The sequence below is a fragment of the Drosophila elegans genome, unplaced genomic scaffold, assembly GCF_018152505.1.
Source record: "Drosophila elegans isolate 14027-0461.03 unplaced genomic scaffold, ASM1815250v1 contig_1, whole genome shotgun sequence".
Lineage (NCBI taxonomy): Eukaryota > Metazoa > Arthropoda > Insecta > Diptera > Drosophilidae > Drosophila > Drosophila elegans.
In genome coordinates this window covers 676,985-781,225 of record NW_024545461.1, presented here as the reverse complement: position 1 = coordinate 781,225, position 104,241 = coordinate 676,985, and the positions used below count along the sequence as shown (strand labels likewise).

Below are 104,241 nucleotides of genomic sequence, written 5' to 3'. Positions count from 1 at the left end.
ATCACACTTTGAACTTTCAACATATCCGATTTGTGATAATTTTGTGATAAAATTATTATATTTTTGCCTGAGCATAAAAAAAAGTGTATATGAACTTAAGGTTTGCTATAGTTTTTATTAATTTGTAGTTCTAGAATATATTTGTATATTTGTGGTCCTATATAATGCGTTACAAGATCACAAGTAATGTATGGCTTGTAAAAATAAAGAAATGTGTAGATTATTGTACATCTAAAAATAAATTTCCGAGCATTTTTTGGTTCGTGAACAGAAATATTCTTTGAAAACCAAACAAAATATTTATGTTCGCTTTTCAATTTTGTTAAAAATGCTGCTGTGTTTCAGCAAAAATAGTTGTTGCGATTGCAACGTGTAAGTTTTGTAAATTATTTCGATGCTGGGATTATGTCGTCGCAGCCAACAATTATAAATATTGTGCTTTTATCGCGTTAAGACAAAGTTTGTATTCGTCTTTAATTGTTAAATCGGAATAATGCTGTGAAAATAAGTTGTATTTTAACAAAGACATCGGTTGACATTCAACAAAATTATTTTATTGCTTAACAAGTATAAACGCAAAGATCCATTCTCAGAAAAACGTCTTGTGTTTCGAAACTTATTTTTAGATATATTGACAGACCAAAATATATTCAGACAAAATGAGTGTAAGTTTAATACAAATTCGTCATAAAATGCTGTTATTTAAGACTTGTGGGAAGTTTTATACAGATAGCTTCTAAAATCGCTTAATCCAATTGAGAAGAGATGCTAGTCCATAACACATATGGGCATTTCCAATAAGTCGCCGGGACTTTCGTACGCAAATTTTCCGCAATTTACGCCCAAATTACAACAAAGTAGGCTTAACTTTTACTTTTATATACGTTTTAAAAGTTTTGAATTCGAAAAATTTTTTGTATTTAAGAAATTTGCTACACTTCCGCTCGGAACAAAAAACGAAATTTGTTTTGCGGCAAACCATTTAATAACCGATTTCATTGAATTCAAAAGGCAACTTTATTACAACTAATTTATAATGTTGTCTAAACATGTCGCTTAAGAATTGTTTGATTCAAAACTAAAAATTCTTTATAATTTGTTTAAAATTTGGTTTTAAATCTTGACATTTTTCTTATCTTAATTATAAATACACATATTTTGTTTTTCTGTTTGTGTAATTTAATAAAAAAAATGGCTTACTTAAAATGTTTTGAAAAAAAAACGGAAATGTTCAACGTATTTATTTTCAAAAATATGTAACAAAAACCAATTTTCAGAATAATGTACATGTATTGGAATATCATTTTCAACTATTTAAATGAACTTTTTTTTCTTCCGAATAGGCAGTCTTCGCTGCTTTTTATTCGTGGATATTGCAATAAAAATAGTGCAATTTGGAAACCCCAAATACAGTTTTGATTTTTTTCCATTTTTCATTTAAGTTACACAGAATTGATTGCAGTTCAGTTTACTCAGTTGTTGTAAAATACATTTTGACACCACTTATGTTATTTTTTGCACATTTATAAAATGATTGATGCGTATTTAAAGTGATTTACAAAAATGAAATAGCTGGTTAATATCCATTTATTTTTAAAATTGAGAGCAGCACCCATCAGAAAAAATATACATTTTAGAAAAGCATCCAGCTGATTTTCTTATTTTGGTTAAGACATACATAAAAGAAATATAAACATCTTGTTTATTATGTGTCAGCATATCGCTTATATCGCAAACGAATTTGTAGCTCCTGCCAACCAAGCTACAGAAGTAACCTATAATTTTCAGCAAAATCAATCTGAATGGCTAATTTAGTAGGCTTTAAGTTTGCTTTAAATTTCTCAAAATACGCCTCTTGAGTTCTTTTCATTTAAAGGAAGAACATTTTGATCCCAAACCCTGTAGCAAATTGAAAAAAGGTGAATTGGTATGGTCAAAGCTATTTACTTATCAATTTTCCGCCAATGTTCAGTATACTTCGTCTTCCATATTGTTCTAATATGCGAGAGGAATAAACTTATTTTTTAAGTCTTTTATGCACTTTTTGCAACTGCTTGTCATGCAATTTTCATTATAAATATTAAGCAAACTGATTTTAGGAACCTTTATAAAATAATGGAAAATGGAGGTATAATTCCCGCGCAGCTTTCCAACAAATATCCGAATTTGCATGGTACATACAAATACACAAATTGTGCGGCATTTTATTTATTGATTGAACATGTTGTGGTCTAAGAAAAAGTCCATCTTGTAAAGCTGGTGCGCTTCAGACAATGTCATCATTATGAAGAGTTTATCACAAAACTTTTATTCCGTATGCGCTCATAGCGTTTTCTTTTTAAAAGCATTTCAGCGTTTCCTTTAGCTAATTTTGTTGCCCTTTGCCTTGCCACAGGATCGGGTGTGACGCTTGGGGCTGCAAGTACTCGATTGTAAGTTAGTTTAGGTCTGCCTGGTTTACCTATTAATTGTTTTCTTGGCCTTCCTGGACCACGTCTTGTAGGTGCTTCCGGATCAGGATCTACAGAGGGGCTGTTCTCGATGACATCGGAATTTTCGTCATCTTGTTGGCCAACTGTGTCAAGTTCTGTTTCAATGTCGATTTGCATTTCTACAAATTCTTCAATATTGTAATTTCCGAATAGGTTTGTGAACACGACGTCTCTGCCTTTGATCACGTTACGGTCTTCGATAATAAACAGCCTATAGGCCTTGGCATCGCTGCAGTAGCCCACGCATACGTACTTTTTAGATTTTGGGCTGAACTTGCTCTTCGATCTTTTGTCTAGAGAGTATACGATTTGGCCAAATTTTCGAAGACGTTTTACTATGGGAATTCGATTGTTCCACTTTTCATAGGAGTTTCGCCACACGGACTTTTTGATGGGCACCTATTTCGATTGTAGTTTGCGGTGTTAACTGCTTCAGCCCAGTAGCATGGGGGTAGTGCCGCCTGTATCATAATACAGCGAGACATTTTTACGAGTGTTCGAGTTTTAAGTTCAGGGGGAACCATTCTGTTTTGGAGTATATTCCACTCAGTACTCGTGCTTGACTCCTTCTGCTGAAAGATAAGTTTTGAACTCATTGTTAGTGTATTCCGTACCGTTATCTGATCTTATCGCCTTTAGTTTCTTCCCAGTTTTACGTACCACGTAGTTCTTAAGCTCTTTAAACTTCTGCTACACTTCGGATTTAATTTTAAATTTGTTGAGCTATTTTGAATAGTCATCTATGAATGTTAAGAAGTAACGGCTACCTCCATGACTGTTTACACGCATAGGGCCGAACACGTCGCTGTGTATGAGCTCTAATGCTTCCTTTGCTCTTGAACTTGATTTTGTGAATGGTTTTGGAGACTGCTTTTCCTTGATGCATACTTCACAAATTGGGAGGCTTTACTTTACGCTAACTTCGTGCACTTTACCCTTTTCTATGATGTTTTTCAAGTCGGCTTCATTAAGATGACCAAAGTGTTCGTACCATGTTTTTTTTTGTTTTATTATGGCAATGTGACTGCTTTCGTGAACTTCTTGGATCTGAAACAAATCTGATTTGCAGGGAGCGGTGAAAACTATGTTTCCTGCTGAGGCACTTGTAATTTCAGCTTTGTCCTTTTTAAAAACTACGTTAAATCCATGGTCTCATATTTAGAAACTGATAACAGATTTGTTCTTAAATCTGGCACATAAAGTGTGTTTATGAGGCTTGCTGTAAATTTATTGCTTGGATTAAACAATACCGAACCACATCCTTTGATCTCTGTAAACTCATTGAGCCTTCTGCGATAGCTACATGTTGCTCCAGAGTCAAGACAGTTGCAACTTATCCAATTTGCCTCGGTTACGAACATGGTTTCGCTTTCACTCCTTTTCTGTTTTGACCTACAACCCACTGCTCGGTGACCAATTTTTCCGCAATTATAGCACTTAAAATTAAGTTTTTGATTTGCGTTTGCATGCTTTGATTTCTTGGTATTATATTTATACCCTTGCAGAGGGTATTATAATTTCAGTCAGAAGTTTGCAACGCAGTGAAGGAGACATTTCCGACCCTATAAAGTATATATATTCTAGATCAGCATCACTAGTAGAGTCGATCTAGCCATGTCCGTCTGTCCGTCCTTCTGTTCGTCCGTCTGTCCGTCTGTCCGTCCATTTCTATGCAAACTAGTCTCTCAGTTTTAAAGCTATCTGCATGAAACTTTCCCAAAAGTTGTCTATTGCAGGTAGTATAGAAGTTGGAACAAGCCGGAACAATCCATAGGAACAATCGGAAAAATAAGAGAAAAAAATTATAACTGGGATATGACTCAGAATAATATCCTGTTTTTTTGTAAGATTTATTTTAAACTGCGATAATAATCCGCGTTGCACAGTCGTGTACAGAAATTGGTCACATTTTTCACATTGATAAGTTGCATTATAAAAAATGCAACCGTCTGTCCGTCCGTCTGTCCGTCCGTTTCTACGCAAACTAGTCTCTCAGTTTTAAAGCTATCTGCATGAAACTTTCCCAAAAGTTGTCTTTCTATTACAGGTAGTATATAAGTCGGAACGAGCCGGATCGGACGACTATAGCATATAGCTGTTTTTTAATTTTTTCCTCAGTTCTTCGACATATAGTATTGGGTAATTATTTCAGAATTACGGTTTAAATTTCATCAAAATCGGACGACTATATCAAATAGCTCCCATAGAAATAATAAAAATATATAAAATAACTATCTAATATTTGAGCTGCAAATCATCATAGCTTCAATGTTTTTCAACGTTTACGCAATTAAATCATAATTTTAATGTTTTCAAAAGTATTTAATTCTTGCAATAGCTGCAAGGGTATATGAACTTCGGCTTGCCGAAGTTAGCTTTCTTTCTTGTTTTTATTTGCAAACAGTGCACCTTGGGTCGATTCGCTCTTATTTCTGTTGCGTGCCTCATATTCATCTAATAATTTGATTTTTAGAACTTCTGTCGATACTAAGTTTTCTTGAGTTTCGATAGCTATTCGCAACTGTTCGTATTCCTCTGGAATGCTATACAGGAGCAAGATTGACAGCAAATTATCAATATTCACAAGTTCCACTTCGTTTATTTTTTCCACAAAATCAAAAAATTTATCAATTTATTTCTCATGTCAACGCCTAGACACATTTTTAAAAGAATTAGTGATTTTAAAAGAGCAGCCCTACGAGCTGGACCAGTAGATTGATAAATGTTATGAAGTTTTTTCCATATATCGTTAGAGGTTTCGCAGTCTTCGATATCCCATCGCGCACGATTTTCATATTTTTTTATATGCGTCCCGTTCACGTGTTTCCACGAATCGTTTTTGATCAGCAGTGCTTGCATTTATATTTTCCATGTGTCAAAATTGTCTTTGCGTAAAGATTCTATGCGTACACTAGAAATATTCATTTTAATGCCATTTCTGTTAAGCTACACAAAAAAACGATAAGCAACGAGAGAGAAATAGACGCACTTTTGTGAAGCTCCGCTTTAAACACCGAAAAACACCTTAAACTTGGCTTAAAAAAATTAAAAACTGCTTACGGCAGCATCATTAATAAGAGTACAACACGTTAAAGTTCTTGTTGCCCGGAATAAATCGGTTTTAAGCAGTAAATCGCTTCTTAATAAATCCACAATTAAGTGCAACAACAATCCAATAAAGAAACAGTGCATAGCAAAACACAAGAGCACAGAGACAAAACACTCAGCACATCAAAACACTCAACACATCAAAACACTCAACCCTCTCGGCACCAACACAATAATGTCTTCAGCAGCAAAGCGACTTAGGAAGGAAACTCACTCCGATCTGAAGGGAGCCCGTGACTCCGATGCTCAACTGCTTCACACGATCGACCTCAGATTTTCCGAGCCAAAGGAAAGTCTTGCAGGGGAGATCCGTGATGGCGAGGCACGTATAACCGTGCACGATAAGGCGACACTGCTGCGTGCGATCGGGGCATACCGAAAAGAAAACAAAACGCAACTGAGCTTAAAGCTCATCGGCCTAGACTCGCCAGCGTTTATATATATAAACGAACAGCTGACCAAAACAAAATATGAAATTTTCAAGCGGGCGATGCATCTCAAGAGGCTGAAGCGCCTAACAGCTGTTTTCTCTCGCCGTGGAGATATCTTCGTTAAGGAGAGAGAGGGAGGGGAGGCCATTTGCGTGTAAAGCCTGGGTGAACTGGCTCAAATGGAGATTTGCACCCCCGATGAATTAGCTGCGCTGGAAGCTGCTAGTTCTGGGACATTAAATGATAATCCATTTCGCACCTAAGAGGCGCTTATATTTATATACCATTGTTGTGAAATTATCAGTAGTTTTATTATATTTATTTAGGATTAGTATCAGTCGCATTAATTTTATTTTGTTTCTTGGTGTGGTGTGTCTTTATGTCATAAATATTTATAGACTGCGAGCGCAGCTAATATTACAATTAAATAATTTAAAATGGGTGACAGCAACAACAATAACATAAACATAAATCCAAATCGATCAAATAGCCATGCGTTGTTAAGGGTTTTCGGAGAGAAGAGAGCTGGCCTTAATGTGTGTCATATAAATGCTCAAAGCCTCACACGAAAATTTGAAGAATTTAGATACCTCTTTATCAATTCGAGTGTAGATGTTATATGTGTTTCTGAAACTTGGTTTGTTCCTAGTTTATGTGATGTTTTAGTTGAATGTGATGGTTATAATTTGCATCGCTCTGATCGTGATAGTCATGGGGGTGGGGTTGCAATATATGTTAGTAAAACGTTATGTTCCACGTTTGTATGGAAACACTCAACCAGTAGTCCAATTGAATACTTATTTATAGAAATTAGATGCCAAAGATATGCTGATAAGCTACTAATTGGGTGTATATACCGACCTAACTGCCGGATTGACTATGAACAATTTTTAAACATCATTCCTGACGTGTCCATTAATTATTCAGACGTCATTATAACAGGCGATTTTAATAGCGATATTTTAAGGGATTCCCACCTTGCAGAGGACATGAAATCGCTGGGGATGAAGTTGGTTAACTTTGTTCCCCTACGCATTTTACCAAAACCCGCAACTCGCTTTTAGACTTATTTTTTGTGTCTAATACAGACAAAGTAGCTACATATGACCAACTTATTGTCCCATCGTTTTCAAAACATGACCTTATATACTTGACTTACGCACTTGACCTACAATACCTTGACCATCCAATAGTTTTTAGGGACTTAAGAAATATCAACTATGACCTTTTGGACTCCACCTTTAATTTGTGCAATTGGAATGACATATATTCCCTTTCCGAAGTAGAAGAACAAGTTAACCTTTTTCAAAACAATATTTGTTATTTATATAACTGTCTCGCACCTGTTCGTAGCAAAGTTATCCGTTTTTCTGAAAAACCATGGTTCCAAAGAAACATCAAAGACGCAATATTACAGCGTGACGGGGCGTACAATAAGTGGAGAAGGTACAGGACACCTCAAGCTTACGCACTGACACCGCCAAGGCAAATTTCTATTCCCATAAATTCAACTACGCATCTTCCACTGCTCAGACATGGAAAATAATTAAAAACCTGGGAATATGCAAAGTTAAACGAAGACTTGAACAAGACATGAATATAAATGAACTTAATAAAAAGTTCTTAAGCTGCACAGTACCTGAAGTCACTGAAAATAAATATCTGAACCCACGATTTGTACCTGAAACAGTCTGTGATATTAGATTTAGGTTTATGTGTGTTAATCAGTGTGATGTCCTTCAAAGTATACTAAGAATTAAGAGTGACGCCACTGGGTCTGACAACATAAACCCTAAATTCATAAAAATTCTGCTGCCAAAAATCCTGCCATACAAAACCTATACCTTTAATACTGTACTGACAAAATCTACTTATCCGGACTGTTGGAAAGCGGCAAAAATAATTCCGATTCCTAAATCAAATAATGAGTACAGACCCATCTCCATTTTACCATACCTATCAAAGGTATTTGAGAATCTCATGGCTGATCAAATTAATAAATTTATGTCCGACAATGCAATGCTTACTAATAATCAGTCTGGTTTTAGGAAAAACAGAAGCTGTACCTCAGCTATTATAAAAATTGCAGACGACATAAGGGAACAAATAGACGAAAACAATGTTACACTCTTAGTTTTACTGGACTATAGTAAGGCCTTTGATACAGTAAACCATAATGTCCTTTGTGCAAAACTACGTAATATGTTTATGTTTTCTAAAACTTCTGTCAAACTTGTGTCTTCGTACCTACAAAATCGTCGTCAATCTGTTGTACTGTCTAGCGTTTCGTCCTCATATGAAAATGTTAATCGTGGTGTACCCCAAGGGTCTGTGCTTGGTCCCTTATTGTTTACCTTATATGTTAATGACCTTCCCAATGCGTTATCTGAATGTAATGTACACTTGTATGCTGATGATGTCCAAATGTATGTGAGCCGTCCTTTAAACAGAATAAATGAATGTATAGATGTTTGTACCAGAGAACTTGAACGTGTAAATGAGTGGGCCGGCAACAATTGACTTGGGATCAACCCATCAAAATCAAAATGTCTTGTCATAAGTAAAAGAAAGATAATTTTTAACAATTTGCAGCCACTGAGTATGAATAGCACGCCACTTGAGTACGTTGATACAGCTGTAAACTTAGGTTTTACATTCAACAGAACTCTTACCTGGAATGATCATATTAAAAAGTCTATAGGGAAAATATATGGCATAATAAGGACATTATCCGTAACTAAAAATTGCCTGCCCACCCATATACGTTTACTAATAGCTAAAACCTGCATTGTTCCAGCGCTATTTTATGGAGTAGAAGTTTTTTCAAACTGTGACACTACCAGTAAGAACAAAATTAAAGTTCTATTTAATTGCATAACCAGGTATATGTTCAACCAACCACATACAGATCACGTATCCGAATTTTCGCTGAAAATATTCGATATCTCGCTAAATGAACGGATAAAGATGCGGAACTTAATTTTTCTGCAAAAAATTATTTTCCAAAAAGAACCTTTGTATCTTTTCGAAAAACTTCAATTTACATCCTCTAGAAGAGCAAACAATCTTACTTGCATAAGACCTAGATCATTGACATCCGAAAGACAATTTTTAATTAATGCTATTCGATCATGGAATCAGCTTCCAAACCATCTTAAAAATATTAGCAGTGTCACGCAATTCAAGATAAAATTATTCACACACCTTAAAAACACTATTACGTAAATTAAAGTAAAAATAGAAGGCGACTTAGGTTAGTTTTTATGAAAATTAGTTTTAAGTATAATGTAACAATTAAATATTTGCAAACTCGTAGTGACTAGCGCATTAACTTATAAGTTCCAAACTTGTAGCGTTAGGATGAAATTTTATAATAAATACAAATACAAGCAACAGTACCACAAAGCTACACAAGCAACGGTATCGCGAAGCTACATAGGCAACGATCAAGCTACACATGCAACGATTAAGTGAGACATCGATGTTTATCGATGATAGAGATGACACCATGAGAAGTATGTTCCCAATTTGATTTCCAACATAATTCCAATATCTTTGATAATTGTTATTATTTTGCAAGTTCTAAGATATTAGTTTGATTTGGAAAATTTATGAAACATAACATACAGACATATAAAACATATTAACAACAAAATCTAAATAATTAATTAAATTAAATTACAGATTAAATAAATTTCCCAGATTGTTACCACAAAAAAATGCAATGGAAATGGTAGTGTAATGTGCTTGCAGTACGGTAATCGTAGTTTAAATGCATTCAAGCAGACCTTAAATACCTACAAACTTTTTCAGACCAAGCACACGATAGAAATACCTTCAAAGCTGTGGAAGCCAACGAATTTTACGACTTAAGGTCGTAAAAGTGACCCTATCCAATTATCGCAATAAAATTGCTCAGCGTAGTTATTATGAATTTTCAATCCCACTTAATGATGACAGGACGATTCAGCTTATGACATTCATAAGGATCATTTATACTTTATGGGACCGAAAATGTCTATTTCTTTTTGACAAATAAAGAGTGACTAGTAACTATCACACTTTGAACTTTCAACATATCCGATTTGTGATAATTTTGTGATAAAATTATTATATTTTTGCCTGAGCATAAAAAAAAGTGTATATGAACTTAAGGTTTGCTATAGTTTTTATTAATTTGTAGTTCTAGAATATATTTGTATATTTGTGGTCCTATATAATGCGTTACAAGATCACAAGTAATGTATGGCTTGTAAAAATAAAGAAATGTGTAGATTATTGTACATCTAAAAATAAATTTCCGAGCATTTTTTGGTTCGTGAACAGAAATATTCTTTGAAAACCATGGCAAAAAAAATATTTATGTTCGCTTTTCAATTTTGTTAAAAATGCTGCTGTGTTTCAGCAAAAATAGTTGTTGCGATTGCAACGTGTAAGTTTTGTAAATTATTTCGATGCTGGGATTATGTCGTCGCAGCCAACAATTATAAATATTGTGCTTTTATCGCGTTAAGACAAAGTTTGTATTCGTCTTTAATTGTTAAATCGGAATAATGCTGTGAAAATAAGTTGTATTTTAAGAAAGACATCGGTTGACATTCAACAAAATTATTTTATTGCCTAACAAGTATAAACGAAAAGATCAATTCTCAGCAAAACGTCTTGTGTTTCGAAACTTATTTTTAGATATATTGACAGACCAAAATATATTCAGACAAAATGAGTGTAAGTTTAATACAAATTCGTCATAAAATGCTGTTATTTAAGACTTGTGGGAAGTTTTATTCAGATAGCTTCTAAAATCGCTTAATCCAATTGAGAAGAGATGCTAGTCCATAACACATATGGGCATTTCCAATAAGTCGCCGGGACTTTCGTACGCAAATTTTCCGCAATTTACGCCCAAATTACAACAAAGTAGGCTTAACTTTTACTTTTATATACGTGTTAAAAGTTTTGAATTCGACAAATTTTTTGTATTTAAGAAATTGGTAAAAAAAAAAGCTACACTTCCGCTCGGGGCAAAAAAGGAAATTGGTTTTGCGGCAAACCATTTAATAACCGATTGCAGCGAATTCAAAAGGCAACATTTTATAACAACAAATTTATAATGTTGTCTAAATATGTCGCTTAAGAATTGTTTGATTTTAAACTAAAAATTCATTATAATTTGTTTAAAATTTAGTTTTAATCTTTGACATTTTTCTTATCTTAATTATAAATACACATTTTTTTTGTTTTTCTGTTTGTGTAATTTAATAAAAAATGGCTTACTTAAAATGTTTTGAAAAAAAAACGGAAATGTTCAACGTATTTATTTTCAAAAATATGTAACAAAAACCAATTTTCAGAATAATGTACATGTATTGGAATATCTATTTTAACTATTTAAATGAATTTTTTTTTCTTCCGAATAGGCAGTTTTCGCTGCTTTTTATTCGTGGATTTTGCAATAAAAATAGTGCAATTTGGAAACACCAAAAACGGTTTGGATTTTTTTCCATTTTTCGTTTAAGTTACACAGAATTGATTGCAGTTCAACTTGCTCAGTTGTTGTAAAATACATTTTGACACCATTTATGTTATTTTTTGCCCATTTATAAAATGATAATGCGTCTTGTATAACCACCCTTTTGGACTTCGCTATCTACTACACTTTCTTTTTACAAATACTGCTACTCCATTTACTGCTTCCGTTCCATTTGAACTTGCTAAAAAAATTAAATATTTTTGAAAACATAAAAAATTATGATTTACTTGCGTATATGTCTAAATACATTGAAGCAATGATGATTTGCAGCTCAATTATTAGATAGTTATTTTATATATTTTTATTATTTCTATGGGAGCTATATGATATAGTCGTCCGATTTTGATGAAATTTTAACCGTTAACCATTACTATATGTCGAAAAACTAAAAAAAAAATTTTAAAACAGCAAAGTTATATATTGTTTTTTGTGTTTTTTTCCGATTGTTCCTATGTGAGCTATATGCTATAGTCGTCCGATCTTGATGAAATTTAAAACGTAATTTTGAAATATTTTACCATTACTATATACCAAAGAACTAAAAAAAAATGAAAAACAGCAAAGTTGTAATTTTTTTTATTTATCTAGTTAGTCTTGGCGACCTTTCCAAAGTATATTAATTGTTAGCCGGCTCGAGGTCAGGATGTTGAAAAAAACACAAAATTATTTTAATTTTGGTTATTTGTCAATATATTTCGGTTGCTCTTCGGCAACCGTTTTCAGGACAACTATAAAATAATTACAACGATTTTAATAGAAAACAATTTACATTTGACATACATTTAATTTACACGGCTGCGTCCGGTGACGTGGAGTTGTTAACTAATTTTTTCTTTCCCTAGTAAGTGTCGATATAAATGAGCGCAATTGTCAGTGTCCGTTTTGTAGTTCATCCGTATGTCTGTAGGTGTTTTTATGATATGTAGCATTTCTATGGTGAATCGTTTGGCATAGTGTTGTTCTTGTGATAAAATACTCGCCTCTTCGAAGTTCGGTGAGTGACTACTCTTGGCACAGTGGGACATGAGTGCTGTTTTTTGCGCGTTCGTATGTGTGTTAGTCTAGTTTTTAGTTTAGATTTTGTTGTTCCTATATATATCATGTTGCATATTTCGTTGTTTTTGCCGTTGCACGGTATTTTATATATCACGTCTTTTCTGTCAATTTCATTTATCTTTGATTTTGTTCTGTTGTATATAGATTTTAATGTGTGGTCCGGTTTATGTGCGATACTTATGTTTTCTTTGTCGTAGCATTCCGATTTCGCTACACGTTCGGATAATGCCGGGACGTATGTAATTGACATATATTTTTGTTTTTATTGTTTTTAACGCTATTTTGTTTTGTTGTTTTGTGTTCCGATAATAACGTTTTTATTATGTGTTTTGGGAAATCATTGTCTGTCAACATTGATTTTATCTCCTGGGTCGTCACTTCGTGGTAATCCGTGTCTAAAATTTTGAGCATTCTATGTATACAGCTTCTAGCTGTATTTATTATCATTTGTTTTGGGTGTTTGGAGTTGAAATTGATGATTCGTCCGGACGCAATTGGTTTCTTGTACCATTTTAATTTTAATCGATTTCCACGTCTAGTTATTACTGAGTCCAAATAAGGTAATTGTTCGTTTTCTTCTATTCCATTGTAAATTTTATATTATTGGTGAAAGAGTTGAGCATGGTCAGTGTAGTTTTAATGTCATCCTCTTGAATGATTGCGAACATGTCATCTACGTATTTTGTCAGTAATCTTGGAGGTCGTCTTAATTTTTCTAACGTGTTGTCCAGGAGAGTTTCCATTACAATATCTGCAATGACCGGCGAGGCTGGCGATCCCATAGGCATTCCTTTTAATTGTGTGTACAAATTGTTTTCAAATTTGAAATATCTGTTTTCTTGAATACAAAATTTTATTATGTCCATAAATATTGTTTGCGGTATTTTACTGTGTTTTTGTATTATTGTCTATTTGTTTTTAATTATATCCAGGGCTAAATCTGTCGGTATACTCGGAGATAATGAAATTACGTCAAATGAAATTAATCTTTCATCGTCGCCAATATATGTGTTGTTGATTTTGTCTTTGAATTCTTCTGAATGTTTTATGTTATATTTGGAGCCTATTGTTATGTTTTTTAATATGTCAATAATGTATTTTCATAGTGCATAGGATGGTGATCCGATGGAGGAGCAGATTCGTCGTAGAGGGGTTCCTTCTTTATGAATTTTGGGTAGTCCATATACTCGTGGTAGTAAAGCTGTGGTGGTTGTCAACTTATTTCTTTCGATCCTTGAGATAAGTTCCATTTTTAATAGTTTCCACTATTTCGTTATTTTTTGTTTGTAGTCTAGAGGTGGGGTCTTTCCTTAATGTCCTGTATGTGTTCATATCCTTTAATATGTCCTTAATTTTTTGGTTGTAGTCATCTTTGTTCATAGCTACCGTCTTGTAACCTTTGTCTGAGGTCAATATTAAAATATCGTCATTATCTTTAAAAAATCTCCTTGTTTGTCCCACTGTGTCTAGTATTGCACGATCAAATGCACTTTCTTTGATTAATGTTTTGTGGTCTTTGATAAGCAAAGAGAATTGTCTTGTTTCTCTTTGTCAATAATAATTTTGAGTATTTCCTCTCCGTCCGCAATGTATTTTAAGAGAGGGAATTTCTTCTTCTCTATTGGGAGCGCGAACTTTGGACCCTTCGCCAAAAGTGATTTTATTGACATTAGAGAAGTTCAATTTTTTTTTCATATTTCTATTGTTTCCTTGGGTGATATAAGATATAGTCGTCTACTTTTAATCAAATTTTAACCGTTATTCTAAAATAAAAAAAACCCCGATACTCTGTGCCGAATAACTAACAAGAGAAATGGAAAAATCGCAAAGGTATTTGCTTTTCTATTCTTTCCCGATTGTTCCTATGGGAGCTATATGCTATAGTCATCCGATCCGGCTCGTTCCGACTTATATACTACCTGCAACACAAAGACAATTTTTGGGAAAGTTTTATGCAGATAGCATTGAAGCTGAGAGACTCTCTTCAGGATATATATAATTTATACGGTCGGAAATGTCTTCTTCTATGAGTTGCAAACTTGTGACTGAAATTATAATGTCCTCTGCAAGGGTACAAATAGTGTAACAAAGGTAGTACCTTTCTTGTTGGGGGTGCTGGATCTGGTAACGTTACATATAGCCAGTGTTCAGTACTTTGTACCTTACCTAGGTACCTACCTAAAAGTGTGAGGCAACCTTTTAACTTAACTAGCTAAAGATTTTGATTTATTTTAAGAATTTTCTATGTTAAGTATTTGGTTCTAAAATATATACTTTTTTTTATTTTAAATTAAATATGGCATAATTTCACTGCAACTTGAAGATAATTTAATTTCACCGCATGTCCAAGATACAACCAGACTTAATTGCCAGATCGTATACACAATTTCATAATCCAACTGCAATTTCGTGAAGAACAAATGTTAAAATTTTATAAAATTGTGTTATAAAAAGATATTTGGTTGACCTTATTTGTACTATTTACGCTAACTAGATACTTGACAAGCCGTGTACCTTTTTACCTTACCTAAGTACTTAGTTTCACAAATAGCTCGTACCTTATCTAGATCGAAAATACTAGTAGTTTTTTTTAGAAAAAAATTAAACAAATTTTTATGTTTTATATTTTTTAAAGTTTTTATTTTTAATTCTAAAGGTTGTCATTTACTTGTAATTCTTAAAAAAAACTAACATTACGCTTTTCAGTCAGCTTCTTTGACTGAGTGCAGTCTACATTCAAAGGAAAAACTATGTTTATTTCATAAACTTTTGTCTGGCACTTCTGCAAGCAATAATTTATTTTTATACTCTTAATTTCTGATTTATAATATAGATCTTTTTTATAGTCCAGGCAGAAATTCTATAGAAATCACTAGGAGAGTCGATCTAGCCATGTCCGACTGTCCGTTTCTCCGCAAACTAGTCTCTTATAGCCTGATTCCATTGGCGCATTAAAACGCATTTTACCTAATGCGTATTTATTTACACAGGGAATCCCATAAGGCTAAATGCCGCATTTAAAATAAATGCGATTATTAAATGCGATTAAAAACCATTCGTGCCACCACCACAAGAGCTGTTTTCTATCGTATATGTTAGGTTGGCGCAATTTCTGATGTCTTTTGAATATAAAATCTATCTTGTATAAAAATGACGGGAACCTAGAGCGCACGCTGCAAATTCTGCTCGTAGTACTGTTGGATCTCTGGCATAAAAGACCTCCCACATAACTTGCCCTTTTTAGGAACTGTGGTGGTCTCCATTGCAAACCCGTCATAACAACGCAATCAGCTTCTCTTCCTTGTCGTCCAAGTTGGCAAATGCCTCGGTCGCAATATGGATGTCGTGCTGAGCACTTAAGAGTTTAGTAAACTAACTCATGTTCATAATTTCAAATAATTTCTATTGTATGGTACCATTTTTTTAACGTTTTTATACCCTTGCAGAGGGTATTATAGTTTCAGTTAGAAGTTTGCAACGCAGTGAAGGAGACATTTCCGACCCTATAAAGTATATATATTCTTGATCAGCATCACAAGGAGAGTCGATCTAGCCATGTCCGTCTGTCCGTCCGATTCTACGCAAACTAGTCTCTCAGTTTTAAAGCTATCTGCATGAAACTTTCCCAAAAGTTGTCCTTTTATTGCAGGTAGTATATAAGTCGGAACGAGCCGGATCGGACGATAATAGCATATAGCTCCCATAGGAACAATCGGAAAAATAAATGAAAAAAAATATAACTTTGCTGTTTTTTAATTTTTTGTTTAGTTCTTCGATATTTAGTAACGATTAAATATTTTCGATTTACGGTTTAAATTTCATCAAAATTGGACGACTATAGCATATAGCTAAAATAGGAACAATCGGAAAATAAATGAAAAAAATTATAACTTTGCTGTTTTTTAATTTTTTGTTTAGTTCTTCGATATTTAGTAACGATTAAATATTTTCGATTTACGGTTTAAATTTCATCAAAATTGGACGACTATAGCATATAGCTCCCATAAGAACAATCGGAAAAATAAATGAAAAAAAACTATAACTTTTCTGTCTTTTAATTTTTTGTTTAGATCTTCGACATATAGCAATGGTTAAATATTTCAGAATTATGGTTTAAATATTATCAAAATCGGACGTCTATATCATATAGCTCCCATTGAAATAATAAAAATATATAAAATAACTATCAAATAATTGAGCTGCAAATCATCATAGCTTCAATGTTTTTAAACATATACGCAAGTAAATCAAAATGTTAATGTTTTCAAAAATGTTGCAATAGCTGCAAGGGTATATGAACTTCGGCTTGCCGAAGTTTGCTTTCTTTCTTGTTTAGGTAATGTTTTCTCCTGTTTTCATGTAAATTTTTTTTTTTATCTTCAGTTCTGCTTAACCGATTTTTGTCATCGATATCTTATTTCACTAGAGATAGATCATTCTTAAACTTTCCCGATTTTTTACGACCATTTTTTGAATCAGGCAGTCTATCTCCACCGGAAAATCATGTGGGTCATGTCCGTCTGACCGTCTGTTCTTCTGACCATCTCGCCGTCTGTCTGTCTGTTTCAATACCGTTTGCGAGATCAGTTCAAAAGCTAGCGATCTGAAACTTTCACAGTCGTCCTAAAACATGTGAACGAAGATGAAGTTTGAAAAGTGACCCGATCGGACGCCTATATCCTGTAGCATTGACATGCCTCTTTCAAAACCGTATTTTTTTATGCATATCCTGATCAGGGTATATCCTATATCTATCTAAGGTTCTATATATTTCAGGATATTTCGCGCAGTATATAAGCTATTGATATGAATCTTTCTAAATCGTATTTATGAATACCTTGATCAGAGTAAAAATTAATTTTTGTTGGGACTATTATTTTACTAATATTGGCAGAGCTCAAGCACCAAAAGATGACATTTTTCAAAGTTGATAAATCTTAAACCCTTAATATTTTTTAGTGGTTAACATTTTTTTTTAGATTTGTTGTATTCTTAAACTTAAAATGAATTGAACCCGTTTGCAAAATTATGCAAAAATTATAAATATTTTCCGACTTTGGATTAGAATTACTATATCTCTTAAAAATCATAAAAATTTTTTTTAGTTGGTTAAAAATATCAATCTTTATGAAGATAATCTGCATTTTTTCAGCTTCCTAACTGTAAAGGGAAAGAAATGACAGATTTTTGACAAACAAAATAGATTTCTGGCAAAGTATGCATCGCCAAAGCAAACGCGAAAATTAATTAACATTGAAGCTCAGTAAAGACAAAAACACAATTAAATCTTTAATGGCGAGAAAAATTGTTTGTTATATTCTTACTTTTGCGTCCGGCGTTGCCATCTTATTTATTGGTCTGAATTAATCGTCAACTTTCGCATTTAAGCGAGTACATAAAATTGTGTTTGTGAACTCCCGTATTTCTTTTGGGTATGGTTTAATAAATCAGAATGACGCTTTTAATTTTATTAAAATCGGAAAACGATATCATATAGCTTAAATAGGAACGATCGAATAAATTAAGTTAAAATCATCAGAGTTTCAATGGTTTTTAATTTTTGCAATTAACTCATATGATTCAAAATATAAATGTTTAATTTTTGGCAACGGTATATAAACTTCGGCTTCACGAAGTTTGCTTCCTTTATTTTAATAATTCGATTGTTTTTATTGGAGCTATTTAATACAATTACCAGATTTTAATGAAATTTTAATCGTAATTCTAAAATACTTAAGCATTACAATATCTCGAAGAACTAAAAAAAATATAAAACAGCAGTTATAATTTTTTTTTCCGTTTATTTTTCCGATTGTTCTTATGGGAGCTATAGCTTTATCTTTAACCAATATTTTACCTGCAATATAAAGACAACTTTTGGAAAAATTAAATGCAGATAGCTTTATAACTAAGAGAATAGCTTGCGAAGAAACGAACAGAAAGACTCTCCTAGTGATGCTGATCAATAATATATATACTGTATAGGGTTTGAAATGCCTGCACTGCGTTGCATACTTCTGACTAAAAATATAATAACCTCTGCAAGGGTATAAATATGGGGTCGGAAACTCTTCCTTCTAAGTGTAAAATACTTTTCAACGAAAACAATACTTTAAAAGTGTATACATTTAGTCGAATTCTTAATTGCGTTGCCAGATTACTCTGGGTACGCCCGGAGGCGTCAAAAAGAATAAAAGATTTAATCTTTTGTTGGCAGAGCATAGTATTTGTCGGAACCAAAAAAATGACGGAAAAATCTAATAAACTTCGACTAGAATAATAATATTTGACGTCAAAATATTCCTGATCCATTTTGATGCCTTTTTTTTTTGAAAATGGTGCTTGATGAGTTCCCTGATTAGGATGCCGGTTCCCCCGTGGGCTTTTACATCTGAATGATCTGTTCGGTAAAAGGTGTAGCCTCTTATTTTTAAGTTGTATTTGCTTTTGAGGTGCGTCTCTACCAGTAGCATAATGTTGATATGGCTTCCATTCAGAAACTGTGCTATTTCAAGTTTGTGCCGGGAAACGCCATGGTTGTTCGTAGATTTGCCATGTTCTGGTTTTTAACCAGTGTTTTTATGGTCGTTTTCATGAAGGACATAAATTCCATCATTGATTCCAGTATGCTTTGTGACTGTTCTGGGACCTGCTGAAGGTTTCCTAGATTAGACTGGAGTGGGTTTTCCGTTCCTGATCGAAGGGCATCGGCGTATGAGAAGCGCTTCTGGGTATTATGCTGACCAAATGAGGATTTTGCAGTCGTGCCGAAAAAAACTTTCGGAAACGATTAGAGTAAGTGTACTTGTTTTGAAGATTTTGATGGCGCATGGTGGTCACTCGTCGCATGCGGTTTTTCAACTCCTTGTAGACCATACAGCCCCCAAGCCGTGTTATTTCCTCCGCAGTTTCCACATTTCTTCTTTTGAGGGCATTCCTTGTTGGCAGGGCAGCTTTGCGGAATTGTGAATGTCTCCACAAACTACACAGACTGATCGGAGTGTGCAGTATGTCCTGTTGTGTCCATACTCCTGACAGTTTGTGCATTGCACTGGACCGTTCCTTTTATGTGGGTCTTCCACCAGGGTCTTCCTCCAGATCTACCTTAAAGAGTGGTTGCGGCTTTTTGTTTTTCTTAATAATGATACTAAAGTTCTTTGCAGAAAACCAGTTTTCTTTAAGGGCATAAATAACTTCATTAGGAGTTACATCGGGCTCCACTCCTTTTAATACAACCTGCAAGCCCTTGCTGTTTTTTCTTTGGAACGTGTAGTAGTTTTTCTTAGCTTCCTCAAGGTATTTGGAAAAAACTCGGAATTCCCTTTAGTAAGCGGAACAACATGAAAATTTCCGTCTCTTGGGTAATTTGTTGTCTCCTTGGCGCGTGGTTGTCACTCGTCGCATGCGGTTTTTCAATTCCTTGTAGGCCACACAGTTTCCACATTTCTTCTTTTGGGGGTCTTCCTTGTTGGCAGGGCAGTTTCCGGAATTGTAAAAGTCTCCACAAACTACACAGGCTGATCGGAGTATGCAGTATGACCCGGTGTACCCATACACCTGACAGTTTGTGCATTGCACTGGGCCGTTCCTTTTATGTGGCTCTTCCACCGTAATTCTTCGGTGCAATAGGTATTGCAGGTTATACATAGGATGCACTTCATTTTTCTTCAAGACTCTGCTGTCTGGCATCAGCTCTACCGTGAAGAGTGGTGCGCGGCTTTTTGTTCTTGTTAATGATGTTACTAACGTTCTTTGCAGAAATAGCGTTTTTTTGAGGGAATCGATAACTTAATTAATTAATCGGGCTCGAATCCTTTTAATACAACCTGCAAGGCCTTGCTTCTTTTCAGTTGGTACGTTTAGTAGTTTTTCTAAGCTTCCTCAAGGTATTTGGACACAACTCGGAATTGTTCTTCAGAATTGGTCCGAAGTTTGGTTTCGTGAATATTCCCTTTAGTGAGAGGAACAACATGAAAATTTCCGTCCTCAATCAGCGCAACAATTTTGTTGGCCAGGGCGTTCGAGCTTTTCTCCCTAATGTAAATTGGCGGCTTAGGTTTCGGTTGGGTTTTTTAACCCAGTTCTGGTTGAATTTCAGCTAGTAGGGCAAATGTGTTGTTATTTTATTTTTGTTTATTTTTGGTTTGTTACCAACCCCGGTGTTCTGCGGGCTAAGCTTACGCTTAATTTATATGTAGCGATCCATGACGGATTGTATAGCCAGCCCCGATTGTTGAATACTGTTTTGGTTTTGTTTACTTCTCAAAGTTTTTATGGCCGTTGTATTTGGCGCTGCGCTCGACGACTGCGGGTTCCGCGATAAGAGCCGTTTCTGTCTCTGTTGTTAATTTTGCTGCTGTTGCTACAGCAATTGTTGCTATTTCTTTTGGTGCAATTGCAGATGTTTTACCTCTGCATACGAGCATTCTCCTTGTCGTTGTCGGACGTGTATTTTTATCGCTCCTCCATCTGATAAAATTTTACCCGTGTTAACTACATCGATCAAAGCCAATTTTGGTAATTTTGACTAGTTTTCGGTTATCGTTATCACAACAAAAAGTTTTGATCGCAAAAACACAGTGACTTTTACGTAATTTGCATAATTACATTAAAAAGGCTCTCGATGTTTCTATGTGACCTTAACATGTTATTGTTCACGAGAACGTAAGCATGCTTAATCCTCGGGTCCATGGGCCTCAGATTCCATCAACTAACGTTCCAAAAAACTAAATAATTCTTTTCCCTTACACTACCAGAATGCTCGCAGCTTATTAGGCAAACTTAGTAAACTGTCCTTTGATGCCAATGTGAAACCGAAATTACCGCAACGTGGCTTAATTCCTCTGTGTCTGACTGCGAAATATAATAGATGTGACCGCACAATGCGTCTTGGCGGTGGTGTTCTTATTGCCGTCAAGTCTAATCTTGTCTCTCAACGCATTCCGTTAATTGGTTCGGGCAGCATATGTATTTGAGTTTGTTGCAGTTCGGATTAAGCTACATGATTATTTCGTTTTTATATCATGCTCGTGTATTCCCCCTTGTTCTGATCTTAGACTCTACCTTCAGCATTTGGCTCAAATACAGAGAATTCATTAAACCTTGGGCTATAACGATCATCTTATTGTTAGGAGCGACTTTAACCTCCCTGCCATATCTTGGATGCCAACAACTGATTCAATTACTCTCGTGCATACAACGGCCAATGAGTTGGTTCACGGTCTTATTGATCTTTCATTAGAGCAACTTAATCAGTCCTAAGTCAGCAATCTTGGACTGCTCCAAAAAAGTTTTAGACCTTCCTACACTTGAGGTTACCTTAGAAGCAGCTCCATTACTGTCATGTCCCGAAATCGAACCAGCATCTTTTCGCTGTTTTCGAAGAGCTAAGTTCGCAGAAATGAATAGGCATTTATCGGAACTCGACTAGTCTTTTATAGATTCAAACGATGATCTGTTACACATTGTAGAACAGTTTTATAGTATACTTTTTTCAGCTTTTGAAACGTTCGTCCCCTCATTTCCCTCTGCAAATGCGTCTCATAAGCCCCGTGTTGCTCTCGTAGACTCTCATTCCTGAAAAACTCTATGTCCAGACTTTTTAAGAAATTTAAGAGAACTGGGCTGCAAGTTGACCATTCGAGGTATCTAATTGCTCGTTCAAATTTCTTAGTCCACAAGTCCGAATGTTACAATAATTATCTAAAACTTTGCAGAATAGAATGCCAAGACAACCCAAAGCAGTTCTACGCATTTGTTAATTCGAAACGAAAATCGCAACAATTTCCACCTTTCCTTCACTTTGATACGACATCCGCCTCTAGCGACTCCGCGTTGCGGACTTATTTATTTGCAAAATTTTTCCAGTCCACATACTCGTCTTTTAGTTATGATAACACTTCATCCTACCCATACCCTCTTCCTCACTCCAACTTTATTTTCACGCCCCTAATTAGTGAGGATGATGTTTTACAAAATCTGTTAACGATCAAGACATCTTTCTCTTCGGGCCCTGATCTTGTACCGAGCTGTGTTATAAAAAAATGTGCCGATGCTTTGTGTAAACCTTTATCTAAACTTTATCAGATATCCCTCCTACATTCGTATTTCCCTGAAGTTTGGAAGAAATCTTTTATCATTCCACTTTATAAAAAGGGAAGCAATTCGCACATTAAAAACTACCGTGGTATTGCAAAACTGAACGCGATCCCCAAGCTTTTTGAACAGCTTATTACCGCTCAGCTACAGCACCAATGCAGCTCAGTAATGTCCCCATCTCAGCAGGGCTTTATGAAACGAAGGTCAACGACTACAATTCTTCTTGAATTTACATCAGTCATCAGAAGCGCTTTTAAGGGTTACTATCAAACTGATGATATTTTAACGGATTTCAGTAAGGCTTTCGATTCCGTGAACCATCACTTATTATTGAAAAAACGAATTCTCTTAGGATTCCCGATCTCGTTGAACCGGACTCAGAGAGTAGCGTTTAAAAGCACATTCTCTAACTTTCTTCACGTGACCTCAGGTGTTCCGCAAGGAAGCTACCTAGGACCCCTACTATTTGGAATTTTCATAAATGACTTGCCTCAAGTAGTTCTCTCTTCTCATGTTATGATGTATGCTGACGACGTAAAACTTCGTTTGCATTTATTACCCCAATTGCTATGAACTTTTGCAAGCCGATCTGAACAATCTGCATTCTAGGTGCATCCAGAATTTGCTGTTTTTAAACAACTCGAAATGTAACTTTATGTCCTTTTATCGGAAGAGGCTTCTCTTCACTTCATATTCTATTGGGTCGAATGATCTTGAACGCATAAATTTCGTAACAGACCTTGGAGTGTTATTCAACAACAACTTAAACTTCTCTGATCACATTGGCATTTTAGTTAGTAAAGCAAAGGGGGTTTTTGCCTTTGTTAATCGTTGGTGTAAGGAATTTGAGGACCCTTATACCACGAAATACGTATACATTTCCTAGGTTCGTCCAATTCTTGAATACTGCTCGTGTGTTTGGTCTCCTCAATATTCCAATTATCATTACCTTATCGATTTGGTACAGAAACAGTTCCTTTTGCTTGCTTTAAGTGGTTTAAACTGGGATACTCATCGTCACCTACCACCTTACGTGTATAGACTGCGTCTACTGAACCTTGCCTTTCTCAAGGATCGTCGGACCTGCCCTTTCTCAAGGATCGTCGGACCTGCCATGGTGTCATGTTCCTTCACAAATTAATAACTAGACTTGTACATTCAAGCTACCTACTGGATCAAATACGGTTAACAATCCCTGTAAGGTCTACTCGTCGCTTTCAACCTATTGTCCCCGATATTTGTAACTGTATTTTTTGATATTTTCCGAATGCTCTGTTAATTTTATTGTAACAAACATCCTAACTCACATGTCCTTGCCTCCTTCCACTTGATGTGAGTCGGGTACTCTGTTTATGTTGGCAGATATTTGCTAACGTTAAAGTAATAAATAAAAACAAACAAGAAAGGAAGCAAACTTCGGCAAGCCGAAGTTCATAAACCCTTCCAGATATTAAATATTTTTGAAGACTTTAAAATTATGATTCATTTCGCGTTTTATGTTCGCAATATATTGAACTGTATTTTTTGATATTTTCCGAATGCTCTGTTAATTTTATTGTAACAAACATCCTAACTCACCTGTCCTTGCCTCCTTCCACTTGATGTGAGTCGTACTCATGTTTATGTTGCAACTATGTTTATGTTGCAAATATTTGCTAAATAAAAAAACAAAAAAGGAAGCAAACTTCGGCAAGCCGAAGTTCATATACCCTTCCAGATATTAAATATTTTTGAAGACGTTAAAATTATGATTTACTTGAGTGTATGCTTAAAAGCATTAAAGCTATAATGATTTGCAGCTCAATTATTTGAGTTCCTGTGGCAGCTATATGATATAGTTTTCCGATTTTAATAAAATTAAAAGCGTAATTCTGAACTGTCAAGAAATTTAATAATCAAAAAGAATTAAAAAAAAAAATTACAAATTAAAAAAGTTAAATTTAAAAAATTTTTTTTTTTTTTTTTGTATTGTTCCCATGGGAGCTTTATGTTATAGTCGTCCGAATGTGGTGAAATTTAAACCGTAGTTCTGAAATATTTAACCATTACTATATGTCGAAGAACTAAAAAAAATAAATTAAAAAACAGCAAAGTTATAGTTTTTTTCATTTATTTTTCCGATTGTTCCTATAAGAGCTATATGCTATAGTCGTCCGATTTTGATAAAATATAGCTGCCATAGGAACTCAAATAATTGAGCTGCAAATCATCATAGCTCCTTGTGTTGCTGATCAAGAATATATATACTTTATAGGGTTTGAAATGTTTCCTTCACTGCGTTGCAAACTTCTGACTGAAATTATAATACCCTCTGCAAGGGTATAAAAAAAACTGTATTGGTGCGGCAGAGGTCGAGTTTGATGGTGGGGGGTTTTGCACTGAGAACTCCACGCCGTAGAAAAAGGCGTAAAAGTAAATAGAGAGGGGGAGCAAGACTGTGCTATTTGGCTATCGACCATCAGTAGGGCCGAGTTACCCTTAGTAGACGTTTTTTGACTTCGCTATCTCGAGTTGATATAAACGATTAGTACCCGTCTCTTCGAATCGCGGAGCTTTGGACGCTCTTTATTTGGTTCGTCGCCCATTGAGCTTTTTTATAGCGTGGCACTATTATAAAATGATTATGTACTTGTTAAAACATTAATTTTTTTTCTGTTTTACGTTTTTTCGCTTATTTTGTAATACACCAATTTTTTTTTTATTTGTATATATTTTTGCATTTGTCGTTAAACATTCACTTCCTTAATTTTTTAATGGAGCTCGCGCGACTCAGCTGCATTTTCTTTATAATTATTTTATATATTTTAACGATTTTCTAATGGGATCTGTTAGCGTACCACTTGAGTCGCTAAGCTGATGACGACGCATAGAGACAGCGCTAGCCCTGCCTGCTCTACGTTCAAGAATCAGAATATATTTTTACTAACTCTAGCCTAGGAATTCCCTGTGTGGGAGACAAATACGTTGACCCTGTATTTTTGTATATTATAGAACCTAAGCAATGCAATGAATTTTTAACTAACAACCCCATTCCACTTATTTGCAATGGCCCATTGACTCTGAAATCGTGTATATAAGCCCGACCTCTAAATTAATAAAATCAGTACTCAAGTAATCCTTATGTATTCAATTACTCTGCATTCTACGAGTGAGCATCGCTGTGTCTTTGGCCCTCATATGCATGATCTCTCCGAGTTAACCCAATTCAAGTGTTGGTTTGGGATCCTACTGTCACTAGATAATGTTCTAGGGGCAACCACAAATAAAAAGTTAATAAAACTACACACATTTTGATCACATGCATGATTACATGCATGAAATGCAACAAAAAACACAACACATTGCTTCATTTGTGTAACGAAAAATCTTATATCGAACCAAAAACAGCCGCTTCTGCTGCTACATAAAACTTCCTCCAAGTGAAACGCCTATCTATGTTCACTCCGAGATAAATGACTTAATTTACACCAGTACCACCGTGGGCATTTTCGTCCGTAAGATATGTGCCATAAAATATATAAAATAAAAACACCATTTAAAAAGGTAATAATAAAATATTCTGATACTAGATATTGTGACGATTACTATTTTTTTATACCCTTGCAGAGGGTATTATAGTTTCAGTTAGAAGTTTGCAACGCAGTGAAGAAGACATTTCCGACCCTATAAAGTATATATATTCTTGATCAGCATCACAAGGAGAGTCGATCTAGCCATGTCCGTCTGTCCGTCCGTCTGTCCGTCCGTTTCTACGCAAACTAGTATCTCAGTTTTAAAGCTATCTGTATAAAACTTTCCCAAAAGTTGTCTTTCTATTGCAGGTAGTACCTAAGTCGGAACGAGCCGGATCGGACGACTATAGTTTATAGCTCCCATAGGAACAATCGGAAAAATAAAATGATACTATTGTATCACTTAAAAAAGATTGTGTTTGTCATGCTCTTTTAGGCAATTATTCAGGATGACAATTTTAAAGATTGATTGGTGGTTCAATTTTGTAAGATCGGACACTCTGGCCTACATATCTAAATCATTATTACACTCATGAAAGTGGACCGAGAATTAAATATCAAAAGAATTACAGCCAAGTAAGTCGTCGAAACAAACTGTAGGTCACCCGAACCATCAGCAGTTCGCCGCACCAAAACGGTTAGCTGACACCACGATTTCATATATCGGGCAATAGCTTGTGTTACCAATGCATTTTTCATATGGAAAAATACGAATAATATCTATAATTGCAACTTATCTATAAAACTATATTGTAAGCCTAAGCACTTTTTTACCTGTCAATTTCCTATAAAAACCGTTAGGTTTATTCAATAAAGTCAGTATCAAAATCAAACAATCAAAGAACTGTTATGCAACTCCAATCGCAATCATCAGAGGCTGTTGCTGTGTCTTAAGATACCACGTTGCGTTTCAGTCTCCAAACGTCCACCTAGTTACAAGTGCACGTCTAGGGTCCACCAGTTGCATCACTGCGAATCACCGTTGGCTACACATAAATATTTCCGCAAGAACAGACACATTATACCAAAACCTGTGAAACTCTTTTAGACCTTTTCTTTGTTAGAGACGCTAGTAATATTTTATTGTATGACCAAATTTCAGTACCAAAAAAACCAAACGAACGTAAGAGAGAAATAGACGCACTTTTGTGAAGCTCCGCTTTAAACACCGAAAAACACCTTAAACTCGGCTTAAAAAACTAAAAACTAGTTACGGCAGCAGCATAAAAAAGAGTAAAACACATAAAACTTCTTTTTACCCGGAATAAATCGGTTTTAAGCGATGAAATCGCTTCTCAATAAATCCACAATTTTTAGTGCAACAACAAACCACTAAAAGAAACAGTGCATAGCATAACACAGAACTCAGAGACAAAACACTCAACACATCAAAACTCTCAACCGAAAAACTCTCGTCACCAGCAGCAAAGCGACTTAGGAAGGAAACTCACTCCGATCTGAAGGAGCCCATGACTCCGATGTTCAACTGCTTCACACGATCGACCTTAGATTTTCCGAGCTAAAGGAAAGTCTTCCAGGGGAGATCCGTGATGGCGAGTCACGTATAACCGGCACTCTGGAGGAAAAATTTAAATTTATACCAGCTGATTGCAACAAACTTTCACTGAGAGTCACTCGATTGGAGAGCGAGGTGAGAGAGCGAGATGATTCAAAGAAACATCAAGGACGCAATATTACAGCGTGACGGGGCGTACAATAAGTGGTACAGGTGCAGGACACCTCAAGCTTACGCGGTGTTCAAGTCATTGTGAAAAAAAGTAACCAAACTTACTGATACCGCCAAGACAAATTTCTATTCACATAAATTCAACAACGCATCTTCCACTGCTCAGACATAGAAAATAATTAAAAACCTGGGAATATGCACAGTTAAACCAAGACTTGAACAAGACATAAATGTAAATGAACTTAATAAAAAGTTCTTAAACTGCACAGTACCTGAAGTCACTGAAAATAAATATCTGAACCCACGATTTGTACCTGAAACAGTATGTGATATTAGATTTAGGTTTATGTGTGTTAACCAGTGTGATATCCTTCAAAGTATACTAAGAATTAAGTGATCCCATTTGTACCTGAAACAGTCTGTGATATTAGATTTAGGTTTATGTGTGTTAACCAGTGTGATATCCTTCAAAGTATACTAAGAATAAAGAGTGACGCCACTTGGTCTGACAACATAAACCCTAAATTTATAAAAACTCTCCTGCCAAAATTCCTGCCATACATAACTTATACCTTTAATGCTGTACTGACAAAATCTACTTATCCGGACTGTTTTAAAACTTCTAAAATAATTCCAATTCCTAAAGGATTCCTAAATAATGAGTACAGACCCATCTCCATTTTACCATACCTATCAAAGGTATTTGAGAATCTCATGGCTGATCAAATTAATAAATTTATGTCCGACAATGCAATGCTTACTAATAATCAGTCTGGTTTTAGGAAAAACAGAAGCTGTACCTCAGCTATTATAAGAATTGCAGACGACATAAGGGAACAAATAGACGAAAACAATGTTACACTCTTAGTTTTACTGGACTATAGTAAGGCCTTCGATACAGTAAACCATAATGTCCTTTGTGCAAAACTACGTAATATGTTTATGTTTTGTAAAACTTCTGTCAAACTTGTGTCTTCGTACCTACAAAATCGTCGTCAATCTGTTGTACTGTCGCGTTTCGTCTTCATATGAAAATTTTAATCGTGGTGTACCCCAAGGGTCTGTTCTTGGTCCCTTATTGTTTACCCTATATGTTAATGACCTTCCCAATGCGTTATCTGGATGTAACGTACACTTGTATGCTGATGATGTCCAAATGTATGTGAGTTGTCCTTTAAACAGAATAAATGAATGTATAGATGTTTGTAACAGAGAAATTGCACGTGTAAATGAGTGGGCCGGCAATAATGGACTTGGGATCAACCCATCAAAATCAAAATGTCTTGTCATAAGTAAGAGAAAGATAATTTTTAACAATTTGCAGCCACTGAGTATGAACAACACGCCACTTGAGTACGTTGGTACGGCTGTAAACTTAGGTTTCACATTCAACAGATCTCTTACCTGGAATGATCATATTATAATATGAGTCTGTAGGGAAAACATCTGACATTATCCGTAACTAAAAATTGCCTGCCCACCCATATACGTCTACTAATGGCTAAAACCTGCATTTTTCCAACGCTATTTTATTGAGTAGAAGTTTTTTCAAACGGTGACACTACTAGTAAAAACAAAATTAAAGTTCTATTTAATTGCATAGCCAGGTATATATGCAATCCCCATCATAGAAACCATGTATCCGACTTTTCGCAGGAAATATTCGATATCTCGCTAAATGAATGGATTAAGTTACGAATCTTAATTTTTCTGCAAAAAATTATTTTCCAAAAAGAATCTTCGTATCTTTTTGAAAAACTTTATTTTACATCCTCAAGAAGAGCAAACAATCTTACTTGCATAAGACGTAGATCACTGACATCCGAAGGAAAATTTTTAATTAATTATTAATTATTATTATTAATTAATTATTAGCAGTGCCACGCAATTCAAGATAAAATTATTCACACACCTTAAAAATTAAAGTAAAAATATAAGGCGACTTACGATAGTTGTAATGAAAATTAGTTTTAAGTATAATGTAACAATACCATATTTGCAACTCTTAGTGACTAGCGCATTAACTTATAAGTTCCAAACTTGTAGCGTTAGGATGAAATTTTATAATAAAATACAAAATACAAATGTTCTCCAAACATGACCCCGCGTGCCTTATAGCAAGCAGGTCCAGGGGTTCATGGTTTATGGCAGAGCTTTTTTTTTTATATTTGAGGAATTGGGTTGACTATTGCTGTATAAAGCCAGTATATAATAGAAGGAGAGAGGATTAAAGTGAACAAAGCTATGGTCTGCTTTGTTTTCTGTCAAGAACAGTTAAGGTCGCTTAAGATTAGGCGAGTATGGTTTAGATTGAATGGGGTTAGTTCTGGATTCTTGTACTTTCTGTTGTATAGTAACCCCAAAATCCATACCCTGAAGCCCACCCGGAGAGTGTTGACAGGGCTGTTTCCATGAGGTTACTAAATTTTCTGGGAATTTACCTTGTATTACAATTACTACGTCGTCCGCATATGTTATCACTTTAAAGACCCCTCTTTCAAGGAATAAAAGTAGTTGGTTAACCACAATGACCCATTGTAGAGGAAAGAAAACTCCTCCTGTGCTATGTGCCAGTCCCATAATTGATGTCACTACTCTGGTAAGCATTGAGTGAATGATTCTTATTGTTCGTGTCATGGCTTCTGGAGTTATTGAAGGGTTATTCCTTGTCTAGTGGAATCCGTTTTCTATCTGGGATGCTATTGTGTGTAGGACAGTTTCGGTCGATAACATACTGTTATTCTGATATGTGTATCTATTAGCCTTTCTATGGTTTTTAGTAGGAACGCGCAGAAACTTATCGGTCTAAAATATTTTTTGTGACAGTTATTCACCCTTGGGGATGAAGATGTATGAAGATGTATGAAGAGGTATGTATTGAAGTAGTAAGCAATTATGGAGTACTGTTTCTTACCATGGTAGGATGATGTGGAGGGTCTTTGCAGTTGTATTGCGAAAAATTCATCTGGTCCTGGGAATATTTTTGAGATAGCGAACTTGTCGAGGTAAATTACCTATTAAGAGTCGATGCCTCACTAGGTTTGGGAGGAAAGTGTGTGTCTTGAAGCAGCTCTTGTGTTTCTTGACGGGTTCCTGTCCATCTGATTTATTAGGTATTTTATGGGTGTTGGGGACTTGGGCAGAATCTTCCTTATCCGAGCCGCTTCGGTGGTCGACTCTATGCTACTACAAAACCGAGCCAACTCTTTCCGATTGGCCCGTCCTATTTCTTTTTTTGTACACGCTAAGTTTCAAGTAGAACTCACACTGTTATGTTTGGTAGTTTTGATTTGTTGTCTACAATCCTTTTTGAGGGGCGTTAGGATGGTAGATGGTAGGATGGTATGGATCAATATTACTTTCTTACTAGGGAAGGCTCTTTTAAAAACTTCCCTACAGGTGTCTGTGAGGATGTTTTCTAATGTCATAAGTACAGAGCCTTGACTTTTATTTATTTATTCCACCATTTATTCCACTGACTGACTCTCGGCACGGTCCGAGTGACTCCTTAGCCTGACCCGTGGTGAGATAATTGTTGGGGACAAAAACGGGGTAGGCAAGAGTGTAGGAGTGAAAGTGTGGGATCTATTTTGCAGAGGCGGCAGCACAAGCGCAACCATCGCTTGTACAGAAAACAAAAGCAGAGAGAAAATAATACGCTGGTTATTTAATTACATTTCAAAAAGTTCAACTAAGTTAATCAAAGAAGTTTAAATATAAAAATGTTCTGCGTTGACCCAACATTGATTTGTCGCTGCAGCTGTTTCTTGTAACGCACACAATGTATGCACGATTTAATATCGCCTCTGCATCTCGAGCATTTTACAATCCAAAAATGAGGTCGAATAAAAGCCACTTGTGTTTTCGGACTTGCATGATAATAACGGATGTGAAGGTGTTTGACGTAGCGCTGAACAAACTCGTCCTTGCTGCTAAGGAAGATTGGGTGTAGTTGAGATTCTGGCAGATTCAATTGTTGTATCCTGCCACCGACCCTTATTGGCGGTAATCCATCTATGGTGCCTAAAATGAGGTTAAAAGCTTTCTGTACGAATTTTTTAATTTCTTTGTAAAGATCGAAGCTCGCGAGGAAATGACTGCGCTTGTAGATTTAAAATAATGCAGTGAAAATACTGAGGTGACGGCGGAAAAGCTTTATCAAATCACGCTATTTTTTTAAACTACGAAAGCAACAAAGATGAGAGCTAGTGTTATCAACTAAGTTGAGCATGGGTTTGTCATCTATATTTGCGAAGAATGTTGAGAATGTTGAGACTACTCTGAACTTGTTTGTTTTTTGACCAGTTATCTATTGATTGCTGTATAAGAGGGTTAAGTCTAATAGTTCTAAGGGGGTGCACCATCTGGATACCAAATCCGCCGAGTTGACCTTTGTCGGAACATACGGCCAAGTACGATGTACAGTAAGCTCCTTTATTTCGTACAAGCGGTTTCCCACGAATGTTGATAATGTACCAAGCCAATAGGGAACAATTTCCGAGAAAGACCATAGAAATATTTTGTACCGATGATTTTTAAGGAATTCACGGATTCTTGAGATCAGCTTTGCCAAAAGATGTGCCCCTGCCAATTCCAATTTTGACAAAAACAGTTTTCGTATAAGATCCACTCTGCATTTTGATGTGGGCAACACAGTAAGCTTGCCAATCTGATCGATCACGCGTGTGCAGACTTAGCGGCCCTAGGCACCTATCGAGGCATCGCTAAAAACATGGAGTTTGAATCCTTTCTGATTTGACTGAAATCAATATATAGGCACTGAGATAAATAAAGATGACCTTTCGATGAATGATTTCCACCCATGTTCGATTCTTTGTGGAACCGATTCATCCCAGTTCAGCTTCATCAACTATAACTCCTGAAATAAAATCTTTGCTGTTATGATGATCGGCAAAATTGATCCCAGAGGGTCGGAGAGTGATGACGAAATCGAAAGAATGGCGCATTTGGTCACCGAAACTGCAATTTTAGGTGTGAATTCAAAGAGAAATACTTTATATGTTTGGTTTAAATTCATATACAGCGTATTCGTAACTGTAATGTCTTCGTGTTCAGAGTTTTCAAGTTATGATCGTCTACGAATTTCTTGTGATTCCCGTGCCATTTTCTTATCTCGCAGCCACCCCTATTCACAATGCCATTAACATCGCGTTAAGTTTGCCTAAGTCCGTCTAAGGTATCAAGTCCACAAAGAAAATCGTCCACATAGACAATGATTTCAAAACTCCGGAACTAGCCTACTTGTTTCATAGAAGTCGGCCATATAGACCATGCTGCGGACAGCAAGAAACGAGGCTGACGCTGTACCGTAGGTTACGGTGTTTAATTGATACGTCTTTTCTGGTGAGTCTCTTCCAAGAATATATTGAAATTTGCGATGTGTCAAATCAATTAAAACCCGTCAAACAGCTTTACAACATTGGCAGTAATGGTGTATTTGAAGGTCTGAAAGCGAATAAGCAATGTATACAGACCGTTCTATATTGTTGGTTCCACCATATGTAGTTCATTCAACGATACTCCAGTATAAGTCGTTCATGACGCGTCGAAAATATGTCTTAATTTAGTTGTGGTGCTAATTGGTGTGAATTCGCAGTGGTATGGAATATTGAAATGGGGCTCATCTAACCTGGTTAAGGCACAAAGGTTAATGTTTAAGCTCTATGTACTCTCGCAAAAAGTCCACATAAGCAGTCTTGACTTCAGGTTATCCTTTTAAACGACGTTTGAGAAATCTCCGACGAGCTGTGTCGTAGGTCTTGCTTTACATTGAAGGATCCTCTTGATCGGCAGCTGTGCAACTACTCTACCATTCGCCTCCTGGAATACTGTTTTTAAAGCCTTGCTAATAACTACGATCCCCGTGACCTTATCGCACGCCTTTTCCACTTCATTAATTATCGATTCCTCTAGTGTAAGAGAATAACTGTGCGCTGTTGTCGGACTGGTTCGCTTACAGCGACTAGTGAACACCCATCCAAACCAGGTATTTTGGAAAGAAGGAAGCCTAGGACCCTGTTTGATTTGTCCGGCTGACATGATGTTGACAAGCCGAAGTTCATATACCATTGCAGCTATTTCAAAAATTATATATTCTTGAAAATACTAAAATTATGATTTACTTGCGTATATATAAGTTTAATAGAATTAAAAGCGTAATTCTAAACTGTCAAATTATTATTATTATTATTATCGGGGTATTTAGTGTACCGCGACCTATAAGATCTATTGTACCCCCATTCAGAGCCTACAGCTCAGATATCAACCCATTTCCTTGAATAAAGTCGAGGAGTTTTAATGGGTTGATTCTTCCTAAGAGCTCAGGTGTAAGAGTTCTGGTTCCTAAGATTTTACATCTTATACTTACTAATGTCGGACAGTCTGCGATAATGTGTTTAGAGGTTTCCTGTTTCGGCTGCCCAATATATTTAGCTTACTCTTCACCTCTAGGACTAGCTTCGAGGTGATTTTTTTACTATGTAAAGCAGTAATTGCTGCTCGGCTGTCCGAAAGGATCAATATGTCCTTTTCCTTGTATCCACTCTGTATGTTGAGCTCTGCACAACGTCCAATGACACATTCCACAGCCTGGAATAAGCTGGTATATTGGCCAAGGGATTCGTGGTATTTTATGCGAGGCCCTACCACTCCAAGGCCCGTGCCTTGTTGTGTCAGGGATCCATCTGTGTACCATGCAATGGTGTGTTTAGCCATCGGGTGCACTTCAGACAATGTGGTCCAATCTTTCTTATTGCCTAGGTGTGCTGTGAAGTTCTGCTCGAAGATTAGTTCGGCTGTCATTTCATCCATAGGGTGGAGTATTAGGGGCACCTCACCTAACAGATAATTCGCATCCCTGTTTTTTAGAATGCAACCACTACATGTGCCCTCAGTGCTCATTATCAGGACTGTAGCTTTGCGTTGGATTTCAATCACACAGTGGAGTGGTGTTAGCTCTATCAGAATTTCTAAGGCAGTTGTAGGACAGGTCCTCATTGCCCCTGTCATGCATACGCAGGCAAGTCTTTGTAGCTTTCCTAGCTGGTTTTGCATGCTGATGAGCTTAGCTCGCTTGCCCCATGCAAGTGCTCCGTAAGTGAGGATTGGTCTCACGATCATTAAGTATAGCCATCGTATTATCTGAGGCCTGGTTCCCCAGGATTTCCCAGCAATTTTCCGACAGGTATAGAGTGCTCTGTAACACTTTTCCAATGTCTTTTGGACATGGGAAGCGAAGTTCAGCTTACTATCCAAGGTGATTCCTAGATATTTAACCTCTCGGCTAGTTTCTATAGGAGTTCCTAGCAATGAGATTTGGCTCATTCTCTGTAGTTTATACTTCCTTGTGAAAGGAACGATGACTGTCTTAGCAGGATTTAAGTTGAGTCCAACCTCCCTGCACCAGTCTAGCGTTGTCTTTAGTCCGAGTTGGACGATGTCGCAGAGTGTCGCTTCAAATTTGCCTCTGGCGATTATCAATATGTCATCGGCGTATCCCTGACATTGTATTCCTTTTCCAGCAAGTTTGCTGAGAAGGTCATCTACTAGCAGACTCTATAGCAAAGGGGACAGTACTCCTCCTTGCGGGCAGCCTTTGCTGGTTGCAATTGTCACTCTATCCAAACCCAGTGTACATGGTGCTTGCCTGGATTCAAGTAGGTTGCCAATCCATTTGCTCGTAGTACTGTCTATGTTCCTTCTGGACAGGGCAGCTCGAACTATATCATGTGATGTGTTGTCGAAGGCTCCCTCTATGTCTAGGAAGGCACAGATAGCTATTTCTTTGCTGTCAATTGCCCCTTCTAGGGTGCGACATAGTTGATAAAGTGCAGTGTCTGTTGAACGGCCTGCTCTGTATGCATGCTGTGTGTTTTGCAGCGGACAGTCTCTGAGAGCTGTTCTGCTGATATTGTAGTCTACCAGTTTTTCCAGCGTTTTAAGACAAAACGAAGTTAAGCTGACAGGTCTGAAGGACTTTTTTCTTCCCGATCTTGGGAATGAAGACCACCCTAGCGCTGCACCGTGCACTTGGGATGTATCCAAGGACTAGGCTGCTCACCATAAGTCTTCTTAGGCGGGTTAGGAGTAGTTCCTGCCCCTGCTGTAAGAAAGCTGGAGAGATCATGTCAAATCCCGGTGATTTAAATGGTTGGAAGGTTCCAATAGCCCATTTGAGTTTCTCGGGCGTAACTATAGACTTGGCTGCTGCCCAGTCACTAGCTACTGTCGTTGGGGTTCTATGTTGATCACGCATTATGTTTCCCGTAGTGGGAGTACTTCCCGGGAAATGCGTGTCAAATAGCAATTCTAATTTCTCCCGATCCGTGAAGGTGAGGTGTTATTCCCTTTCCTCAGGGCTAAATTACTATCCGATGCAGTCTCGCGCCCTCGTTGACGTTACTTATTGCCTCACAGAAGTTCCTATAGTTTTTCCGTTTGGCTTTCCTGATCTCTTTGTTGTAGAGCGTCAGGCTTTGCCTGTATAGTTCCCAGTTCCTATCAGTTTTTGGTTTGTTGAAGAGCTTCCGAGTGGTTACTCGTAGTCTGTTTTCCGCTTCTGTCTGCCTAGAGGACAACTGTTTTCCGAGGCATTCACTATTTCGTGACCTAGGTTGCCTACCGCTCTATCTAATTCCAAGGGATGTCTAGGGTATCCTGACGGTTCGTTGGAAAGATTGAGCTCTAGAGTTGACCTGACTTTGCCCCAGTTTGTTTTTTTGGGGTTTCTTTTAGGGTTGCATCTTTTTGTATTGAAGGCTACCTCAAATTGTCCTGTGGTCGGACATGGATTCTTCTGGTGACACATGCCAGTACCTAATGTGGGGTTTAAATGAATTATTTGCTAGAGTTATGTCTAGCACCTCTTCCCGTACCCTAGTAACAAATGTCGGCCTGGCGCCGACATCACAGATCTCTAGGTTATTGTTTAAAATAAATTCTAGTAATTGTTCACCTCTGTTGTTGACATCCGTGCTGCCCCAGATCACATGGTGCGCGTTGGCATCGCATCCTATGATGAGGGGGATCTTGTTTGTCCGGCAGTGGTCCACGAGCCCGGGTATTCCTGGCGGTGGACAGGCCTCCTCCCCGGCAAAGTAGGCGGAGGCCACTGCTAGCTTTGGTGCAGCTCCTGTGCCGTTGATGGTTACGGCGACGCAGTCTCTGCTCATGAACTCTGAAAAGATACTATAGTTGATATCTTTCCTTATAACGATGCATGATCTGGGAGGTGATCCTCCTGGATCGCATATTACCTTAGTGTCCTTCGTGTACAGGCCTTTTATGCCATGGTGCCACCATGGCTCCCGTACAAGGGCTAGCCCGAGGTGTTGGGAGGTGAACATCCTCGCCAAGACAGCAGATGCTGCTTTGGCCCGATGGGCTAGCCGAGTGCTGCTTGTTGCAGCCATAACTTCGAGGTTTGGTGCTCCGTGATGTCTGGTGAAGAGAGAGAGCAAGTCTCTCCACCACCGTCTATCACGGTAACCTCGGCTTCTTCGCAGCTGTCGTCCAGGAGGAGCTCCTGGGCCAGCTCTTGGGATGACATAGGGTGACCATCCCCTTGGTCGTCCCCAATGTCCATGCTGGTGATGGATTGTCCATCCTGCTCCCCACTCTGCAACTTCGGCTCCACATTCAGTGGTTCGAGGGTATCCTCGACAGCCTTACATATGCCGTCATTGGGCATCTCTTCCGGAGCTTTCTTAGTTTTTTTCAGACCGCTCACGGTGACGTGGCCAAACCGGAAGCTTCACTATCTCGACCCTTCCGGTCTGGTCCATCCCTACGACCAGGAGTGCACCAGCTCCGTCGTTCTTCCTGGAGATGACCTTCCAGGCGTCCGTCTCGAGCCGGTTTTGGAAACCAATGAAGGCCAGTATCTCCTCATTGGTCCGGTCGGAGCTCCTCGGGCAGCACAACGTGGCGTTGTACGCTGCCGGGATGTCTGCTCCCGTGCGGGTTTCTAGGGGTACTCCCTTCCACGTCCGCAGCTGAGGTACGGCAATCTAGAGCCAATCAGCTGAGCCTTCATCTAGGCAGTCGATAATCAGGTAACCCACCCTGAAGTGGATTCCCCTGAACACGATGGGACCGCTCCACGCTGACGTGAGCATCTCGTCCATGACCGACCATGGCCACCCTGATGAGCGTGGGTTTCTTGGCAGCCTCCGCGTAAGTCGGACGGGGTCCGATGTCCGGTGGTACCGAGCTAGAGGGTCGTCCCCCAGCGGTTGTCGGCTTCTGGTTTTGGTGGGGCTGGGAAGGTATCTCCCTGGCCTGCACCTTTGCCTTTTCTGCCGCTGCTGCTGCTGTGCTATGCCCCTCTTGCTCAGGGACCCGTGAGGACGTCTCACTAGCCCCTGCGCCGTGCCTAGACCTCTTGGGGGTGTCCGTTGGTGGTGTGCGGCTGGTGTTCAGCCGTTTGCCAGCCGGTGCTGCCCCCAATGCCGGCTGCTCCCTCGGCTCCTTTGCCTTCTTCAAGGCCTCCTCCGGTGTCATGCCCTGCATGAGATACCTCAGGTACCACTTTACCTTTGACCCTGGCAGGCCACGCCTGTTGGGGTCGTCCAGTCCTCCGGGCTGTCCCAGGGCTGGAAGAGCGTCCTGCTGCTTTGGATGTCTGATAGAGGTTGGCCTATCAGACGCGAGAGGTGGGCGTGCTGGCAGGGTAGCTCCTGCTGGCACACCACGCTCCCTGGCTGGGAATGACTGCGGTGCAGGTCTTCTCGCCTGGGCTGCTGGTGAAGTCCTAGGCGGGTGCGCTGCCGGAGGGAGGGATCTTTCCTCGAAGTGTCTTGCGACACCGGCTGCAGGGATATTCTGCGGGATTTTTATACTTTTGTTCTTTTTCATGGGGTCCCACGAGTTGCGGAGAAGTATATGGTCCGCCCGGGCAGAGATCCGTCGTACCCGGGTAAGGCGTAGTTAGGACAGACGGTCGCCACTTGCCTGAACCCTCCGTTTGCGACTGGGCTATTTGTTAACTCGGGCCCCCAGCCAGGCTGACTATCGGCACGGGTCGAATGACACCTTAGTCCGGCACCGAGGTGAGATGTGGGGGATAGGATAGAGGTAGGTAGTTGTGAGGGAGGGGTGTGTAAGGCTACGGTGTTAAGACGGCCAAACAAGCGTCTTGTCGGTATACCTCCATCGGTATACCCGCTGTTTGTCCGGGGTTGCTTATTTGCTTGCACTTATTCGCAACTAACCTTCCCAGAAGGTCGTTCGCTATCCGCAACCTGCGACCCGCCTGGTGGCCTCAGCTAAGCCTCCCTTCGAACCATCTCACTAGTTCTTGAGGACCAAGTAAACAAAAAAAAAAAAAAAAAATTATATACTTACACATAATTGTTTCGTTATTGGTTGATTTCCAGGAGAGTGAATTCACGGCTCAAATTCTGTATTAATTAAACATTGTAAAAAATTAAAAAAATGCCCTTCAAATTATACGCTTCGAGTTGCACGCTTACAAACCCATATGTTCTCAGGTCCTTCCTAGGAATAGAATAGAACAACACAAATTTATTATTTATAGCTTTTAATACAGAACCAACCTTTTTAAGCCACTGTTTCTCGAAATATGTTTAAAATGGAGAAAACATCTTTTCTAAAGATTGTGCTTGGCATTTTAACATATTAAAAGCTTCGACTATTTTGAGAAACCTGAGAAAGAGCACATTTGCATGTTTATTGCATTTTAGCATTTTTTTCGAATCCGGACGTCTTATTTTTTTTCAATCTTGTGCAAAATGGGATCAACAAGCTAAGAAGTTCATTGAGGGATGCAATTTTTTCAGAGCGCCCGAAATAAAAGGTGCACCTTTTAAGCAAAAAATGTTGGAATCAATATACACAAACAAGTGTTGGTAGCACAGCTCAGTTTTTCGCGGCATCAATACGAATATAAACGGCTTTATCTAAAGCAATGAAAAAATACTATAATCTATTTATATCAATTAAAAGAATTAATTTACCTTCTGCATATGTTTAATGTAAATTATTAAAAGTTGCCTAAAATCTCGAAAAGGACAAACTTTAAAATTGGCATCAATATGGGAGTGAGATTGCATTATTCCCCTAATCCCTCCCATGAAACCCCAGCATTCGTATGACATGACGACCTAGGCAACGACAGAAGCAGCTAAAACTAAGAAGACGAGTAGATGGTCAAAAGACGCATTCCAAAGGAAGACGAGCCGATGGAAAAGAAGACGACGATCAAACTTTTAAATAATTACCTACTTAATAAATAAAAACCCCACATTTGGGAGCTCGCCGGGACTTATCCAAGGAAAGCTGAAGGTAAAAGTGAAAAGTGACTAAAGGCGACTGTGAAAATAAAATTTTTTTTTTTTCTAAACTATGGCTTGCCTAAACGATATGATTTCCAATACGCTGAAAAGTGCATCGAAAGAAAGCATTTGTGCACTTCACAAATTCATATTCGAAGGAGAAGGGGACAGAAACAATCGCAAACGTTAACGTGAATTTGCTGGCTTTCAGTATGACGAAAATGACGCCATTTATAAATCCAAATGTGTATACATACACGCGAAATTGAAAGACAAAGATTTGATATCAATATGCGCAGTTTTGGGAATTAACAAGGACGTAGAAAATTTACAGCAGCACATTTTTCGCAATTTGCAGTTTGACAAACTTCTCTTTTTCAACGAGGTGGACGATTCAGAGAGCGAGGAAACCGACGAAGAGAAAGAAAATGACGAAGACAGCCAAAATGATGATGAAATAAGAAGCGTAATTTCAACAGGAGTAGATATACCTTCTACAGGCGAAAGGAAGAAAAAGTCGAATTCGCAAGGAATCAAAGAAGTTATTATGCCGCGTTTTGCTCTAAGTTTTCGAGACATAGAAGAGTCAATTAAACATTTTAATGGGAGTGATGAAATCCCAGTTGAGGTATGGATAAGCGACTTTGAAGATCAAGCCTAACTTATGGTTTGGAATGCGCTACAAAAGCTTATCTTCGCCAAAAAAGTCACTTAAAGGTGTCGCTAAGATGTTTATATTGAGCGAAAAGGGATTAAATTCGTGGAATGCATTAAAGGAGTCTTTGCTAAATGAGTTCAGGTCGCGAGTAAGCAGCAAACAAATACATATGCAACTAGGAAAGATCAAACGACGTGAAAACGAAAATATGCAAGAACACTTTTATCGCATGAAAGATATTGCATCCCGACGAAATGTTGAGGAAGAAGCTCTTATTCAATATGTGAAACTTTCTTTAAATAAATCAATACTGTACGGTGCTAAAAACATGAACGAATTCAAGTACAAATTGAAGGACTACCAAACAATAAGTGCAAAATCGAAAGTTCTGGAAGGAAGTGTGAAAGACAAAAACGCTTTTGCAGCAAAAAGTGGTTTAAAAGGTGGCAAAAAGGAAGTCGTTTGCTACAACTGTGGTGAAAAGGGACATATTTCTGGTGGCTGCAGCAACAAAGAAAAAGGATGAAAGTGTTTCAAGTGCAACAAATTTGGACACATTTCCAAAAATTGTCCACAAAATGAAAAGGCAGTCGAAGAATGCAAGCCCGATGCGCGAGTTTTAAGTGAGCACAGTGAGATGACGAGCAAAGCAGTTTCAATTCAAAATCAGAGTTGCGTGGCGCTGTTTGATACGGGCAGCAAGTTCAACACTTTGCGCAAAGACTTATACCAGCAATTAGCTTTGCCAAGGTTGAAAGAGTGCAGTGTATATCTAATTGGATTTGGAAAAGATTGCAATGCCAATAAGATCAAGCCGATTGGACAGTGTAAGCAAGCAGTATCGATTGACAACAGTGTTTATGACTTGAACATCTTTATAGTTCCGTTTGATTGTATGGACACTCGTTTGATAATAGGTGAAGAACTGTGCTTGCAAGCAGAAGTTTCGTTCAGTCCAAGTGGTTTGCGTGTGCGAAAGTTGAACAATCTTGACGAAGATGAATTGGAATCCAATTTAATGCAAATCGAAGCAGGGCTTGACAACGAAGAACTCGATATTAATCAATCAGCCAGTGAGTATGCAACGAAAGAGGTGCGTGAACTAATAACGAAGTACATTCCTAAACCATCGAAGTCAACAAACATTGAAATGAAAATCATTTTAAACGACGAAACGACAATCTTTTCGCGTCCGCGTAGAATTGCATTCGCTGAAACGAAAGTAATTGACGATCAGATCGAGCAGTGGCTCTCAAACGGCGTAATCGAAGAGTCCGACTCTGAGTTTAGAAGCCCGGTAGTGCTTGCTAAGAAAAACGACGGTTCCCAACGACTTTGTGTGAATTTCAGGCGTATTAACAAGGTAATACTAAAAGACCATTTTCCGTTGCCCCTGATTGACGACCAGCTTGATCGCTTACAAGGAGCTATGATGTTCAGCACGATTGACTTGAGGAATGACTTTTTTCATGTGCCAGTAGCCGATTTCAGCAAGAGCTACACCTCATTCGTGACCCAAAGCGGGCAGTACCAGTTCCTTAAGGTGCCTTTTGGTTTGTCAAATTCACCTGGAGTGTTTCAGTGACACATTAATGCGATTTTCCAAACGCTGACTCGCAGAGGAATCGCTCTCCCTTTCGTTGACGATATCATTATAACAGCAAAGGACGAAAAGGAGGCTGTATCGAACTTCAAAGAGTACTTGACTTCCACCCCTGTTTTGGCAATTTACAACCCGAAGTATGACACCGAGGTACATACTGATGCATCAATCGATGGTTTTGGCGCCGGGCTTTTGCAAAAATCACCAGATGACGGCCAATTTCACCCTGTCTACTTCATGAGTAGTAAAACAACGGATGCTCAGCGAAAATTTTCAAGCTACGAATTAGAGGTGTTAGCGATTATCGAGGCCATAACAAAGTTCAGAGTGTATCTCCTTGGCATTCCATTTAAGATAATCATAGATTGTAATGCATTCGCGAAGACGCTAGACAAGCAAAGCCTGTGCACTAGGGTTGCACGCTGGGTACTTTTGTCCAAGAGTACGACTACAAAGTTGAACACCGTTCAGGTTCACGTATGAAGCACGTGATGCCCTTTCTAGGTACCCAATAATGACGATCGTTGACGACTTCATTGCCCTTGGTTTCAAGCAAGCGCAAGAAAAATATGAACTCCTGAAAGCGATTATTAAAATCCTAGAAGATTCCAACTCACCATATGAAGACTATTTTCTGAAGGCCGGTGTCCTGTACAATCTTTTCATGGAACTAATTGTAGTTCCGATGGACATGCAGAAGCAGACCATTGGTAGAGCACATGACCGAGGACACTTTGCTATTAAAAAAAACGAAGGCGCTGATTTGCAACGAGTATTTTATCGAAAACATTGACGAAAAAATACAGAAGTACACCGACTGCTGCATTCCGTGCATTTTGACCAACCGCAAGCGTGGCAAACAGGAGGGCTGGTTACATCCATTGCACAAAGAGGATTTCCCGCTGCATACCTATCACATTGATTTCTTAGGTCTACTAGACTCCACAAGCAAAAATTACAAGCACATTCTCGTCGCAATCGACTCCTTTACGAAATTCTGTTGGCTTTACCCTACCAAGTCAACCACTGCCAGCGAAGTCATAGCCAAACTACGAGGCCAAAGTTTTTTATTTGGCAACCCAGCTTGCATAATATCAGCTTGAGGTTCTAATCGGAGTCAAAATGAGAAACAAAGATGACCAGAAGCTTCAAGAAATTATCAACAACGAGTCCATAGCCTTGTTTTAGAACACGCGCAACGACCTTTGATTCAAGGCAAAAAGTCAAATTTTGAAAATCCAAACCGGCAAAGACTTATAAGATTGGTGAACTAGTAGCCATAAAACCAACGCAGTTTAGCGGCGGTCTCAAACTAAAACCTAAGTATTTGGGTCCTTACGAAATAGCCAAAGTGAAGCACAATAATGCCTACGATGTCCAAAAAGTCGGCAACTCAGATGGACCAAAAATTTCTTCAGCCTGTGCAGAGTACCTTAAGCCGTGGCTTACCCTCGAAGACAAAGACGAAACATTCGAGGCGAATGTGGGAGTGAGATTGCATTATTCCCCTAATCCCTCCCATAAAACCCAGCATTCGTATGACATGACGCCCTAGGCAACGACAGAAGCAGCTAAAACTAAGAAGTGCTTTTTGCTTCCAATTTAACTTAATACGAGTTATAATCTAAATTTCGCTTATATACACAGTTAGCTGGTCTAACTGGCTTGAGTGGTCTTAACTCACATGCCGAATTGCTGGCACTCACTTCACAATCTCTTCTTTGAACGTGCCACATTTGGCACTTATTTATAGTGGCTTTCGTCATCAACAACTCATTTTAGAGTCTCACCCCAGCTTTCAATATAACTACAAAGGGAGGTCCTGCCGGGGGAATAAAAATACAATAAAACGTATATAATTCTTCTAGCTCCCAATCTCTCTCCAGTTCTTTATTGTATATGGATTGCTAGAATCGTTGATTTTTACCTTCTGAAAATTTAATACTATTTACCTTCTGAAAATTTAATACTATTTTGTATTAACAACGCGAAAACTTTGTGAACGCAGTAGTTCGAGACGATTTTAATTTGCGAAATATTGTGAAAACTATGTCGAAAGCGCGACGAAAAGGAGTGGCTACGATGACGTTCGATGGATCACTAACAATTATATTTCAATAATTTCTCTTAGAACCTAACTTATGCTACGGTGGCGAGAGCCAGAGCGAACGGACGAAAGCTTTATTGGCTCCCGCTCTCGCCCTACAACTAGTGATTTAAATACAAGTGCCAATTGCGCAAACACCGCCCCCTCTGAAGGGACGACGTCATTCAGCCCTGAACAGGCAACAGGGCCAGTCGGTGGACAGCTCGGCGATATTCCCCGTCCTGCATCCTGACGTCCGCCACGCGAACCTTGCTATCGGCGCCGACGCGCACCGCTACCACTCGTCCAATCCTCCACTGCTGGGGCGGAAGGTTGTCTTCTGCGACGATGACGAGCGCTCCCACTTGGACCGCTGCTGGAGGCTGGAGATGTACTCCCGGGACCATCGCTGCCAAAACCTGTGCCTGAGAGACGAGATACCTCGCCATCATCGCAAGCAGGTCAGGCTGATCTGGTCCGGGAGCGCTGCTGATGGTGGAGCCAGAAGAGGGCCACCGATGAGCAGATGCCCGGGGGTCAGGGCCTCGCCGTCGTTCGGGCCGCTGCTTAGAGCTCCGAGGGGCCTGGAGTTGAGCACGGCCTCCACGCTGGTGAGCAGAGTTCCGAGCTCCTCCGCGGTCAAGAGGTCTTGGCCTACCGTTCGAAGGAACAGGTGCTTTGCAGACTTCACACCTGCCTCCCATAGTCCGCCGAAGTGCGGTGCTCTGGGCGGTATGAACGCAAACTCGCATCCTTTTTTTGATGCGAATGTTTCGATACCGCCCCCCTGCTCCTCCAGACGGGCTCGGAACTCTCTCATGTGGCAATCTGCGCCGACGAAATTGGTGGCGTTGTCGCACCACACCTTCTCCGGAAGCCCGCGACGACTCACGAACCTTTAAAATGCCAACAAGAACGCATCAGTGGTTAGGTCAGACACTAATTCTAAGTGGACCGCTTTGGACGCAAAACAGACGAACAAGGCCACGTACGACTTGTACGGTGGCTTACCACGGATACGATACTTTGTGATGAAGGGACCACAAAAATCAACGCCACAAATATTGAACGGGCGGAGAGCTCGAAGTCTATCTGCTGGCAAGTTTCCCATAATTTGCGTCCAGAGTTGCGGCTTACAGCGAAAGCAGCGCATGCACGACCGAACTGTTCGTCGGCAGACTTCTTGAGCATTAACTAGCCAGATTTTCTCGCGCAGACGACTTACGAGAGCTCGTGGGCCAGCGTGACAGTTCGTAACGTGCAGGTATGACACATAGGATCTGACGAACTGTGAGCTTTTAGACAGCAACAACGGGAATTTGGCTTCGTACGGGATAGGAGCATTTAATAACCGACCCCCAACTCGTAGCAATGTCGAGGAGCACTAATCTAATTAATTTTCTTGAAGGAAATGGTTTAACTTTTGAGTATTCGTTGCTACCGGTTTATTATTCCGAATTTTACTTATGTCGTCCCTGAATTCGTGAAATTGGATAGCTTCGACAATTTTATCAAAAGCGAAATCCAGTTGTCTTGGCGACATACTTTTTTCAAAGGGCTTCGACACCTTTCTGCACCTTTGAATAAAACTAAAAACCCACACGAAAACTCTCAGAAGCTTCAGGTGCGACGAAAAGGACTCTATTTTCTGAAGCACATAATTTGGCTCTGGGCTGACTACGAGAGCTAGTGCCGATTTGCGTAGCTCCATCGACATTACATCAGCCGGCAGTTCAAAATGTTTATTTACAGGCCAATTATTTTCTGAGTCTAGCAAGAACGAAGGCCCACCGAACCAAATGGACGTTGTAAGCTCCTCTACGTCACATCCTCGGGACACTATATCTGCTGGGTTGACTTTCGTGGGAACGTGTCTCCAAATTGCTTTCTCCGACCACTCCTGAATTTCTGCAACCCGGTTCGAAACAAAAACCGACAACGACGAGGGATGGGTTTTAATCCAGTGTAAAGTGATCTCGGAGTCTGTCCACAGGAAAACATTCTCAATGGGAGAACTTAGCAATGGCCTGACACGATTATAGAGATCTGCTAAAAGGTGAGCTGCACACAGCTCAAGGCGAGGCAAAGTTTTCGTCTTGAGGGGAGCTACTTTCGATTTGGCGGTCAATAAAGACATTTTCAAACCTTCAGCAGTTTGAGTCCGAACGTAGATGCACGCTCCATACGCTCGCATGGAGGCGTCAGCGAAACCATGTATTTGAATCGGGACTTGTGGATCTGTGTTGACGAAACGCGATACCTTTATTTTAGGCAGCTGCAGAAGCGTCGCTTTAAACGTCTCCCACGACGTGAGCAACTGCATCGGTAGCGACTCGTCCCAATCTAATTTTCGAAGCCACAGTTCCTCCAACAACATCTTTGCCTTTGTGACCAAAGGACACAAGAGGCCAAGTGGGTCGAAAAATCGAGCAGTCACCGACAAAATATTTCGTTTTGTCGCGCGAAGATCCAGGTAAGAGTCATCCAACCGAAATTGAAAGTAATCTTTAACCGGTAACCAAACCACGCCAAGGGTCTTGGTTTCGTCTGAGTCTGCCATAAGTGGCATTACAGCGCTATCAGATGCGGATAACTCTGGGCAGTTTGAAAACCACTTTGCCAATTCAAAGCCTGCCTCTTGCAAGACCTGAGAAACTTCGTCTCGAAGGCTTTGCAGGTCCACAACGCATCCGGCGCCAGTCAACAAATCGTCAACATAAAAATCATTCTGAATAACCTTTGCGGCTTTTGGATGAGTTGCTTGCACCATCTCTCCTAGCCGCATTAAACACCGAATCGCCGAAAAAGGTGCTGGCGAAGTTCCATATGTAACGGTGTTTAACTTAAAGTTTTTCGGGGACTCAGACTCTCCATACTATGAGCTGGAAGTTACGATCAGCTTCGTCCACCATCACTTGGCGATACATCTTTTTGACGTCGGCCGCAAGGGCAAATTTATGCAATCTAAGCCGAAGCAGAGTCGAGTACAGCTCCTCTTGAATAGTTGGGCCTACCATCAAGATGTCATTCAACGCTACCTGCGTAGAAGTACGGCTCGATGCATCGAAAACTACTCTCAACTTAGTTGAAGTACTTTGTGGCCGTAAAACGCATTGGTGCGGAATGAAATAGTGCGGAGTATTCGGAATTTTGTCATTGGGGGAGGACACGTGGCCCTGTGAAACATATTCCTCCATGAATTCAATATACATCTTCTTCAGCGAAGGATCCTTTGACAATTTCCTTTCTAGCGACAAAAATCTACGTTTCGCAACTTCGTATGACGAACCAAGAGTATTTGGGTCAGATTTAAACGGCAAACGAACCGAAAATCTACCGGACGACAATCTTTGAGTATTTTTCTCAAAGTGTTGTTGACAGAGTTGTTGCTCAGAATATGGACTTTAGCCTTGGGCGGCAAGTCCGCCACAGACCAAAATTTCTGCAGGGTTGTGTCAATTGACTCCAACGCTGCCTCCTGGCAGCTGAGATGTACAATTTTTTTAGCGTTTTTATTATTTTCAGAGGCACATCTGCCTGACACTATCCAGCCGAGAACTGTCTTTTGTAGGATGGGGAATTCAGGCCCCTGCTTTATCTGGCCAATAGATAAAAGTTCAAAGAATGTTTCAGCGCCGATAAGCATATCTATTTTTTGGAGCTTGAAGAAGAATGGATCTGCCAACTGAATATGTTCAGGCACCCTCCACCCGCTGGTGTTCACCGCTTGATCCGGATGATAACCAGAAATATTTTTCATAATCCAAAAATCGGACGACAATTGGCTGTTCCCTACTCGCGACTTCACAATCGTGTGTATTTTTTTGTGGCTTGGGCATTAGTTCCACCAATGCCTCGCAAGCTCATGCACACGTCCTCTCTTGTAATTTTGAGCCTCTGAGCGAGCTCGTCGGTTACAAAGTTTATTTGTGAACCAGAGTCGAGCAACGCTCGAGCTAATACAAACTCGCCGCTTTTTGTTTGGACGCTCACAACAGCAGTTGCAAGAATGACTCGATCCGATGCTGTCGCATGCAAAACATGCGAAGTGGATGGAGACTCCTGCATGAGCGTGGGCTGAGAAGGAGATGGCAACGCGAGATTTGTGTTTGGCGCATATACACTAGTCGGCATAATTATTTTGACGAAACTCTTTTTTGACTATTGAACTTAGCGTTGCTGGAAATCGTGAAATAACGGTGCGAAAATGAGGCGCAAAACAAAGAATATATTTTTACCTATGTGCTTGCCAAATTTTATTTCCTTTACCTTTTGCATTCACTTTCTACTGATAAGAATGCATGTGGACAACGGTTTTCTGCGTGGCACAAGTATTTTGACAGCATCTTTATGGAAATATTTTCACACTTTTAAGCACGCGAGAACCAATGAACTTCTGTGTTTCATTTGGAGTAATATTAAACGTTGTTATTAAAACAGAAAGTTATTAAAAATCAGTCAATAACATGGGTAAAACGGCTGAGCTAAGTTTGGTTACCAGATCTTCAATAGTAGCAAAGCTTAACGCTGGAATAGCAGTCAAAGACATTGCCAATGAGTTTTGTGTGTCGCGTCAAACTGTGCACTACCAAATTAAAAAGTTTAAAAAGCATAATGACATGCGTAATTTAAAAGATCGGGTGCTAAGCGCAAAACAGATCTCAGTGAAGACCGAGTCCTTGTACGGGAATTGAAAAAGAATATTTTTTTAAAGCCCCAATCCGCAGCAGATCAATTTAATTTGACAGCTAAGACACCGATTAGTGAGCGCACAGTCCGTCGGCGATTAAAAGAATGCGATTTTAAGACTTATAAAGCCAGGGACGTACCATATATAACAGAAAAAAACAAGCTGAAAAGACTGTCTTTCGCAAAGGAACATCTTCATAAGCCAAAGGAGTTCTGGAGAAGCGTTCTATGGACAGATGAAAGCTCCTTTGAGTATAATTCATCAAAAAATAAATTTTTTGTAAGATTACCAATGGTCCAAAGGCAGAAACGGCGGCCCATTTGCCAAAAAGTAAGCCATGGTGGAGGCTCTGTGATGTTCTGGGGATGTGTGGCTTATAATGGACTGGGTGACCTCGTTCCTGTCACTGGCTCAATGAACCAAGGCCAGTATTTGCGGGTTCTAAATGATAATGCGTTTAGTTCCGGAGACAGGCTTATTGGACACACCTTCATTTTGCAACAGGATAACGCCCCATGTCACAAAGCCAAAATGATTACAACATTTTTGAAGGATGTTGGTGTTACCACTTTGGACTGGCCACCTCAAAGTCCAGATTTAAATATAATTGAAAACGTCTGGTCTCTTATAAAACGTAAAAGAACGGTATCGTTGAATAAAACCAGAGAGGAGACAATTTCTGAGGTCACTTCCCTTTGGGAAGAGATATCTCTAGAGATTATCCAAAATTTGGTCGGTTCAGTACCGCGACGCTTGCAAAAAGTTGTTGAAACCAAAGGAAATTATATATTTTACTAAATTATTTTTTTTCCTTTGGTTTTTTTAAGTTTAAGCTTTATTATTCATATTAAAAGGTTCTTGTCAAAATACTTATGCCACCACATGAAAATTACTTTAGCTTATATATTTTTATGTTCATATGACAAAATGTTGAATTCATTATTTTTAAGTTTGTATTAGCACTAAGTAAAACAGAAAAAAAAAATCATTGAGTTATATTAAACCATTAAAAAGTTACATACAAATTTGAACCATTAGTTTTTCGTCAAAATAATTATGCCAACTAGTGTATGTGTAGCAAAGTGTGATGTGAGGAATTGCACACTCTACATCTGTTCGATTTGCATTTTTTGACAGTGTGACCCTTTCTTAAGCAGTTAATGCACAAGGGTGCTCTTTTAGCGAAATCGAATCTTTGCTGAACTGTTAGGGCTGCGAAGGAAGCGCAGTTTCCAATCTGATGTTCAGCTGAATTGCAATACATGCATTGAACAGAGTCGTTCCTGACAGCGACAAACGAAAAACTCCTATTTCTATTCTTCTTAGGGTTAGATTGGGTCTGCTGAACAGTTTTGGGCTTGGAAGCCTCTTCTGCTACCATATGTTGGTATCGCCTGTTGAGGGCCGCCTCACATTCGCTCCAAAGTGGAAGCGAAGTATAATCTAACTTTTCTTCCCATTTTCTTTTAGTTCCTGCATCGACCTTGCTCATTACCAAATGTATTAAAATGGCATTAGTAATGCGTCTATCATCCCCAATAGACAGCAAGGAGTCATACAAGGCTGTGTTCTCAAGGCTGTAGCTGAAGGCTGGGGAATTTTTTGCAAATTAAAAAGTGTCGATATGTTGTCAAAAAAAATAAGACAATCATTTTCGTACACCCGCTTCAGGCTAGCAAGGGTTTTGGGATAATTTTCCGCAGTGACTTGGAAGGCCCTAACTGTTCCTAAAGCGTCTCCAGCTAAACACGAAATTAAATGATTGAATTTTTCAATATCGTGTAAAGTGTCATCTTTGTCAACGAAAGTTTCGAAAAGGCTTATAAAATTTTTAAATTCGGACTGTTTTCCACTAAAAGTTGGGAGAGCAACGCTCGGCATACGGCATTGAGGCGGGCGATTTGCTGGCGGAGCGGATTTCTCGATATTATTTTGTTTGCACTTGTCTAAAATTGAAATCAGCAATGACTTTGTCATTACGGCCCTCTCTTCCAACTCTTCGCGGTATACATCTTTTGTATCTTTCACTTCTATTTGGTTTTGCAAAAGTGAAGCATTTTCAATGTGCGTATTTAGAATCTCTAATCGACACTCAAGCGCGACCGGATTTATAGATAATTTAGCTTCTTTTAAGTGGCGTTAGGTTCGGTTAATACTTTTCATGCAAACATCTCGTTGGTGTTTAAGCTCTTCGATATCCTTAGTTGCCATTGCGTTTATTTGTATTTATTTGGTTGGTATCGAAGAGGTGTTAAATATTTATTTTTATTAAATTATTTATTTGTTAAATAATAAACTAAAAAATCAACGAGTAATATACCGATAGCACACGGTGTAAGGGAGCTAAGTGCCGAGAGAATTACAGCGAAAAATCTAAATAGGGTTTTTATATTTTTTTATATAAACCCTGCGACAGTATATGCCGCACGCACGCACTGTAGGGGAGCTACCGCTCAAGCTCAAGCGTACCGAAAAAACGAACAAACCTTTAGGCAGACCGAAAATTGCACTGCTGCAGCGATCGAGAACGAAAACGACAAAAGATAACTCGAAATAGCGGCAGCGGTGTCGGTGTGCGTTTGTATGTGTACGCGGCTAGCGGCTCTTCCTAAGCAAATGCTAACGGAGAATGATACACTGACCGATAACTAAGGGCAACGAATATATAAGCCTGACGCCAAAATGCGCGCAAAATTATGAAAAGCGCGGAAAAATTGGAAAAGCGCGGGAAAATTCTGAAAAGCGCGAGAAATGTTCGGACAAGCTGCGGCGAACGTTATTGCCGCTAATTTTCTGAGAGCTACACTTTTCACAATTTGCACTTTTTTCCAGCTATTTTTATTTATACCCTAAATTGGTGCTCACTACGACGAAAGTTGGGGGAATTAAGTTCGCACTAATTGGGTCGACGACGAGTGTTTTATTTGCTTGTTTTTTGGCCAAAGCGATTCACATTTAATTCGAAATATATTATGTTTATTGTAGAATCTTGGTTGTTAGTACATGCAAATTTTTATTTCTTGGTTAGAATGCTCACTATCTACCGATTTTTACACGAATGCAAAAAGTTGAAAGATGGGCCAAAACACAATTGACAAAACGCCACAGATTAACTTTCAACTTTTGGCAACTTCCTTTTTGACTTCCACTTGGCGGCAGCAGCAAATTGAGCAATTAAATTTGCCGAAACGTCAGGCGCAACTTCAAGAACGGCAGAAAATTTCCAGCGACGAAATTATTGAATTTAATTTATTGGCCGAACCGACACGAATAAATTGGTTTTTGTTGGTATTGTTTATAGTTTTTCACTGAAAAAAAAATTAAAACTCGCGAACTCTACTGCTAATCACGTCGGGGTCACCATGAAAATTTAATACTATTTTGTATTAACAACGCGAAAACTTTGTGAACGCAGTAGTTCGAGACGATTTTAATTTGCGAAATATTGTGAAAACTATGTCGAAAGCGCGACGAAAAGGAGTGGCTACGATGACGTTCGATGGATCACTAACAATTATATTTCAATAATTTCTCTTAGAACCTAACTTATGCAACGGTGGCGAGAGACGGGGCGAATTCGCAAGAGCGAACAGACGAAAGCTTTATTGGCTCCCGCTCTCGCCCTACAACTAGTGATTTAAATACAAGCGCTGAGTGCGCAAACTCCACCCAAAATCTGTTTTTGACCAAGGAGGCCATCTACTTTACTTACACCATTCTGCAGAATGTGAGCATATAAATCTGCCGCATTAATCAGCTGTAAATTCCCTGGCTTTTTAAAGGCGTGGTCAGCCAAATTATAGTTCTTTCATCTTGATTTACCAACATTAACCGTGTTGACTGGAAGATTCCCCATTAACTTTGGTAGTATTAGAGCTTCCATTTTTAAAACTTTCTGGGTATTTTTACTTTTTTGTTGAAAGCTTTATTGTGCCTTGATTTGCATTTCCCTGTGGAAGGCACTCCACTAATCTATGTTTGGGATCAAATTTTTGGAAATGTGCTTTGTGAACCATTGTCAATCGAAGCTCTTAATGTTTTAAAACATCCATTTGAGGATTTCATTTGAACGCGTGAGTTAAGTTAGGGTTCGTTTTAAAACGCGTACACTCGTCAGTTGTGACTTTCAGACTGATTTATTCTTTTCAAATTATCTTAAAAGAAACCTAAGCTCTGTCGCAGCAGAGCAACTAAAATTATTTGGAAATTTACAAGTTGTCGAATCAATCGGCCAGTTGCCATTCTTGCCGACGCAGCGACTGGCTTGAATCCGCCACGAGCATCCGCCCGATGCATGTGTAGCGGTGTCAGCTAGTAGTTGGTGTTGACGCTGCTGGTCAATGCTCCTGTAGCGGTGTCAGCTTGTTTTTGGTGTTGGCGTTGCTGGTCGATGATCCCCGAAGCTCAGTACGAAATGGAGCTACCCAGGGGCGGATCCATGACCATGGGTCCAGCCAGGGGTGGATTCATAACTCCTCCCCCCTTGGAATAGAGCGACGACCAGAGCGATGCCAACCGAGTGTAGGCCGGAGCGGGAGTCGGAACGGTAATCGGAGCGGCTAGCTGCGATTGGATCGTGGGAACAAATGTGGTACTTTGGTTCCGTCGGAAGGAAACTGCGGATAGAATAAGTATAATTATTCCTAAGGCGGCCAAGATGCTGTAGGTTGCTGTTTGGTGAAAAGCGGTTAACTCCACGAAATGAGTTGTTGACGCATTGGAGATGGACAGATCCTCGTCAAGCCTCTCCAAGGTAGAGAACTTTAGTGTTTCGTTCGGCAAAACATGTGGGTGGACCGGCAGGTTGATGTTGAATTTCTCTGTCACCAGCTGAGGTTTGCTTTCGTAGGTGATGCCGTTTATAGTGACACTGCAGTTGTCTTGGTGTAGGATAGCTGTGTTTTCCAAATAGAAAGTTTCTCTGCAATCGGAAGAGATGAGAGTTCTTGGTATGTTTGATACCAGAAGAAGATTATTTTCGAGTTGACTGATGTATTTTAGACGCCCTCTGTCGATTAGACTGCACGTTGGTTGCTGATTATTGAGTTGGATTGCTCTCGGTTTTCCTTCGCCGCTGTCTCTTCGCAGTAAAAGATGTCCTCTACTCTTGGGCATTTTTGCTTGTAAAAATACATTATTTCCGTGTCGTAAGCAACATACTCTAGTGTGTTTATATATCTAGTTCCACTGATCGGCAATGGTAGGAAATGGGAAAACTTATAACTAGTTTTAGAAACAATTGAAACTTTAATACTAAATACAATTTCGTCGTGCTTGTAGTACGCTTGTAGGCTAATTATTTCATAGATGAGTTCTATTGATTGTATGGTAACAGATTCGTTCTCAAATGTGTGTGATATAGTTTCCAGTTTCTCTTTTGATAAAATAAATTTGGAAATTATGTTAATTCTTGCCAAAAGGATGCTTTCTGAAATGTCATTAATGTGTTGGAAAAGTACGTCGATATTATAGACAAGTTTATTTAGATATTGAATTTTAATTAAGTTGTTTTCGGTTTTTATAATTCTGTTACCATAGATTCCATTGTTAAAATAATTCGATATTACCTCTTGTTCTTTGTTTATATGATCAGTAATATTTTTTAATTTTTCTACAATGAAGGTGTTTAATTCGTTTTGGCGAGATAATTCCATTTGTGTGTTTTTAGAATTTTCTTTGATTTGTTTAATTCTATTTTCAATTTCTACAGCATCTTGAGCGTCCATATTGCCAGAGATGAACTTTATTGCTGAACCTTATCCGTTAATTAATCCGCGTTTTTTACGGTTGTTAGGTAAAAGGTTATTAATTTTCTTTTTTAACTGCTGATTTTTGAGTCTAATTATATCTATAGTTTGTTCTGTATCGGGATCATTCGCTCTTGCGTTAATTGTTTAATCTAAAGCGTCTGAATTTTCTAAGAGTGATCTTTAAATTTATAATGTGTAGTATTATTTTGTGTCCATTAATAATCCTAGTTTCCCTAATTTTATTTCCACTATGCTGAGGTTATCGTTTAAGACCTGTACGTTCAGATGTCGTGCTGATACCGATATAAATCTAAAAGTAGGTAGAAGTAAAAATATTTTTTGGATTAAGTTATTTAAGTTTTGTTATAGAGAGTCTCTTCATATTCTCTCAAGGAGCTCTGTGTTATTTTGTTATGTTTTGTTTTTTTTTTTATTATTATTGTTACTTCTTTGGGGTCATGTTTTAATAATTTTTTATTTATTTTTATTAAGAATTGTTTATAGAGAGTCGCTTGATATTCTCTCAAGGAGCTCTGTGTTATTTTGTTACGTGTTTTTTTTTATGACATGTCCCGTAAATATTTTCGTTCTCAAAGGAACGGTCTCATAAAGGAGCACATAAAAATGTAGTTTCTTCATATATATATTTTTATTCAGAAAGGAATAGTCTCTCAAAGGAGTACATACAAATTTAGTTTCTATATTCTAGTTTTTTTTTTTTCTCAAAGGAGCACATATATATTTTTGTGTACTTAGGGTCTAAAATTAAGAAAAATGTTTTATTATGTTGTTTTAATCTTCCGTTTTATTTTAGATTTATGGATTTTTTGTGATTTTTTGCTTAGAAACGTGAGTCCTTTGTCCTCTTTTACCTCATGAGTTGAAAATCTCGGTGTTAGTTTATTTCGTCTGTTATCTTTTCTAAATACAATATCTCCGGGGGAAAGGGTTTCTGGTTCCTGCCTTTCTTTAATGAGGTTGCCTATCCTGTGGTTAAGAATTTTTTCGATTTAATCTTTTACTTTTGGGAATAAGTTTTGTTTATATTCGTTAAGTTTTTCAAATATTCATGGACATTATTATATTTTTCGGAGTGGTCAAATTCTGGTGTTCTGCCCGAGAAAAGTTCAAAAGGGGTTAGATTGGTGGCAGAGTGAATTGAGTTATTCTAAGTAATGGAGGTTTCACACAGAAGTTCGTTGTGATCTACTGACATTTTATTTGCCTTTCTCTCACCTAAAATGATCCTGTATATTTCTGTAAGTCTTGAGTGAAGTCTTTCTACCGGTGAGTTACTATTAGACTGTTGGAAGGATGTGGTATGAAGGTTTATGTTATATTGGTCACAGAAGTCTTTGAAAATCATTGATGAAAATTCTGTTCCTTGATCACAAACTATTTTCTTGGGGATACCGTGAGTGCTGAAGAAGGTCTTTAATGCTCTGATTACGTGTATGCTTTTTCGTGCTTCCAGTGTATGAGCACTAGCGAAACGGGAAAATTTGTCGATTATAGTTAGAATTTGTTTGTGGTTAACACAATATATGTCAATATGTATTATTTCGAGGGGTTTGTCGGGGTTTTCAGGCTTGCTATAGATTATGGCCGGTCGGTTTCTATCGTATTTAAACACTTGCCAGGTGGTGCAGATATTAATAAATTTAGATATTTTATCCCGTAGTTGAGGAAAATAGTAAGATCTTTTAAGGTGTTCGTATGTTTCCCTGATTCCCCTATGATTAGAGTCTTTGTGGTACTTGCTTATTATTTCGTCTTGTTTGTCGTTGTCCGAAATATCTTCTGCCATCTGTGTGCAACGCGTAATTCTATATAGATGGGTATTGGAAAAGAATTTTTTGTAGGTAGATTGTATTTTACTGAAAATAACATCTGATGTGTAAATTGCTGCTAGTCTATTGGGACGCAAGAATTTTTTTAGAATTTCGATGATTTTGTCTTCTGTGAAAAATGGTTCTTTAATAACTCTTCGTAATTTGTTTCTGTGTGGTACAATATTTACTTACTGAGATGTTTTGCTTTCTTCTAAAATCATTTATAAGTTAAATTCGTTTAATAATTTCTCTGATATCGGTAAGTCATCACTTAAGTCTTCTTCTGCGGAGTGTAAAGAGCTACCATCTGTGGCTGTGACAGAAGAAGTTGCTAGAGCGTATGTTTCTAGGTTGATACGACTTAGTGCATCCGCGTTGGTATTGTACTTGCCCTTTTTGTAATGGATTTCATAAGAGAATTCCTCGAGCTTGAGTCTCCACCTTACGAGTTTAGAATTAGGTTCTTTTAAACTCATCAGCCAAGTTAAGGGCTTATGATCGGTTACAATTGTGAATTGCCTACCGTAGAGGTAGGGCCGAAAATATTTGGCTGAACATACTATTGCTAAGAGTTCTTTTTCAATTGTTGAATAGTTGGTTTCACTTTGAGATAGTGTTCGGCTCGCAAAACAGATTGGCTTATCGCTTCCAATATTACCTTGAGATAATACCGCACCAAGAGCAAAATTACTTGCGTCAGTGGTCAGTATGAATTTTTTCTGAAAATCTGGGTGGATTAAAATGGGGTCATTGCAAAGTAATTGTTTGCAGTCTTCCAAAGATTTAATAAATTCATTGGTGTGTAAAACTTTGGCACCTTTTTTTAAAGAAGCTGTCATTGGTTTCGTTATCCTCGCGAGATCTTTTATAAATTTCCTATAGTAACTAACGAGACCTATGAATGATTTTACTTCCTTCTGTGTTTTAGGAATTGGGAACATTTTAATTGCCTTAATTCTATCAGGGTTTGGTTTTATTCCTTCTGGTGTGACTATGTGACCAAGGAATGCTATTTCTTTTTGTAGAAAATAAGATTTATCCAATTGTATTTTAAGGTTAGACTGTTTTATTTTTTTAAAGACATTTTCTAGTTTAACAATGTGTTCTTCTAAAGATGTTAAGAACACAATTATGTCGTCTAGGTAAACTAGACAGGTATTTCCAATAAGGTCCCTAAGCAAGTTGTCCATTACCCTTTGAAAGGTTGCCGGGGCATTCTTTAATCCGAACGGCATCCTTACATATTCGTAATGACCTCCCTCCACGGTGAAGGCTGTTTTGGGGATATCTACGGGTTCCATTTCAATTTGATGGAATCCACTGGCGAGGTCGAGAATTGAGAAGTATAGGCATTTGCCCAACTTGTCAAGGATCTCGCCAATATTTGGGATTGGATATTTATCAGAAACTGTTTTTTCGTTCAGTTTTCTGCAATCGATCACCATTCGCCACTTTTGTTTTCCACTGGCGTCGACCTTTTTTGGAACTATCCAAACTGGGCTGCTCCAAGGGGAGTAGCTTGAGCGGATAATACCCTGTTTTAAGAGGTCATCTACTTGTTTTCGGACTTCTTCCTTGTGAATATACGGGTATCTATAAGATTTCGTATATATTGGAGAGTCATCTGTGGTTTTAATACTATGTTTTACTCTATTAGTAAATGACAAATCTTGTTCCTTCTGATAAAAAATGGAGTTATATTTTTTACAAATCTTTAAAAGGGTTTCTTTCTCCTCAGAGGACAGATTTTGAGTGTTGATTTTATTAGAAACGTCATTTTTTGAGGTGTAATGGTTTTCATTTAATTGGAGATTATAAAGTTCGATAAAGTTATTTTTTAAATAGGGTTGAACCGAAAGAATTTTTTGTGAAATTAGTTGAATGGGATCCGTCGAAAAATTGCAAACTTCAATCATTGCTTTATAATTGGTTGATTTATAGAGGCCTTCGGAAATTTGTAGGTTTTCAGAAATTTTTATTGGCTCACAAAGAAAGTTTCCATTTTCCAGGTCTACCGGTATTGTTATTATTTTCTTTGATAACCCTTCGATTACGTTAACTGAGACGGTGTTATCTATTCTAGTGAGAATTGGGAGAGTTGCCGTTGTAGAGTCAGAGTAAAATTTGAATGGTTGATTTTGGCACCTAGTTGTTTAAGTAGGTCCATTCCTATAAGTCCATCGAAGTAGTTATGAAATTCAAAAGCGAGAAATTCGCAATTACCTTTAACTTTAAATTCTTCGAACCAGGCGAATCTGACTTTAGTGTTTATTTTTTCGGTTTTGTTAAATAATCCCGAAACTGTTATAGGAGGACATTTAATAGTGTGTTCTGTATCCAAAAATTTTGGGTCTATGATTGAGGCCATTGCCCCTGTGTCTATAAAGAATTTAAGGGGTTTGCCAAAAGGTGAAGCAATAAGGATATACGGGAGGTCACAACCTGTTCTTTTTTGGACTTTGGCTGTTGATTAGGGGCTTGTGGGTCCTGGTAGGCTGATACCCGAAAATTTGACGTACTGTTAATGTTTTTTAGTTCTGTTTCATTATCGGGATGGGTTTCTGTGTTATGAATTTCTGAGGCTCTGTATGGCTTTAAGGTCCTGGAGCTCGGTCTTGATTTTATTTCTGCTGCTATAGGGTTATTTTGGGTTGTATTACGATTAAAGGATGATGGGTTATAGCTGATTGAACGATTTTGATAATTTCTACTGTATTGGTTATTATTTTCAAAGCGGTTACTACGGTATCGATTATTAAAAGGGTTGTATCTTTGTGTATTATTCTGGTGACCATAAGTAGGTGTTAGATCGTAAGTTAGGTGTGTTCCACCTTTGTCTATCTTGGTTGTGCCACCTATCTTCCCCGTGTTTTGTCCTAATCTCATGTTCTCTATTGCAAGCCATGAAGGCTTCGCCCAAGTTCTGGGGCTTCATAGCCCTTACAATTAATCCTATGGATCGTTAAGTCCTGTTAAGAATTTGTCCAGACATAGTTGACTAAAAAAACTCCTCTTGTATAGTGTTGCACTAAGGCGAGGTATCCATGCAATTTTGATTGTAATTCCATAATTTGCTTATGCTACCTTGCCTTAAATTACCTAACGTGGATATAAGAGTTGATTCTGATAGCGAGTTGCAGTAGTACTGTGTTAAGTTTTTTTTTATTTCATCCCAAATTAATGGGGTGTCGTACATTTTAAGCACCTCGTCCGCTTCTCCTATAATTTTATTTATAATGGCTTTGAGGTAGATGCTGCCCATAGGAGTCTGATCTGTCCCTCGAAAAAGAAGGAGTACATCTTCCACATCGGCTATAAAATGTCTGTCGGGAATGTCTGCAATTGTGTAATTGGTTCCGGGATTCTCATTTGGTTGAACAAGTTTATCAAGGGTGGTAAAGGGGTGTTTAAGTTAATCGAACTCCCAGCTGATTGTTGGGGTCCTGGGGGTATATTTAAGTTTGGGTTTGCCATTGTTAATTCTTCCTCGTTATGTTTTTTTATATTAGCTTGCCTGTCTGTTCCTTTTCTATAAGGTAGGAATCTAAGTTTGGACATAGGATTTTATGAGAAAAAAAAAAATTTTTATTTTGATTTTATTAAAATCTCTTTGATAATAAAATATTTTTCTTTTAGTGTACTTAAACTGTTTCCTCTCTTCTTTCTTTTTTTGTATTATTTTCCTAGCCGATCAGTGTTAAAATTTGTATAAATGTATGTATGTATGTATGCATAACTCACGTTGCCCAGAGTAAGAGGAGGTACATCGTTTTTCTTTTCCTTTCTGATTTCCTGGATGATTTCCTTTGTGTTGATGTATTGTTTCCGTGTTCTTTTCTTTTTTTTTTGTTGTTGCACAAATTTGTTTCGGATAAATCTTTTCTCCCTTCTTGTTTTTCCCTTTTTTTTTGAGTCTGAATCACAGCTTTTCTCACATCGTTTTCTGTATTATATTTTTTGTGATATTTATCGTTGTCGTAAAAATTTTTTTTTTTTTTTTTTTTAAGAAAACGCACAAACACTAAAAAAATTTCATTGAAAACTGCACTTATTTTATTTCTTTTAGTATATATATATATTTTTTTAGTTGTTTGCCACTTGCGTTTTTCGGCGTCGCTGTTTACTTTTTTTTTAGGACTTTTGCGGCCACTACCGACTGCGCCAGTTAAGTTAGGGTTCGATTTAAAACGCGTACACTCGTCAGTTGTGACTTTCAGACTGATTTATTATTTTCAAATTGTCTTAAAAGAAACCTAAGCTCTGTCGCAGCAGAGCAACTAAAATTATTTGGAAATTTACAAGTTATCGAATCAATCGGCCAGTTGCCATTCTTGCCTACGCAGCGGTTGGCTTGCATCCGCCACGAGCATCCGCCCGATGCATGTGTAGCGGTGTCAGCTAGTAGTTGGTGTTGACGCTGCTGGTCAATGCTCCTGTAGCGGTGTCAGCTTGTTTTTGGTGTTGGCGTTGCTGGTCGATGACCCCGGAAGCTCAGTACGAAATGGAGCTACCCAGGGGCAGATCCATGACCATGGGTCCGGCCAGGGGTGGATTCATAACTCGTGCTGTTGCTAATAAAGCATTTTCCGATGTCTTGCAAGTATATATATTTTCTTTTTTATTATTTTTATTGTAAATTATGTGTAGCATGCAATGATGGTTTTTCCTCCAAGGTTTTTCCTCCACTTTTTATCGCTTTTGCATTTTTTTTTACAAGAATGTTTTAGACATTTCAAACGAAAGTGTGCTTTCTTAATTATACTCATTCTTTCAACTGGACTTAACGACTTAAATTTCTGACATCGAAACATGTTGTGTCCCATACCTCGGCAAATGGGACAATTGTTAGTACACAATGCTCTTTCATTCAACCAAATATTTTTGTACAGGCTTTTCATCCTGAATAGACCAAGTCGAGCACAGCCGCTGCTCCAAAAAATCCAGAACACCGATAATTTTTGATGTCTTTTGTTTTTTTTTGTATTAATCTCATATAGTAGAAGAGTCTACCAGCCCAACTTTTGTTTTTAATTCTGAAATATTTTGCCAGAGGAAATGAATTTTATTTTTCCTAATTCGTAGAGTTTATGGCTTTAAATTTCAAAGAACGTCGATTCATAGTCGATTTTTAATGAAACAGTTTTCTTATTGATTTTTTTTATGACGCGTCTGAATATGTTTCCGTTATATGTCATAGGCTAGATGTTATATGAAGTCGTTTTTTCAGGTACTTTGTATTATTTTTTTTCGCTTCCAATGTTGCTCAATTTTCCACCACTCTGAATCTGATAATAACCAATATAACATTTTACGATTTTTTTTGTTTTTAATAATTATTACTGGAGTATGTATTATTTATAGTATTGACCCCATTATTCTTTAAAAGTGAAAACTAACGAAAATAGGAAATGTAGATGTTTCAAATCGGTAATTGCATTGAGGATTTCATTCTAATATATCCAATGAATAATATTCAATACTTTTAATATACATAGTATTTTCTTGTCCAAAAGATTTAGCATTTACTAAACTACAAATACAGTTTCTGCCGTATAATATTTGGATATATCTGTAATACCGACTTCACAATCATCATTCATCTTTAGGAATATTTAAAATACTTGCAAATAGACACTTTACGTTATCAGAAAATAAATTTAAAGAATCATAAACATCTCATGTTTGCTCATTTTTCTGCTACTAGTAAGAAAGTTTGTTTTTTCCCATTTGTACTGGATTTTTTTATTTATTTTTATACCCTTGCAGAGGGTATTATAATTTCAGTCAGAAGTTTGCAACGCAGTGAAGGAGACATCTCCGACCCTATAAAGTATATATATTCTTGATCAGCATCACTAGGCGAGTCGATCTAGCCATGTCCGTCTGTCCGTCTGTCCGTCCGTCTGTCCGTCTGTCCGTCCGTTTATATGCAAACTAGTCTCTCAGTTTTAAAGCTATCTGCATGAAACTTTCCCAAAAGTTGTCTTTCTATTGCAGGTAGTATATAAGTCGGAACAATCGGAAAAATAAATGAAAAAAAATTATAACTTTGCTGTTTTTTAATTTTTTGTTTAGTTCTTCGACATATAGCAATGGTTAAATATTTCAGAATTATGGTTTAAATTTCATCAAAATCGGACGACTATAGCATATAGCTCCCATAGGAACAATCGGAAAAATAATTGAAAAAAATTATAACTTTGCTGTTTTTTAATTTTTTGTTTAGTTCTTCGACATTTAGTAATGGTTAAATATTTTCGATTTACGGTTTAAATTTCATCAAAGTCGGACGACTATATCATATAGCTCCCATAGGAACAATCGGAGAAATAAATGAAAAAAAATTATAACTTTTCTGTTTTTTAATTTTTTGTTTAGTTCTTCGACATTTAGTAATGGTTAAATATTTCCAATTTACGGTTTGAGTTTCATCAAAGTCATACGACTATATCATATAGCTCCCATAGGAACAATAAAAATATATAAAATAACTATCAAATAATTGAGCTGCAAATCATCATAGCTTCAATGTTTTTAAACTTATACGCAAGTAAATTATAATTTTAATGTTTTCAAAAATGTTTAATTCTTGCAATAGCTGCAAGGGTATATGAACTTCGGCTTGCCGAAGTTTTCTTTCTTTCTTGTTTTTTTTTTGCATCCTAGCACTACGAATAATTAAACTCTTAGTTTAATGTGGTAGTCACGTGTTGTTATGATACGGATATGATACAATATTCTTATTCTAAATTACAATTTCCTTTAATATAAAATTAAGATAGATTTAAATTTGCGTTAAAATTGAGTTAAGTTAGATAGAGTTTGTGGTAAAGTGTGCGGTTGACTAAATTTGTATGTTTGGGCGCTTTTTATTGATTTTATGTGGTGCGGGAGTTGATTCCAGAGACGAGCCGCATTTACAAAAAAGTGATTTGCTGAACTGGACAACTTGGTCCGGTTTACAATTACATTATTAGTTCTTTGAGATGCACCAAAGCTTAACTTAGAAAATAGCTACGACGGTTCCCTAGTGTGGATAATTTTTGGACAATTTTCAGAGCTCTGCGCTTTATTACTGATTTAAAATCCAAATTATAAATTTTATTTGCGTATTCAGAAAAATGGTCACGGGGTCTCAGCTTAAATAAATATCGTCCGATGCTATTAAATGCTCCATTCATTTTTCTTAAGCTGGCAGAATCCATGGAGTTAAATAAGTCTTGGAAACTAATAATCTTATTTTTAGTGGAAGATATTGCTGGCTAATGGAGTTGTCTTCAAAAGTCCGCACGTTTTCCCTACTGCTCTATTTCTGTGGTCGTTCCAGGCAAAGGTATAGTTGAATGTGAACCCCATGTTAATTGCGTTGTCGACATAAGGTAGTGTCGTATAACCCATTTGAACAGGTTGTATTAATACGACAAAGAGAACTACCAATGTACTTTACATTAAATACAAGATTGGCCCCAGAACTGATCCTTGCGGTACTCGCCGCGTAGTGCGTAAAAACGAACACTACACATTGATGACGATTACTTAGGTAGGACGATATAAGTTTAATAGTGGTGTCGGAAAAATTAAATAAGCGCGTCAATTAACTGCAGAGAATTGCATGGTTAACAGTATCGAGCGATTTGCTAGAATCAAGAAGTCTTAATAGTGTAGCCTGGCTGTTATCGAGTTTTTTCCTGATATCCTCTAAAATCTTTATTATGGCTGTTGTGCAGCTTCTGAAGGGGCGAAAACCAGATTGTAAATTGTACATTAAATTGATTTGCTTAATGATTTGTATTATCTGGGATGCCAATATTTGCTCAAAGGCTTTAAAGAGATATGGAAGAATTGCTATAGGCCTCTATTCATTCATTCCCTTGGGATTAATTTCGTAATTTTCCATAGTTCAGGGAATGTTAAAAATGTAATTGCAGATTTAAATATTTGTGTAATAATATCTGAGGCAATAGAATTTTTCAAATTTTGGGATTTATATCGTCCAAACCTGTGGCGTTAGATTTCACTTTTAATATTGTCAAAAAGCTAAACCTATTATCACAGTTGGCTAAAGTAGTCATGTTCAGGTACGAGTTAGAAACTGATTCAGGTACTGGGACATTAACAAAGATATTATTGAGGCTGTCAACATCAATGTGTGGCTGATGGGTGTTGGGTTTCCTCCCTATTCATAGGGGTTTCAAGACTAACCAAGTTATTAACAGCTTCGTCGAATTTTGACCTGAAATGTATTTTTTTTAGCGTGAGTTATTGACGTATGAACATTCGTCCTAAATCGCTTCCACTTTTTGTATGCCACGTTTCTCATCTTTATAATATTATTAATTCTATTGTCAAACCAGGATTGCTTGTTGTGGGTATGAAGGACTTCTTACGAAAGGGATCTAAACTATTAAAAATTTGGACAATTTTGGATTGGAATTTGTCAAGCTGAGAGTCGACCGTGGACATGGAGTAAATTAAGTTCCAATTGTAATAAAATAATAAAACTCAGTTGACAGATTGGTCATATCTATGTTTTTAAAGTCCCTATAAACTATGGAAAGGTTATTATACTGAATGTCAAGATTGTACGTTAGAAATATGAGGGCATGCTTTGAGCCGGAACTGAAATTTGATCATATAAAGGGAACTTGGAGTTGTCATTAACAAAAAATACGTCCAATAATGTTTCAGTGGTATTTGAGAAATGGGTCGCGTGTCTGGAGTTAACTAATTGCAGTCCTAGTGCTGCCAACTTATCCGAGAGGTGATGCCCGATTAACATGTTGCAGGGTATTGCAGACTTAAACTTGCCAACAGATCATTACATCAGAGTAGGGAAAAGCTCTATTTGGTCTGTACAGACAGCCAATTAAGATTTTTGATGCAGTTTTAGCACTTGTAATTTGAAAGAATACGTACTCAATAGCGCTGCCATCCTATTGGCTACAAATAAACTTTGTGATCAGTCTTTTATGAATATAAATTGAAACTCCCCCTCCATGGCCATCACGCTCAGATATAATAATAATAATAAATTATATCCACAACACTCAAAAATAAGATTAGACATACCCGGGCCAAACCATGATTCTGAAACACAAACGACATCCACATTGGATTGTACAAACATATTTCTAAATTCATCAATTTTCTTAGTTATACTTTGGGCATTGATGTGACATACGTTAAGCCCCTTATGGCGATTACTAAGATGTTTATCATTGCATGGCTGCTAGTCTCTGATAATTCTTGGGTTCATCGCCCATCTTAAAACTGGTATAGCATACTTAAACTGAAGCACTCCACAAAAAATAAAGCGTAACCTACACACCACAACTACTAATTAAAACAAAAAAGGAAGCAAACTTCGGCAAGCCGAAGTAGATATACCACTGCAGCTATTTTATATAAATTATTTTTTTTTAAATAAATATAAATTATTTTATTTTTATAAAAATTAAAGATCATTAGCATAGTTGATATTCGTTTACATGTCGCGAAAGGAGTTTTAACAATATCGATAAGTTTTTGAAGACTTTCGACGGGTATGGCTTCCCGTCCGGCATGATGTTCATGCTTTTGAATAAACATTTTGAGTAAGTTAAAAATTTTTATTTTTTTATACCCTTGCAGAGGGTATTATAATTTCAGTCAGAAGTTTGCAACGCAGTGAAGGAGATATTTCCGACCCTATAAAGTATATATATTCTTGATCAGCATCACTGGCAGAGTCGATCTAGCCATGTCCGTCTGTCCGTCCGTCTGTCCGTCCGTTTCTACGCAAACTAGTCTCTCAGTTTTAAAGCGATCTGCATGAAACTTTCCCAAAAGGTGTCTTTCTATTGCAGGTAGTATATAAGTCGGAACGAGCCGGATTTTATCAAAATCGGACGACTATATCATATAGCTCCAATAGGAACAATCGGAAAAAAATAAACAAAAATTATAACTTAGCTGTTTTTAAATTTTCTTCTTAAAATTTCTTAGTTCTTCGACATATAGTATTGGGTAATTATTTCAGAATTACGGTTTAAATTTCATCAAAATCGGACGACTATATCACATAGCTCCCATAGAAATAATAAAAATATATAAAATAACTATCTAATATTTGAGCTGCAAATCATCATAGCTTCAAGGTTTTTCAACATATACGCAATTAAATCATAATTTTAATGTTTTCAAAAGTATTTAATTCTTGCAATAGCTGCAAGGGTATATGAACTTCGGCTTGCCGAAGTTTGCTTTTTTAGTGTTTTAATTAAAAACTAAATTTATCCATACCTAAAAATAAAACTAAAAGTGTAACACACTTTGAATTAATCATCACACCGTCCAGGGTTGAAGTAGTACCCAAAATATTTAATTTAAAGTGAAAATATTTACCACGATTTTTCTCTGGGTGTACTAATAGCTTTATAACTGATAGGCTACTTTGCGTGGAAACAGACGGGTGTCCATATAACATGCGAAAAGATATAAAAATCAACGAGAAAGTTGTTTGGCTCCCAATAGTTACATTTTTATTGATTTCCCGCTAAATAAGTTAGTATTTCAAAAACTTTTTTTGTTACGAGCTGCCCAACACAAAAAAATTATTCCAGAATTGTAAAGCAAAAATTGTTTGAAACTGACAAACGACACGTAAAAATTTTGTGTTCTTTAAATATTAAAAAAAAAGTAATTAAAAGTATCAAACACTTTTGAACAGAGCATCAGATCCAAGCATATTTGTATTTGTATTTTATTATAAAATTTTCATAATTTGTAGCCAATTAATTTTCCTAAAGTCTTGGTATGCAATACTTTATTATTTAGCGACACCTTTTGATTGGTGTATTACTTGTTACGATCGGACCATGCCAGCAGATTTTCAATTCTACGGCTATATATAGTAGTCTTCTATGCACACGCTCTTGGTGCGTATCGTCACTACATGTACTGTCGTCCATTGTGATTATAATAAACTTAACTTATGAGCAACTTTGATTATTCTAACACAGCAACTCCTATGTATATTGGTTTGTCGAGCGCAATAGCCGCTAAATCTGTACCAAATATTTCAACGCTTTAGTCTTTTACAGAGACTACATTCCAAAATCATTTTCGGCTATTTTTTTTTCCAGTATTTAAATCAATATAAGATTTTAAACAACATGAATGTTTGAAAGGCAAAACTCGATTTTGAAGTTGTTTTAAATGTATAATGTATTCTTTTTGGTTTGGTTATTCAGCAAAAAATGTTGTCTGCTTTTCTTCGCAGGGGGACTTTATTTTCTGGACAGAATGGTAATGTATTATATGAGTCATGTCTATCTAGAGGGTGTTCCAGGTCAATTTCTGACATGTATCCCACATCATCATCAGAAGATAAATTTTAATAAAAAAATTTCAACTTCTACTTTATCCAAAAATAAAAGTATATATAGCTCGAAAATTTTTCTAAACTAATAAAAGCCAAGTTGAGATTAACCTCTATATATAGATCAAATCTATTTATCGGATTTTATATCCCTTTATATATATATGTGGGATTTTAGTTTATTATTGTTTATTGATTAATTATTAAGTATTAGAAATAGAAATACACTTTATCAAAATTTAAATTGAACAAGCTCTCTCGTCTTCACGTCCTTGGTTATCGTCTTGCAACCGCTCTCGTCAAAGGCTCGAACTCAACTCCCCGTCTTCTCGTCGTCTGCATAAAGCCAACTCTCGCTTTTTGCTCATCCTCGTCGTTCGTCTTTAATTTCAGTTTGTAGTCTTCTCGTCTTTCGTCTTTACTTTTGGATCGCACATCTTTCGTAGTTCTCGTTCAGCTTAAAGGTTGTTGTCTAGGGTAAACGTATGGCATGCTTGCTCCTTAAAGCAGACACACCCCACATTCGGCCATCCTGCTATGCTTTCGCCTCGAATGCATCGTCGTCTTCATCAGGTGTTGACCAGCGCTTCAAATACTTGGCACAAGTCGAAGAATTAATTGGACCATCAAAATTGCCGATCTTCTGCACATCGTAGGAGTTATTGCCTTTTGATTTGATAATTTTATACGGGCCCAAAAATTTTGGTTTCAGCTTTAGGCCGCTGCCAAATTGAGTCCTTTTAATAGCGACAATGTCACCAACATCGTACTTATTAGCTTGCTTGCGACGCAGGTTATAGGATTTTCTGTTTTCATCTTGTACCTTCGAGATTTGAGTTTTAGCTTTAACTCTCAAATCACTTCGCTCGTCGTTAAATGCTGAAATCGCCTCCTTGTTTATCAAGTCTTGGAGCTTGATGTCCTCCTTTGTACGCATTTTGGTACCTACTAGAAGCTCGAACGGCGTTGTGGCGATGGATCTAGAAAATGTAGAGTTTATCGCCTGCTGTACTTTGTTGACGTGCTTGTACCACTTTGTTGGTTCGTCGATGCTTAATTTCGAGAGGACTGAAATTATAGTGGCGTTCAATCTCTCGACTTGCCCATTCACGCGTGGAAGTCCTGTGGTCGACTTGATGGGTTTAATGTTTTCCTCGTCGCAATATTTTAAGAAGTCCTGCGAAGAAAATGCGGATCCTCTATCCGAGATGATGATTGTAGGGTTTCCAAATACTGCACTCTGGCTACGCAGTTTTTGGATTACTTTGTTCGATGAAGTCGACTTAGTCGGGTACAACCAGCAGAACTTTGTAAAGGAATCAATTACTGCTAGGATATGCTTGTAATCCTTGTTGGTTGAGTCTAACGGACCTAAAAAGTCGATATGAAAGGTGTGTAGAGGAACGTCTCCTTTGTCCAGAGGGTGCAGTAGTCCTTCTTGTTTACCCTTTTGCGATTGCTCAGAATACATGGAATGCAGCAATCTATGACCTTCTGAATTTTTTCCTCAAGACCTGGAATGTAGTACTCCGTTCTGATCAGATCCTTAACTTTCTTTGACGCAAAATGACCCTGCTCATGAGCTCTTGTTATGATTTGCCTTTGCATGTCTCTCGGTACCACAACTAACTCAACGTCACTGACTAATTTGTGAAGAATGCCACCCTTTAAAAAATAGTCATTGTAGGCTTCTTTTCCGTCGTTGAGAATATCAAGTATCGCTCTGAGATGTTCATCTTGCTCCTGCGCTTTTAGAATACCTAATGATAAACTTTGGTCAACAATTGTCATGACTGGGTAACGGCTCAAGGCGTCCACGTGTTTCATACGAGTTCCAGATCGATGTTCTACCTCATAGTCATACTCTTGTAAAAATAGGACCCAGCGAGCGACTCTTGTGCAAAGATTTTGTTTGTCCAAAGTTTTTGTAAAAGCGTTGCAGTCGGTTATTATTTTAAAGTGGATCCCCAGCAAGTAAACTTTAAACTTGGTTAGTGCTTCAATGACTGCAAGAATCTCAAGTTCGTAACTGGTATATTTTCGTTGAGCTTCAGTGGTTTTCTTGCTCATAAAATGTACTGGATGCATCTGACCGTCGTCTAAGGATTTCTGCAAAAGGATTGCCCCAAATCCATCAATGGAAGCATCGGTGTGTACTTCAGTCTCGAGTTTCTGATTGTAGATGCTCAGAACTGGATTTGCTGTCAATATCTTCTTGAGATTGTTAACGGACATTTCTTCTTTCGGACCCATAAAAAATTTGGTATTGTTCTTAGTCAGGTCCGTAAGGGGTTTAGATATAATAGCATAGTCTCGAATGAATTTCCGAAAATAGCCTGTAAGTCCCAAAAAACTTTCCAGCTGCTTCAAAGTTTGCGGAGATTTAAATTTAGACACAGCCTCAATCTTCTCTGGTGTTGGATAAATCTTTTGGTTTTCAATGATATGGCCAAGGAATTGTACTCGCGTTTTTAGAAAATGACATTTTTTAAGATTCAGCTCAAGACCATACTCTGCACAGGTGTCAATAACCTCCTTCAGATTGAGTACTGCATTTTCTTCGTTCAAAGCCGGTATGATGACGTCATCGATGTATGGCAAAGCAATGCCTTTGCGAGTCAGCTGCCGAAAAATAGCGTTAACGTGACGCTGGAAAACGCCAGGCGAATTCGAAAGGCCAAAGGGCACCTTCAGGAACTGATATTGTCCACTTTGAGTGACAAAGGACGTAAATTTTCGGCTTGACTCTGAGACAGGAACATGGAAAAATCTGTTCTTCAAGTCGATCGTGTGGAAAATCTTTGCATCTTGTAGACGGTCTAGTTGATCATCAATAAGAGGTAGGGGAAAATGGTCTTTAACGATTACCTTATTGATCCTTCGAAAATCAACGCAGAGTCGTGGAGAGCCGTCCCGTTTTTTTACCATTACTACGGGGCTTGTGAACTCGGAGTCAGACTCTTCGATGATTCCATTTTGTAGCCATTCTTCTACTTGCTCTTCTACTAGGCGCGCCTTAGCAAACGGCAATCGTCTTGGTCTGGCAAAAATTGGCGTATCGTCCTTTAGAACTATGCGCATCTCGATTTTAGTTGTTTTTGTGTGAAGCGGCTTGTAGTTGGTAACTATTTTGTGAACTTCGGCTTTCGCGAACGCACTGGCTTGCTCGTTAATATTAAGTTCACTATTGTTTTCAGCCATATCAATTTGCATTACGTTTGCGAAATCGTTTTTTTGTTCGTCGTCACTGGGCATTTTACGCACTTGCAAACCGTCACGATTGAAAATAATCTCAGCATGTAAGCAAAGTTCCTCACCAACAATCAATTTGAAGTCCATGCAACCGATTGGAACCACATAAAAATCTAAAAGGAACGATTCCTTGTCAATTTGAATGGTCTCTTTGAAATGTCCAATAGGATTTATTTTGCTTGCTTCGCGCTCACTCCCGAAACCAATTAGAGATACACTACAGTTTTGCAGCTTCGGACGTCGAATTTCGTCATACAAGTCTTCGCGGACAAGACTGAACTTGCTACCGGTGTCGAAGAGAGCCACGCACTTTTTGTTAGCAATAGTAATTTCCTTGCTTGTAAAACTGCTCTTCGACTGCACTCTATGCGTGTTCACTTTACTGTTCTCAGCTTTTGCATTCTGGTCACAATTGCGTGAAATATGTCCGTACTGGTTACACTTAAAGCATTTTGTACCTCGTTCTTTGTTTTTGCAATTATTTGAAACGTGTCCTTTTTCACCACAATTATAACAGGTAACCTCTTTTTTAAAGTTCTTGTTCACTGTTGCACCTTTCTTGCTGTGAAACATTTCCTCACTACGCTTGGGTTTCTCACGGTCGTACACCTTTTCTCTTTCGTTTTTTGTGACGTAACTTTTTAACTTCTCTTTGAACTCACTCAAATTTCTGGCACCGTATAGAAGTGTTTTGTCAATTGGATGATCGTCTATGCCATCGATTACGTACTGTATTAAAACTGAATCACTAATTTCACCACGAATGGCCATCTCCTTCATTCGGTACAGGTAAGCGAAACTACACTCTTCTTTATCGCGTTTACTTTTGCTTAGCTGTTCGTGTATTTGCTTGCTGCTTACTACAGTTTTAAACTCATTTAAGAGAGAAGTTTTAAGAGCTTTCCAAGTGCTTAGTCCTCTCTCACTCATTACAAAGAGTTTTGCAGTTCCTTTCAAAGATTTTTTCGCGAATATTAACTTTTGCACCTCATTCCAGCACATGATCTCGGCCTGTTCTTCAAACTCAGTTAACCACGATTCAATAGATATTGAGTTAGTACCGTCGAAAAAACGAATTGAGTCTTCTAAATCGCGGAAGCTAAAGGCGAAACGCGGCATTGCCAGGTCTTTGCAAAAAGTTTTCGGTTCTTGATTCGCACTATTCGCAGAAATTCGCGCATTTTTCGTTCTGTTTTCTTCCTCAGTCATGTCGATTCTTGTACTTCTTCCGCTCTCAAACACATCGACATCCTCGTCTTCGTCGTCTGATGAGTCGATTTGGTTGTGTGCAAGAAGCCTATTTTGCAACAGATTGCGAAATATGTGAAGTCCTACGTCATCAACGTTGTACGTTATGTTTAAAACATTGCAGATCGATGCTAAGTCCCGTTCGCTTAGATGTTGCTGTATATAGCTTACTTTCGCCTGATAATTTTCCGAGGTCTCATCAAAATCGAATCCGGAAAAGTCTCGAAGTCTTTGGCGGTTGTTTCGATCTCCCGCTCTTTCGAACACGTATTTGTGCAAAGCAACAATGTTCTCTTTTCTGCTGCTGCGCAAATTTTCACTTATGAAATCATTCAAACGGCTCATGTTTGTTAAAAAAAAGCAAAATTACAGCGACGAAATAAAGTTCTAGAAGTTTACGCAGATCGAACCACACACATGGTTTTTTTTTTTTTCAGGTTTTCACTAGTCACTTATCCACTTATCCACATAATCCCGGACGAGCCCCCAAATGTGGGATTTTAGTTTATTATTGTTTATTGATTAATTATTAAGTATTAGAAATAGAAATACACTTTATCAAAATTTAAATTGAACAAGCTCTCTCGTCTTCACGTCCTTGGTTATCGTCTTGCAACCGCTCTCGTCAAAGGCTCGAACTCAACTCCCCGTCTTCTCGTCGTCTGCATAAAGCCAACTCTCGCTTTTTGCTCATCCTCGTCGTTCGTCTTTAATTTCAGTTTGTAGTCTTCTCGTCTTTCGTCTTTACTTTTGGATCGCACATCTTTCGTAGTTCTCGTTCAGCTTAAAGGTTGTTGTCTAGGGTAAACGTATGGCATGCTTGCTCCTTAAAGCAGACACACCCCACATATATAACATCATTTTACTTCGATATCATTGTATAAACAAATTGTGAAAAACTATAGGTAAATGCAGCAAGTTCCCACTTCTTCGAATTTGACGATAGGACTTCCATTTGGCTGTTTGGGGGTCTACTAATACTTGGAGGTTTAGGCGGTGGCGTAGCCGATGGTACCGGTATGTTTACTCACGTGCTGCAAATCCTGCCTTATTGCAGGACCTCTGGCAGGAAAAAACCGCCCCTATTCATGGGGATTTTTCTTTTTTTCTATGCAATTGTGGAGTCTCATCAGCAATCGCGTAAGACAAGATCATAAGCTTCTCTTCCTCGTCTACGGATATCCTGCTGTTCAGGATAGTAAATAAATACAACCTTTTTGTTTGAGTTCTGTTTTGAAACTGTTTCATTTTATTTAAAACTTCTTGACAAGAAACTTATGTGAAAATCTTATTCTAATCTTAGCTATGGTCTACGCAGAGACCTAATCTTTTAGTCTGGGCGGGGGAGTTATTTATTTTGCCCCCCGCACAAGAACTCTCGGTATTAGATAGCTCAAGTGGCCTGCTGTTACAGATTACAAGTGCATTTGAAAAACTGAACCCTTGTCGGGTCCCAGATCGTAAATTATGGCTCTTGATCGAATTACACAGTTCTACATGACATGTGCAGAGCTCTTTAAATCTTAGACATAATATTTAGCAGTGTTCGTCTGAACATTCTGGCAAGGGCCGGCAAACTGTGGTGTATGTGTTGTAATTACATAATTGATTCAATTGCAATATAAAATTAGTGGACTGTATTTATTCGATATATTTTATTTTGCATTATAAATTTAACACCTTGCACGGCTTGAAATGACTTATGTTTTAGGATTATAAAATTTGAATCTTTAATTTATTTATTTTTAATCAAAACATTCTTTAACATAATTTATTTATAACATAAATTGATTAAACATTAATTATGCCGTTTGGTATAGCAATGGCTTGTAATTGCCTTCGTACATTTATTTTTCTTATAAAATATACAGTTAATACAAGTATTATAATAATTGCCAAAATTAAAGAAGCATGTCCAGTTACATGATGGAAGTCTAATTCTTTTAATTCTAACTTGTGAGTCTTTAAATATTGTATTTCTTGTGTTAATCGATTGATTTCATCAGTATGATTTATTAAGGGCAAATCGAGCAGGTTCCAAACTATCTTCGGTACATCATTAACCTCTCCAATATAAGACACAGAAAATGTTCCCTGATCTTCTAGCTGAATACTGTGTTGGGCAACTAGTACTTTGTCATCAGTTCGAGCAGTACAATCTGACTTTAGCGTTAATATTCCTTGCTCAGGTAAATCCACTCTTTCTATTTTCGAGTTGCTGCACTGAATTCTAGCCTTAGAATGGTTCTGAACCTTAAAAAGCCAACTGCTCTTTCTTTCTTACTCGACCCAATATGATTTACTCTCAATCACTGATTTATATTTGCAATCTGATTGCTTATTTGGTTTGAGAGGCTTAAGCTCACAACTATTATCGTTAGCACTACTCCAAGGCCAACTTCCCTCACAAACCCTTTTATTAGATTGCCATTTTTGACACTTATTAATGGTTGGTTCTGTCATGAGGTGATAAGCATCTATTTCAAAATTGTAAACTAAGTACTGAGAATCGACATGTATTGTAATCATACGTTCATCTAGCCTAACTGGTACTGGGATAATTTTATAAAGCACCGAAGCATGTCTTCCAAACAAAGGTATTTTTGCATTGATAATTAACTTTTTACAAATAACCAACCCCCTAGCCGTGAGTAAAGTATAAACCTCTTTTAATTCTGTACCTGTTCTTTTTCCTGGCAGAATTAAATTCTCTGACAAACTGTCTTTTATTTGGGAAATCTCACTTTTCAACTGACTAGGTTTCAATATATATGTGTATTAAGTCGACCATGATTGATGTCAATTAACAGGCTTATGACTCCGGATTGAATCTTTTCGCATTCATCTATAATGTTACTTAATTGTTTTGTTATCATGAAAAAGTTGATGGACTCCTTGTACACATAATAAGATTCCTGCAATACCGCCGTCATGTTCTCAATTCTTTTATTCATTCCTTTAAATTTTAAATTAACTTCTTCAGTAGTTCTTTTCAAAATATTAGTCGTAGGAAGGAAGTTTGTTTCCTACTTAACTCATTAAGATTATGTTGATTGCTTAATAAGTTTTTCATATTGTCCTCCATTTGTATCCTGTCGTCTTCATCCATTATCCCAAATAAAATGTGATAAAGCGATCCCATAAATCCAAACGGAGCTCGTTTATTTCTTGATTTCCCCTGAGCCATAAAAAGTTTATTATTTTCTTCTAAGTCTGAGATCTGTCTTTCTGTGTTATTACGAACTAAAAGACACTGATCCTCAAAACTAAGAAGCCTTTCGCAAATTACTCTCATTTTTGGGATTAAATCTTTACCTTTTTTAATCATCTCGAAATAAGCGTCCATATTATAAAATATATTTAAATTCCAAGAGGAGGCTACAATCTCTACGTCACCCATTGGATCTAGATATATAGCCGAAGTTTTGTTTATTTTCTCAATTGTATATTTTGGCTGATCAACTTTAGCTGAAGCATAAGAAAATTGACACAATATACATAATAACAAAGCCATTAAAAAAGAAAGTTTCGATATTTTCGATGTACCTCTTGTTCGTCTTTCAGGTTTTGTTTCTTCAGGGTCAGATTCAACTTTGTCCACAGACTTAATTCCTTCTAAAGGACAAATTTTAGTGATTGGTCTAGTTACAAATCCATCTTTTATTTTTATTTCTACCACTCTGACCTTTTCATCTTTGCCCTTGTGGATCCTTTCTACTTTACCTATTGGCCATCTGGCTGGATGAGTATTCTCATCTTTTAATAACACAATTTGTCCCTCTTCTATATTAGGACTGTCTCTCTTCCACTTGAGCCTCTGTTGCAGAGTATGTAAATACTCCTCTTTCCACTTAACCCAGAAATCTCTTTTATTTTTCTGGATTAGTTTCCACCTGTCTAAATTCCCAATTTTCTCATTTTCAATTGGTTCAACTATTTCTAGCGGTGGTCTACCAATCAAGAAATGTCCTGGTGTTAGGACTTCATCTTGATCAATTTCATTTTCATGGGTATACAATGATCTTGAATTTAAGCATGCTTCTATCTGACATAAAAGTGTTGACATTTCTTCGTATGTCAGACTATTTTCCCCGATTACCCGTTTCAGATGGTATTTCATGGATTTAACTCCAGCTTCCCAAATACCTCCGAAGTGAGGTCCTGCCGGGGGGATAAAATGCCAATCAATTCTATCTTTTTCGAGCTGCGCGGCAATCATTGTATTTTCCTTGATTGCTTTAACTAAATCTTGATCTAATTTTCTTGAGGCTCCTACGAAATTAGTTCCGTTATCCGAATAAATATTATTATTACATTTATCAGTAATATCTACCAGAACTCTGGCAGCTAAATATGGTGTGGATGCAGTACCATATGTGACTGTTGCCAATTTATAATTTTTTATTTTTACATCTGGAGAGTTTCTCCATAAAATGTACTGGTATTGCCATTTTCTCCATTTAACGATAATGTCAAAAATATCCTTTTGAACTCGTGGACCAACCCACATTATATCGTTCAAACTTTTGTTATTAGTAGTTTTTGCTGAAGCGTCAAAAATTACTCTTAATTTGGTCGTCACGCTCGAATCTCTGATCACGGCTTGTTGCGGTAAGAAATACTTACCTTCATTCTGCACTTCGACCATATGTCCTAAATTCATATATTCATTAATGAAATTAGTGTAGTCTGCCCTTAGTTTCTCGTTTCTTTTTAATTTTTTCTCCAGATTCATGAAACGAGCCATCGCTTGTTTTTTTGAATTCCCTAAGGTGACATCATCTTTAAATGGAATTGACGCAATGTATCGCCCATCTGAATCTATCTTTTTTTTGAAATTATTTTCACATATTTCAGATTCGATATCATTTTTATCTTCATCCTCTACTTCCCAATACCGATCCATATCTTTTAATTCTATGGTGGTTGCTACAATTGTCTTCTGTTCCTTTGATTTTTTACATCCAGAGATAATCCACCCGAAATCGGTTTTTTGGCCGAGGAGGCCATTTATTTTGACCACTCCACTCTGTAGAATGTCAGTATATAGATCTGCTCCAATAATTAGATCTACACGCCCCGGCTTATTAAAGTCGGGATCGGCCAAATTATATTTTTCCCATTTTGTTTTGTCAACATTAACTTTGCGGGCTGGGAGAGCCCTCATAAGTTTTGGGAGTACTAATGCTTCAACTTTTAAAATTTTTTGGGAAGCATTACATTTAATTGAAAGATGAATTTTGTGCTTCGAGATGCACTTTCCTGTGGAGGATACTCCACTGATCTCTGTTTGAGATCGAATTTTTTGTAATTTTAGAATCTGCACAGATTTTTCAGAAATTATGGTGCTTTGAGAACCACTGTCAATCAAAGCTCTGAAATTTTCAAACCCTCCATTCGAGGATTTTATTTGAACGCGTGCTGTAGCAAGCAACGCCTGTTCGGATGTCCTGCAAGTGTTAACCTTTTCTAATTTTTGGTTAACGTTATAATTTAGATGTAGCATGCTGTGGTGATTTTTCTTGCAAATAGAACATGAAATGTCGCTTTGACATTTTTTATTAAATGAGTGTTTCAGACATTTGAAACACAAATGGGCATTTTTTACTTTTTCCATCCTTTCTGATGGATTTAAAGCCTTAAATTTCTGACACTGGAATATAAAATGTCCCGAAATTTTACATATGGGACAATTATTAATAGCTAATTCTCTTATATTGCTACTATATATTTTTTTTTACAGGCTTTTCATCCTGAACTGAGCTTATCGAACTTAGCCGTTGCTCTAAAAATTCAATGACGTCCGATAACGCTTGAATCTCTTAGTTTTTTTAACATGGCTCTCATATAGTTGAAGAGCTTCTTTGTTAAACTTCCTAATTATTATGTGTGCAAACATAATATCCACTTCATCAGAATATTTTGTGCCTTCAATTTTATCATATGTATTGACTCGTTAATCGTGTCAATAAATATTTTTAGTTGCCTAACTGAATCAACATTTACGATTTGAAGATCCAGAATGCGGTTTAATTGGTTGGTTAATAACTCCCAAGCGGCCTCATAATTCTCCCCAGATCCCAACAATAAGTGAGAAACCACATTTCTGGCTTCTCCCTTAAGTGAGATCTTAAGGTAACTGAACTTAAAAGAAGGACTTAGATCCTCTCTTAAATGAATGAGTTCATTAAAAAACTCATAAAACAGGTCCCAGTCTTTGGAATCTCCATAGAACGTGGGTACCTGAATTTTAGGTAACGTTGGCAAATCATCAATTTTGTGATTTCCAACGTTAACCTTTCCGGGCACAATTTGTTCGATTTTTTTTTTCATTGTGTTGGTTATTGACGAGATGTCGAACTCTAACTCGTTCAACTCCTCGTCATAACCCATATCAGTGACATCTACTTGGTCGACTTGTTTAAGACCTACTATTTTTGTCCAATAAAATTCTAATTTCTGGACTCTAATCTCAAAAGTTCAAACATTATCTAGCTTAATGTCTTCAAAAGTTTCTTTTAAGTATTGCCGTACCTGTACTATTGCCCTATCTAATTTATTGACAACTTTAGAACTACTGGCCTCTAAGTGAACTTCGTCAGCTTTGTTTAAAACCCTATCATCATTTTCTCATAATGGTTCTTCTTGAAGTAGTCATGATCGACTACTCCAATTTGAACCAAAACCGAATGATTTTGAACACATTCGGACCTTAATTCCTCATACTGTTTCAAATATTCGAATGATAGACTAGGTAGCTCTTTAAGGGTATGAATTAGTTTTGTAATTTCTACTTGCCTTTTTATTAAGGCAATAGTTTCAGTGGACAACATGGTTTTGACTTTAGTTTTGTATATGTATATATATAAAAATAAATTGCTGTTCGTTAGTTTTGCTAAAACTCAAGAGCGTCTGAACGGATTTATCTTTTCTTAATATTAAAATGCTCGGAACTTATTAAAATAAATTTTAAGATTAACTTAGCTGGTGTCTTTGTTGTCGTCACTGCCGTTGTAGCCGTTGTAGTTGTTTTAGCTGATGCTGTTATTGCTGATGCGCTTCTTGTTGCGGTTGTTGTTGCTGATGGTCGTTGTTGCTGCTGCTGCCGTTGTCCTTGTCTCTGTTGCCGCTCCTGTTGTTGATCCTGCTGGCCTTCCTTCAGTTGTCGTCTCTTTGAGGGTTTTCGTTGTTGTTTTTAAAGATGATTTAAGGTTTTTTTTTTTTAAATCTTTTTATTTATTTATTTTTGAACAGTTAAGATTGGGTTTTTTTTTTAATATTTGTTTTTTGTCACTGATAGTTTAAATATATATGTACTTTTTTTTTTTACTTTTTCGATGTGTGGCCTCGAATACGCCTGATTTTAATTAATCACTTTTTTTTTTTTGTAAGGCCCCAAAACGCCTCAAAATAAAATTGTTCGAAGACAAATTATTATATATTTTTTTTAATTTAACTTGTCGGTTTCTCAACCACAATTTCACAAAAAATTTTTTATTTTTTTATTATTTTTGAAAATTGCTTTAAGCAATAAGGACTCTTATTTGTACTTTTGCTTTTAAATTTATACTCTGTTTCTTACCATAAAGGGGAAAACAAGAGTCAATTAAGGTGCTGGCTTTCCTCTAAGTCTCTTACCACTGGTGGGGGAAAACTGTAGAGTTGCTCGTAGGACCAAAATGTTAAGGATAGTAAATAAATACAACCTTTTTGTTTGAGTTCTGTATTGAAACTCATTCATTTTCATTTTATTTAAAACTTCTTGACAAGAAACTTATGTGAAAATCTTATTCTAATCTTAGCTATGGTCTACGCAGAGACCTAATCTTTTAGTCTGGGCGGGGGAGTTATTTATTTTGCCCCCCGCACAAGAACTCTCGGTATTAGATAGCTCAAGTGGCCTGCTGTTACAGATTACAAGTGCATTTGAAAAACAAAACCCTTGTCGGGTCCCAGATCGTAAATTATGGCTATTGATCGAATTACACAGTTCTACATGACATGTGCAGAGCTCATTAAAACTTAGACATAATATTTATCAGTGTTCGTCTGAACACCTGCTGAGCATTAAAAAGTTTCATAAGCTCATGAATATGACTTTTATCGTAAACTATATTCGTTGAAAGCATGTAAAAAGTTGAGGGAAGTGATTTGAAACCGTATAAGGCATATACATTCTTGGTATCATTAGCAGAGTCAATCTAGCCATGTCCATCTGTCTGTTCGTCTGCTTCAACGTCGAGATCTTGTAAACTATAAAAGGCAAAAGCTTGGAATTTAACTAAAAGATTCAAGTTATACCTATGCAGTGCAAGTTTATTTTAAAATGTGTCCAAGCCCACTCTAACGACAACAAATCCCAAAACTATGTTATGCCGCTCTGGAACATGGTAGAGGATAGTTATTGGGTAACATATGTATTTTATAGTATATGTTTAGCGAGACACCAAACATTTTCTAGTTTAAGCATCTAAGTTTGAAAAACTTGTCACGAGGGTGGGGTAGTGCACGCTGTTAGCTTGTAATTTTGGCTCTTCAGCTTGGCAGATGGCAACGATTGATTAAATATTTGAACGGAAAATTTAGGAGTTTGCTCCTTCTTTTCAAAATCATTAACCAATATTATTTTTCTTGCCTAGTAAAAAAGTTTTATTTTTTTCTTTGTATAGGATGAACTGACTAAAGAACAAACTGCTTGTAAGTAACTGAAATAAATTAAGCAATTGTTTAAGTTTGAAGAATTATTTTTCTTATAGTACTACGCAATGCATTTAATGCTTTTGATCCAGAAAAAAATGGTTACATCAATACGGCCATGGTTGGTACTATTCTAAGTATGCTGGGTCACCAACTTGACGATGCTACTCTTGCTGACATTATTGCTGAAGTCGATGAAGATGGATCAGGTCAAATTGAATTTGAAGAATTCACTACACTGGCCGCCCGATTTCTTGTGGAAGAAGACGCCGAAGCTATGATGGCTGAACTGAAAGAAGCTTTTCGCCTTTACGATAAAGAAGGAAATGGCTATATCACTACAGGAGTTCTTCGCGAAATTCTAAGAGAACTAGATGATAAATTAACTAATGACGATCTAGATATGATGATTGAGGAAATCGATTCAGATGGATCAGGAACAGTTGACTTTGATGGTATACAATCTCAAACATTTTGGTTTGTTTAAGATTTCTTAAGAATACTTTTTAAATTATAGAATTCATGGAAGTAATGACTGGTGGCGATGACTAAAAAACTTGTCCACGGAATACCTTCTCAAAATTATTCTTGAAAATGGAACAGCAACTTTTATCGAACACTGAACAATATTATGATTAAAGCTGTTATAAATAAGTGAACGCGCAGTAATTTTTACATTTAAATGAATTTATTCATCCTAAAAATACGTCCCTGTTATAATTTCTTTATTAAATGGAACCAACTTAGCAAATTTGTTTTTTTTTTTTTTTAATTTTACATTCATTTATTTATTTGTCGAATCTTCACCCTTAGGCAGTTTTAAAATTTTTAATCTATAAATTTAACTGATGCCCATTTACAGGTTAATTTGCTTTTAAGTTAACCGTCTGGTAAGTCATTTCTTCTTGGGCGGGCTTGTGTTCTGGTTTCGATGTACCAGTGCGTTGCTGTTATAGTTCTAGTTCATTTCCCGTTAGACATAAACATTTCCCACGCCTGTTATCAACAGTCCCCTTGTTATAAACATTTCATACGCCTTTACCGACGACAGCAGACATAAACAAGTGGTAAACTTTTAAACAAAGGGTCCAGCATGAGAACCCATTCATCAGCATAAAAGCTTTGACCAATCCGAATTTAATAAACAAAATGACAACCCACCCATACGGCCACCATTTCAACCAATCGAAATCTTCTGATCGAAGTCCACTTTCGCTGCTAGCGTCGCTGTCACGGATAAAAGCCATAGTTATAAGAATAATGCAATTGTAAAGACAGTTCATTTTTGGGAATTTAACTATAAAACTCTACTGTATATTAATATGTCGCAAAGTGAAAAATCTAATTGGCGCAGCCGGTAGGATACAAGTAATATCCTCCCGAGTGACTACCTAAAAAGGACTTCAAAAAATCACTTCATGAGAAATAAATTTATTTGTATCCGCAAAACGAACTTACATAAAATAATTGTGAAAATAAAACAACAACATTAGTCAAATCACGAATGAGGATTTCTAGTGTCTAAATTCAGCGATAATAATATAATAACTGATATATTTCGTGTAAACAAAAATTTTAAATTTAAAAAATTTATTAAAGTGTAAAAATGGAAATGCCATCAACATCAGCCACAGCCGCAAAAGCAACACCAAATTTACAGACGTGGCCATGAACCATTTTCTTCTGCAACTTAAGCAGATAAACAAATTTAATGGAGACTCTACTTGGCTCTCTTCATAAAGGAAGTTTACCATTATCCGACAACATCAGAAGCCCAACATCAAATTATACAAGCAGTCATCCGAAACCTTCTAATACGAGCCTTCTACGACTAGCCCGAACATTGTTGATGAGAAATATAACACAGGACTGGAAGGAAATAATTTACGTAAGATTTGTTGAATAATTAGAAGAACAAACAAGTAGAATATGTTGTAAACTCAGCTTAGATAACAATCCGTCAAAAACGGTTTTAGTTTCAAGAACTTTGAATGATACATTAGCTGAAGTGATTCGCGAAAAATTTGCCAGTACAAACATATATTACGTTGAGAAAATTTGATATATCAACTCCTCTTAAATTAAAACAAGCTGCCCAAGCTGTAGGATTGTTTGTAGATAAACCTTTAAATACCCGCTCGTATACATCTCAAAACTCTAATGATGACGACGAATATCCATATTTTAGATCAGCAAGAAAATTTTAACCCAAATCAGTTAGATAATGTCAATGTGAAAGAATCCAAAATAATAACTACCAAAATCGATATAACAACAATCAACAGAGACAGAACAAGTTCGACTCTAATAGGAACTGGGGTAATAATAGCAGTTATAACAATAATTTTTCTGGCAATTAATATTATCCTAAATCTTTTCAAAATAATCAAGTACAAAATACCCAGACTACTCAGAGTACTAATATTACCCAAAAACGTGCCCGAACCTCAGATTCAGGTCAACAACGTAGAACTGAGCACAATTGAAAATTTTCAGACAACAGCCTCGGAAGAAACACCACCGTAATAAAAATTAAAATTGATAACAAACTATGCCTCTGTCTTATTGATACAGGCTCAAGCAAAAAATTTAATAAACGAAAACTTTTTAAAATATCCAGCTAAAAATATTTTGACAAAAGTCCAAACGATAGGAGAATCAGTAACTTTAGAGAAATATATCGAACTTAGCATTCCAAAATTATTTTCATCTAAGCAAACATTTTTCTTAAAAAACTTTTCAAATCATTATGATATTCTTAAAGGAAGAAAAATTCTAAAAGAAACCTCAGCCAAAATTGATTTTATGAGAAACACTATTATTCTAAATAATTAGGAATTCCCAATGGTAAATATAACAGAGGAACCTAATCAAACCTTTTCAAGTATAACAAATGCTGACGAATATATTTATGCCATGCAAACTGACTTAACGAATAATTAGTGAAGAGACGATCACTTAAATAATGAAGAAAAAACTGAACTTCATTATTTAATGTCCAATTATTTTGATACTCAGTATCGCGAAGATGACAATTTGACTTTCACGAACGAAATCAAACTCGTAATATAAACAAAACACGATGAACCAAATTATAGGATACCATATAGTTATCCCTACATTGATGATAAATCAAGGTATTATCAGATAATCAAAATCTCCTTATTGTAGTCCTATTGTAATGGTACCAAAGAAAAAGGATGCATCGCGCATTCCCAAATTTTGTATGGCCATTGATTACAGAGGACTCAATGAAATAACTATAAATGATAAAATTCCCATTTCAAACATGGATGAAATATTAGATAAATTAGGTAAATGAAAATACTTTACAACATTAGAACTTTTTAAAGGATTCCATCAAATTGAAATGGCTCTTTACAAAAAACTGCATTTTCCACCAAGAAAGATCACTATGAGTATACTAGGATGCCATTTGGTCTAAAAAATGCCCTCGCGACATTCCAGCGTTGCATGAATAATATTTTATACGACATAATAGGAACCCATTGTTTTGTGTATTTGGACGATATTGTCATATTTTCAACCTCTTTGCAAGAGCATATCCAATCTCTTAAAAAAGTATTCGAACGTCTTCGCAGATTAAATCTTAAACTGCAAGTAGATAAATGTGAGTTTATGAAACGAGAAACTGAATTTTTAGAGTATCCAAATAAGATTCAAGCTATTCAAAATTTTAAAATTCCAAACTCTCCGAAACAAATTAAATCGTTTTTAGGCCTTTGCGGATTTTATCGCAAATTTATAAAAGACTTCGCAAAAATCGCAAAACCAATGACTCTTTGTTTAAAGAAAGGAGCCAAAATAAATGTTAAAGATCCCACTTATAACGAAGCATTTGAAAAATTAAAAACTCTTATAACAATTCTCACATATCCGCATTTCGAAAAAAAGTTTGATTTAACTACAGTTGCAAGCAATTATGCATTAGGTGCTGTTTTATCACAAGAAGGTAAACCTTTTTGTTTCGCCAGTAGAACTTTAAATGAACATGAGTTAAATTACGCAGTTATTGAAAGAATTGAGGAATTACTAGCTATAGTATGGGCAACTAAATATTTCCGCCCTTATCTTTTTGGAAGAAGTTTTAAAATATGCTCAGACCATAAACCGCTTGTTTGGTTACATAATATAAAAGAACCTAATGTGAAGTTACAACGTTGGAAAATAAAACTTAGAGAGTTTGATTATGAAATAAAATACATTAAAGGAAAAGAGAATCATGTAGCAGATGCTTTATCAAGAATTACAAAAAAGGAAACTAAAGATAAAAAAATTGAAAAAGTTTTTCAAAATGATGATGAATTAGAAACTACTGCAGCAACAGTGCATAGTGCACAAGAAGATAATGGCAATTGCATACAGATACACTGAACGACCTATTAACGTTTTTAATCACCAACTAATATTTGACAAAGGAAATAAAGACACTAACGAACTTACTCACTACTTTAACAAATTATTATTATTAATATCGGGGTGTCCAGTGTACCGCGACCTATAAGATCCATTGTACCCCCATTCAGAGCCTACAGCTCAGATATCAACCCACTTCCTCGAATAAAGTCGAGGAGTTTTAGTGGGTTGATTCTTCCTAGGAGCTCAGGTGTAAGAGTTCTGGTTCCTAAGATTTTACATCTTATGCTTGCTAACGCCGGACAGTCTGCAATGATGTGTCTAGAGGTTTCGTCCTCTATGTCGCAGAATCTGCAAGTTCCACTGCTGGTTATTCCCATCTTACCTAGGTGACTTTTCAGTCTACAGTGCCCGGTTAGTAATCCGGTAACGATCCTAAGTGAGTTTTTCCCCAGTTGAATAAGTTCCTTGAACCTCTTCTTGTTATAGTTATTTATTTGAGTTTTGGCTTGCCTTAGACCTGGGGTATTTCTCCAGTGTTCTTGTCTCATGGCGCCTTCCGCTTTCCTAAGGTATTCTTTTATAGTGTGCCTCCCTATGCCACAGTAGGGCTCTGGGCCTACCAGGGGCTGTTCGGCTCCTAGTTTTGCCATTTTATCGGCAAGTTCATTTCCGGATATGTCCTTATGTCCCGGAATCCATCTGAGGGCCAGCCTGTTTCGACTGCCCAGTATATTTAGCTTACTCTTCACCTCTAGGACTAGCTTCGAGGTGATTTTGTTGCTATGTAAAGCAGTAATTGCTGCTCGGCTGTCCGAAAGGATCGATATGTCCTTTTCCTTGTATCCACGCTGTATGTTGAGCTCTGCACAACGTCCAATGGCACATACCTCAGCCTGGAATATGCTGGTGTATTGGCCAAGGGATTCGTGGTATTTTATGCGAGGCCCTACCACTCCAAGGCCCGTGCCTTGTTGTGTCAGGGATCCATCTGTGTACCATGCAATGGTGTGTTTAGCCATCGGATGCACTTCAGACAGTGTGGTCCAATCTTTCTTATTGCCTAGGTGTGCTGTGAAGTTCTGCTCGAAGATTAGTTCGGCTGTCATTTCATCCCTAGTATTAGGGGCACCTCACCTAACAAATTAGTCGCATCCCTGTTATTTAGAATGCAACCACTACCTGTGCCCTCAGTGCTTATTCTCAGGAGTGTAGCTTTGCGTTGGATATCAATCACATAGTGGAGTGGTGTTAGCTCCATCAAAACTTCTAAGGCAGCTGTAGGACAGGTTCTCATTGCCCCTGTCATGCATACGCAGGCAAGTCTTTGTAGTTTTCCTAGCTGGTTTTGCATGCTGATGAGCTTAGCTCGTTTGCCCCATGCAAGTGCTCCGTAAGTGAGGATTGGTCTCACGATCATTAAGTATAGCCATCGTATTATCTGAGGCCTGGTTCCCCAGGATTTCCCAGCAATTTTCCGACAGGTATAGAGTGCTCTGTAACACTTTTCCAATGTCTTTTGGACATGGGAAGCGAAAGTCAGTTTGCTATCTAACGTGATTCCTAGATATTTAACCTCTCGGCTAGTTTCTATAGGAGTTCCTAGCAGTGAGATTTGTCTCATTCTCTGTAGTTTGTACTTCCTTGTGAAAGGAACGATGACTGTCTTAGCAGGATTTAAGTTGAGTCCAACCTCCCTGCACCAGTCTAGCGTTGTCCTTAGTCCGAGTTGGACGATGTCGCAGAGTGTCGCTTCAAATTTGCCTCTGGCGATTATCACGATGTCATCGGCGTATCCTTGACATTGAATTCCTTTTCCAGCAAGTTTGCTGAGAAGGTCATCTACTAGCAGGCTCCATAGCAGAGGGGACAGTACTCCTCCTTGCGGGCAGCCTTTGCTGGTAGCGATTGTTACTCTTTCCGAACCCAGTGTACATGTTGCTTGCCTGGATTCAAGTAGGTTGCCAATCCATTTGCTCGTAGTAGTGTCTATGTTCCTTCTGGACAGGGCAGCTCGAACTGCATCATGTGATGTGTTGTCGAAGGCTCCCTCTATGTCTAGAAAGGCACAGATAGCTATTTCTTTGCTGTCTATTGCCCCTTCTAGGGTGCGACATAGTTGATAAAGTGCAGTGTCTGTTGAACGGCCTGCTCTATATGCATGCTGTGTGTTTTGCAGCGGACAGTCTCTGAGAGCTGTTCTTCTGATGTTGTAGTCTACCAGTTTTTCCCGCGTTTTAAGACAAAACGAAGTTAAGCTGATAGGTCTGAAGGACTTTGGGCTGGTGATGTCTTTCTTCCCGATCTTGGGGATGAAGACCACCCTAGCGCTGCACCATGCACTTGGGATATACCCAAGGGCTAGGCTGCTCACCAATAGTCTTCTTAGGCGGGTTAGGAGTAGTTCCTGCCCCTGCTGTAAGAAAGCTGGAGAGATCATGTCTAATCCCGGTGATTTAAATGGTTGGAAGGTTCCAATAGCCCATTTGAGTTTCTCGGGCGTAACTATAGATTTGGCTGTTGCCCAGTCACTGGCTACTGTCCTAGGGGTTCTATGTTGATCACGCCTTGCGTTTCCCATAGTGGGAGTATTCCCCGGGAAATGCGTGTCAAATAGCAATTCTAATTTCTCCCGATCCGTGGAGGTGAAGGTGTTATTCCCTTTCCTCAGGGCTAAATTACTATCCGCTGCACTTTTAGCCATTGCTTTTTGCAGTCTCGCGCCCTCGTTGACGTTACTTATTGCTTCACAGAAGTTCCTATAGTTTTTCCGTTTGGCCTTCCTGATCTCTTTGTTGTAAAGCGTCAGGCTTTGCCTGTATAGTTCCCAGTTTCTATCAGTTTTTGGTTTGTTGAAAAGCTTCCGAGTGGTTACTCGTAGTCGTTCAAGACTAGCATTCCACCATGGTGCGTCTGTTTCCCGCCTCTGTCTACCTAGAGGACAACTGTCTTCAAAGGCATTTACTATCTTGTGACCCAGGTTGTCTACCGCTCTGTCTAATTCCAAGGGATGTCTAGGGTATCCTGACGGTTCGTTGGAAAGATTGAGCTCTAGAGTTGACCTGAATTTGTCCCAGTTTGTTTTTCTGGGGTTTCTTTTAGGGTTACATCTTTTTGTTTTGAAGGCTACTTCAAACAAAATTGTCCTGTGGTCTAACATTGATTCTTCTGGTGACACATGCCAGTTCTTAATGTGGGGTTTAAAAGAATTGGTTACTAGAGTTATGTCTAGCACCTCTTCTCGTACACTAGTAACAAATGTCGGCCTGGCGCCGACATTACAGATCTCTAGGTTATTGTTTAAAATAAATTCTAGTAATTGCTCACCTCTGTTGTTGACATCCGTGCTACCCCAGATCACGTGATGTGCGTTGGCATCACATCCTATGATGAGGGGGATCTTGTTCGTCCGGCAGTGGTCTACTAGCCCGGGTATTCCTGGCGGTGGACAGGCCTCCTCCCCGGCAAAGTAGGCGGAGGCCACTGCTAGTTTCGGTGCAGCTTCTGTGCCGTTGATGGTTACAGCGACGCAGTCTCTGCTCATGAACTCTGAAAAGATACTATAGTTGATATCTTTCCTTATAACGATGCATGATCTGGGAGGTGATCCTCCTGGATCGCATATTACCTTAGTGTCCTTCGTGTACAGGCCTTTTATGCCATGGTGCCACCATGGCTCCTGTACAAGGGCTAGCCCGAGGTGTTGGGAGGTGAACATCCTCGCCAAGACAGCAGATGCTGCTTTGGCCCGATGGATGTTTACCTGGGCTAGCCGAGTGCTGCTTGTTGCAGCCATCACTCCGAGGTTTGATGCTCCGTGAGGTCTGGTGAAGAGAGAGAGCAAGTCTCTCCACCACCGGCTATCACGGTAACCTCGGCTTCTTCGCAGCTTTCGTCCAGGAGGAGCTCCTGGGCCAGCTCTTGGGATGACATAGGGTGACCATCCCCTTGGTCGTCCCCAATGTCCATGCTGGTGATGGATTGTTCATCCTGTTCACCACGCTGTGACTTCGGCTCCACAGCCTTGCATGTGCCGTCATTGGGCGTCTCTTCCGGAGCTCTCTTGGTCTTTTTCAGACCGCTCACGGTGACGTGGCCAAACCGGAAGTTGAGTTTGTGGTCACGCTCCACTATCTCATCCCTTCCGGTCTGGTCCATCCCTACGACCAGGAGTGCACCAGCTCCGTCGTACTTCCTGGAGATGACCTTCCAGGCGTCCGTCTCGACCCGGTTTTGGAAACCAATGAAGGCCAATATTTCCTCATTGGTCCGGTCGGAGCTCCTCGGGCAGAACAACGTGGCGTTGTATGCTGCCGGGATGTCTGCTCCCGTGCGGGTCTCTAGGGGTACTCCCTTCCACGTCCGCAGCTGAGGTACGGCAATCTTGAGCCACTCAGCTGAGCCTTCATCCAGGCAATCGATAATCAGGTAACCCACCCTGAAGTGGATTCCCCTGAACACGACGGGACCGCTCCACGCTGACGTGAGCATCTCGTCCATGACCGACTCCCTGAAGCCCGGATAGTTCCTCTGCGGTCAGGCTGGCCGCCGGGAAACCTTCCGGGAGTATAGCCACCCTGATGAGGGTGGCTTTCTTGGCAGCCTCCGCGTAAGTCGGACGGGGTCCGATGACCGGCGGTGCCGAGCTAGAGGGTCTTCCTCCAGCGGTTGTCGGCTTCTGGTTTTGATGGGGCTGGGAAGGTATCTTCCTGGCCCGCACTTTTGCCTTTTCTGCCGCTGCTGCTGATGTGCTAGGCCCCTCTTGCTCAGGGACCCGTGAGGACGTCTCACTAGCCCCCGGGCCGTGCCTAGACCTTTTGGGGGTGTCCGTCGGTGGTGTGCGGCTGGTGTTCAGCCGTTTACCAACCGGTGCTGTCCCCAATGCCGGCTGCTCCCTCGGCTCCTTTGCCTTCTTCAAGGCCTCCTCTGGTGTCATGCCCTGCATGAGGTACCTCAGGTACCACTTTACCTTTGACCCTGGCAGGCCACGCCTGTTGGGGTCGTCCAGTCCTCCGGGCTGTCCCAGGGCTGGAAGAGCGTCCTGCTTCTTCAGCTGCCTGATAGAGGTTGGCCTATCAGATGCGAGAGGTGGGCGTGCTGGCAGGGTAGCTCCTGCTGGCACCCCACGCTCCCTGGCTGGGAATGTCTGGGCTGCTGGTGTAGTCCTAGGCGGGTGCGCTGCCGCCTGGGGTCTGTCGCCTTCGAGGGATCTTTCCTCAAAGTGTCTTGCGACACCGGTTGCAGGGATATCCTGCGGGATTTTTATTGCTTTACTTCTTTTCATGTGGTCCCACGAGCTGCGGAGAAGTATGTGGTCCGCCCGGGCAGAGATCCGCTGTACCCGGGTAAGGCGTACTTAGGACAGGCGGTCGCCACTTGCCTGAACCCTTCGTTTGCGACTGGGCTATTTGTTAACTCGGGCCCCCAGCCAGGCTGACTATCGGCACGGGTCGAATGACACCTTAGTCCGGCACCGAGGTGAGATGTGGGGGGATAGGATGGAGGTGGGTAGTCGTGAGGGAGGGGGTGTGTAAGGCTACGGTGTTAAGACGGCCAAACAAGCGTCTTGTCGGTATACCTCCATCGGTATACCCGCTGTTTGTCCGGGGTTGCTTATTTGCTTACGCTTATTCGCAACTAACCTTCCCAGAAGGTCGTTCGCTATCCGCAACCTGCGACCCGCCTGGTGGCCCCAGCTAAGCCTCCCTTCGAACCATCCCACTAGTTCTTGAGGACCAAGTACTTTAACAAAACTATTAACAAAATAATTTATAGTGACATGACTGACCGTTTAGCAAAAGATATAATTATTAAATTTATATTGTTATGTTCATTAATAATGACTAAGACTTTGTTATCTTTCAACGAGCTTATATGGATTTAATTAAACCAAACACTGGCACAAAATTAATGAAAACTTCAGTAATACTTCCCAATGTCCACATATGCAGACTTCCACGAAAAAATATTAGAAATACATGAAAAGACGATACACCAAGGCATTAAAAAGACGTATTTTAAAACTAAATATTATTTCCCAGACGCACAAAAACTTATTCAAAACATTATAAATAAATGCGAGGTTTTTAGTTTATGCAAACCAGAGCACAAAAAAGTTGCACTCCCTTTTAAAAAGACTCCTGAAACTCAAAATATTCGTAATAAATATGTTATTGACTATTATTTTATTGACCAACGTAAATTTTTGTCATGTATTGAAATGCATTCAAAATTCATTTCTATTATAGAAACAAAAACCACAGACTGGATTGAAAGTAAAAAAGCATTACTCAAAATTTTTAGTATGATAGGTAAACCGAAAACTATTAAAATGGATCAAGATCCCGTCCTAGCATCCAAATCTTTACAAAACTGGCTACAGAAAGAAAATATCAATATTGAAATCACTAGTAGTAAAAATGGTATAGCTGACATAGAAAGTGTTCATAAAACAATTAACGAAAAACTTAGAATCATAAATACACTCTCAGATGCTGAAGACAAATTAATGAATATAGAAAATGCAACGTATGTTTACAATCACGAAATAACCCATGATGCCACTGGTAAAACCCCTGCTGAAATCTTTCTTTATGGTATGGAAGCGAGTAAAAATATGCAAAAACAAAAAGTACATAAAATAGATGAAATTAATAAAAATCGCGAGGAACATGAAGTGAATCTTAGATATACCAAAGTTGAAAAAGAAATGAAACGTAAAGCGAAATAAGTAAACCCATTCAAAAAGACAGGAGCATTAGAACAGAAAGACGAAAAGCATTGGCAAGAAACTAATAGGGGTCATAAAGTAATAAAGCACATAAGTACATTTAAAAAAGCAAAAGCGCAAAATCTCTCTAATCATTCCAGGGAATCTGACAATACTGACTCTGATCTTGAAAATGATCATGATAATGACGTAGACGAATGCATTATCGACAACAGCTCAACAAATTAGTATTACACCTATCACTTCACATAACGGTTATTTACTTCTGAGTACAGGGATTGGAAAAATACATTTAAGTTACGAACATCATATGTTACAGATTAATCAAACAAAAATCTTAGAAACGTACCAGGATTTTATGAAATACGAAAACTAGTTTAATTACGTACCAGATATTGCTTAAGCACTAAAACAACTAAAATATGAAATCAAGGGAATTATTTCCACACAAAGACAAAAACGAGGATTAATTAATATTGTAGGAACTGCTTATAAATACTTATTTGGAACATTAACAGAAGACGATAAAAAAGAGCTAGAAGATATATTAGAAAATTTACAAGATCAAGTAATCGAAAATAAAGATTTTAATGAAATAGTTACAGTAATAAATAAACAATCCGAAGACATAAAAAGACTTGTGAAAGATGAAGGGGAAATGGATGCATTACACATTTTTAGATATTCATTAAACATTTTCCTTGAGTATTTTGAAGATTTACAAATGGGATTACAATTAACAAGAATAGGAATATTCAATCCTAAAATATTGAAACATGAAAAGTTGGATATTATAGACGAAGAAAAACTTTTATCAATCAAAACTTCAGCTTGGATAAGTAGCCAAACTAAAGACACTTTTATTTAAGTTCATATACCAACTTCATTTAAGGAAACCCAAAAATATAGAATTATAAAATACCCAGATAATATAGGCCAACAAATTGACATAAATGATAACTTTGAATATTTTGTAACTTATAAAAACACTGTTTTTTATTTAGAAAATACACCAAGTTTAGACCAAAAATTTATAATCACTGATCAAAATATCTCTCAAATTCTTACTAATCAACTAGCGAATTGTCAACACACGTTTGTATCAGAAAATGAATCTATAAAAAATATTAAACCTAACATCATTATAACTTATAATTTATGCAAAACACAAATTAAACAAGATTGTAAAAAAAATCAACAAAACGATACAGGGAAATAACATAATACAATGAAGTCAATGCACTTTAGAAATAAGAAACATAAAATTTACTACTTCATAGATTATAAACGAATATAAAATTATATTAACTAGCACGAATGTAACATTAGATGAACCAATTCCATTGTTAACAAGAAAGAAAGCAAACTTCGGCAAGCCGAAGTTCATATACCCTTGCAGCTATCGCAAGAATTAAATATTTTTGAAAACATTAAAATTATGATTTACTTGCGTATATGTTTAAAAACATTGAAGCTATGACGATTTGCAGCATAATTATTTGATTGTTCTTTTATATATTTTTATTATTTGTATGGGAGCTATATGATATAGTCGTCTGATTTTGATGAAATTTAAACCATAATTCTGAAATATTTAACCATTGCTATATGTCGAAGAACTAAAAAAAAAATTAAAAAACAGCAAAGTTATAATTTTTTTCAATTATTTTTCCGATTGTTCCTATGGGAGCTATATGCTATAGTCGTCCGATTTTGATGAAATTTAAACCATAGTTCTGAATTATTTAACCATTGCTATATGTCGAAGAACTAAACAAAAAATTAAAAAACAGCAAAGTTATATTTTTTTTTCAATTATTTTTCCGATTGTTCCTATGGGAGCTATATGCTATAGTCGTCCGATTTTGATGAAATTTTAACCATAATTCTGAAATATTCAACCATTGCTTTATGTCGAAGAACAAAACAAAAAATTAAAAAACAGCAAAGTTATAATTTTTTTTCAATTATTTTTCCGATTGTTCCTCTGGGAGCTATATGCTATAGTCGTCCGATTTTGATGAAATTTAAACCATAGTTCTGAATTATTTAACCATTGCTATATGTCGAAGAACTAAACAAAAAATTAAAAAACAGCAAAGTTATAATTTTTTTTTAATCATTTTTCCGATAGTTCCTATGGGAGCTATATGCTATAGTCGTCCGATCCGGCTCGCTCCGACTTATATACTACCTGCAATAGAAAGACAACTTTTGGGAAAGTTTCATGCAGATAGCTTTCAAACTGAGAGACTAGTTTGCATATAAACGGACGGACAGACGGACAGACGGACGGACAGACGGACATGGCTAGATCGACTCTACTAGTGATGCTGATCAAGAATATATATACTTTATAGGGTCGGAAACGTCTCCTTCACTGTGTTGCAAACTTCTGACTGAAATTATAATACCCTCTGCAAGGGTATAAAAATTAAGAAATCAATTAGTTATCAAGAAAAGCAAGAAACAGTTTACAAGTGGATTGTATTCACAACTTTAATACTTATAGTTTTAACCATCACTACTTACATCATATTTACCTACAGGCGCCTAGCCAACAAAAAAGAAATTTTTGTTAGATTCAACAAGGATGTTGAATGGGGGCGAGTGACGTATTACCAAATACTCCAGACATCAAGCCTATCACCCAGCCTGTAAGTCCCGAGATACCCATTACTTAATTTGTCAAACATAACACCCAGCCTGTATATCCCGAGATACCCATTACTTCATTTGTCAAACATAACATTTCAGAGCCTACTATAGGAGTTATTCAAATTAATCAGACATAAACATTTCCCGTTAGACATAAACATTTCCCACGCCTGTTATCAACAGACCCCTTGTTATAAACATTTCATACGCCTTTACCGATGACAGTAGGCATAAGCAAGTGGTAAACTTTTAAGCAAAGGGTCCAGCATGAGAACCCATTCATAAGCATAAAAGCTTTGACCAATCCAAATTTAATAAACAAAATGACAACCCACCCATACGGCCACCATTTCAACCAATCGAAATCTTCTGATCGAAGTCCACTTTCGCTGCTAGCGTCGCTGTCACCGATAAAAGCCATAGTTATAAGAATAATGCAATTGTAAGGACAGTTCAATTTTGGGAATTAACTATAAAGACATTACCAATAAAATCCCACTGTATATTTAAATAAAAATCGCCTTTTTTAATATATCGCAAAGTGAAAAATCTAATTTGCAACAGTAATCTACTAAAGTAAGAAGGTAACCTTACGCTAGTTGAAAGCACGAAGACGAAAAGAAGAAATTTTGTTTGTACCGACTCAATACGATCAATGTGTACTTGATATTGGGGACAACAAACGGGAGCGCAATTTTCTTAATTAGGACGAACAAGGTAGTATATAATAGCTTAGTTGTATAAGTTGTATAATAAGTCCAAGAACACTCGTAGTCTTGTTAACAGTAGACTTTATGTGGCAGTCGAATTTTAATTTTCCGTCAAGAAGAACTCCTAAATCGTTGACCGAATATATTCGGTCCAGTGGTATATTATGAAGAAAATAGCTTATAAATGACGCGTACCCCTATAAAATGTCATTACGTTAAATTTTAAGGCAATTCAGATTTAAGAGGTTAGATTTAAAGCAAACAATATCAGACTGTTAACCGAAACCAGATTGCAAATTATTATAGGACAAAAAAGTTTAACACAATCGGCATACATTAATACTCGAGAATGCGATATGACAGCAGAAAGATCATAGATGAATAAAGTAAACAGCAATGGTCCCAAATGACTACCCTGGGGCACTAAAGATGTTGTATCACAGCAGTCTGTATTTCATTATTGAATGCTATAACTATAATAGATTTCAATTCAAGTAGGCTTGCCGGTAATAGCTGCAGTAGAGAGACAAAACGAAAGATCTGTAGCCGGGGGGTTTCTAGTGTTGTCCATGCAGTTCGACAGATGCGCCACCTAAACTTCGATTGTTTTGTAGAAGGAATACTTAGTTTGAAGTTTTTTGGCTGAGTATCGGGTATCTCCATTGTTTTATTTTAAAATGATATCATAGCTGGTTAATAAGTTACTATTAACTTTATTGGTAACAAAGCTTCTATTAAGTAAATACTTTGTTAAATTCGCTTCGGTTATAAGTAATGCTATATTGGAAAGATCGAAGGATTCGGTTGACTACAAAAAACACACAATCTCGTTGGTAGTAGAAAAATCAATTATTTCTATATCTGCTATCAAATCAAAGTTGTGACATTATCTGAGTAGATTTCTCGCTGCGTTCCTCTCCAATCGGCAAAATTGAGAACAATCACCACACATAAAGATGTATCCAAAGAGTGTGCGAGTGTGCAACGTTGGCAGGATCTGCGAATGCTTTTGTACGGTTCCGTGGTGATGCCATCCGACTACTAAGCGCGTTATGTGGTCTCCGTATGCCAGGACGATTAGTTTTTGGCTTTTAAGATTATCCGCGCGACCCTCGAACTCGCAATAGCTTTTGGTCATCTAGAAAGAAGTTCAAACATATCCATCGATTTGTGATGAATTTATCTACCCCGATCCTAACTTTGGATCTTCGAGTTAAACTTATAATAATAATAATAACAAGTTGAGGGAAACGATTTGAAACCGTATAAGGCATATACATTCTTGGTAGTGATCATAAGCAGAGTTAATCTAGCCATGTTCATCTGTCTGTTCGTCTGCTTCAACGTCGAGATCTTTTAAACTATAAAAGGCAGAAGCTTGGAATTTAACTAACAGATTCAAGTTATACCTATGCAGTGCAAGTTTATTTTAAAATGTGTCCACGCCCACTCTAACGACAACAAATCCCAAAACTATGTTATGCCGCTCTGGGACATGGTAGAGGATAGTTATTGGGTAACATATGTATTTTATAGTATATGTTTAGCGAGACACCAAACATTTTCTAGTTTAAGCATCTAAGTTTGAAAAACTTGTGACGAGGGTGGGGTAGTGCACGCTGTTAGCTTGTAATTTTGGCTCTTCAGCTTGGCAGATGGCAACGATTGATAAAATATTTCAACGGAAAATTTAGGAGTTTGCTTCTTCTTATCAAAATCATTAACCAATATTATTTTTCTTGCCTAGTAAAACAGTTTTATTTTTTTGTTTGTATAGGATGAACTGACTAAAGAACAAACTGCTTGTAAGTAACTGAAATAAATTAAGCAATTGTTTAAGTTTGAAGAATTATTTTTCTTATAGTACTACGCAATGCATTTAATGCTTTTGATCCAGAAAAAATGGTTACATCAATACGGGCATGTTTGGTACTATTCTAAGTATGCTGGGTCACAAACTTGACGATGCTACTCTTGCTGACATTATTGCTGAAGTCGATGAGGATAAATCAGGTGAAATTGTATTTGAAGAATTCGCTACACTGGCCGCCCGATTTCTTATGGAAGAGGACGTCGAAGCTATGATGGATGAACTGAAAGAAGCTTTTCGCCTTTACGATAAAGAAGGAAATGGCTATATCACTACAGGAGTTCTAAGGAAATTCTAAGAGAACTAGATGATAAATTAACTAATGACGATCTAGATATGATGATTGAGGAAATCGATTCAGATGGATCAGGAACAGTTGACTTTGATGGTATACAATTTCAAACATTTTGGTTTGTTTAAAATTTCTTAAGAATACTTTTTAAATTATAGAATTCATGGAAGTAATGACTGGTGGCGATGACTATAAAACTTGTCCACGGAATACCTTCTCAAAATTATTCTTGAAAATGGAACAGCAACTTTTATCGAACACTGAACAATATTATGGTTAAAGCTGTTATAAAATAAGTGAACGCGCAGTAATTTTTACATTTAAATCAATTTATTCATCCTAAAAAACGTCCCTGTTATAATTTTTTTATTAAATGAAACCAACTTATTAAATTTGTTTTTTTTTTCTTTTAATTTTACATTCATTTATTTATTTGTCGAATCTTCAACCTTAGGCAGTCTTAAAATTTTTAATCTATAAATTTAACTTAAGCCCATTTACAGGGTCATTTGCTTTTAAGTTAACCGTCTGGTAAGTCATTTCTTCTTGGGCGGGCTTGGGTTCTGGTTTCGATGTACCAGTGCGTTGCTGTTTTAGTTCTAAGCACTTTTTACTGTGCTTTTTATTATTGTTAAACGTTGATGCACTCTAAACATTACAAACAAGTGGAGATTGAAATGCAAATTTGATTATATAGATAATTATAATTATTACAAGGAATAGGAAAGGGTTCATGCAGGCCAAAATTTTAGCTACATCTTGGCAAGTTAAGAGTATGGTAGTTGCGGGTTAGTCTAAAAGGCACATTAAAAGTTAAGCGGCTTACCAATTCTTTGGAGTCAATATAACTTTTGACAAGATCGTGTATAAGTTAGTTCCAAGCATGATTCTACGATTTAAAAGAATAGGTAAATTATGCAATAGTAATCTACTAAAGTATGAAGGCAACCTTACGTTATGATCTTAGTTCAAAGCACGAAGGCGAAAAGAAGAAATTTTGTTTGTATCGACTCAATACGATCAATGTGTACTTGATATTGGGGACAACAAACGGGAGCGCAATTTATATCACAGCAGTCTGTATTTTATTATTGAATCCTATAGCTATAATAGATTTCAATTCAAGTAGGCTTGCCGGTAATAACTGCAGTAGAGAGACAAAACGAAAGATCTGTAGCCGGGGGGTTTGGGCCCTGCGCGAGTTATAGTATGAAATAGTTAACGGTGATTCTTACTCATCCAATATTCAGTTAACGTTTATATATAGACAGTTGATGTGTTCGCTTTGGTTGTTCCAAACGGAATAATTTTTATTGTGGCTTGAGATTCAAATCAAACCTCCGTCAAAGAATTTTATGTGTTTACAATTATGTATGTGTGGGTGAGTAAATGCTAACAAAGTATTTTCTGGAGCTCTGCTGAGTGCGTGTCGTTTAGCAACATCCTGCCTTGTGCTGATGTTGCATTTCTTATGTGCATCTTATGTGGGACAACGAACGGCTAGCTGTCGGTCACTGTCCACTTGGAAGAGGGTAATACGGGGAGGTTTAGGCGGTGGCATAGTCGATGGTACCGGTACGGTAACTCCTCCCCCCCTAGAATGGAGCGATGGCCACATCTGTGGTATATCCAGAGCGACATTGTGCAGAAAGGCATTGGGGGTGAAGATTGTTTTTGTTTTTCTAATTCTCCATATTGCCAGTACCGTTATCGCTAGGAGCACCAGCATACCATATATTACGGAAAAATGTGTTTCCTGTACTTTTCCCATGTACACTACTTTTTTGAGTTTTCTCATATCTTCAAGATGTAAAACTTCTAGGTTTAACTCCTGTTTAGTGTTATTTATAAGTATCTGCTTACTTATTGTAGTGGTAAGTACTATATGGTCCTCTTTATGTTCCATAACTTGGCCATCATACTTTATGCCATTTATTTCGATCGAACAGTTTGCATATTTGATTGCTAACGCCCCTGATATTGTAATATCTTCTCCACACGTGTTGTTTACAGGTAAGTTCAAAGCATTGAAAATGAATATGTGTCCATCCTCAGGTGCCAAAACCATTTCTCTTCCCTCTAGATTTACTGAATCGCATATTGGTGGTTTGTTCGTTAAAATCTTCCTCAAGCACTGCTTTCCTTTTGTCTCAACACCCAACTCTTCGCTCTCACAAATAAAAGTTTCATGAACTTTTGAACATTGGTTGTTAAAGAAACTTATTTTATACTTATTAATTGCTACATAATTTGGTATTATTAATAAATGAGTTCCATTAATTGGAATTGGTATAACATGATATAGCTGATAAACATTTGGCTCAAAAATTGGAGCTCTTACCCTAAATATTATGTCTGTCTCATTTATTTGTGTCTGTATATTTATTAGTTCGTAAACTTGTTCATTTGAAACAATTTTGAGCCCTTGACTCTCTACAAACTGTATAATCCTCTCTAATTCTGTCTCTGCTTAAATGAATTTAGGCACAATGCGAAGTTTCGCTAACAATATGCTTTCCGCAATATTGTTTAAGTGTACTGTTAACAAATCAATACTGTAACTAATCCTATTCAAATGCTGGACCATATGTATTTCATTGTGCTCTTGTGTTAGTTCCCTAAATACGTTATTCTTATAATTCTTTATAAACAAATTTATATCTTCCTGCTCCTTATTTATATGCTTAGTAATTTTCGTAAACCTACTCAAGGTTTCCTGATAAAAGGTTCTTTGCTCGTCTGCTTCTATTGTAAGAAACCTTGTTTCATTTCTCAATTCTTTTATTCTATTTCCTATTTTCTCCTCATCATATGCGTCCATATTTCCCGAAACTATTTTTATCATGCTCCCTACATTAAAAATTCCTCTTTTGACCCTATTTCTTAGTTTAAGTACTTCTAGCTTCTCCTTCACCTGATACAATTTTTCCTTAACCACCTGGACTGCCTCACCTGAGAATCTAACCTTCTCCATGTCTAACAACGCGTTCTCAATCTGTGCAATATTACCTTCATAGTCCTTAAAGTTTATTATATGGTCAAACATCTTCGCTCCGACCATTACTCTTGCCTTTCCCAGTTCCATTTTTACGATCGCCTCTTCTCGTTTTAGTGCTTTCACCTCCATTGTCTGTCCATGGACTAATATGCACCTGTAACCGTGATTGATTAGTTTTTATTTTGTTTAATTCTTTTTTTAATTTTTGATTTACGTATCTTCTGTTTCTTTTTGTAACGAATGTAACCCCATTATCCTCATCTACTGTGTGTTCCGTAAACCTAGGTGTTAACTTATTTCTTCTATTCTCCTTCCTATAAACTACATCCTCTTTTTCTAACTCCATGGGTTCTTCTCTTCCTTCATTGAGTTTTCGCGTCCTTTCCTGTTTTTGTCTTTCCAACCTGTTCTTAACTTCCTTATAAATTTCCTCCTGATATGCATTTAACTTCCTTAAGTACTCGTGCTCTGTATCGAAATTAATTTCCCGTTCAAAAACGTGTGTTCTCCCCGAGAACAATTCGAACGGCTTCAATTTCGTACTGGAGTGTATTGAGTTATTATAAGTTAGGAAAACTTCATCTAAAACTCATTTTCTAGTTTTAAGGCCTTCCTTGTTTTCATAATTATCCTATAAATTTCTGTCAGTGTTGAATGAAGCCTTTCAACCGGTGAATTGCTGGACGATTGTTGAAATGACGTCACATGCAATTCAATTCCGTACTGCCTACAGAAATCCTTGAATAGTGCCGAGGCATACTCTGCGCCTTGGTCACATATGATCTTTTTAGGAACGCCGTACTGACCTATGAACTTCTTTATTGATTTAACAATATTTAAACTGTCCCTTGCCGGTATAGTGTATCCCACGGCAAACCTTGAAAACTTGTCTATTATTGTTATTACATAGTTTTTGTTGATTGTATATAAGTCCGTATGAATGATATCAAGTGGCTTGCACGGGGTTTCCGTATTTTGAAATACCACCTTTTGCGGTTGCCGATCATATTTCAATGTCTGGCAAGTTTCACACGCATTAATGACCTGTGTTACTCGGTTTTTCATAAATGGAAAATAAATGTCCCGTCTCATCTTCCAAAACGTTTCATCTATTCCCCTATGATTACCTGAGGTGTGATACCTTTCTATTTCTTCTCTTTGTTCACTAATATCTGTTATTTCCCGCATGAAGGTAAGACATCGTACTGCTTTATACAGTTTGCTCCTGCAAAAATAACTCTGAAACGCTTCTTCTACCTTTTTAAAAACTTCATCTGACGTGTATATCGCACACAACCTGTATGGTTTAAGCACCTCCCCAAAAATTTTTAGCAATTTCCTCTTTTGTGAACTCCTTTTCTGTTATCGCCCTTCTTGTCTTGTTCTTAAAAGGTGTCACCACTGTTCTGCTTGGTGTCGACCCAACCTCAAATATTAACTGGATATTAAAGTCATTCAGTGGCTTTTCTGCCACATGAATGCAACTTAATTCCAGTTCACTTGTATGGGCCGCACGAGTAGCCTGAGTTGACTCTAATTCACTGTTGTGAACTTGTAGTTCAATTCTGCTCAAGGCGTCTGCCACGACGTTTTGTGACCCCTTTTTGCAGGTCACCTCGTAGTCATATTCCAACAGTTGCAGCTTCCACCTCACCAACTTGGAATTTGGTTCTTTAAATCCCATGAGCCAAGTTAGTGGGCGATGATCTGTGACTATTGTGAATTTGTGACCAAACAAGTACGGTCTGAAGTGTTTTATGCCCCAAACTATGGCAAGCATTTCCTTTTCTACTGTGGAATAATTTACTTCAGCCTCATTTAACGTTCTGCTTGCAAATGCGATTGGTCGATCACTTCCCATTGCTCCTTGTGATAACACTGCACCAATAGCAAAATTGCTAGCATCTGTGGTCAAAATGAAGGGTTTTGTAAAATCTGGATATCTCAACAATCATTGCATAACAACGTCTTGCAATATTCAAAAGTTTTTGTATACTCCTCATCTATGATTATCTGTTGTTTTCCTTTTAGTCTCTTAGTTAATGGTTTCGTTATTTTTGCAAAATCTTTTATGAATTTCCTGTAATAGCCAATAAGTCCAAGAAATGACTTTATTTCCTTTGGTGTTTTGGGCAAAGGAAAAAGCTTTATGGCTTCAATCTTCTTTGGGTTTGGTCTGACTCCTTCTTGTGTCACTACATGCCCTAAATACTCTATCTCCTTCTTCAAAAATTCTGATTTGTCTGTTTGAAGTTTAAAATTTGCTCCACTTATCCTTTTAAAAACTGTCCTCAAATCTTGCATGTGACTTTGTAGGGACGGGGAATACACAATTATGTCATTCATGTAGACTAGACAAATCTTGCCCACCAACTCTCCCATCAGGTTATTCATCACTCTTTGAAACGTCGCTGGAGCATTTGTCAGTCCAAATGGCATCCTTACATATTCAAAATGCCCGTTAACCGTTGTAAATGCTGTTTTTGGAATGTCCTGTTTTTCCATCTCAATCTGATGGTATCCGCTAGCCAAATCTAATACCGAGAAATACATGGCTTTTCCCAGTTTATCGAGTACTTCGCCAATTACTGGCATCGGATACCTATCCTTCACTGTCTTCTCATTCAACTTCCTAAAATCTACCACCAGTCTCCACTTTTGTTTTCCTGACAGGTCCATCTTCTTTGGTACTAGCCAAACTGGTGCACTCCAAGGTGAGTGACTGTGCCTAATAACTTCCTGTTCTAACAATTCCTGTATCTGATTCTTCATTTCTTCTCTTTGTTTAAATCCATATCTATATGGCTTTTTATAGATAGGAATATCGTCCGTTGTTGGAATTGAGTGAGTTACCGCATTGGTAAATGTCAGTTGATTTCCCTTTGTGTGAAAAATACTTGGAAATTCCGAACACAGTTTTTTAAGGCTTGCCGCCTCTTCTGTATTTAGATGGGACATATCCAATTTTGCATGGCTTGCATCACCCCCAGCTAATTCCGTTGTGTTCCTGCATACATACTCCTGTTTAAATGGTCTAAGCATTTCGATTTCTACATAATCTTTGGAATCATATGCAGTGACAGCCAACGGCTTTTCTAGGTATAATTTCTTTTCTTTTCCTGTGAAATTGACAACTTCTAGGTCGGCCTGTCCCTTCTTTGCATAATAAATTCCACCGGTTATTTCTAACCCTTCTTCCACTA

At 37.7% G+C, this 104,241-nt stretch overlaps 2 protein-coding genes across 5 annotated transcripts; both read left to right on the top strand.

Annotated features, from left to right (window-relative positions):
• The first annotated feature begins 325 nt into the window (after positions 1 to 325).
• On the top strand, positions 326 to 82,154 carry LOC121467564 (troponin C). 4 transcript variants are annotated; one of them, XM_041709536.1, is made up of 5 exons: positions 522 to 665; positions 68,108 to 68,133; positions 81,376 to 81,403; positions 81,463 to 81,858; positions 81,921 to 82,154. In XM_041709536.1, the coding sequence occupies exons 2-5, from the start codon at positions 68,131 to 68,133 to the stop codon at positions 81,953 to 81,955; spliced, it is 462 nt and encodes a 153-aa protein (XP_041565470.1). In that variant the 5' UTR covers positions 522 to 665; positions 68,108 to 68,130; the 3' UTR covers positions 81,956 to 82,154. The 4 variants fall into 4 exon arrangements, with proteins under 4 accessions (XP_041565262.1, XP_041565470.1, XP_041565359.1 ...); XM_041709425.1 differs by lacking the exon at positions 522 to 665 and adding an exon at positions 10,418 to 10,756; XM_041709241.1 differs by lacking the exons at positions 522 to 665; positions 68,108 to 68,133 and adding exons at positions 10,448 to 10,463; positions 10,718 to 10,756.
• Positions 82,155 to 82,647: 493 nt separating this feature from the next.
• Positions 82,648 to 98,388, top strand: LOC108146773 (troponin C). The gene is given in 6 exon segments (XM_041707091.1): positions 82,648 to 83,291; positions 97,656 to 97,683; positions 97,743 to 97,769; positions 97,772 to 98,029; positions 98,032 to 98,136; positions 98,199 to 98,388. Coding segments are annotated over 6 exon segments (717 nt in total). The 5' UTR covers positions 82,648 to 83,114; the 3' UTR covers positions 98,321 to 98,388.
• Positions 98,389 to 104,241: the final 5,853 nt, after the last annotated feature.

What these genes read in the sequence shown, in the direction of transcription:
- LOC121467564 (XM_041709328.1), top strand. An exon ending in GACTAAAGAACAAACTGCTT is followed by an intron (nt 81,404 to 81,462) that starts GTAAGTAACTGA and finishes TTTTTCTTATAG; the next exon opens with TACTACGCAATGCATTTAAT. An exon ending in AGGAACAGTTGACTTTGATG is followed by an intron (nt 81,859 to 81,920) that starts GTATACAATCTC and finishes TTTAAATTATAG; the next exon opens with AATTCATGGAAGTAATGACT.